The sequence below is a fragment of the Dasypus novemcinctus genome, chromosome 9 (genome assembly GCF_030445035.2).
Source record: "Dasypus novemcinctus isolate mDasNov1 chromosome 9, mDasNov1.1.hap2, whole genome shotgun sequence".
In the NCBI taxonomy this organism is placed as follows: Eukaryota; Metazoa; Chordata; class Mammalia; order Cingulata; family Dasypodidae; genus Dasypus; species Dasypus novemcinctus.
Window position 1 is genome coordinate 28,751,156 of NC_080681.1, and position 144,179 is coordinate 28,895,334.

At 36.5% G+C, this 144,179-nt stretch overlaps 1 protein-coding gene and 1 pseudogene across 4 annotated transcripts; both read right to left on the reverse strand.

Moving 5' to 3' along the window:
- Positions 1–2,134: 2,134 nt before the first annotated feature.
- On the reverse strand, positions 2,135–84,430 carry PTBP2 (polypyrimidine tract binding protein 2). Of its 4 annotated transcripts, none has more exons than XM_004471697.4 (14): positions 84,102–84,430; positions 82,365–82,395; positions 52,066–52,141; positions 41,975–42,147; positions 40,884–41,027; positions 36,125–36,289; positions 35,923–36,033; positions 29,004–29,199; positions 14,472–14,626; positions 12,978–13,011; positions 12,468–12,560; positions 4,065–4,281; positions 3,884–3,961; positions 2,135–3,710 (listed from the first exon to the last, which is right to left on the reverse strand). In XM_004471697.4, exons 1-14 carry the CDS (start codon positions 84,107–84,109, stop codon positions 3,578–3,580), a joined length of 1,614 nt encoding a protein of 537 aa, XP_004471754.2. In that variant the 5' UTR covers positions 84,110–84,430; the 3' UTR covers positions 2,135–3,577. The 4 variants fall into 4 exon arrangements, with proteins under 4 accessions (XP_004471754.2, XP_004471756.2, XP_012385774.1 ...); XM_004471699.4 differs by having other exon boundaries at positions 14,472–14,611; positions 84,102–84,422; XM_012530320.3 differs by having other exon boundaries at positions 2,135–3,707; positions 14,472–14,611; positions 84,102–84,420.
- Positions 55,732–62,797, reverse strand: LOC139439550 (immunoglobulin-binding protein 1 pseudogene; annotated as a pseudogene).
- Positions 84,431–144,179: the final 59,749 nt, after the last annotated feature.

A 144,179-nucleotide genomic window follows, 5' to 3' on the forward strand; every position in this document is an offset into this window, starting at 1 on the left:
TGCTAATTAAGCTAAAGTCAAATTTGCAAGTCTGGAAACTGACATGGTACTGTTTTTTACTTGCATAGTGGTTTACCAAATTGCATATCATTTCTGCACTTAGAACTATCTTAGTTGAGCTTCACAATAACTTTGTTAGAATAGAGCAGAATTTATACATTCTGTTATACAGATAAGGAAACTGAGGCTTAGAAAAGTGACTTCACCTTTTCCTGGAAACTACATGGTGGTCTAAATGTAATTACATGAACAAATTAAACTAATTACTATAATTTGATTCTACTAAACATCACATTCAATTTCAAAGCTAAAATCCCTAATAGAATAGAATGATTTGTCACTATTTCTGGCTAAGCAAGAGTTTTCTTAACTGTTTTCAAATGCTTACCTAGGTTTCTAACATTAAATGTAAACTGTATGAACCTATTCCTTAAGTTTGAAACACACTTTCAAAATAAATCTTACTTAGCAAATCTGTTTTGGATCTCTTTATTTTAAAAAATCAAGATCTTTCTGAATATTCAAGGCCACAAAACACCTTATATAGGAGAGCTTTATATTAACAAATAGCTGAGAGTCTTAAGAACACTTCACTGTGAGCTAACAGTGAAGTTCTAAGACTCAACTACTTTGTTAAGAGGTAAGACTGGGACATATAGGAGTACTAATGGTGATAAGGCTGATACTTACATTACTATTTTTATCTAACACTTTATAAGAAGCTTACTATGTGCCAAAGATTGGGTTAATTTATGTATTTAATATATTCTAGTATGGCAAAATACCCATGTTGCCAACTTGGTGCTTTGGCAGCATGATTGTATTGGAAGGTCCTGTTAAAGAGACCATACCAAAAAAAAAAAAAAAAAAAGACTATACAGTCTGCCACATGCCTGGGCAGGAAATCTGGCTTCTGGTCATCCCCATTAGGGAGACCATTGGGAACTCTCTCCAGCTCAGCAACCCCACATTGTACACATTCAGGGCTTTCTTTCTCCTTCCAAGCCAATCTCAACCAAAAAGAACTAGTTGAAAAAGAGATAAAAATTCCTTTCAGATATTGTAATCACTATCTAATAGAGAAAAACTAAGCATACTCTAAACTTGCTCCTCATTCAGAGTAAATTCACTGAAAGTAGCTCTGTTCAATTAACTTTCACTAACCATGGTAAAGGTTTTTTATAGACAATATGCAAGATTTGATGTTAGAATGCCTCTGACGTACAATGCTACTCTAAGAAGAAAAAATATGGGAGTTAACCTTTGCTTCCAAATCAACCTGTAAACCAAATAAAAATTTTATTTATTATATTCCTCTTAGGTGTGATTCAATTATTGTATGAAGTATAAAATCCTGAAATGTATTTCATGCTCATTCAGTCTATTTTCATACTAATGCATGGATTTTGCATAATTGTAAGAAAACAAACCTAAGGAACATGTACAACACAAGTTATCTTCCATATACCTGTCTAGAAAAAGTAGCCAGAAATAGTTCAGTAATATAAATAGCACCCTAAAAGCAACCTTTTAAAAAGTGAAAGTACTTACTGTTCTACAATGCAAACTATCTTTAAAGAAAAAACTTAAATACCTGATTTTATCTTTCTTCCTACCCAAGGACAAAAGTACATGATATGCAATCCTCTTTCTTTCTAGTCACATCAAGTACTTTTTCTTAAAACTCATAAGGTCGTCTAATATTAGTAGTAATCTTTAGCAGACACAAAAAGATGAAAGATGAAACTGCAGCAAGAGAGCATGGCAAATCCAAAAGATCTATTAGTGCATAAATCTACTGGAAAAGAAAAAACAACAAAAACAACAACAAAAGAGAAAGAATTAACAAGCTACAATAAAAGTTATGTCTTTAAAGCAGTAGATTATAACAGGGTGGGAAATGTTTAATATGTGTCCTCCTGAAAAGCAGTTACCATCTTTCAAATTAAAAAAATAAAACAGTTGGTGTATTTTCACAGCATCTAGATTTATTTATGGTATAAAGCCATAGAATTGTAATATTATTACTCCTTTCCCACCCTGGCAGAGAATAAACATGAATTCAAAAGCACAGTAGAGTGAAAACAAAGAAGAAGAGAGAAAAGGCAGCAGAGAAAGACAGAAAAGGTGAATATAGAGCTACAGAAGTGTTTATTGAGCATGCTACAGAGGTAAGCAGAGTACACACAAAATGAAATTAAACAACCATCAAACCTCCCAACTTTGTTAGAAAATTAATTTTTAATTGTGCCGCTTTCAAACTATACTGAATTTTACATTTTCTAAAGATGTAAAAACTCAACTAATAGAAAATATACATGACCATTCTGTCTACATAGATAACAGAATCTATGAATCTTGAAACTAAGTACATCAATTTCAAAAAGTATTGGTCATTTTAACAGAATCAACAATTCAGATTGACGAGAACTGTTCAAATTAATTTGACCTGTAGATTCTGAGCCATGTTTTTATTAAAGTCAGATCTATTCCTAAATACAAAATATTTTGAAGATTTATTAAAACTGAATATTACAATGCAAGGTAAATTAAGACTAAAGGCACATAAACTTTGGTCCCACCTGGTTGTCAGTTTTAGAAAACTGCCACAAAATTAACCTTCCTGCAAATTTTCGCAGTACACTTTCTTTATCTTTGAAAAATACATGCACCAGTTCCTGAACTAGCTAGACCAGTCTGCACATGCTCAGAAATCCACAACCATATTCCAAATCTTATTACAAACTAAGGATGGCAATAGATATTTAAATGCACGTAAGTCGTGTCAACTTCAAAAACATCTACGGAAAATATTCAGCCACAAACAAGACATTACTTAGTGCTGACAATTATATGATACGTCCCACAAGAGTGTGTACAAAAAGGTTAAGATTCCACAATGCTTTCACGTAGGGCTCTCAAACTTACAGAAATCACTTTGTTGTCTTAAGAAATTAATACTCTGCATCTTGTTAATTTTAACTAATGCCTACATTCATAACTGAATTTAGACCAGAATTCTGAGATATAAAAGGCCAATATTTTTTTTAAAGCAATGAAGCCTACAGTAATAAAAACTAAAAATGCTGTTTTGTTCTTTCAGTATCATGTATCTTATTAAATAAAAAGAAATGTGACAAGCCAATAATTAAAAATAAGTACCAAGCAGGAGAAACAAAAACTTAACCTTTTTACACACCCCTGCCTAAACATATATTAATTCCCATGTAACAATGTGCCCTAGACAACCAATTCCTTTCTTCTAGTAAATGCAAAATAGCAACACTAGTTTTCCTTTTTAAGGCACGTATGTCAACTAAGTTGGAAAAAAAAAGTAAAATTAAACTGAAATTTTAAACAGACAAAATGGCTTTTCTACAGAACAGATGAAATAAAGCAGTTAATAACTCTGCCTTTATGTATGCCATTTCAGTTTACAACAAAGGAATGATAACAGCGTGGGAAAAAAAAAAAGGAAACAACATAAAAACCAAACTCTGGTCCCCACTCTTCTGAACAGTCAATAGGTGATGACACCAAACAATGTGATTAAACCCCAATCTTCATCTCTCCTTTCTTAAATTGTGGACTTGGAGAAAGACACTCTCAGATGATGATTTTCACCAAGGTTATAATTATGAAGATCAATCAAAGCCTGGATAGCTTCTTCCACTGTTGCCATCTGAAGAAGAGCCATTTTGTGATCTCTTCTGAAACAAAATTATGAAATTAGATACTTTATAAAAATTAGGAAGGGCTTAAATACTAGAATTTTACCCATACCAGAATCAAAAATTTCTATAAACAAAAAGAATAAAAACTACTTGAAGAACACTTTTATTTCTACTGAGTCATTAATTTAAAGACAAAGAAGCATGCTTACTGAAAAAACTTAAATGCTTTCACAGTGCCCCCAGTGTTAGCAAAAAGTGTTCGTAGATCCTCTTCTGCTACTGAAGGACTAGGAAAATTGAAGGGAAATAAAAAATAAAGGTTAATAATAAATTTTATATTTTTATTTTTGAAATTTATATCCTTTAATAAATTCCAGCTTAAATACTTACGGGATATTAGACAGGTGAAGAGTTGCAGACGGAGGAAAAATATTCTGAAAATTTTTGGATCCAGGTTTCTTAAAACGGTGCAATGGGGAATTACCAAAATCTTTTGTTAGCCCTTGATCATCAAGTCCCTCTCGAGGTAGTTGTACAGTCTGATGTTTAGAAAGAGTAACACGAATAATTTTTCCATACATTTTTTGCCCATTAAGATGATTCATGGCTATAAAAAAGAGAGGATGCCTATTAAAAACCAATATTAATAAAGTTCAAAATGAAAAGAATTCTTACTTGTTTAAAAGAGTTTAAAGATATGAATTTTCATGATTTCAAATAAATCACAAAATTACAATATTTATGTGTACAAAGAATTTAGGCAAAAAAAAAAAAAGTCAGCATCTATCACAGAATGCAAATCAAGATCATCCTCTTCCTTGACAATCTTGCCACTTCAGAAGATTCGTTATTTCAATAAATTTTATACTTAGAAAGGCAGCAGTCATCCTAAACTCTTTTCTCTCTTATGTGCCGTCTCTTAACTGCTAAGACCTATGGTACTTTTCCTAAGTACTTCTCAAATTCATGTTCTCTCCATTCCATTTTTCTACTTTTCACTGTTACTATTTTAGATCTTGATAATCCTATCAATCTCCTAATTTGTCTTTTCTCTAATCCATTCTCTACACAGCAGTTGGAATAACATTTTTAAGTACCAAAACTGATCATGTCATCATTCCCTGTTTAAAACCTTTAGGATAACCTCCAAACCCATCCTGGAGCATGGCTTACACCTTTCCCAGTCATACCCTTACATATCTCTGCAGCCTCTATTAACCGATATGTATTGATGATGTGCAATACCAATCACTTTACTAGTGCTGGGAATAAAACAGCAAGACAAGGCATGATTCTATCCTTCATGGACCTTTAAGCACTGCACTGTACTCCTTACACTTTATTATGATAATGTCACTTTCTCAGGAAGGTCTTTTTTCACCCTCTGGAAAGATTCGGAACCTCATTAAATATTCCACATGTCTTACCCCATACCTCTTTTTACATTCATCACAATTCATGGTAATTATCTTTATCCTTCTTTTATCTTTATCCTTCAGAAGGATAATTAGCTTATCCTTCTGTTAAGTTACATGAAGGTAGGAAGCATTGTCTCTGCCCATCATGTAACATAGTACCTGAACAGAGCATTATGAGGCTACTACTTGAGGTAGATGTTGGGTTATTTTTAAAATAAATGAACTGGTCTGAGATTAGAGAATAGCTACATGTTTTAAACTTTCAACGTACTATTCTTTTCCACCTATCTATTATTCAGTTTACCCATGAGTCACAGTATGTAAAAAAGACCATTTATATTAAGTCATATACATTGACTAAATTGAAAGTCTGGTTGACTACCATCAAACTGGACAAAAGTATTACAGCAGAAAGTCAAAACAAATGTTAAAGAGCAAAGAATTCAAAACAGAATCCCTACTCTCAAAAGCGTAAGAACATCTATTAGTAGTCTACAGTACAGACACAGGAGATACCCAGAATTTGTTAAATTCATGACTCTTGTTATACTTACTTGAATAAAATAAGCCAGTTAAATATAGCACATACCAGAAAAGGAAAATGCTGTAGAAGTATAAGGTACCATTCAGAAAACAAGCAAAAATAAATTATTTTTTACCTTACAATTTTCCTAATTTGAAAAAACAAGTTTACCGTTTCTGATTATTATAGCAGTGTGATATATCTGTGATACATTTTTCCTTAGATTTTCGATACTAAGGCTAAAACGAATGAACACAGTCAGCTTTTGGGACTGCTGCCCTCTTCTATGAGTTGGGCCTACTCTAAGCAACCATGTCTAAGGACCTGCGGTTGGCGATGATCTTGGCACCACCTACTCCTGTGTGGGTGCCTTCCAGCACGGAAAAATGGAAATAATTGCCAACAATCGGGGAACTGAACAACTCCAAGCTCTGTTGCTGTGACGGATACTGAACAATTAATCGGTGATGCCGCAAAGAACCAAGTTGCAATGAAACCCCCACCAACATGGTTTTTGACGCCAAATGTCTGACTGGACATAGATTTGATGATACTGTTGTCCAGTTTTATAAGAAGCACTGGCCCTTCATGGTGGTGAATGATACAGGCAGATCCAATGCCCAAGTAGAATACAAGGGCCAGATAAAAGTTTCTACCCAGAGGAGGCAGCCTCTATGGTTGAGAAAGATGAAGGAAATTGCAGAAACCTACCTTGGGAATTGTTACCAATGCTACTGTCACAGTGCCAGGTTATTTCAATGACGTTCTCAGCATCAGGCCACTAAAGATGCTGGAATCATTGCTGGCCTCAATGAGCCAACTGCTGCTGCTATTGCTTATGGCTTAGACAAAAAGGTTGGTGCTGAAAGAAATGTGTTGATCTTTGACTTAGGAGGTGGCATTTTTCATGTGTCAATCCTCACCATTGAAGATGGAAGTTTTGAGGTCAAAGCCATAGCTGGAGAAATTCAGTTAGGTGGAAAAGACTTGAGAACTGAATGGTCAACCATTTTATTGATTTCAAGTGCAAGCACAAAAAGGAGAGAATAAGAGAGCTGTTGACTGCCTCCATACTGTTTGTGAACAAGCTAAGTGTACCCACTCTTCCAGTACCCAGGCCAGTATTGAGACTGATTCCCTCCATGAAGGAATCGACTTCTATACCTCCATTACCCACGCCTGATTTGAAGAACTGAATGCTGACCTGTCCCATGGTACCCTGGACCCTGTGGAGAAGGTCCTTAGGGATGCCAAGCTAGACAAATCACGAATCCACAATACTGTCCTGGTGGGCAGTTCTACTTGTATTCCCAAGATTCAGACACTTCTCCAGGACTTCTTCAACAGAAAAGAACTGAACAAAAGCATCAACCCCAGTGAAGCTGTTCCTTATGTTGCAGCTGTCCAGGCAGCCATCCTATCTGGAGACAAATCTCAACATATTCAAGATTTGCTGCTCTTAGATATTACTCCTCTTTCCCTTGGTTCTGAAACAGCTGGTGGAGTTATGACTGTCCTCATCAAACAGAAAACCACCATTTCCACCAAACAGACAGAGACCTTCACTAAATATTCTGACAACCAGCCTGGTGTGCTCATTCAGGTTTATGAAGGTAAGCAGGCCACAACCAAGGATAACAATCTGCTTGGCAAGTATGAACTTCACAGGGATACCACCTGCCCCCGTGGTATCCCTCAGATTGAAGTCACCTTTGATATTGATGTTAATGACATCCGCAATGTCTCTGCTGTGGCTAAGAGCACAGGAAAAGAGAACAAAATTATCATCACTAACAAGGGCCATTGAGCAAAGAAGACATCGAGCACATGGTCAGGAAGCTAAGAATTACAAAGCTGAAGATGAGAAGCAGAGGGATAAGGTGTGCTCTAAGAATTTGCTTGAATCCTACGCATTTAACATGAAACCAACAGTTGAAGATGAGAACCTTCAAGGCAAGATCAATGAAAACAAACATAAGATTCTTGACAAATGTAATGAAATCATGAACTAGCTTGATAATCAGACTTCAAAGAAGGAGGAATTTGAACATCCGCAGAAAAAGTTGGAGAAAGTCTACAACCCCATCATTATCAAGCTTTACCAGAGTGCAGGAGGCATGCCAGGGGGAATGCCTGGGGGATTCTGTGGTGGTGGAGCACCTCCATCTGCTATTGCCTTTTCTGGACCCACCATTGAAGAAGTTGATTAAATCAGCATACATTCCTTAACATTATTACAGTAAACTGAAGGATCCAAATACGTAGCACATACTGAGGTAGTTTAAAGTTCAGCTGCTATACAATTTCCTGGGCATTCTCAATACTTAACTATGGAATATGTGTAGAGTGAAAGAATAGAACACTGCATTTTATAGCATTGTATTTAAGTGAAAATGCAATGTCGTGAATAAAATATTTAAAACTGGCAAAAAAAAAAAGCTAAAGAAAAAATGTCATCTCTTAAAGCCTGAGTCATTCTACCAAAATTAATGTTGCAGTTTGTCTAATTTCTTACTGTTTCCACATATAAAATCAACTCTTAATTATTTACTGAAGTGGCATATTAAATCCGTTTGTAATAAAATCCATTTATAATAAAATCCACTTGAAATATAAAATATTTTTAAGATTCTATAAATCTATTTTAAGATGAACAGAACTTTATGACAAAATGCTATGATCTCAGACAAAATGCATTATAAGACATGAATTTAGGGAATAAAGTCTAAAGACGTAGACTATGACTGTCATAACACAGTCTATATGAAAAGAATGAACAAACAGCTGCGTTTAAGAGATAATGAAGGGTAGGAATAAGGAAACAATTTTAAAAAGCCCTAGGTACTGCAACTGTACAAACAGAAGATGGACAATAGAGGAACAAGATTAAAATAAAGCAAAATAACCAACAGCTACCTCAAGCAGCCAGGTAGAGGGACCTTATTTACCTGATTGCTGACAACAAAATTTCTGAAGGATGGCAATGGCCCTAAGAGGAAAGAGGGGGAAAGGGGGAAGATAATTACAATACTAGGGATTTTTATTTAAAAGGCTAGTAAAAACTGAGGTACACATAATGACAAAGCAGAAGGTTAACTGAATTACTAATTTGGAACAGCCCAAGTCTTAAAGAATAGGACTCTTACACTTTAAAATCTGTTCTGAGAAATACGGTATAAATGGACACAGAAATGACGAAGGGGAAAAAGTCAACACTGCACAGTCGGAATACCATTCTTGTTTGAATCTAAAATCTTTCCCTTTCCTTAATCCAATTCTGAAAAAGACATTAATGAATACTGAAGCTAAAAGACAGTAAGACCTTTACAGATGCAGTTTACAGTCTATATAATACAGAACTGAAGATTTATCTATAATTGTGTCCACATTATGATTCAAAATATTATTCATGTCACCTCTTTTTTCTTCATCAGACTTGGAAAAACACTGGTCTAGTTTATTGGTCATTTCGAATGGCCCAACTCTGAACGTTCTGAAGAGTATTTTCTCTCAACAGTTTGTCTATTATACCACTGCTTTCTGGTCTTGTCTTTATTATCTCCTTTTCCTCAATTTATTTTGTTACTAAAGTTAAAGTTTCCTCAAAACACCAATTTCACTGTACCGTAATATTTATTGTGTACAGTGCTTTATCATTTCGTTTTAAGTTAATGATACTTAGTTTTAAGTATCATTTAGCTTTAAGTTTAAATTTTCATTAAAATAACTTCTTTGGCTAATAAGGTATTTAGACTTTCAGTCTTTATAAATGTTCATTTATGTGCTTAAAAAGTATGTGCTGGATATATAACTGTTAGATGCATAATTCCATATGTGTCATTTTGTTAAGGTAATTGTGTTGTATCATTTGCATCTTTGCGGACTTTTATTTTTGTCTGTTTGACATACAATTCAGAAAGAGCGGCTGAAACCCCTTACTATAGCAGTGGATTTGCCCATTTCTTCTTGTACTTCTATCAATTTATGATTTCTATGTATTTTGAGGCTATTTCATTAAGCACACATATACATAAAATTATTCTATCTTCCTGGTGAACTAAATCTTTTATTACATAGTTTTGTAAATTTTCTTTTGGTTACTATTTGTTCAATATTTTTTTTCCTTTACTTTCAGCCTTTCCACATTCTGTCTCTTATAAATAGCATATAGGTAGCTTTTTAAAAAATCAAATCTGATTGTCTTTTAAATGATAAATTTACTGCTTTACATATGTAATTATGTGTCTAGACTTGTTTCTATCATAATTTTTAATTTATATATTCTTCCATATCATATGGTATTTGCCTCACCTCCCACTCCCCATTCACTTGTTTTTAGGGTGGGAAGGTCTCTTTAGATCTCTTTTCTGAGACTAGCAAATTCTTCACTGAAAAGTGAAAGGTGATTTATCCATATACTTAAAACTTCCTCAAATATCATAAACCAGAGTAATATGATTTCCATTCATTTCACAGCACAATTTGATACATATAATTTAGTAAGAGAAGGTTTGTTTTGAATAAGATACTAAAGTAAGTTTACATGTGAGATAACAGCTACATATTAAATAAAAACAATCAAGGTATTTTTGTAAGTAGTTCTTAAAAATAGGAATTGGAGAAATTAGATGATTACTTTACCATAAAAGAGTTATCCTTTGGAATTTTGTTAGAATTCATATGCTAGTTTTTTGTTTTGTTTTATTTTTAGGTATGGAGGGCCAGGGACTGAACACAGGACCTTGTTTGGTGAGAAGCCGGCACTTAAGTCACACTGGCTTCCCTAAATTGGTTTTCTTTATTTCATTTGTTTAGCTTGGTGGTCATTTTTGTTCTTTTTTTCCTCAGGAGGCACTGGAAACTGAACCCAGAACCTCTCATGTGGGAGGTAGGAGTTCAACTGTTTGAGCCACATCTCCCCAATGTTTTAGTTTTAGAGAGGAGAATATACAAAGTTTATCATTCTTAAAGTATGCAATATAAGAAAACAAAACTATATCAATTAAACAACCATGTTAGAGAGTTTATTAAAGAAACATCTTAATATTTGCAAATTTTAAAACTCTGGTCTGAAATTATTTACTATGGGCTCTAAGATTTACAATAATCCTATTCATATTTAAACAGTACTGGCTATATTTCTATTCAATTTTTCTTACTGTTTATTGCTACTTTCCAAGCAAAAACACATCAGCCTATATTGTAAACATTGTTTCTAAAGAGAGTTCCATGAACACCAAAAGCAATGATAAGAAAGCTCCTAAACAAAGCTTATTGAACTTTTTTTAGAGTCACTTATTTTTCTCAATAATACTCCCTAGTTTTGGTAAGTTTTGAGTGTGAGTGTGCGTGTGTGTTATAAAGGCACTGGAGGTATGAGCACATTTTTTATGGGCATATACTTGTAGGAAGTTAGATCAGATCTATGCTAGCAGCAATGAAAGATAAAAAATTAATTATGACTACAGTCTAAAGGTTATCAACCATGCTATCAGTCAACGTGTTAGTGAAAAGATCTTATTAAAAACTGGTTAAAGAGTTACAAATATAAGTATAGTTAAAATTAAAATAGCACTTATTTTAAAGTATTTACATAAGACAAAACCAATAAAAAGCTGGAAGAATGTGGTTAACTAAATTCTCTCTCAGGCAACCAGGATAATTCTGCATGCTCTATTTGTACAAAGCGGGTAATGCCACTGATATGGTGATTAGGAAAAAAAAAACAGCCTTGAGAATATTTTAATCATAAAGCACTATAAAATGCTACATGCAACATAAATAAAAACAATAGCAATGACTCCCTCAACCAGAGTACAGTAGTAGTACACAGAAGCAGAGAAAAAGATTCATTAAGCACCTATTACATAATCAGCAGTTTTACACATCTTTCATTTAAAGTATCTCCATTTAAAACATGGACAGCCTAAGTTTTATAGACTGCTGTAAGAAAACACTGAAATTCAAACTTCTTTATATCTGATTCCAAAGCACAAAATCAGTCCAGTATATAAGATTGTTCAGATGAAAATTTCATTTGCATATAAGAACGAAGACAAACTATTCCTTACCTAAAAACTGGGAAATTTCAAAATTTAACTAGGTGAATTCAGCCAGCCTATGCCATACCATTTCTGAATCTTAATAAACAGATTAGCTAGAATATACTAACATTTATAGTCAATCCCATTGTGAGTATGGAATTGTATTATTGCAGATTTAAGTGATGTGACTTGGTATACAAAGACAAGATATAAATTCAATTGAAACAATGACTTATCTAGGTAATAATGTAAGTGTAACTTGACTATTCGCAGAATTTAAGATTCCAAAGGGTATTAACAATGGTGCTTTTGGCACAGGTATCTCATTTTCGAAGAAACTATTATCTCTAAAGAGACTATCTGCTTGTGACTCTTACTATTACAAAATTTTGTCAAATACTTGTGACTTCAGAAGAATTAAAGTAACAACAGTAATCAGGATTCCAAGGACTATATGAAAAGCTAACTTCTTTACAGAGAGTAATCAAGTTCGAAAACAACTAAGAAGGACCTTTAATATAATACTATAATTCTTGTGTGAAATTATTATTGTAATTTGGAGCCAAACCTATTCCTAATGGATTGCCCCTAAGAAATTTTAGAAGCAAAGCAGGAAAATAGAAATATGTTCATCATGAAGAACTATTCACATTAAAATATGAAAATTATGTCAGTTTGAGGCCTGGCTATTCAAAAAATAAATGATATCTTACTAGAGTAAAGAGGCTTATTTCTGTTCATAGTTTTACTTTATATATTTAAAGTCAGAATTGAGGATGTATAGACTAACACATAAGTCCAGGCTTACCAAGTTGTGATTGGTTTCCGTCAGCCATCTGTATTAGAGCACTGTCTTTCTTATTGTACAAAATCTTCACGCGCTGCACATCTCCATAAACACCTTTTTTGGAGCCACAGAGAGGTAATCCAAAATTGAAATTAATTTTTAGTTTAAGTCAGCTAAAGATTATCTTTCTGACATATCAATGGAACATTCAGACATCAACATGATCACTCATTCAATCTCATCATTCTCACAAATGAATAAAGAAGATCAAGATTTCGAACAGTGAATTTTGAAAAGAATAATTTTTGATAAACCCTCAAAGCTATGTGAATGATATTAAATTAAAGACCATGCAAAATAAATCAGCATGCATTAAAACAAATTTTGTGTCTATGGAGAGTTTTAAATAGCAAAGAAAAATAGCAAAAGATTTACTATTCAACTTTAAGCCAAAGTGCTAGCTACAAATAAGAATTAAGGTGAAACAAAAATCAAATCAATAATAAAAGTATAGTGCTAACAATAACATACCGAAGAGGGTAAACAGACTTTGGGGCGTAACCATCTTTAGAAGGAGAGAAGAGCAAGCAGCGTAAGACAAGAAGAGAGAAGAGTCGAGGAAGAGCGGAGATGAACAGATCATCCATAACGAAGGGTGGTTCCCGCAGAATGGTGAGGTGGTCATGGATCATGGTTCAAGGCGGTTAATTGGGGCAAGTTGGTCCGAGGAACATTTGTTCAAGCACAGAAGCATGAACATAGGGAATGGAGACGGGGAATGAAGACAAGGACAAGGAAAATAAAGGATAAGACAGGGAAGGGAACGGGCATTTGGGAAAAGACAAGGAAAGGGAAGGTGAACACACAGGGAAAAGGATGAAATGGGGAAGGGAAACAGCAATGCAGAAGAAAAAATAAGGAATTGGGGAACAAAAAAAAAATAAAATATAGGTCAGTACATAGGAAATGCAGGAATTTGGTCAGAAAATGGTTGGTTTATGTACTGTACAAGAAAAACTGAGTAAAATGTAGTCATCCAAGACAAATATGGGTAAAGTACATCTACATCAAAGAGTAAATTACAGCATTTCATCTCAACATAGGGGAAGGAAAGCATGCATAGGAATTTTAAACTTTGAACTTTAACTGCATAAGCATGGCTGGTTATGAAATGCAGGCAAAAGTCTTAAAATAAAAACAAAGGCACTCTGATCCAAACATTTTAGCATGCAGGACTGTGAATGACAATACTATTAAATGATAAAATAAGATTAATGTTCATATTAACAGAGGCCAATTAAAATGAAACAAATACTCAAATTAGACATAAGAAACCAATAACATTGAGCTTCCCACATTTCATACCAGCTTTCATAGCAATCAAAATAAAATATACTAGACATAAAATGTACAACTAAAGAAAACAACTCAGCAATAGATTTCATTTAACAAGAAAGGGAGGGGGGATAAAGTTGGAAAATATTTTTTAGAAGACAATGACTAATTAACTGCAAAGAAAAAATTACTAAGAAAGGCTGGAAGAGTGCCTCGTCAAGATCTTTGGAAGAACCTTCAAAGAAAAATGTATTAGAGTAGTTCACATAAAATAAGATTTTAAAAATGCAATGACACATAAGCATGAAATGAACAAGCAAATAATTAGAAAAGGCAAAGAGCAAAATTGTTTTACAGTTAAATCTGAAAATTAGACCACATTTGCCTTTGAGAACAACAAAAAGATAAAAAGCCAAACTATGGTACTTCACCATATTTTTCTTAGGAAAAATAGGTAGCTAATTTTAAATATATATACACAGATAAAGATATAAAGAGATATGACCATCTAAGGAAATAAAGTATTACCTAAGCAAGTATGTAGATTTTATTCAGAAATAGAAACATACAGAAAATACTTTGACTAATGAATGTACATAAAAAAAGGCAAGTGCAAAATGAAATAAACATGAAAACTTTCACGAATGAAATGGAATTAAATAATTAACATTAGAAAATTATTTTACTAACCTCTTCATTTAAATTGCTAACCAACAGGACTGTATTGCCACCAGCTGAGACTCCAGGCATACCCACTCGGCCAGCAGCAGCTGCTGCAGCTGCTGCAGCAGCATTTGGAATAGCCAAAGGACTCAGAGCTCCTGGAACAGCTGCAACAGGAAGCCCTAATTTTAAAATAAAGCATATTTTACGAAACACACACAAGTCCTTTACAAAACCAATTTAAGTATGATGGCTGCATGGTTTATGGCTGACCATCCCAAATGGTTCCTGATGTGTAGCTGAGAAAAGTAACTGGTTTTGAAGAAACCATTAATTATTTGAACTAAGGTACATACCTGTATTTTCTTAAAAAACCAAATACATAACAATCCGTATCCTATGGAAAAGCAAGCAAAGCATAAAGAATATAATACTTGAAAGTCTAAAAGATTTACCTCCATTGTTTACAGTAAGAAGCCAAAATCTAAAAAAAAACATCTTCAACATAACAGTAACTCAAACATTTTCTACATATACTCACACTTAGTCACATAAATAATTACAGCTTATGAAACAAATATATTAAGCCCATTAGTTCCTAGAGAAAAATCACACTGAACATCATTATCTAATTCATTCAAATGACCTCAAGAAAATTGTATGAACATTTGTTTGCCTTAATTTCACATTCAAATAGTTATGATGAACACAAGTTTCTCAAACACAACATACTCCCAGTAGAAAAATGAGAAGACATCACTATAATCACACAAGCTTTATTTTCCTACCCTTTGCCAACCACTTGGAACATTTCCTTCTTATTTCTACTGCTCTACTTTCCACTGTTATTCTTTTCCTATCATCTTTAAGTCATTTTATCTCCAGTCATTTATTACAGAGAGAATACCCTTTTGTCTCAGCAGCTTTTATCTGTTTTTCAATTATCAATGAACTCAGATCCTTTCATCTCAAATTCTTAGTAACCAGCTTATTTCTCTATAAGTTCATTTTTTTAAAAAATCATGATTTTATATTGTTAAAAAAGTGAAAAAATAACCAATCTAAATGATGTTGACTTCATGACATACCTGTATAGAAATGGCCCTGAGCACTGTCGTCCCATAAGTTCACGTTTTTTCTTCTCTCCTTTCAGCCTTCTCGTGCATGTCATAAGGATCTGTGTTACATTTGGTTTCGAGGTCTTATTCTTTTTATCTCTTTAATTAACCTTTGATCTTTTTACTTTATAGAAACTACCATGACTTTCCCTTAGCAATGTGAGGATTCTTTAGCATCGCAATTCCTTTAGTTTTTTACTTAAAACATTTTTTCCCCCTTCCAATCTTTTTTCAATCCAGGCTTCATCCATTCTGTCTGAGCGCTCCAACACAGGAATATTTCTTCTTTTTATTCTGGCTCTAGATGAGTTTTATGGCTTTTCGCCCACATCATTTTTTAGGAACCCCTATTTTTCTAACACCCCCCCCCCTTTTTTGTTTTTACTTTTTATTTTGGCAAGCTTCCAACACAAAAGTAGAAACACCAAAATAATGAGCCTCCATGTATGTACCTATCATCCAGGTCCACTAGTAATCAACTCAATACCAATTCTGTTTCACCCACTCACCTGCTCATCCAAGAGTTAAGGATCTAATTTTAAAATAGAAACTTCTCTTGTATAATATTTACCACTGTACAGTAATCCTCAGTACCACCTGGATCACAGTGTGGATCTTTTCAACTTAACTATTCTCCAACATTACTAACTTCTCAACTTTCATTACACTCTATTATAGTTTCTGTAGTTGTTTCTATTTAACATTAAGCAGACATTCTGAATTATCAATTTCAAACAGAGATACATTTCTAACTCCTAGGCATGCATTCACAATAATTTTGTTCTTGGATACTCTTCAAAAGTGATGTCTTTGGTGTTTGGTGTTTTTTTTTTTTTTAAACATTACTCTTCAGGACTTTGGCTGAATGCACAGATCATTCAACTAAAGCTAAACAACAATTATTTAAGAGTAGTAGAAACGCCAGATTTACTCATTATACTGACAAATCATCTCCGTTTCCCTACCTTTAACCAGTTGTTAACTGGCTATCTTTTCGTAGAAAAAGTATCTTAAAATTCTACTACATTCCTTATCTTTAATGACATCCAGGTAATGGCAAAAAAAAAAAAAAAAAAAAAAACCCACAAAAAACAAACAACTGCAAAATGTGGCATACAAAAGAAAAAAGTTCAGTATCAAATCTCATTTCTTTTCTGAAATCTATCAATGACATTTGATCTGATCTCTTCCACAATAAAAAATTAAATCAGTTTAATTTCTGGTTTGATTTTCATTTTTAACAGGCAAGAGGTGATTCTCCAGCCCATCATGCCAGAGAAACTTAACTTTGAGCTAATACAAATTTCTTACCACACCAAAATTAATCTAAAAAATCTTATCACTAGCATTTTCTCTGTACCTTTTTTATTCTTACCACCATCTCCTGTTTATTCAAATACTCTGTATCTACTCCTATTTATCCTACCAGAAATGTCTTGAAATTTGTATCCTATAGCGAAGCAGTTTTCAAACATTTTGGTTTTAAGACCCTTTTACACTCTTAAAAATTAGCGAGGACCTCAAAGAACTTTTGTTTTATGTGAGCTCTATTGATATGTCAAAAAATTTAAAAGCAGGAACATTTTAAGCATAAGAATACACGATCACACATTCCATTAGTCTTCAGATGTTGTAAACGCCACTGTACACTAGTAAGAGAATGAGAGTGAAAAGGCAAATCACATTTTACTATCATGAAAATAGTTTTGACTTTATGGACCTTCTGAGAAGATCTCAGGGGCCCCTAAGGATCTCTGTACAACATTCGCAAACACTAATATGTATACTTGGTATGATGCCTTGTACATATAGAGTACTCGGATAATTCCAAGATATTAAAAAGATGCATTTATTCACTTCAGAGAAAGAAAACACTGTAACATACATTTAAAAATGAATGCTGATGCATATAGTTGTGCTATACATTACACCTTCAAAATTTAGTTTTAAGTCATTACTCTTGTCCTGCTGACATCTCCAAGTTATTAATTCATAACACATATACAAAATATCACATTAAATTAAAAATATCAAACTAAACATGACAGCCCAAGGTTAACACCTCATTTTTGTAGAAAACTGTTTCCTCTAAAATGTGTCTCTATCATACCAATATACAATAAAGTTAAACAATCTAATGAAAATTATTTACCAAAATAATTCAAAGGTAAAGGAAAACTTGTTCAAGAAAACTTTAAATATTTTTTATGTTATTTTTATATTATTGTTTTGAAAATACACTTCTCCTTGAAATCTGGATTTTACAATGGAGAGGACTTGGTGGCTCAATATTACTTAAAATATCAAGCCTTACCATGAAAAAATCGTAACTGAGAAAAACATTTTAAAAATCTAGGCTAATGCTCTTTTTAGTGTGGCAAACCCGAGAGACATTTTTAAAAAGCAAAATGCCAGAGAATATCATTAGTTTTATATACAATATTATAGTTAAGTAAAAATAAGACCACTAATATTCTATTGAAAAATTTGGTTCAAACTTACCAAAAAGTGGAATGTAAACTGTGAGGCCCCATTTGTTTTTACTAGTTTCCTCACTTTACTACTTATTACCACCATCTAGGCTACTGTGCTACTACTACTAAGTCAGATTATCTATTTTTCTGCCAAATGATCCTTCTTTCATTTTAGGTAGCTGGAGCATAGAAGAAGAGATGAAGAGTCGTCACTATCCTTAATGCCACTAGTATATATTTCTCTTTCATTATTTCCTTCCCTGGGCTGATAACTTAGACAAACTACTGAAGCCACCTTTAAGCAGTTCTAAACCACCCAGAGTAATTTAAGCTTTTACTGGAATTTTAAATATGTACCACTTTCCTCAGTATATTCTTCTTTGATAAATTACTTTGCCAATCAGGTAAAATTTCTCTAGGTTTAATCAAAATATTTTCTGCTGCAATAAAAATCATTAAAACCTACAAAGTAACTCATGATGTACTACTTATAAGATAATAAATTCTGAAGATTTCTATACTGTATTTTTCTTAGAAATGTTAAATCCTAGCTATAATAAATTTAGCATCTTCTTTTTATAAAACATGTTATATACATTACATATATATGTTCAAGTGGTTTCTTTTCAGCTATAAATATAATTTTAATGATGGATATTTTTAGCTAAAGCAAAAGGTATGGTTGAAAAAACACAGCTTATGTATATTGAAGATGGGAGACAAAAATGTCTGCTCTACTTTCAGGACTGTTATAGTAAAATGATGTAAAAGAGCTAATAAATAGCAATATGCGAGAAAAGGAAGTATAGGAAACCTTTCCACATGAAATGATCCCCATCTGAGCTATTCAGATTTTTTAAAAGGAGATAGCAGGGACTGAACTGGCAACTTTGTACATGCAAAGCAGATATTCAACCACCGAGCTACTACACCCACTCTCCAGCCATCCAGGTGTTTTGAATGGTTCAGTAATTTTATAAATATCCCAAATTAGTCTTGACACTGTATTATTCCTAACCCTGTTTCTACTGAAATTGATGGAAACACAACTACATATCTGATAGAGACCCAAAGCATTAAATCCAGAGGCAAAAAGTGATAAAAATTCACACCTATCCCTCTGCCCTTTGGGTCATATTTTGCTGACATACAAAGGTATCCTTAGCTTTGTTTTACCTTACCTCAGTTGAAGAATTAATTTGTCTTTTAAAATTTATTTTATTATTACTATCTTCCATTAATCTGGAATGTTTGTTACAATTAACTAATACTAATACTTTAATATTCACTATATTCCATACCTTATTCAGATTTCCTTTAGTTTGGACCTAATGTCCTTTTCCTGTTCCAGGATTCCATCCAGGATCCCATTTTACTTCAGTCATGTTTCCTTAGGCTTCTCTTGGCTCTGACAGTTCTATACTTTTAAGGATGTAGTATTTGCTTTATCTCATTTCCCTTTCTAAAACTTCTATCCAAAGACAACTACATGATTTCTTTTGGTCTTACTTTTCCCTGTTCAACACATCTGGTAGTTGTTAGTCTTCTCTATACTACTGAAATGAGGACTGGTTGGTGGTGAGATTCTAAGGCCCTTTTCATTTCTGAGAGGGAGGGGAGCTGGGTAAAGGTAGGGGACTAGGACAATTTTTACGTCTTATTTCCTAATTTGAAAATAAAATTATACTTTTGACAAGAATGTTAACTGCTATTCTTACCTTAAACAGTCTATTCCTCCTCTTCCACCAAGCTTCCCTTCAATTCCTATTTTGACCTCTGGAATCCACTCTTTTTTCTATCATTAACAATTGCATTTTTATTCAACCTGTTCCTTAGAGAAACTTTTTAATTAAAAGTTTGCTTTGTCTTAATGACACTTCTCTTATAATCGCCTCAGAAAGTCACTTTTATCTCCCCAAACCTTTCCCCAAAGGGAAGAAAAAGGATGTATTATTCATCACTACCCCACCATTCAATGTTACTTTCAAAATGCTGTTCTACCACCATCAAATAGGCTGACATTTCATATCAACGCCATCCTATTATACTACCTCCTTTCTTATCCAAATAGACCTTGGACCACTGGTACATTTTCTCTCTTTAAAGACTTTAGCACCTGGCTTTATTTCCTTCTTCTTCCATAACCCCTGTCACATTCTGTGATCTTTCCAACACTCAATAACCCTAAGTCTCATTCATAAATGATACAAAATGAGGGTAATGCGGACTGTAAAGTGATTCCAGGTCTGGCTCCAGCTCTATCCCCAAGTTCCTATGTGAGCTTTGATAAAAATTCCTTCTGAATGTTCTAAAAAATAGCTTTAATTTCCAAGTCCCAACGTTTCCACTACATTCTTGATTCTATCCATTACAATCAATTCTAGGACTCAAGCCAGCCTTAAAGACAAATATTAGTATGTACTGAGCATTTTTATTATATACCAGACCTTGTACAAAGTGCTTTGCATGTATGTATTAACACATTTAATCCTCATGATAGCTTTAGAAAATAGAGATTATTAACATTATTATATCTGTTACAAATGTGAAATCCAAGGCAGCAAGCTGAGTCAGATTCCAAACTCAGGAAATCTGGATTAGGAATTTATACTCTTAAGGATTATGCATACTTCCTCACTTTCCTTTAGGACCAAGCTATACTCCTAAACTATCATCCATCTCTCCTTCTATGGCACACTTCTTAAAAGAGTAGATACTTCCTTATCACACATCCCTGGTCCCTGGTAACTTACTTTACACCATTCTTGCGAACAATATGAAATTAACAGCCACTAGTTATAATCCTATTTATCTGATCCTTCTATCTCTTGCAATATGAATGCACAAAGTTCCATTTTCAATTCCTTACTACTCTTGCTCACTTTTACCCAGGGAGCCTTGAACAGAAGTTTTAAATATCATACCTCTGGCCTCTGAATTTATAACCCCACAAAACTGAAATTCCAAGGCTAAATTTTCCACCATTTAGTGGACTCCTCCATGTGAATTAACCCATTTAATTCTTCATAACTAATCATATCAATGAGACTCCAAGTCCTATTATATTTACCTTTACCTCCTATTTGTTCCTGTTCATTCAACGCATACCCCTAATTTAAATTCACAATTTTATCTTACTAAAGACTACTCTATTGGCATCCTATCTGGTATTCAGTCTCCACCTTCACCCTTCTAATGCACCCTAGGTCTCTCAGTTGGTTTCCTAAAATTAAACTACTTCACTCAACTTCTTAAAAATAGCTGATGGATCATCAGATCAACGATTCCTTTGTCTATCTGTGACAGCAGATAATCCTCTGTCTCTCATGGCAGGGTCAAAATGGTGGCTCCTTTTCTCTGTGTTTCTGCTTTCATTTCTCCACCTGTACAATACTCTAGAGCAAGAGGATGGGAACCCAGTCTGGGTCTCCCAGATAAGACCAGATACTGAAATCACCGGAGGAGAGGTGTGGAAAGAGGCCCCAGAAAGGTGAGCTTCACAGAGCAACTCTAAGTTGAAGAAACCATGTACTTTATCACTCACAGCTGAGTTTGGGGAGAAAGCAACCTGGAGGATAAGATAGAGACCCAAATGTAAAGCCACCATTTTGCTTCACTGCATGACAAGAACCCAGGATCCAGGAGCAGATCTTTGGTAAGAAAGCACCTCTAATGATGCCTTCATTTGGACATTTTCACAGCTTCAGAACTATAAGCATTTACCCTAAAAAATTCCCTTTACAAAAGCCAACCCATTTCTGGTATTTTGCTCCCAGCAGCTTTAGCAAACTAAAAAACCAATAACCCTATGTCTCATTCATAAATGGAAGCGTGTCATTCCTTAAACATGACATAATGTATTATGTTTGCTAATAAAACAAACTCTTTTAAAAAATCCTGTTTATTCTTATCCAAATCAAATGGCCTTATCCCATAAAACTTTCCAATTCTACTTCGGATGAATTACTTATTTCATTATGCTCGAATAGCCAAACTAACTCTATTGTATTTATATATTTCAGTATTTATCATATATTAAAATACATATATTACAGAATATTCTATCATATTTATTTTATATTTGCATCTCATCAGGGCATGCTTGCTGCCTTCACCAGATTAGGAGTTTATGGAAATAGAAACTTTGCTATCCTTTTGAGTCCCTTCCTGAGTCCCTTTAATACTGTACCCAGCACAGTATTAAATGACTGCTGAATAATATGAAAAATAAACCAATATGCCACTTAGGTGAAGCAGACTCCTTCTAAGGAAATGAAATATCCATGGCTATTACTAAGAGGGGTTGTGAGAAAAGTCTAAAGAAAGAGGGGGAAATAGGGAGGGTACATTTAGAGAGGTTACTACTTTTAAAGTAAAATCTAAATCAAAGGGGAAAAAGGAAACTAAAGAAACTAAAAGGGAATAGAAATAAGCAGTTAGGAAAAACTCAGGGGAAAAAAAAAGATCAATGAAGGATTATCTAAATGAAATTTCCTCTATGTAGCTATCACTTTCTTGATTTATCTTTAGAACAGCTAATAAAAATTTTTGTATAATTTTTGCCTCCTTTAAAGTAGAGACACATTTTATATAATATGGTCACAAGCATATATAATTTTTTTCTAATTGCAGAACAACAGTAATATTCTTCTTTAGATATTCATTTAGTTTAGCCGTAACACACATAACTGTCATCTCTAAAAAACAAAATTTCTTCAAATAAACAGTCTTATCTGATAGAACTTATCTCCTGGATCAGAAGATAAGTTCACTATCATAGAATTCAGACTGTTCAGCCTTAAAAACATGAAAACTAAGATGAATAAGAGAGGTCTTCAAATATCTGACAGGTTGTCATGGGAAAAGGGAAGGTAAAGGAAAGTAAATTTAGGATTAATCCAAGGAAGAAATTTTTGAAGAAACAACTATGTCATCATGCATTAAAAATATTGCATGAAACTTCTGCCCTGAATAAACAATAATTCAGTCCTTCTGCCATAAACTTATTCCAACTGACAATGCTGGTTAATAAGAAAATACAAACTAATGTAATAAGATACTCTTTCTTGTTTTTATTTCAATCATGGCTTCAATATCTCCAAGGCATTCAACTATCACTAAATACATTTCCTTTGCTCAAAAGATAAAACTATTAATTCCAGATTCAAACATTCATTCAAATATTTAAAATGAATATGGAGTTTAACAAACTCTCTAAAGGATACTGCTTCAAGTTAATTTGTGATTTGGAAATTAAAATTTTATCTACTGACAAATTTTTAAAAATGAACAATTCTACTTCAGCTTTTCAACTTCTTTTTATAAGAGAGGCATGTTGAGATTTAAAATTTATTTTTTAAAATTCAGCCATGGCAAAGTAGAGGACAGTTTAACTATCCAAAGATTTAACATTATTTTCTAAGATCACACACATGGAGAAGTACACATGCTTCAACTACAGTTTCTTACTACTTAGGGTTAAAACAGAAATGCAATGAAAGCTATCTGACAGTGAACTAGTCCAGGTACTTTCACGTAACTTCTGATCAAAATATCTGATTTATGTTGAACATAAATATTGTATTTTAAACTATACGAGGCAATATTTTTTTGTTTGGGTATTATTATGGTATTCACTGGTATGCTTTAAAATATACATACCATAATGTTTCTGGGAAATATTTCTGTGATGTGTGTATGAATACAAGTGATTACTTTGGTTTTGTATGGATTCAAATGTGCCATTAGCAGATAACTTTCTTGGTATGAATTTATGGTCATTAATTTCTTTGCTATAATTAGTCTTATTAATGAGATATTACAGTTTTGAAAAAACTCAGACATTAGCATGTTAAAAGTTTCACTGTACAGTTTGTGAAAAGATAAAAACATGTTCAACTTCTTATGTTTTGATTTACATGTTATATATGTATGTAAAATTCCATATTTGGATACAAATCTAAATGAATATATGAATATTCACTTTTGGTTTTGTAATCATTAGACAGCCAGGTTAAACACTGAATGGATTTGGCAACAAAACATTTCTGACATGGCAACAACAACAAAATACTTCAGGTATTCAAAAAAAAGAAGGTAATTGTACCTCAGTTTCCAAATCTGTAAAATGGGGGCAATAAAGAACACCTACCTTTACTGATGATATGAAAAGTAACTCACATGTTAAGGACTAGGAACAGTGCTTGGTACATAATGCATATCCAATAACTGTTAGCTATTATTAATATCCATATGCATCAGAGAAACTCTTAGTTCCTGGGATTGAGAAAATGCCTCAAAGACACAATCCAACTGTTTTTGTCACAAAATTAATGAAATGCAGAACTCTAACAATGCTGGAACCTAAGTAATTATTTTAAAACTAATCATGTTTTAAATAGTTATTCCTAGCGAAGGGACTTCCAAAATTTAATCCCATCTATCAATGCTAATAATCCCAAAAGACCTCATTTTCTAGAAATCTGTACATATATATATTTATCTTTAAAACCCCTTTTCACAAACATCTCTTTTCAGAGAATTGTCTACTTACTTAATGGCTTACATCACAAGATTAAGTGAATGTAGCCTGACTCATGATTTTGAGAAGCATTCTTCTGTAATGACTGGGCACTCACCTTCATGAATGCATGTTTGTTATTATCTGTTCTCAATTATTAATATTTAAATGTCAGATTTACTATAAAAAATTTGCTTTGCCTTTCTGTTAAGACTGTCTGATGGGTATGGTTGACTGCTACTTCATTCAGCTTAAAATACAGAGATAGCTCTAAAATTATTCATTGTTGGTATTATATACTGTAATTTTAAAAAATAATAGAAAACATAATCAGGAAAAAAATTATCTCTGGCAATTTTTCTAAAAGTGATCTATACCTTTATAAATTAACTATACTTATTAAACAAGATAAGATGATTATAAAGATCTCAATTTAGAATCTCAAGGATTTTTTTAATCACTTTTTTCTTTGAAATAGAATATGTGAAAGACTAGTAAGTGTGCTAGGTTTCTGATTATGTATTTAGATGCCAGGTTTCTAACTAATTACAAAGTATGACTCAAGTCTCCCTTCTTTAAATAAATTATATTATCTGACACTGTAATTCCAAGTACTGAAAGAAGCAGAGAAGCCAGATATAAGTGCTAGCCTTAAAAAATTAGTCCATAAAATCTGTCAATTAAAATATATAATTCTGATTCTAAAGTAATTACATTCAGTCAAATGGCTAAATATAATATGAAAATTATACAAGGTAAAGTGAATGCCCCTCCCAGATATCACCTTTTGTCTTCTTATAAAATCTTTGAAATAAAGGGGTACTCTTACCAGCTTCTTCATTTTGAAAAACTACTCTTTAAGGAAGACAGCTCAAAAAGAATTCCACCAATACTATGTACTTTCAAGTCATCTGACTGATTAAATATAATTGGAGGCAAAGAGGATTTAGTTGTTATTCCAGGAAGCATAACCTTAGTATTGCAATGTTTCATGTCACTGTAAAGGGTTTTTCAAAACCACTTTAAAAAGTAATACAGTGCTTTCTCAAGAAAAAAAGTATAAATACGCACCAAATATGTGAAAAAAAAGAAACCCATCTTACGTTAATATCCTATAAAGAGATACCTTTAGATTGGGATGAATTATTTAAAAATAATTTTTCACAAAACTGGCTAAGTCTAATAAAGTTGAAGGCTCAGCTCATACCAAATATGAATGCAGTATTTTTAATAAGTGTTTTATAAGAATTATACACCTCAAAAGAAAGAATGTAGATAACCTATTCAAAGAACTACAAGTACCTAACAAGTAATTTTAAAAATTCAAACTAGCTCATGAAGTAATAAAAATTAAAAACAATTTCCTATCAAATTAATTAGTAATACTTAATACCAGTAGTGGAAAAATAGGAAAGCCAATCTAATATGCCATTCATTCATGCTAGTTTAAATTAACACCCCCTTTTCCTATAAAGAAATTTGAAATAAGAATCAGTATTCTTATATTTTCTTTAACCCACTAACTCTAGTTTCAGAATCTAGTTAAGGAAATAAGAGGCAAAAAAGTTATGCCTAGAGTTTTTGTCACAATGCAACTTACACTAGTAAAAGTATGGAAATAGCCTAAATGTGCAGCAAAGGGTAATTTTCAAGGTATATCCATTAGAATGCAATGCAGCTATTAAATTATATTCTTCACAAAATTCTTAAAAACACAAGTTACAATAAAATGTAAAGATGTAAGTACGTGTGATTTTAATTTTATATAAAAATACATATATAACTACAAAGAAAAAGAGAAGAAATAAATCAGAAAGTGATTATATCTCATAAATTATCAAAACATTACTTGGTTTTGAAAACTTTTTTCAACTCTTCAAAAACCATTTGAGGATACTTTTAAAAGTTCAGTTATAACAAGCAAAACTATTAGAATGGGTAAAAGATGAAGATCTAGTGAAGGAAGATGAGTTCACTATATTTTTCAAACTAGCATGACAAACTTTCCTTTCTTTGAAAGATGTGGAAACAAATACATTTAAAAACTCAAAACAGAGCTGTAAGTACACTACACAAACTTATTAAGAACTGAGCAAAGTACTTATGATCCTCTAGTGCAAAAATGCAGACTACTTGAAAAATGAATACAAACATAGAGTGAGACAGAAGTTAGTTGTGCCAGGGCTTCATAATCTATTATCAGAAAGGCTTTTTATTTATTACCACTTTTTAAAAAATGTTCAACAAAGCCCAATGAAATGGTGCTGAATTCCCGAGAATAGTCCAGATGACTTCTAACCTATCTCCACCCAGGACCAGAACACAAACACATTTAAGCACACCCAGATGGGCAAATAAGCGTAAGCTCCTCACAGTCGTGGATTTGTTGTTGTCCTCTGTTTGCTGATAGCTGGAATTTCCTGTTATTTTATTCTAAAATTGTTACCTTAACAAGATGAGTGTGAATTTGAAAACCTCTCAGAAATGATAAGTAAAACGTGACAGAACCAATTACCTTCATTTAGCTATTGTAAAGATTATATAATGTATCTGCCAAATTTCTAGCAGAACTCCTAGGACCTATAAGCTATTCAATAAAGGTTGACTCTTTTCTCTTTCATAAGATAATACAATTCCCAGCAGCAAAGAGCTTAAGAATCTATACTAATCCAAGCAAGGGCCATGTATCACTCATTATTGTCTCACCTTTAAAAAAAAACGGTACACTATCATTACTACCATTTGTGAGCCAAATCAAGAGACTCAAGGCTCTAAAACCTAGGCCCGTACAGGAAACCTAGACCCATACAGGGATAGAGAGTCTGTAAAAAAGAGTATTATTAAACTAAAATATCTGTTACAGTCAATATAAATGGATATGGCTTGTGCCAACAAATATATTAGAAAATCAGAATAAATGGAGAGTTGTGTTTTTGTTTTTTAGGAACCCAGGATCTCATAGAGGGGAAAAAGGCACTCAACCACTGAGCTACAACCACTTCCTGGGACTGTTTTGTTTGAAGTCACTGGAATGAGCTTCAACTATCAACTGCTTTTCTTGTGTACTGGTATCTATATTCAAAGATGGACATACTATTGTTACAAAGCCATAGTACATAAAAATTAATTTCTAGGAACTACTTAATTATAAGGCTTTTTCTTTTTTTATTGGTGGATAATAAACTAAACTGTAAGAGCTGTGTTGTGACTCATTAATCTTGGGTTCCATGTGGACAGAAAACCCTGAAATAAAGATAATCTAACCAATGTCATAAATCAAGAAACAATTTCCCAAACCGAATAAAAGGAAACTGTAAAATGTCATGTTATTAATCACTTCATCCAATTTGCTTACAAAATAACATTTTCCCTTATTTTTTCTTCATCTTGACTCCATCAACTATTAGTTGAACATTCTTACATTATATGTTATGTGTTTCAAATTCATTGTAAGAATATAAATGATTAAGACAAAATGCAATTAAATAGCCAACTAAATTTTATAGAAACCCTTTTGTTTTTTTAAGAGCTGCTATACTATATTTCAAAAAAACACATATGCCTCCTCCCATTACATATTAGTTTTGTCAGTTATCATTTTGCTGTTTCTATCCAGTACTAAACTAAAAGAATCAAAATAGCCCTAAAGTATATGAACAAGGGTCTTACATACTGAAAGACAGCATAGTATAAAGTCTGAAGTATAAATAATATATTAAGGGAAGCGGATTTGGCTCAACTGAGAGCATCCGCTTACCACATAGGAGGTCCAGGGTTCAAACCCAGGGCCTCCTGACCAGTGTGGTGAGCTGGCCCACATGCAGTGCTGATGTGTACAAGAAGTGCTGTGCCCCGCAGGTGTCCTCCACGTACAGGAGCCCCAAGTGCAAGGAGTGTGCCCCACAAGGAGAGCCACCCCACACGAAAAAATGCAGGCTGCCCAGAGTGGCGCCACACACAAGGAAAGCTGATGCAGTAAGATGATGCAACAACAAAAAAAGAGACAGATTCCAGTGCTGCTGACAAGAATGCAAGCGGACACAGAAGAACACACAGCAAATGGACACAAAGAGCAGACAACAGGGTGGGAGGAGGGGAGAGAAATTAAAAACAAAACAAAACACACACACAAAAAATAATATATTAAGAAGTCAACAGTATTTCTTCATTAGAGCTTTCCTTATTTTGTTTTGGGAGAGTGGCAAGGGAAAGGTGAAAGGGGTAAAAGAAACAAAATGGATATACTTTAATTACATTTATAAAGAAACTTCAGGTATTTATCCTGACTGCATTTATATGCTTTCTCACCTGAAAAAAACAAAACCCACAAAACCTAATACAATTTGTGAACTTCCAAAAAAGGGGATTCATTATACTTACTCGTGTTTAACACACTTTCCCATTTGGCAAAATGGGAGAAAAGTGGTAGAGGCAATAAAAATCATACCTAAAAGAGATGTTTCCTTGGCAAATGCTGCAGCAATAGCTGGGTCCAATGCAGGCTGTCCATCTCCAGATGGAAGGTCAGGTCTAGTATAATCCCTACTCTTATCATTGTTGTATTTTACATTCAAATTCACAAGTTTGGAAAAATCAATCCTGAGGGTACAGCAAGCATTATAAATATTCTGACCATCTAGGGCCTGTAAAAGTGAATAAAATATTATCAGCAAAGCTTTTGATAATAAAACTCAACAATGAAAACCTACATATAAAAGCCATCAATGGAGACCAAATTTCACACAACTGTTAATTAATATTTGTACATGTATTAGTTACCACCAAATACTACCTTCTTTAAATAGAAAATGCTCTTAAATCTAAAATACAACCAGTTAAATATTCATGCGAATATTCCATTATTTAATTAAAAAACTAAAAAGGGCCACAGTCAGTCAGTCCTACCACTTTAGTAGTACCACTATAATAAAATTAACTTATGAGTACTATTCTTAAAATTCAATCTAACTGTATGGGCGTGAATCTACTGTACATAGGACCTTTTGATGATGTCCCTTCAGTTAAAATGTGGCCCACCCCAAACAGTGTGTACCGTAATCCTATTACTGGAGTCCCTTATAAGCAGAAAGCACCTCAATCAGAGAAAGCTACTAGCAGCAAGAAGCGGGACATCAGTGGAACCTGAAGAATAGGGTGAACCCAGGAGACACTACCATGTGTCCTGTCATGGACAGAGAAGCCAAGGTTCATAGGTGGCCAGCCCCGGAACACCAGTCTTTGAAAAGAAAAGCATTGCCTTGATTTGGCCTTTCTTTTAGCCTCAAAACTGTAAGATAACTGATTCCCATTGTTTAAGCCAACACATTTCATGGTATTTGTCAAGCAGCTTAGGAAACTTTGAATTTTGTGAATCTCAGAAAAGACTATGGTCTTGAACTAATCCATTCTCGTGGGTATGGGACCCTTTGATTGCATTAAATTCAGTTAAGGAGCCTTTGATAGACTGCTTCATTAGATCAAGCTAGAGCTTTTGACTTGACTACATCAATGAGGCATGATCCAGTTTGGGTCTCCATTCTCTTGCTGGGTTTTTATATAAATAAGAACACACAAAGGAAGCAGGTGTGGCTCAACCAGCTGGGCACCCACCTACCACATGGGAGGTCCAGGTTTGGGTCCTGGTGCCTCCTAAATCAGATGCCTGCACTTGCTGCAACAAGAGGTGGACGCCACACCCACAGCAATGAGCAGACTCCTAAGTGAGCAGATGCCACAAGCAAGTAGATGCCGCACAGCACGTGGGGAGTTCATGGCCTTGGAACTGTAAGCTTTTATGCCAAAATAAATTCCCTTTATAAAAGGCAACTCATTTCTGGTAATCTTGCATTGGTAGCCCTGTGGCAGACTAAGAAATAAACTACAACACAATCCATACAACTATTTAAAAAAATAATTCAGAATGTATAATACCAATAAAATAAGTCAGAAGAATTATTTACCAATACGAAAGAATTCTATACTAGTAAATCATGCAGACTTTTCCTAAAACATTCTAAAGACATTTCATCATAAACCTTCCTGCCATATGAATGTGGAATACAGATTTAACTGATTTAAACACTTAAAAATCTCCAAAATTAAGTGAATGCCAAAGAGAATCTTTGCACAAGAAAATGGGAAACGATAACTTCATTACATCTCTTGAAGAATCTCCATAAAGCAATGAGTTACTGGATAAGAAGGAATGAGTGGCTGCAACTATTTTACCTCATATTTTTACTATTAGTAATGAAAAACAATCTTCTGGAAGGAATCAATAATGAAAAACAATCCACTTGTACGCTAAAATAAAATGACCATATAAAGGGACTTTCAAAAGAAAAGTCCAGTGTCAACTACAGATATTCCTAATAAAAATAGATAGTGTTCCTGAAAAACTGTTTCTAATAAGATAAAAACAGTCATTTTCTATTCATGTGTGTTATAATTTCAGGGCTGCATAAGACAATTTTTAAAAGCCTCAGGTGAAATGAAGATGATTACATCAGAATCTCACTATTACACACTGTGGTATTTTTATATAGCATTCAATTTCTTCCTCAAAAAACAAAAGCTCAGCTAGTAAGCCAAAGGAAGGCCTATCTTATTTTGTCCTATATAGTGTATGCCAATAAGCAGACAAGACTTTGTAAAAGGTATTAGGGTGCCTTCTTATTTTAAAAATGTAAAGATCATATAAAATATATACTTTTTGTTATTGTTACTAGAACTTGTGATTATCATTCTGAATGTCAACTCTCAATAGATACATTATCTTCTATGGGTGACTTAAGAGATTTTTAAGAGACTGATTCCAATATATACTAACTTCAGGACAAATTCCGGAGATTATTGAATCATTCCCTTAACCCTTCCTAATAAATCTCCACTATTAACCTGTCTTTTTTTCTGAATTGCTACTCTCTTTAAAAGCAATTTTCTTAATTAAAAAAAAAAAAAAATCCAACTAACAGAACATACTTGCCCAAGATCATAAAACTGGTGTGCAAAGAGTTTGGTTAGCTCTATCACTCAAAACTGCCTTCACATGGTAGTGGTTCCCTGAGTTTCCTAAAAAAAATAAAGAGTACTGGGTTCCCAACTCTAAATGTTAGGGCCAACTCAATTTAAAATATGCTGAGACATACAATGATGGTTGAGGGCAGAAAGAGCTCTGCAGCACACCAGGGATTATAAAAGTTGTGATAGGAAGATTCCCTAATACCTTCAGTAAGTTATGCATGGCACTTGGAATGTAGCAGGAAAAAGAGCAGACCTAGTACTCACTTTCACATAACTTGAGATCCAACAGAAAATTAAAGACATTTCAACAAGTAATTATAAATATGTTATGTGGTGACAAGAACTAAGAAAGGAAAGGATCTGGGAAGAGGATAGTGCAAGTGACTGAGTGCCTGCTTCCCACTTACAAGTCCTGGGCTGATGCCTCCTAAAAACAAACAAAAAACCAACTCTCATGGGGCTACCGTGTACGAGGTCCTGGGTTCAAACTCTGGTTACTACTTAAAGAAAAAAAAAGATCTAATCTAGTTGAACAGCCACAAAAGACTGCTCTGAGAAGTAACTTCTAAACTGATACATGAAAGAGGAAGATAAGCAGGAGGTAGGCATAAGGAGATAAAGAAAAAACATGGTATCAAATGGAATATCAGGCTGACCCAAAAAAACAAAACAGCATATGTAAACTATTTAAATAAATTCAGCAGAGTTAAAGGGGTGGGAGATAACACTGTAGAGACCTGTAAACCTAAGGACTGTGGACTTTATCCTATGGGAAAATGTCAGTCAACAGAAGGGTATTAAGAGTAGAATTAATATCACTTTAAGTTGAGGTCATTCTTGGTACTCTGGAAAATAATGGAAGTGGGGAAAGAAATTCAAGTATTAAGGTTTAATCAGAAGGTAACTAAAGAAGAGTGAGAGGATGATGGCTAAGAATAGTGCGCTTCAAACCATGGTCCATGAACCAGCAGCCCAGGTCACACTGCATGAAGATAAGGAATTGTGCCAGAATTTAAATCATCATCAACACTGAGCAATGCTATAGGTAGAGGCATGCTGATCTGTATTTTGGCTCAATCTATTTACAGCAATAGATCAGCACTTTTAATAGCACTGGCTGAGACGAGAGTGGTGGCAGGAAAGATGGATTCAACAGGACAGATTCAACAGAAATTCAGGAGTTAGAATCAATTAAAATTTGGTGATAAACTGCAGGGAAGTGGCATAAAGGATGAGTCTTTGTTTTCTGGGTTGTCAACGACATTCAAATTGCCACTTTACTGACACAGGGAACTCCTGGGGATGAGGAAGTTTCTTTTAAAAGGGAAGGAGAGAAAGAGAGAAGGAGTTAGATTGAAATGCTAGGTTTAAAGGTATCCTATGGTTCTCTGGATTCTTAATGTGGGTGTCTCAGAAAGTCTGAGCTGGAGGTGATGTGAGCATTACCAGTTACCGAAGTATAACTGAACTGTGGGAGCTGTTGATCCCTTAGGCAGAGTGGAGAAGGATGTGACAAGGAAGAAACAGTCAGAGGTAGGATAAATCTAGATATGAGGTGTCATAGACCAGGAGGACAGATGCTTTTAAGAAAGAGTATAGTCCTACAGTGTCAAAAATTACCTGGAGCTTAGGTAAAATAAGGATTGAGAAGTGATATTGGAATTTAGCTACTCTGATGACCACTGGTAACACTGGGTAGAGCAATTTAAATAAAAAGGTAAACCTAATTACAGTGGGTAGAGAAATAAGATGTAAATAAGTATAAACATCAAATCTAGCTTAAGAAGTCTAATTACAACTGGGAAGGGAGAGAGAAAAGGTGACGGAGAGGTGGAGGTAAGGGTAACTTTATGTAAAATGAGAGAGGCTTCAGGATGCTTGAAACTGGTAAGAAGCAGCCAACATGCAGAAAATTACAAGAGAGGGAATTACATAACACAACATCCCTTGAGAGGCAGGAAGGACAGGACCCATGGCTTATTGGTCTTGGATAAAGAAATCAAAGCCTTTTCTTGGAAGAGAAAGATACGAGTAGACAGAAGATTTTGTGAGAAAACTTAATAGTTTCTATATTTTCTGTGACGCACTAGCCAAAGTCATAAGAGAAGTAAGGACAGACATGGTAGAAGGGGCAATTTCTATGATAAAATAATTGGGAAAAACCAGATAAAATGCTGACTGGTGAACTGTGGTGGAAATTTACAAGCAGGGTAGAGCACCTATTGGTTACTGATGATCAGGAATTTAAACTGGTATCAATTGTTAGATTATGTGATACTCTCAATTTGTATTCACAGGTCCAGATGCAGCTTTGAAGGAAGATGACTGGAGTCATTAAGTGTAAGTCATTAAGTGTAAGTTTAACCAAGAAGTCCGGGTTACAAGAAAATGGGACAAGTAAGTTTAGTATACAAACTAATAGAAGGAAAGTTGAGCTCAGATACCAGAAAAAATACTTAATGAAATAATGAAACAATGATCTACTCCCTTAGAATTATATTAGACCTTTGTGGAGAAGGCCCTAGTGAGTATATGTACACAATCACAACTACCTGTAGTTTGATTTCTTATCGGATGCATATTACCTGCGCAGAGAAGATTGGTTAAATGAGAACCTCACTTACTTAATAAAAGAGAAGTACTACCTTTTATCGTAAGATTAACTGTAATCAGAGATGATTTCAGACAAAATAAACATATGAACTATTTTTCCAATAAAAATGACAGCCCAAATGCAGCATAATTACTTATATTCCCTTTCACTGGTCCTTTAGATAAACAAATATTCTTCCTCTGGATCAGAAGGGAACAACAGGCATAGCAAAGAAAATGCTCAGCATCAAGAAAAATATGGACTATATTTAAAAATATTTGAAATTATGAAAAATGTCAGAGATCATGCTTCTATACTGTCTGCTATTGATCAAACCTCAAATCACATCACATTGATGTTGGTAACACAAAAAATAAGGTTAATTGTTAACCTATGTCTGAAAAGGGATTATGTGACCTTGGAACCAGTAAGAAGCAAGATACTGAAAAGAAAAACTGTATCTGAAAGATAGATTGAAAAAATGTCTACCTTACAAATAGTATGCATTATTACAAGCAATTTATCTCTTCAAATCTGAATATCTACTTGTAAAATAGGAAAAAATCCTTTTCTGTTTACAACACAGAGCAGTGCTCAGAAAAATGAGATAATAGCACTTGGTAAACTATTCCAATTATGCTATTATTACTGGTATAACCTTTCTGCTACCTGAAGCTATTTTTTTATGCTCCCTGAAAAAGATTCTGAAGATGTAAATGAAACAATAATTGAAAATATCCTGTGCTCAGGATAAATTATCTTAGTCTGGAGGAAGCACTTAAGTATTAGAGACCCTAATTAGTCTAAAAGTAAGAGTCAGAGGTACAGTAAAATGAAGAAAAGGAGATAGGACAAATGTAAGACTAGACAGCTGATTTAATGGCTTAATAATAAAAAATATGCAACGAGATAACATGGCAGAGTAGTCAGAGAGACATAGAGCAAAGGTAGATTTAAGTAAGATAAACGTAAGATTAAACCATGTGCAGGAAAAAATGCAGTATGCAGTTTTTGTAGCCACAACATGAGAAGACTTCTTTTAACAGTCTCTTACCCTTCATATATAACAACAACGAAGACAGAAACAGAAAGGCCAAATGTGACTATAGACTATTAAACCATTCAGAAAAAATGTATTTTAATACAAAAATTTAAATAGAATGTTGTCAAAGTCACATGGGTTCCCTGGTAGGTGGATTTATTAAATCTCACTTAAGTGAAAACATAAAGCAATGAAATAAGTTTCTCCATCTTTCTAAAATGATATACATGGTATTCAGGGGGAAACATTAATCCGTGAGCCCCTTCAAGAAAATGAGTTTCACTTCAATGTTATTTGTTTTAAATCACATAATAGAAAATATAACTTTAAATAAACTGAGGACATAACACAACATTTGAGCCACAGCTATACTGAACCACATTAGCCAAAGTATCTCCATAGATAAATTAATTACTGAAACTCTTTCCTACTGCAAAGCACTTAAAATCTTATGCTGATACACAACACAAGTGTGCTACCTCCTCAAGCACAAAAAAACTTCCGTAACTAAATTAAGAAAAAATGGAAAGTATAAACCATATTATAGAAATAAGTACAGATACAATTATATTTTTAAAAAGCATTTCTTTTTTTATGACAAACACTAAGGTTTTCTAATATGACATCAATTTCTACCATTTATAACAGTTATTATCTATCAGCAGCCATCAAAAAACATTATTATCTCAAAAGAAGCACTAGACTTACTAGTTTTGCTTGTTGAGCATTTACTGGATCGCCATACTGGAGCAAAGCTTGAAACTGGTTATTTTTTGTAAATGTGATTATCTTCAATACAGCACCAAACTTAGAAAATATCTGTTAAAACATTACAATCAAAACAATATGTATCTCCTCTGTTCTTAGTTCCCCAATTTAAAGGTGAACTTACAAACTAAATTGAACTTACTTGGTGAAGAACATCAAGAGTTACAGGGTAGTACATATTGTCAATAATTATTCTAAGTACTGGACTCTGAGCTGGAGTAACTGCACTCTCACTAACTGTGGTGCCACTAAGAGGAGTATTTGCTGTCTGGACAGCTGTCACAGCTTGAAGAACTGCTTGAGCACGCTGAAAAAAAAAAGTTAGGTACTTTAGAATGATAACCATTATTTTCACATCTATTTTCCCACATTACACTATTCATTTCTTTTCTAGAACCTACTTAAATATTTCTGAGTACCTTCACTGAGGCGGGCATTGTCTGTGTAAAACTCAAGTATTCTATTAGTATTTACTTCAAAACAATTATCTAGGCTTTGGGATCAATGTTGAACAAGCAAAGATAGTATAATTTATTCTCAAAGGAAGTAGTGTAGCTGATCCACATAACCAGAGACTGTTCAAAGCAAAAACTTTTAAAGAAATATAGAACTTCAACCTAATACCATTCACTCCATAAAACAGGTACATGGTAAACCTTAACAAGGTAGTTGAGGTGGATAAATTTATCCAAAAGAACTCCCATAAAGCTTTATTAGTGATTGATACAGTCAAAAGAGAAATACTCAAGGCACAGGTAAGTTTTTTTCTTCGTACTACTATAATGTAACTTCTAATAACAAATATTGAGAACAGAAATTTATGTATATGCTAGTACAAAACCATAAAATTTTCAGGCATGATTTGAGATATAAAGGTTATTCTCCATGGACATATTTTCTAGTATCTAATATAAATTCCCTATTATTTTATATGACTAATAAAATGTCGCCAATAAGCTAAGACAGATCAAGTTACATCTGATTTCTGAGATTTTCAAATATGAAAAAATATAGCATATGGCAATATAGTATTTTTAGAAAATCTATCCAATTATATGTACAATGTTCTAGAAAGATTGCCTTTATTATTATTGTGCCTCACTCATTGTTCTGACAGATACTTTGATAAGGAAATAATTTTTTCTACCTTACTTGGACTCAGAAAATCTAGATAAGGGCAAATAATTATTAATTATAATAAGGCAAATACTTATAAAATGCTTTATAGTTAAAAAAAAGATATATGTAGGAATATAAATGAGCACAGTGATGAACGCAGTGGAGAGAGAACATTAGGACACCTCTGAGAATAAATACAAATGGTCATTTTACTGAAAAATCATATAAGCAAAGGATCATACAAGTTTTGGGACTCAAAGAGACCACATAACCATCCAGTCAAACCTCATAATTTAAAGGCCAATTAAATAATAGTGACCTATAAATTTATATATTAGTTGATGTGACTCATTAATTCAAACCCAACATTTTGAAACACAGTAAAGAAACCTTTACACTATAGAAAGTACATTAGTAAAGAAATTAATATGAATAAAAAGATTTCTAGAGCAATGTTTATCTACTTAAATGTATGAATATATTTAACCCAATAATATATAAAGTATTTTTATGTTGCTCACCACAATATTAGTTTCTTCATTAATGAGTAAGTTCTTACTTATATTTATCTATCTAATATAACAAGCATGGAAACACGAATTAAAAAATTCCGAGGCTTCAATAACTTCATTAAAGGAATTCCCAGTTAAGTGTACTTATACCAAGTGAAGCCAGCTGCCCAAGGAAATGCCAGCGCACCTGCAGCACCTGGCAGGAACCAGTCACTGGATGACCTGAAAAACCTCTTCAAGAGACAAAGCTAAGTAGTGTCTGTGTCTTAAGCAAGCTGTTCCCTCTAACTCTAGCCCAAACACCTACTGCTAAAGGGAAGGCAAGCCATACACCCCTTAAGAAATCTTGTCTGTTTTCATTTACTGTATTCTATCCCTATATGATAACTAAAAGGGCAAGGCCTTTTCTCATCCCCCTCTTGGCTAGCTGTCTTAGGCATAACCATCACTTTGCAAATTAGGAATTTATACCAAACTCCATTATCTATTAAAATCTCTCCCTAGAACTAACAACACAGAGAAACTAGCTGTGACTTAGAAGCTCTTAAGACAGCAAACAGACTTTTTTTTGCTGCTGTGGTAGTGCAAAATTAGAGTCCTAAACAGGTTAACAGCAGCATGGGGTGGGGGTAGGGCTGGGCGGAACATGCCTATTTCTCAAGAAAAATTGCTATTTCTATATATTACTCTAAAATAGTCCTAAACAGCATTCAAAACCTGCAAGATAAAGCCCACCAACTTCAGAGGTATGCAGCCTCTGATGGTCTTTCTCACTCTTGTGATCTAGTATGTCAAAACTGGCCCTCCTTTCTGGACCCACTTACCACCATCTTTATCCTTTTAGTGGAGCCACAGTTCTTCACAATTCTAACTAAGTTTATTTCTTCCATAATAAACACCTTCCAAAACAAGATGTCAGTCATGCAGGGATTTCCATCAGCTCCAACCACAGTGTCAAACCTGTCTTCCTTCAATCTCAATAGAACAGCCAGAGAGGCTTATTAGGCAGAGACTACTGCCCTAAATAGCAGGAAGTAACTATAGAATGATCATTGCCCCTCAGCACTCCCTTAAGAACAAGGGTGTAAACTCTCTGAGGGAGCAGTTGAGGCAGGTTATTCAAGGAAATGAGGAAAAGATAAGCCACAGCATGGCTGGAAGGCAACATGACCAGCTGACAACATGGCCGGCTGACAATATGACTACAAAACCTTGCTGGGACCTAAGAAATTTGCCCACATCTCACAAGAGTCTTTAGAAAAAAAATCTGGCAGCATCACTGACATAGCACAAATGAATCATTCAGTCATCACTTGATCCTCAACCCCTATCCCCTTTTATTTTTTTCTCTCCCCTTTCTCCGCCCCCCCCCACCCCAGTTGTCTGCTCTCTGTGTCCATTAGCTGTGTATTCTTCTTTTTGTCCGCTTCTCTTGTTGTCAGCAGCACAGGAATCTGTTTCTTTTCGTTGCGTCATCGTGTTGTGTCAGCTCTCCGTGTGTGCAGCGCCATTCTTGGGCAGGCTGCACCTTCTTTTGTGCTGGGCAGCTCTCCTTACGGGGCGCATTCCTTGCGCGTGGGGCTCCCCTACGCGGGGACACCCCGGAGTGTCCCGGCACTACTTGCGTGCATCAGTACTGCGCATGGGCCAGCTCCACACAGGTCAAGGAGGCCCGGGGTTTGAACTGCGGACCTCCCATGTGGTAGACGGACGCCCTATCCACTGGGTCAAGTCCGCCTCCCCCTGACCCCTTTTCTTTGCTTATAAAAACCCTATTTCCCATTCTCACTTTGAACTGGTTTGGAAGATTCCCCCAGTTCCTTGCTTGTGCACTTGCAATAAATCACCATCTCACTGAGAGGCATGTTTCTCGTTTGTGGCACTTGATGAGATGGGCCCTTCTACTGAAAACAGCTGTTCAGTAGTACTACCTATCACTCAACCTCTCCATAAACCATACAGAAAACCTCCCTTTAAGGTATCAGAACCTCTGAAGGAAGTTTTGCTGCCCAGAATAAAGATTTAAGGGCTTCTGAAAATTAAAAATATGACTGCAAAAGAAAAATTTTTTTTAAAGAATGAACTTTGTATTAACTGTTCCTTCTGTCTTGAATAACCAAGACTGGGAACAATTGGATTATCTCCTATCTTCTTAGAAGTTCATTATTCAAATGTCATTTTCAATGGGGCTTTCACTTTTCATCCATTTATCTAAATACTCCCCATCTTTAATCTTTACAGTTTGCTTTCATTTCAATCTTTTGGAATGAAAATATGTTCATGAATTACTTTAATTAAAAAAATATACAAATATTTTTAAACAATAATGTGTGCAGGGCAGCAAATTCCATTTTAAACCGTAAATAATAAGTAGAGAACAGACATTTTCTTTTGGTATATTTTCTCAAGAAAAATTCTTACAAGTACTATTTCTAATGGTTCAAAAGTAATGAAAATTACAAAAATATAAAAACCTAAACAGCCTAAGATTTAGTCCTGTCTTTCAGGCAAAAAGTTTCAAATGCTTATTTTTCATAAACTATTAAACTACAGAAATGACTTTATAGATTGATCATCTCCGAGGAATTATTTCCCATTAAATTTTTTATAAAACAAAGAGCTAAATACAGTCTAGATTTATTTTATCTATTTAGGTCTAAAACCATTCTTATACTACTTAAAAAAATATTAATTTTAAATAATATCTTCTCTTTCACATTTTAAAGAAACCAATATATTCAGCTCCCCACCCCCAGGAAAATCATTAATATCTGCAATAGCAATTTTTCCATAGGAAATTAAAACCTATAAAGAGTCAAATAACCAAAGGCAAAGAATTCTGTACCTTAAAGCCTAAGCAGCAGAACAGTACAAATAGTTTTATGGTAGTTAAACCCCACCTCATAGTTTCTATATACAGAAATTTTAATTTGCAACAACAACAAAAAAGAATATTCTATTTCTCCAGACACTGTTATTCTAGAATTCCTCATGACCAGGATCTTAAAGGCATTTAAAAAATATTATTTAACTAAAATTCATCTAGTAACTAATAATTTACACATATAAAATAATAGATTACTTTTGGGGGCGTGGTTAAATTAATGCTGTATTTAACACATAGAGACATGCTGCCAGACAATACCTTACTAAATCAAGAAAATGGTGACAGAAACAACTTCTGAATGGTTATAAGGGTTTTATTCTAATATGTTATGAGATTCTTAATACGTTCTAGCCCATCTTATTTATGTACATACACATACTCACTTGGTTTAACGTATTATCTGTCTTTAGTTCTTTGTGATTGGAGTACTGGATATAAATTGGTTGGTTACGGAGATGAGGTGTCACAGCAGAATAGTAATTAACCATAGTAATAGCTGCTTCCTCTGTTGCTAGCTCCAAAAATGCCTGAAATAAAATTTAAATAGCTAAAAGTTTAATACTACGAATTAAATAAAACAAACTTCACTATCTGTGTAATCTATTTATAGATGATTAAAGAAAAATCAATCTCTAAAATATAACCTTTCAAGTAACATTTAGATGTTCTAACAAGTAGAATTAGAAATACCTTGTTGAAGCTTAGGTACACAATTAAAACTAACCTTGACAAAAGCTCTCTTCTGCCTCTGACCTTTGATTTCTCCCCACCCCAACAAATCTATTCCTCACAACATAAGCTAAAGAAAATAAAATCAGTTTCCAGCATCAAAATTTCACAATTCCTAACCTTAATTTCTACCCTTTGAAATAAAGGGATTTCAAAGTTATTTGCGAAACAGTGTAATTTAAAGGACAAAGAAAAACACTGAAAATTAAATGTCAGATTATTAACATTCAAGGGAATTTAAATTTCATAAAGTCTTTTAAATGCTACCATTATATATATTTTAACACAAAATTTCATATTAAATTTACCTGGGCCCTCTAGCTATAGGTAAATCCATTCAATGAAGACTATCAGGATTAATGTCTAATTTATTCTAATGCTATTAGATAATTTCACGAAATAAAGTTGAAAGATAAGATGCTAATACTGGCCCTACCCATTTCTGGTACTATAAATAGCAGAGCTACAACAAAATACTTTATCATTTGTATTTTCCAAAATTTCAACATATAACTGTTCAATTAATATCTTAAGATGAATTAAAAAGACAAGAATCTGAAAACTACAGTGTCTCATTTTACTCTGGCAAACTTAGTATTAGTTTCTCACACAGCTACCAAAAGAAATCTGAGTAAGACATCTGCTCTATTCTTTCAGAAAATTAATCTACTATATTCTACCCTGGGTATTCCACTTGCAGGGTACTTTGGGATTTAACATTTTATGAACTCTAAAAGATGTATACCTGATTTTTTCCTTTCAGCATAAGGATGTTGGTCACCTTACCAAAAGGTAAGCCTAAAGCAATAACTTCTGTTTCTGTCACTTCACCAGGTAATTTTCGAATATGAAGTACACGAGAAGGGGCACCATCCATTTTATCTTCTCCTTTGAATTTCTTACTATCATTACCATTGGCTGAAAGACATTAAAAAAAAAAAATCTTTACAAATTAATAATATATTCATTTTCCTTATTTGAATGAAAAACCTTCAAAGTAAAGAACTTAAAAACAAACTGATATACCTGAAACATTCCTAAAAATTTTCTAAATTGGGCTCTCAAAGGAATGGGTAAAATCACATCTATCAATTACTAGTAAAGAGATCAAATTATCAATAAGTTTTCTGTTAAATAATGTTTCTGAACAGTAACATTTTATGTAAAGAGGAATAAGTATTAAGCAAAAACACTAGAATTAGCAATTTTAGGAGCGGATGTAGCTTCAGTGGTTGAGTGCCTGCTTCCCATGTACAAGCTCCCAGGCTTGCTTGCTGGTATCTCCTAAAAACAAACAAACAAACAAACAAAAAAAAACAAACAAGAATCAACTCTCTCATTGTGGACTGGATGTAGCTCAGTGGTTGAGTGCCTATCTAAAACAAAAAAACAAAACAAAACAAAAAAAACTAGCAACCTTTTAAAGAAGTTGTCCAACAACTGAAGAATATAATTAGCTTGCAATTTAATTATTTTATTACAAACTGACAGAAATATAGAAAAAATGTGAAAATCTGGGGATGGCAAAAATTAGTGAGGTTTTGGGCAAGTCATTTAACACTTATACTCACATTTCCTCATCTGTAAAGGGATAATAGGACCCATTTATTAACCAAAGTCCAACTGTACTTCCGTTATGTAGAAAAATTATTAAACTCTCTGCCTTACTATTGTTGAACCTTGAAAATATGTATTTAAAAATAAAGATGTGCAAAAAAAACAAAAACAAAGCAAAAATTAAAGGTTATAATTTTACATGAGAAAATGATATTGTTCAAAAATGAAAAGAATAAGGTATTATATTAAAAAATGGGATGAAAAAAGGCAATGCTGTAAATATATTTATGCAGTCACTCCACAAGATGGCTTATCTACAATGAGCCCGTCATAATTTGTTTATATACCTACCTATCTACTCACTTAATGTTGTTTTTTTAACAAATCAACACATATATAAGTCATTTGTGAATCACTACCTTATTCTGTTACTCTGATCTTTAAAATAAACTGATATGTTTCTTAGTCAACAAATCTTTATTCTGAGCATCAGTAAAAATTCTTATTAAAGGCACCAATAAAATGTGATGTCTTATGTAGAACTGTTTGAAGGACTTGTGGTCTATCCACTATGGCATATCAGTGGTTTTTTAATCTTTTGGAGACTCAAGAGTCTGATATATGTACTGCATTTTGCATATAATTTTTGGTGCTTTATGAACTCCCCAAAGCATTCAACCCTCAACCTATAAAACTCTGAGATCCGTTCTCTGTTATGTCTTCAAAAGTCATTCACTGGCCCATCGTCCATGCCTTGGCAGTGACGATTTACTTCTCTCATTTTCTTCTTTCTTAATAAATCCTTTAATCCCCTGTCTACAAAAAACAAAAACAAAGTAATTTACTCACTGATTCTTTAAACATTTACTGAATATCAAGATGTGTCTGGCAGTATGCTAGGCTCTGGGAGTACAAGAGAAGAGTAAAAGGTCCCTGCACTCTCTGAGTCTACTGGTAGAGGCAGACTAAGTAATACATGAAAAAGATAGTTTCCTATAGGGATAAATTATGCTATGAAGAAGGTAAAACAGAGTGATGTAATAAAAAGTGACTGAGCCGAAGACTAGGTGAGGATGGTATATGGTAGGGATTTTATTGGATGATCTCTAGGAGATACTATGAAAACTCATATGATAATTCACTTAAGCCATATTTTACTCTAAGAGTATCATTCAAACTTATATTCTTGAATGGTCAAGAAATGCATTTAGATATACCCTTATATTGTTTTTTTATAGTTGAATACTTAGCTCTTCATTACTCTACTAATACGAGAAACTACGGAAGCTATCCACCCTCCTTTCATAACTTAGGAAGATTTGTGTATGCACAGGTACATGATCTTATTTCAGTTTCCCTTAAGTTGGTTTTCTGGGAGAAGGGCAAGGAAAAACATAATATAGTACCTTACAACTGTGCAAATAAGAGGAAAAAAGGGCTCCCTTTTAGGTAACTTTTAGACTGTGTTCCCAAAAAGGCAACTGCTTGCCTAAATTTCTGAAGAGGATAGAACAGTTTATTGTTCTGAATTTATGTTGCATATTTTCTGGGCAATGGTGGGCAAAAGTAAGAAAACAGAGTAAAATTTAGGAAGGTGGGATACTTTAGACAAAGAATAAAGATCCTGGTTTCTTGGAGAAATACAAAAAAGATGCTGCTTTTCTCCTGTGTTAATATTTACCATTCATATGCCAGACACTTCATAATTCGAAGACCATGACCCATCAGACCCATTTACAGATAAGCGCTAGTGAGCTGCCCATGGGCAGACAGTTACTAAGTGGTAGAGAAAGGAAGTAGCAGAAAAAGGATTAAAACGAATGGAGCATGCCTCTGGAGCCTGTGCTCTTTAACCACAACCTATAGGAGGACTCCAAAGACAAACTTCACATTAAACACAATGGCCTACAGAAAGATCTGCCTTTTTTCTTCCCAAAATCAAACCACCTATTTCGCAACTATCCAAATCTACACCTGCTCTTCACACTATCTGATAGTCTCTCAAGTTACTTAACAGCTGTAGATAGCATGGCTATTAAGAATTACCATAGTGCTAAATATTAGGAAAATCTTCATATTAAATAACTGATACCATGAGGATTTAAAATTGGGAAATAGGGTCTCCCGTAAGTCTGTTTTCACACATTAAAAAAAAAAAAAAGTTCTGGCCCTGGAAAAGAAAGTGCAAAGGAAAAAGTGTGATTCCTAGCTTCTGAAATGCGTAGGACATCTATTACCCTATCTAGAAGAAGGATTTGGGTCTGTCTGGGTTATAGATCGGAGATTTTTCAGAGACAAAGTAGAATCATAAGGGTTTCTTTCGCTGATCCTTCACCTTCAATTGCCCAGAAACTTTTGGTTTAGGTATGTAAAACCAATAGTAATCAAATGATTTTCAGGAATTTATGCTCCATTAAAACAAGGTATAAACTAATGCTTATACTTATGCACATAAGTTGCACATATATTATAGAAATTTTTAATTATTCATTTTCCATATATTACGTGCAGCCTAACATTTTGCTTAGGGAGGATGTTCACATACTCATAAATTAAAAACAAAATGTTTAAATTGTGTCCACTTGAATACTTCTCTTTCTTAAAAACTCAAAAGATGCTTTCTTCCTCAATTCTGGAATCAACATCATCTTCTAGGATCAAGCTACCACTTTTGTCCTCCTGACTGACCTTTGCTCTTCACTGACTTTGACCTCTATAGTTTTCATATAAACATGTCCTACCAAGATCATGGATGCCTTGTTTAGTCACCAAATCCATCAGTAGCCAAAGAACTGGAAGCTTCCTTCTCTCTTCTTTACCAAATCTCTCCATTCTTAAGCACCCCAACAATTTCCAATTTTAGTTTTCTTACTTCCCTGATTCATTTGATACCTGCTTCAAATCCTCTGCTTATTCATTCCCAAAAACTGTACACCTAATCATTCAACAATATTCTATTTCGATACTTTTAAAAAAAATAATTTATGTTTATTATTTGTGCCAAGGTTTTTTTTCCTCTCTCCCGCCCTCCCAGTTGTCTGCTCTCTGTGTCCATTTGCTGTGTGTTCTTCTGTGACTGCTTCTATCCTTATCAGAGGCACTGGGAATCTGTATTTCTCTTTGTTGCGTGTCTTTTGTCAGCTCTCTGTGTGTGCAGTACCATTCTTGGGCAGGCTGCACTTTCTTTCGCGTTGGGCAGCTCTCCTTATGGGGCATACTCCTTGCCCCGGGGGGGTCCCTTATGTGGAGGATACCCCTGCATGGCATGGCACTCATTACGCGCGTATTTCAATACTTTTAACTATGTACCAGACTGAAGTGCAACATTTCAAAATTTCATACTTCCACCTAGTTCAATGAAAACTGACAACTTTGTCTTTTAGACTCAAGCATTTACACAAGCACTGGTGACTTGCTTTTTCAAATATGATACTGAGAGGCAAAAAAAAAATTAACTTGAAGCAGTTTTAGACTGTAAAGTAATGTTACAGAAGTTACTTGTTTTAGAAAAAATAAAAACTAAGTAAATATATAAATAAAAACAATCTAAGGTAAGAAAATTAAATGTGGGTACTTTTTGTATTCCTATATGGGGAAACAGAAATACCAAAGAGTTAACCCAAAAAGCAGGTATATACAGGCGGTACCTTCTATAATTCTACTGGATATTAACTATAATAGCCACTACAAAAAAGCATTCTAGTAAGGCTTACTGTAAAAGATGGGCACAACTGTCTACATTTCCAGATAGCTGCACACCCTAGTTGTTAAAAGTACCTTAGGCATGAGCTGGAGGGAGGGAAAAATACAATCCGTAACAAGAAGGTTTTCATTACTTCTATATGCAAGAGGACATATTGTTAGAATCCTCATAAACATTCAAACTGAAACAATGTGCTAGAATACTCTCAAAGCATAATAAAATGAAATGACACCATGTCTGTAAAAATCCCAAAGAATTCTGAGTAACATTACCAGAATCTATTGAATGACTTCAGTTCTTTCATATAAAGCAATACATTTTACTTTTAGCAATAATAAATAAGCCCTGCTATTATAGAACAACAATCAGTATTGGCAGAAATACCTAACATAAATGCATATTCCATGTCCACTGCTATAAAGACTCTAACTCAAATATTTAAGAGGTCGTCATACCTTAACAATTGTCAACCTCCTCCTATCTGACAAACAGTTACAAATTCCTTTCAAGCAAATCCAATTCCAATGCTAGGTAAGACCACTATGATTTTGAAATATTTTGCTTTATTTCTCCTAAAGGAAGGATCCAATTTATTACAATATCACCTTCATGTATTAACTTATTTGATATTTACCTGAGATTAAGTATCCAATAACTTTTTTCACTTTTAAAATTAATTTTTCTTTCTTTTTCATAACACTACCTTTCAACTGATATAGAGACAGATATCGTCAGACATCTATTAGTAAAGTCAGTTAGAAGAAACATTTTAGCTAAGGCTGGAAGCTGAAATATAGGAAGGAAACCCTGTTCTTTCTGATAATCATGAAAATGACCTTTTAACACTGTCTGCAAATGTTCTTTTTTGAAACATCTAGACCACAAAAGAACAATATATTCCCAAGTAATATAATCACTGGATTTTAAAGGTCCTCTATGTTATTTTCTAAGAAACAATATGCAATTGAGACACAGACTCTTCCTTTTTTTGTAAGGAAAAAAATGTAGAATTAAAGTCTTAAAACTTGATGTTTCCTTTGTGCATGAAAATAAATTGATTGCATTTACATTTATCTTACAAAGAGACTTTATGAAATTTCATTCCATCACTACATAAAGACTAGATCCATTCTTTAGTCACAAAGTATATTAAGTATACATTCCCAAACAAGTTTTAAGAAAACAGGATACTTATATCTCCTTTATTCTTTCTTTCCACCAAAAATTATCTTTTCCTCTTCTTCCCCTTTGTTAATGGTGCCATCATTCATCAACTCTTGCCCAAATCCTCTACTTCCATATACCTCAGAAGTTCTTCTAAGTTTCTGATACATCATCTCCTCTATATCCTAAATCCAAGACCCTAAAGGACTACAAAATCTCTACAGATTATTGAAATGACTTCAACTGTCCTCTGTATGTGCAGTACTGAGCCCCCTACCGATGAAGTACAAAATAGAATGAAAATCCTTTCCAAAGGCAAATCTACCGAAGACCAAGTTCCTTCATATAACAAACTGCATTTAAAAACAAATTTTCTCTATGCACTGCTTTGGGTGCACCTAACAAATTTAATACATCACACATTATATTTTCATTCTCTTTCAGTAAGAAATATGCCTCTTGTCCACTGATCCATGTGTTGTTGAGAACTATGTAGTTTGATATCTAAATATTTAGTAATTTCCTAGACTTCTTACTGCTTTTGATTTCTAATTTAATTCTACTATAATTGGACACCATCAAGCTTTCAGTCACTTATTTTATCTATCAAGGTGAAGATTCTGTAACACTTAAAAAGACAGGTACTATAAGTTATTGGGAATAGTTTTATAATATGAATTAAGCCAAGCTAACTGACAGCATTGTTCAAACGCTCAGTGTATCATCATTATTACTTGTCTAACTGTCCTGTCACTTATTATTAGGAATGTCAAAATATCCAATATGATTGCAGATTTCTCTTTACTTCTGTTATGTTCATATACGCTGAAACTCTTACTGGCATGCAAATTAAGGAATGTCATTTTCCTGGCTATTTAAAAATTTTCCTTTCTTACTGTTTAGTCTTTAATATTTTGGCTATTGTGTACATAGGTGTCATTCTTTTCATTATCCTACTTGGGGTTTATCGAGCTTCTTAGAACTGTAAACTGATCTTTTCTTCAAACTTTTTTTTGGGGGGGGGGGGTCAGTCCATTCGCTCCTATACCTCTGTGGCTTGATGTCACATAGAGTCATATAGATGTATTTTGTTCTCTCTGAAAGACTAAATAATTTCTACTCATCTGTATTTAAGTTCACTAATCTTACTTCTGTTGTCTCTAATCTGTTATTAATCCAAACCATTGAGTTTTCATTTAAATACTGTCTATTTCAGTTAGAACATTTCTTTGTATTTTCTTTATAATTTTCCTTTTCTAAACACATTACCCTATCTATTCACTCATTGTGGCAGTTTGATATTATTTATGAATAATCCCCCAAAAAGAGAAAAATTATGTTTACAAACTGGTCTGTTCCTCTGTGTATGATACTCTTTGACTACACTAAATTCAAAGGTTTACTTGATAAGATTAGGGCTTTGATTCAGCCACTTCAGTAGGGCAGTAGGGTGTGACTCAGTGTTAAGTCCCTGCCCCCTTGGTGAGCTGATATATACAGACACTCACTCAAGAAGACACAGGAAGGCAGTGCCACTAGAGGCTCTGAGGGCAAAGAGAGGGAAAAACAGGTGTAATATGGGGGCATTTTTGGGACTTGGGGATCGTTCTGAATGACACTGAAACAAGATATATAGGCCATTATATATATATACACACACACACACAGAATTGTGTGGGAAAGAGTATAAACTACAATGTAAACTATAATCATGCTCAGTGGTAATGCTCCAAAATGTGTTTATCAATTGTAATGAATGTACCACACTAAAGAAGGATGTTGTTAATGTGAAAAATTTGGGAGGTCTGGGGAGCTGGGCATACAGGAATCCCCACATTTTTATTGTAACATTTAAGTATCTCCAGGGGGGGAAAAAAAAAACACAAGAGGAGAGAGAATTCCATATACATGAAGAGGTGACAGCTCTGTCATCTATGATCCTGGGGCACTGGGTGAGATCAGCCATTTGCCTGATAGTTTGCAACTAAAGCGAACAGAGCAGTTGAGCAGCTGATAAGGTCTGGAAAGAAAGGAGCGCCACGCCAGACTGATACAGAAAGCCCTGGGAGACCAGCCCTACAACAGCCTACAGCTGAGATAGGAAGAAGCTGGGCCCACAGAGCCCTAAGAGGAAGAAGGAAGGAGAGACCAGGCAGAGATCAACAACCATCTTGCTTGAACAATCTTGCTTCAACATGTAGCAACTAACTTTGGTAAGACAGCAACTTTGAGTCGGACTCTTTACAGCCTTGTAACCGTAATCTTCTACCCCGAATAAATACCCTTTTATAAAAGTCAACATATTTCTGGTACTTTGCATCAGCACCCCTTTGGCTGACTAATACATTCATTGTTTCCATCTTTTCTTTTATTATCTTTAAAAATATTTATAGTCCATGTCTGCTAATCCCAGTATCTTGGGTTTGTTCTATTGACTGCTTTTCTACTTTATGGGTTATTTTCCTGATTTGCAGGATTTGTGAATGATAGCTGTAGGGAGCTTTAATTATGTCTTCCTTAGAAGATGCTGTTTAGGTTTGGCAGGCAATTAAATACTGGTAAGTCAAGCTGGACTATTTCAGTTATTTATCTTAGTCTTACAAATGATGTTTACTATAAAATGTGATCCTTCCTCTTCAGCCTGGCCTTTCCGCAATCTACACTGAATGCCTGAGGTGCTTTGCAATATGTCTCCATTCAGGGATCCCAGAGGTCCAATGACAAGCACTGTATGACCTTTGCTATAACCATTTAGCTCTTCTTGCAGAGTTCTTGCAGATACTCAACCTGAACACATGCAGCCCCACTGTTTCCCAAATTCCTGAATGAAGTGAATCCCCCATGCCAAATTCTGTCCCCTGCCCTCTTTCTAAACCTCTGGATAACCTCCTTTTCTCCAAGACACTGCTGCACAAATATAGCTGCTTGAGCAGCCTTGAATTCCAATTTCAACCTCTTAAGCTCAGCAAGACCTCTATGCTCTACTTGGGCCCAACTTCCCTGTTCCATAAGAGTAGGACACCCAAAAGCGAAAGCTGAGTGATCATGGGACTTATTTCATGTGTCTCCCCTTCTCTTAACAATCATGATCTTGCTCTGTCTGTTGATAAGTTCCAGAGTGTTTCGTTTTATAGTGTTTATTCTTTTTGTTTCGGGATGAGGGGGAAGACTGGTAGTAGTTACTCTGTCATGGCCCAACATGTTTAATTTCAAAAACATTTCCATACCAAACACTATATGCATTGTTATAAAAAGAAAGCAAGTGGCAAAGCAAAGTCCCAAACAGTTGAGCCAATTTGTCCAATTATTTGGTACATGGTACTTTGACTATCAAAATTATGCTCTTATTACTTTGCTTTGCAATCACTACATAAAAAAATCAATAATAATGTTGACACATTCATTTTTACACATGAAGCTCATTATGACCACATTCAGTAGTACTTCATTATAATTTTTAGTTAACTGAACGGTCAAGGTGTGTGTATGTGTATGCATTTCAAGTGTAGGTATACACAAAAACAATGGCTATTAGAAGAAAATTTTTTTGGGGGTGGGGGATATTTGGGGGCCTCTTATATTTTTTGAATGTAATATTTTAAAAAAATAAAGAAAAGAAAAAAAAGAAGAAAATTTTAAAAGCTTTATGGTCTTTTACAATCCTTTTACTATCCAATATAATTAATCTCTCATGCAAGTAATTCAGGGAAGGATATAGAAAAAAGAAACTTTTCTGGTTTTAGGAAGATAATGTGAAATGTACGGTTATAAAGCAAAGTCATTAACAATAATAATAAGACACAAAATTTCACCCACCACTAATAAAGCTACATTTTAATATTATATAATTGTTTAAACAGACATATATTACAAACAACCAAAAATATTTCAATATATACAATTTAAGAAAAATCATAATATGGAAGATTAAATAACTCATTTTAAATTTCCAAGTAGATAAGAGAAAGAAAATGAATTCAAAGAATTAAAATATTGTTACAGCAAAGAAAACCGGGTGGAAGCACAGAAAAAAAAAAACTATGTAGTTAAATATTTCATCTTAATTTACAGTTTTGTGCTTTTGGGTTTAGGGGATAAAGAGGAAATACTTAAAATCATAATATTTTATGACACACACAGGCAAAAAGTAAAAACAAAAAGTACAATGAGAGTGGAGGGGCTTTTAAGATGAGAGAGAAAAGATTTATTTCTGTGATTTATTTTTTAAAAAAGTATTAAGACTTAAGAGTTGTTTGCCTACAGGTGTTTTCACTTGACACATATACTCTCGAAAATTTTCCTCTAAAATGAAAACAGAGCATTTAAAAATAAAGGCTATTACTACAATAGACTATATTTTAGATATGATATTCTACCCCACAAAATCCAACTACTGAGAGAGGAACACTTACCTGTAACTACCATGCTGCTCATATTAGAATTTGGACTACTGAGAACACTGCCTGAGAGTAGTTCGTCAGATCCTCTCTATAAAAACAAAAACAGTACAGCATAAGAAAACTTGTAAGTTTAAAAATGTTATTCTGAAATTCTGTCACTCATCCGTAACTTTTTTAAACATTTTTAAAACTTTTTATTTTGAATTTATTTCATACTTACAAGACAGTTGCAAAGAATAATACAAACCCCATACAGAGAGCTCCAACATGCCCCACCTCCCCCAGATACCAGATGCACCAATTGTAATATTTTGTCACCTTTGCCTTTGCCATATCTTTCATCTATCTATCTTCTGAACATCTGAAAGCAGGCTGCATACATCACACTCCTTAAATACATAATACTTCCATGTACATTTCCTACAATCAAGGATATTCACTTAGGTAATCACTGTAAGTACAGTTATCAAGTTTAAGATATTTAACATTGATATAGGGCTTATAATCAATATTTCAAGTTTTTCTTATGTCCTTTTGAGCCTTTTCTCCTCCATTCTTAGATACCATTCAGGAACAAGTACTTCATTTAATTGTCATTATCTCTTTAATTTCCTTTTCTTTATTTAACTGTGGAAATATATACAGCATAAATTTTTCCATCCCAACCACTCTTCAGGCATACCATTCACACATTCACAGAGATTAATCACATTCACAATGTTGGAGTACACTCATTACTAGAACTTTCCCTCCACTCCAAACAGAAAACCAATACTGATTTTGCCTTAACTTCTCATTTCCCTTGCTCCAGAAACCTCTAGTAACCTGTACTCTAATTTCTCTCTGAGTCTGCATATTGTTTTTTTTTAAGTTACCATAGGACTTAAATTTGACATCCTCAATCTATAAAAAATCTCACTTGCTTTGATACCAACTTCAAAAATACACACAATGTTCCTATACTTTTCCATTCCCCTCCATGTAGTCCTTTTCACAATTTATGTATTTATATACAGTTGAGTCCAAAACAATTTATCATTACATTTTATGCATTTGCATTTAAGATACTGTAGGAAACAAAAAGTGGATTTACAAATAAAAAATACAATACTGCCACTTACATTTAGTTAGGTCATTACCTATATCAGAGAGATCTTTATATCTTCATGTGACTTCAGTCAACTGGCTAGTGTCCTTTCCTTTCAACCGCAGATCTCCCCTTAACATATCTTGCAGGGCCACTCAAGTGGTGACAAACTCCCTCAGCTTTTGTTTAACTGGGTATGTGATGATTCCTCCCTCTTTTTTTTTCTTCCAAGTTGGGCCCCCATTCTGTTTGCTCATCTGCTCATTGTCTTTTGCTTGCTGTCTGCTAATATTTTTGCTGACTGTTTTTTTCTGTAGGAGGCACTGGGAACTGAACCAGGGCCCTCCCATGTGGGAGGTGGGCACTCAACTGCTTGAGCCACATCTGCTCCCCCTCCTTACTTTTTTGTTTTTTTAGAAATGGAGTTTGTTTTTTTTTAAAGATTTTATTTCTCCCTCCCCTCCTCATTCCCCCTTTGTGTGCTCTCTGTATCTGCTGTATGTTCTTCTGTGTCTGCTTGTATTCTCATTAGGTGGCTCTGGGAACCAATTCTGGGACCTTCCAGAGTGGGAGAGAGGCAATTACTCTCTTGCGCCACCTCAACTCCCTGTTCTGCCGCTGCTCCTTATTTTCTCTTCTCTGTGTGCCAGCTCTCTGCTTTGGCTGGCACTCCTGTGCCGGGCAGCATTCCTGCATGGGCCGGCACTCTGCTTGGGCCAGTTTGCCCTCACCAGGAGGCCCTGGGCATCGAACCCTAGACCTCTTATATGGTTGACAGGAGCATAACTGGTTGAACCACATCTATTTCCCCCTCCCTCCCTTTTGAAAGACAGTTTTGCCAGATATAGACTTCTGGGTGGGTTTTTTTTTCTTTTTTCTTTTTCTTTCAGCAAAAAGAATGTCTTCCCACTGCCTTCTTGCCTTCATCGTTTCCCATGAGAAACTGGCACTTAATTTTATTAAAGATCCCTTTTACGTGACATGTTGCTACTCTCTTGTGGCTTTCAGGATTCTTTTTGTTTAGAATCCAACAGTCTGATTTATAATATGCCTCCGTCTGGGTCTATTTGGATTTATCCTGTTTGAAGTTTGTTGAGTCTTAGATTTATACTCATGTCTTTCATTAAATTTGGGAATTTTTCAGCCATTTTTTCTTTGAATATTCTCTCTCCCCTTTCTTCTCCGTCTGGGACTTCCGTAATGCCTGTATTAGTATGCCTGATGATGTCACGCAGGATCCTCAGGCTCTGTTTACTTTTCATTCTTTCTTCCTTATGCTTTTCAGACTGAATGATTTCAAATGACTTTTCTTCAAATTCCCTGATTATTTTATTCCTTCTGCCAGCTCCAATTTGCTGCTGAACCCCTCTAGGGATTATTTAATTTCTGTTACTGTGGTCTTCAGCTCTGTTTGGTTCTTTTTCATAATTTCCATTTTTCTACTGATACTTTCTTTGTGTTCATCTGTCATTTTCCTAATTTCCTTTAGTACTTTGTCCATGTTTTCCTTTAGCTCTTTGAGCATACTCAGCCCTTTTTAAAAGACAATGTCTGGTATTTCCCAGGTCCAGTCCTCCTCACTGATGGTTTCTAATGCTTTCATCTTCTTTGCCTGTGTCACTGCTTCCTGCTTCTTTGTATGTTTTATAATCTTTAGTTGAAACCTGAACATTTTGGTATTTTAATGCATTTTTGCTGGAATTTAGACTCTGAGGCACCTGTTCTGCAGTCTGTATCCAGCTGGTGTAATGACAGAGCTTTCTTTGAATGCCAGGAGACAACAAAAAAAGAAAAAGGAAAGAAAAATATACCTTTCAGAGTCTCTGCATATTGATTTATGCAAGTGATCTCCTTTAGAGCTTACCCATACAATGAGTTTAGAGAATATGCACAGGCCAAAGCATAGGCACCTCCCTGGTCCTTTCTGTGGATGTATTGTGTCTTGGGCAAGCACATTTAGCCCTAAGAACTTGCCTGTTTACAGGAAGACAAATGTCCCCTCTTCCCTAGAGACCAGGGATTTGCACTGTGTGTGTGCGCCAGCTCTATCCTAAGCTGGTGAGGGGTGCAAGAGGGACCAGCAAGGGCACTAGGAGGTTCTACTGTTTTAAGTGGCCTTTTTCTTGATTTTGGTGCTTTCCCTTTTATGCAATCCTTTAACTGTTTTTCTGGAGCTTTCAGAAAAATATTTCTGCTAGTTATTGCTGGTTGTTCAAAGTTTCTATGGGGGAGGGCCCTGAAGTTTCTCACTCTGTCATCTTAATTGGAGTGGGGCCCTTCACAAGGGACTTTATTATTTCTTAAAGAGACTTCATCAGCCATTGATTATACCAAGCATGATCTTTTCTTTCCATCTAAGAAATTGGAATACATTATGAGGAGGAGAAAGCTGAAACAAGATTGTTGGTTCATCATCAAGGGTACAAACACACAATCGTTTGACACTTTACTAAACACAAAGCAAGATGAAGGGTCTTTGCCTTCATTGTATACAACTGAAGCAGAAGGTAAGGGAGGGGGAAGAACAGTACAGGTTTCGTTGGAAGGAAAAGATTGGCAGGCACCTTTAGTCTTGCCTTGCTGTGGGAAAATTAACCCATGTTATGTCAGTTGCCATAATCCCTAGGATGGGTATCCTTCCAGTCATCCCATTCTGAGCTCTGCGTAGTATTTCCTCAGCACCATCTTCCTCCTTTTGCTCCTTATCTTCCCATTGCTGAGCTGCTTTTTAAACTCTACTGGTGTTGTCTTGGCTATTCCCTGATCTGGTAATGCTCCGTTATTTCCAATGATGATCATAATAGTCACTCACTGTCATGGTGGCCAGACTTGGAAAACTAGCTCCTAAAACCTTGGTGTGGGCCACGTTCCAAGCGAAAATGAAGGGCTTCATTGGAGAACTGTCCTGACGAGAGGAGAAACAAGTTCACCCCTCTTTTGAGAAGTCTTTTTCTCTCAGGATCTTTTATTTCCTGATCAATATTTTCAATCTATTCCAAGATGACACCAATCCACCTCTGAAGGTGAAGGAGATAATATTCTTGAACTTGCTTAATCTGTGTGACCATTTTCCACAGAAGATTTCAGTGTAGATAATCTATGCTTCACCTCCTTCTTCTGCTTCTCTATTTTAGCCTGTCTTTGAGATGCCATAGCAACAAGGCTAGGATAGGCCATGGAAGAGTTAGCAGTGTTATTTTCAGCCAAGTTGTTCTTGGTTTAGGTGAGCTCGAATCGGCTACATATTGTAATGACACTCAGTTAGGTAGTTCAGAAAGTGTTCTTGAGCTGGCTGCAAATGATCTAGCTGCTTGCCAGGGTTGACTTGTTTCATGGAGAGAGCTCTTTGAAAAACAAGCACCAACAAGTACTTCAGGTTGGTGCAAACAATCTCTTCCAAGTCTTCATTTCAGCAGTACAAGTCAAGCTGTGATATCATTTCCGCAGCCTTTTCAGTGAGGTCTAGTCCCTAAAACACCTTATCTGGGACTATCCCGGACCTGGTAGGTTCAGTCGCTACTTGCGTTTTTTTCTTTTATACTTAAAAAAAAAAAAAAAAAATTTAATAGATGCTTAGATTACATAAATGTTACATGAAAAATGAAGGGAATTCCCATATGCCCCACTCCGTAGCTCTCCCACACCTTCCCACATTAACAACATTCCTCACCAGTGTGGTAACATTTGCCACAATTGATGAACACATCCTGGAGCACTGCCACTAAGTGTGGATTACAGTTTACCTTAAAGTCCAAACTCTCTCCCACACAAATTTGTAAGTGATGACAAGATATACACTGGCTTGCATCCGTCACCACAACATCATTCAGGACAATTCCAATGTCCCAAAAATGTCCTCCTATAAACCCATTTTACCCCCTGCCCTCCCCTCTGGTGGCCACTGCCTCCACATCAGTTATAAAAGTTTCACCACTGCTAGAATAACAATAAGTCTATAGTAATATAATAATAAGTCTACTCTAGTCCATCCTACATCCCCCAATCCTGAGGATTCTGGGATGGTTATGCCCACTCTGCCTCTAATTGAGAGGGGGCTTAGATCCCACGGGGCAAACGATGAGACTATCTTGCTTGCAGTTCACTCTCTCTGTTCCTTGGGATAGATATTGATCATCATTTCCTTGTTAGTTGTCCTGGGTGAGTCCAATGAACTGAGAGCACGGCAACTCTGCTGAGAGCCAGGGCTGAACTGGCACATGGTCAGCCCAAAGATGTAAGTCTCTCGGACATACATCTACTCTAGTACTAACTATGGTTTCAAATAGAAGGGGCAGAAGAGCCATGTGTAGGGAAACCACAACTGAGCCCAACTCTGTCACACTGGGGAGAATAAATTCCAAAGTCAGATCCACTGGCAGGGTACCAAACAGCTCTGTCTATAGTGTCTGGGTGTCTCCAAAGTCTTCAGAAGCCCCTCTATTTGAGGCAATATTTGGTTTGTCAGTGAGATCCTGCTGAGACATGCATAACCTTATCCTCTGGAAAACCCTCCTGGTTCAATTTAAAATCTCTTAGCCATGTAAACTCATTTGTCTTACCCTTTCCAACCCTTTTGGTCAAGGTCTTTTTTCCAGTTGCATTGCTAGTTGGTGGTTGGCAGTAATCCCTTGGTGCCAGGAAGGAGTCATGTCCCATGCTAGGGGGGAAAGTAATGAATTTATATGCAGAATTTGGCTTAGTCCATATTTGAGCAACAAGGAGGCTCTCAGGAGGTAACCCTTAGGCAACCTATAAATACTAAGTTGTTTCAATTTAAAAAGTAATGGTTCGTAAGTTCCATCATCAATATCAAGGGTTCGTCAATGGTCCATCTCCTTCACTAGTCCCTGCCCCTGTTTTGGGGAGATTCTTCCTCTCCCATTAGAGAATGTGGCTGAGCTCCTCAGGATGGGAATTTGATATTCATTCGGTTATTATGTGCCTCTATCCACCATGACAATGCCCTGCGAACACTTGAACACATTTATATGCCTTATAGGTATGCCCTAGGTGAACCTCCTCCCATGCATCCCCCATCACTGATACCCCACATCAGTGATCCTTCAGCTGTAATCCTTGTATGATCCAAAACTTCTTCAAAAATGAAGCCAACAAAATAGAAAAACACAATAAGAAAATGAAATAACAGTGATAGTTTTAAAAATGACAAATAAAATACAAAAATTTAAAAAGAATTTGAAGTAATAAAAAAATTTAGGTGGTGGACTTGGCCCAGTGCTTAGGGCGTCCGTCTACCATATGGGAGGTCCAAGGTTCAAACCCCGGGCCTCCTTGACCCCTGTGGAGCTGACCCATGTGCAGTACTGATGCACACAAGGAGTGCAGTGCCATGCAGGGGTGTCCCCCGTGTAGGAGAGCCCCACACACAAGGAGTGCGCCCCGTAAGGAGAGCCACCCAGCGTGAAAGAAATTTCAGCCTGCCCAGGAATGGTGCCGCCCACATGGAGAGCTGACGCAACAAGATGACACAACAAAAAGAAACACAGATTCCCGTGCCCCTGACAACAACAGAAGCGGACTTTCAAAGAAGACGCAGTCAATAGACATAGAGAACAGACAACCGGGGTGGCGGGGGGGAAAGGGGAGAGAAATAATCTTTTTTTTTTTTAATTTAAAAAAGAAATTTTGGCATTGTCTTTTAGCACTAGATCTGCTATCTTGTATATACACTGACATTTTCTTCTGTTTATTTCCCCAGTGTCTCATCTTTTTTCATTTTTATCTCCAAAGAAGCTTTAGGTTACATAAAATTCACATACAGTATATGGGGGATTCTCATATACCCATTATCCGCCCCCTTTTCCACTTTACCCTATCAAAAACATTTTACATTTGAATGGTACATTTGTTACAACTGATGTACAAATATTGAAGCACTGCTACTAACCACGACCAATGATTTACATTAAGATTTACAGTTTGGACTGTACACTTTTATAAATTTTGACAAAATTTAACATGGTCTCTCTCCATCACTGCAAGATTATGGAGAACAATTCCAACATCCCAAAAATGCCCCATGTTCCATCTATTCTATTCCTCCTTCCCCATCCCCTCAGGACCCACAGCAACTACCAAGCTTAACTCCACTACCAAGCTTAACTCCTTGAATAACAAGATTCATAATTACTTGCAACAACATTGAAGGCTTGACATACTGGCCTGTTCTCCCTATTAGGCAATACCTATGCTCTCAAAAAGACTCCCCTGCCATTCTATTTGAGAACATAGCAGGACTCCTCAGAATGGGAGTCCAACACCTTCCTGTTCATTGTGTGGGTCTCTCCACCCACTGATACAATACACTATGACAGGATTAACACTAACATACTCCCCTAGAAGGCTGTCCCAGGTACACCCTGTCCCACATGCCCCCACATCCAAAACGGTAAACCAGTAACCCTACCCTGCTGTATGTGCCAAATAAAAAAAAGTTATAGTTTCAACCACATACCCATAAATTCCCAGTGTTCATTTTAATACAAGAACGTAATATAAAAATTAGCATCATCTTTCCATTTTATTCCTTTCCCTTTTTCACAAACCAACAGTATTTCCTTCCCTCCCTTCACCCAGGTCCAAAAGACAATAAAAAAGGAAAGAGAACCTAATTATAAGCTTTAGAAAGCTACTTCAATTCTTAACTCCGGTCTTCAGAAAATTAACAAGGTAATGCCATATCAGCTTGACTTTCTTAGAAATGTTCTATGAATCTCCTATCCCCAAAGCCCTTTATTCATCTAGGTAACTCAAAGCTTTAGAGCTGGACAAGGCTTTAGAGTTGGAAGATGACAAAGACATCATCATCATCAAACCTAAACAATGCGGTATATATTTCAGTAGGTAGGACACTGAAAACAAAGTAGAATCTATGAAATAAGAAGTTTCCTTCTGTTAGTTTAAAAGGAAGAGTAGAATCATGCCCTAAAACCCTTTAGAGAATAAGGTTATAAAATCATATGTTCTGGGGAACTACGGTTATTCAAACCAATCAATATTGTTTTAGTTGTTTTAAGTAAGTGTGTATTTACAAATTTATGTGTGAACAGGCTAGTATTTAAAATTACGCAACTGTTTCACCTATTTTAAATGTGTAGATTTATATTCCGAGTAGTAATATTTAAAATAACTAAATCAATACTGCCTGATTTAAACAACTGGTCAGTAACCAGAAATTGTGTTTATCAAAAAGAAAAACAGATAAAGAACATATCAATTCTAAAGCATTTCAGAAAATCAAAAAGCCCCCAAAAATCCAAATTACCCATTAGCTTTATGCTAATTTATGTTTAAACTCAAATTAAAAAGCCGTATTACAACAAAAATGGATATTCATAGGTCATGTCCTGTGGCGGTTTGAAATTCTTTTATGAATACCAAAAAGAGAAAGATTACGCTTTTTAGCTAATACATTCCTGTGGGTGTAAGACCCTTTTACTAGAATATGTCATTGAGGCACAACTCAGGTTGAGTCTCTACCTTGCTGGGTCTGATATAAATGGAGACATAAAGAGACACAGGAAATGAAAGCTGTCATATTGATCCTGCCATGTAAAAAAGAATATTGCAAGAAAACAGATAAGCCCCAAGAAATGAGAGAGGTTCCAGAGTTTGGAAACCAGCAGAGCATTAGAACAGGGAAAGAGGCCCCCAAGAGGCTAGGCCCAAGGTGTTGCTCAAGGTTGAGGAGATGAGCCCAGACTACAAAGAAAAGTCCTGTGCCTGGTTGCCCATAGTTGAGCTCCAGGGGAGAGAGTAGATTCTAGAAGAGAAGGCAGAGACAACGGCAGAGATCACATGCCATCTTGATTTCACCACGAGGCAACACACCAGGAACAAGTTTCTGACTTTGATGAAAACACATCTCTGATGGTGCTCTGATTTAGGCATTTCAAAGCCTCGGAACTGTAAGCTTTTACCATAATAAAATTCCCATGATAATAGCCAATCCATTTTTGGTACTTTTTATCAGCAGCCCTTTGGCAAACTAACACATCGCCCTTAATGTTTTTTTTAAATTTTCACTTAATATCAAATGCACAAAGAAATACAATATGAGAGTATTAAGCCATATTATAACCTTATTTACATCAAGACTAATTTTTTTATCCACATATGAAAGATATGGCATAGCATAGTAAATATTTTAAATGGACATGATGAGCTGAATTGGATTCTTTCATAGTGTGGTCCTTGGATCAGTAACATCTCCTCTGGGACTGGAAACTTGTTAGTATTGCATGCTTTCAGGTCTATGCCAAACTTAACTGAATAAGAAACTTCAGTGGTGGGGGGGTCCAGGAACCTAAGCTTAAACAAGACTTCCAATAGCTACTGAAATATGCCCAAGTTTAAGAACTGCTATATATATTGGTTCACTGGGAACAATAAAAAATGTTTCTTAGTTGTTTGACATGTATGCGATAGTGTTTAAGAAAAAGGGTGCTCAAGTTCAACTTCCACTTACTAACTATGTAGTGTTGGTAAATTATTTTATTAGTTAGTTCCCTATATGTAAAACAGGTATAACATTTAAGACCACACAATAACACAGACTTTAAAATAAATGAAAAATGTTAATGGAAAATATTTGTGACTATCTGAAGCTTTTTGTGGATCCCAGAAAAGATCATGTTCTTAAAGTTAATCCATTCCTGTGGGTAGGGTAGCCTTTGATTAGATTTTATTCAGTTGAGGAGTCTTTAACTGAATTACTATAGTGAGGCATGACCTAGGGTGGATCTTGGTCCTCTTGCTGGTATCCTTTATAAAGGGAGGAATGAAAGCAGCAAACACACAGAAAAAGCAGTAGAGACAAAGAAACACAGAAGGGCCGAAAGAGAGGTCCCAGAAATGGGAGGATGGAAATCAGCGGTGCAGACACAGAAAGAAACAAGGCCTGGAGAGGGAAGAGACAAGCAACACACCATATGCCTGATCACCCACAAATGAGCTTGGGTAGAGAGCTTCGCCTGATGCCTTCATCTAGGAAGAGGTGCCATTATTCAGTACCATGTGCCTGATCACCCACAGCTGACCTCAGATGAGACAGCATCTCTGATGATACCTTGATTTGGACAATTTCACGGTCTCAGAACTGTAAGCTTATAACCTAATAAATTCCTATTATCAAAGCCAAGACATTTCTGGTATACTATTCTCAGCAGCTTTTTGCAAACTGAAACAATGTTAACCAGGCAAAGTGCTTTGCCACATCAACAGTGCTCACTATTACATCCCATGTGTTAACCAAGCACAGGATCCAGAGATTTACTGATTAAATAAATGAACAGCTATTATTAACTTTATTTTTTTTTTAATATTTTATTTTTAACTTTTTTATTTATGTCCCCCTCCCCCCGTTTCCCCCGTTCCCCCGGTTGTCCGTTCTGTGTCCACTTGCTGTGTGTTCTTCTGTGTTTGCTTGTATTCTCAATAGGTAGCTCCGGGAACCAATCTTTGGACCTTCCGGAGTGGGAGAGAGGCAATTACTCTCTTGAGACACCTCATCTCCCTGTTCTGCTATGTCTTCTTATTTTCTCACCTTTGTGGTTCTTATTACGTCACCTTGCTGCACCAGCTCTCCACATTAGCCGGCACTCCTGTGCAGGGTCGCATTCCCGCATCGGCCGGCATTCTGCATAGGCCAGTCAGCGCACTGTGTGGGCCAGCTTGATCTTATCAGAAGGCCCTGGGCATCAAACCCTGGATCTCGTATATACTACTTTAAAAAAAAAAAGTTTTTGACCTCTCAAAAACTCTCAAGTTATTCCACATACAAAAGTCAAGTCAGTTCCCCAACATAGGATGAGAAGCTTCTTACACAGCAAATAAAATCAGCCCCTCCATAAATGAACAGAACTCCAGATGAAGTACTCTAAAAGTTAAACAAAACAAAATAAAACCAGAACAGAAGAAATCCTTAATATTTTATTCATCTGAATAAAATTAAAAAAACCTTAAAACAGGGGTTCTTAATTTTTTTTGTTCCAAGAACCTTTTTGCCAGACAGGTGAAAACCAGGGACCCCTTCTCAGAATGTAGAGGCAGATAGTTTTATGACACTTAACATTGGCATGTGTTTAAATTAAATGTTAGGATTATTCAAAACTATGTTTTAAAACTTTCCCATAATTTCAATACCTGATAAACTAACACAGTTCAACATCTGTTCAAACAATTATTTTTGGGAAACATTTAGAAATTTGAGTTTTCCCATAGCATCATAAAGCCATCTCAGTCATCCTTACCAACTTTTTTACAGGCATTATCCACTGCAAGAACAAGCTCCATCAAAATGAAAATCCTACTAAGACCACACTATACTGTTTATTATTTAATAAATATGTCACACCTGCACCAACACATCCCCACAAGAACGTTTTCTTGAGTTTTCAATTCAAGCTCATGGACCCCCTGAAATCTTGGGGTCTGTGCATCCCTGGTTAAGAACCCCTGCCTTAAAGGATCTTCTATGCCTTAACCCCTTAGTTCTCAACCACCACTTTGACTCTCCTAGTTTTACAAGTATATTTTACCTCTTTTCAACTGTCTATTATCAAATTACTGTCTAGATGTTTGCTTATTTGTACGTCAAAATTTTTCTACTCCAGTGGATCACAAGGGATTCTGGAATCTTGGGTCTATGTAAGTATAAAAGAAAGTCTGTAATTTTGATGTGTGGGACACTGTCCTCCTTCTTCCCACAATGCATCTTTATCAATGGCAGCCTGGTGTTTGTTTTTTAATTTGTATCTGTGGTCTTCCCCCCCGCCACCCCCCAAAGAAAAAAAAAGAATAGGCAAAACAGTCTTCATAACCAAGTTAAAAGAAATATCAATTATTTCCAATTTTTTGATAATTTACAAAAACAAACGAAGAATGTTTTTGATAAATTTACAATATTTATATAAAATGTTTACCTTTCCATTGAGTAAAACACATTATGCCCCAAAGAAGTAATTCTGTATTACTGTATTATGTTAATATGTATAAAATGTTAATATGTACTGTATTGTTATAATTTCCACATTTACCCATTGACCGATAGAACAATTTGACTTCAAATATCTTGCCCAAATTGTTTAAACTGGAATAGATATAAAACCAAATCAATGAACAGTACAGTGCCTGATGGCTGTCCCACTTTAGTGGAACAATGTTAAAATTAATTAAATCAGTGATAAACTCAGAATCAGAATTGCTACTCAGAATATATATATAATTTTAAATTCAATTCTTTGAAGGGAGATGTTATTTGATCTTAGATTCAATTTATTTTAAAAAAGGAAAATGACTTAAAATCGGTAATGATGTCTTTTGTTAAACCTGACCACAGAAATACCCCACCCCGTGTAGTAGCAATGACCATTTCGAGAGAAATGAGCATCCCACAGAATCAATTAAGACAATGCTGATATAGGAAAACACAATTTACATGTACACAACAAGAGAAAGAAATAAGTGAAAAAAGACAAATGCAAAAATAAGCACAGATGAAAGGACACTTGACATTCATTCCAATGATATAAATATCCCTTTTTTTTCTTTTTTCTTTTGAGTATGGGCAGACAAGACAGAAGGGTGACGTTGACAAGACACCTGGAGCTCTGGTAGGGTTCTAGAATGAGAGCTGATCAAGGACTTTCCCCTACAAAGATGATATCAGATTAGGGAACCAAGATAGAAAGAGATAGGTCAAGGACGTGAATACAGGGTTCCTGGAAAAAACTCAGTTCTCCAGAAATAAAGGATAGTACTGACTTATGTGAGTGCTTTTGCTCTTGCTGGACCCTGAGGTATTGCTAAGAAATAAACAGGTGGACTGAGTCCCACGTAGGTACTACTAGAGGGTGTGGAATCACTAACTCAACTGCCCAAAAATACAGATTACAGAAAACAAAGATACAGTGAAAATGATCAATAAAACCACTGAGTTTATTTAATAAGCAAGACAATAAACCAAACAAATCTCTGGTGGGAATGAAGAGGAGGAAAAAAAAAAAAGACCGCATAATTATGCAACATCAGATCACCAAGACAAAAGCCTAGGGAATAGTCAACTGTAAGATGAAAGAAATCTGGCCTGGAGAACAACCTCATGGAGAGGAAGGTGATCCCATTTTACTATCAGCAGGACTTTTTATTTACAAGAGAGAAAAGTCTATTTATGCCCCATATATTCTACATTATATCACAGTAGCTTAGCCTTTACCCCAAAATACATATGTCTGTATTATGGAATAAATGGTAGTGCAAATTTTTACTTAAAAGGTTAGCCCTATAAGGGCAAGAAATGAAACTGGATCCCTACACCAAATATAATACACAAGAAAAACCAATTTTCTGATGGATTAAACAAATGTGAAAGGCAAAATACTAAAATCATTAAAACAAAGTATATGAAAATATAATCTCTGGATGTGGAAGAATATCTTAAAACTAAGATAACAAGAAAACTAACCATAAATACTGATAAATTCTACCATAAAGCAGCAACAAAATTCCCATGTAAAAAACTGTACACCAACAGTTGAAAACCTAAAAAGTTACTAGGCCTTGCCAAAAAAACTTACAACAATCAACATGGAAGACATTCAGAATAACAAGGGGAAATTTAAAGTGGACAGAGAAAGAATGGGACCATATAAATAATTTCAAACTTGGATGCACAAGGAATTGTGGTCACCGTAGTCCATTAAAATTCTATACATTTAAATTAATAATGTCTGTTCATCAAAAGACATTACAAAGAAGTGAAAATGAAAGCTAAAAACTGGGAAAGAGATTAGCAGCACAAAACCAACAATCAGTAACCATATTTAAAACCACAAAATCAGTTAAACAAAAAATCTATTTTTTCTATACAGCAGACAGGCAAAAATTAAGAAATCCTATATTTAGTCAAGTGCTAAGAAAGACTTTGAACAGCAGGAACTCTTGGGCACTAATGGTGAGAACATAAATTGGAACACCGTGGAAAATAATCTAGCACTATCTTGAGACATTTAACATGCCTTTATTCCAAGAAACCTATTCCATTAAACTCTTAAAAGCTCTTGCCTGTATGGACCAGGAAACAGCACAACAATGTTCAGAGTAGTTCCTAACAGAAAAGCTTTAAACAACCCAAACATTCACCAAGTGGAAAAAAGATATATTGAAGCTATTTTCACAATTACACGGCAATAAATATTACACAACTACAGACAAAAACAGGGTTACACATTAGAAACATTATGAAATTAAAACACAAGTACACTATACGTTCACCATTTTTATAAAAGTAAAACAAAAAACATGCAAAATTAAATACACTGTTGTCATATAAATGATGAAAGCATATTTAAAAGAATAAGACAAAAAATTCATTGTAGTGGCTATCCCTGGAAGGGTAAGGTGGTAAAAAAAGGAACATACAGGTGTAAGGAAAAGTACTGGTAACATTGAAGATTTTTATTTGGATGGCAGATATATGGAGTTCATTTTATTATATTTCATATTTCCACAAATAATGTAAATCATTGACCATGGTTAGTAACAATACTTCAATATTTGTACATAAATTTTAACAAATGTACTAAAAAATAATAGGGGAAGGAGAAAAAGGGGGAGGATGTTGGGTATATGGAAATCCCCTATATTCTTTTTGTCACTTTTCTGTAACCTAAATCGTCCTTGAAGATGAAATGAAAAAATAAGAAACTAGGGGAATAATGGAAGAAAATGTCACTGTACATACAAGACAACTGATCTTACAGTAATGAAAGACATGTCAAAAAATATTTTTAATTTTATATTGAACTTTATATATTTTTATTCCATCTTTAAAATACTTTCGTATTTTATTTGTTATTTTTTAAACTATCATTATTTCATTTTCTTATTAATTGCATTTGGTTATTTTGTTGGCTTTATTTTTGAAGGACCTTTGGATCACAGAAGGGTTACAGCTGTGGCAGAGAAGGATCACTTATGCAGGGTGTCAGTGATGGGGGATGCATGGGAGGAGGTTCACCTTGGGTATATCAATAAGGCATACAAATGTGTACAAGTGTTCACAGGGCATTGTCATGGTGGGTAGAAATTCACACAATAACTGAAAGAATATCAAATTCCCATCCTGAGGAGCTCTGCCACATTCTTTAATGGGACAGAAAGAATCCTCCCAAAATAGGGGCAGTGACTAGTGAAGGTGGACGGATCACTGACAGGCCCTTGATACTGATGACTGTACTTATGACCATTACTTTGAAATTGAAACAGCCTAGTATTATAGGTTGCCTGAGGGTTACCTCCTGAAAACCTCCAGGTTGCTCTAATGTGGCCTCTCTAAGCCAAATTCAGCATATAATGCATTATCTTCCCCCGTCCCTCTCCCAGCCCAGTATAGGGATGAGCCTCCCTGGCACCAAGGGATTACTGCCAACCACCAACTAGCAATACAACTGGAAAAAGACCTTGACCAACAGGGTTGGAAAGGGTAAAGACACATGAGTTTACAGGACTAAGAGACTTCAAAGTGAGCCAGGAGATTGTTCCAGAGGGTAAGGTTATGCATGTCTCAGTAGGCTCTCACTGACTGCCAAAGTAAATATTGCCCAGATACTATAGGCAGGGCAGACAGCTCAGGAGTTTGGCACCCTGCCAGTGGGCCTGACTTTGGAATTTATGTTCCTCAGTATGACAGACTTGGACTCAGTCATGGTTTCCCTACACATGGCTCTTCTGCCCCTTTTATCTGAACCTATAATTAGTACTAGAGTTGATAGGTGTATGCCCTAGAGACCTAAATCTTTGGGCTGTCCATGTGCCGGCGGGGCCCTGATTCTCAACAGAGTTGTGAAACCTACTCTCCAGTTCATTGGACTCACCCAGGACAACTAACAGGGAGATGATGATGGAAAACAATCATCCCAAGGAAAAGAGAATGTGCAACTGCAAGCAAGATAGTCCCATCCATCTGCCCCATGGGATCTAAGCCCCCTCTCAATTAGAAGTGGAGTGGAAATCACCATCCCAGAATCAGGATTGGGAAATGAACGATGTACTAGAGCAGACTTACTGTTATTCTACTACAGACTTATTGTGATTCCAGCAATGGAAGAACTTTTATCATTGATGTGGAATGACCACTGGAGGTTCTGAGGGGAGGGAAAGGGAAAAACAGGGATAATATGGGGACATTTTCAGGACTTGGGAATTGTTCTGAATGACACTGAAATGACAGATATAGGCCATTATATATCTTGTCATAATTTACAAAATTGTGCAGGAGAGTGTAAACTGTAATGTAAACTACAATCCACACTTATGGCAATGTTCCAAAATGTGTTCATAAACTGTAACAAATGTACCACGCTAACGTTGTTAATGTGGGAAAACGTGAGATGGGTAGGTAGCAGGGTAAATGAGAGCCCTCTATATTTTTTAATGCAACATTTATATAACCTAAGTACCTTTTCTGAGTATTAAAAAAAACTAAGCAAAGAATTTTGAGTCAAATTATGGTGTTACGATCTTCTATTTATGAAACATGGTTTATAAAAACATGGTTAAAAAAAAATAACATTGCATATTTTAATACAGGGATTTGAAAAGAAAAAAACTAGGGCCACAATCTCTCTGCCCAGAGAACTCCGTTGGCATTTTTAAAATTAAAATAAAAAACAAATATAAAGTTAGAAATTCAAATTTGAAAAGACAGAAAATATAAAGTGAAAGTTTTATCCACTCCCAAATTAACTCTTCTTAAACGTCATAAATGTTTTGAATAATAATTTTTTAATACATTTATAGACCTACATAGCATTCTATTATATTGGTGCATCATGGTTTTTAAAAAATCCCTATTGATGCACATTTCAGTAATTTGCAATTTAATTAGTCTATTAACCCAGGAAGACCATAAAAGATTATATACTATATATCTCAATACATTCCAAAAGTAAATAGGCTAGAGTATAAAATTTGTTCACAACACATAAAACATTATTTAATGAAAAGAAAAAAGAAAATTAGAAATAAGTTTAATTTTTTAGTTTAAACAGATGAAATTTCAAAATAAGTCCTAAGTAACTCAGGTCAAAAAGGGAATCAAAACTTCAAATGCAGACTATTTTAAGAATTTAGGGAAAAAAGACCAGGTACCCTATAGAAAAGATAAATCAAGAGACAAGAACAGTTCCCAGTGCATGAAATGTAAATTACCCTTAAACTGAAAAGATATTCCAGTCTGCTCGTAAGACAAATCCAAATTAAAACTACATTTAGATCTATCTCACCTATTTGACTGGAAAACCCCAAAGATCTGACAATATAGTCTGTTGGCACCCACATTCTCTTCTTGGTGTGTGTCCGCCTACCATATAGGAGGGTCCAGGGCTTGAACCCAGGGCCTCCTGGCCCATGTGGTGAGCTGGCCCACACACAGTGTTGCAGTGTGCAAGGAGTGCCATGCCACATAGGGGTGTCTCCCACATAGAGAAGCCCCACGCGCAAGGAATGCACCCTGCGTGAAAAAAGTGCAGCCCGCCCCAGGAGTGGCACCACACACACAGACGGAGAGCAGATGCAAGATGAAGGACAAAGAGAGACACAAATTCCCAGTGCTGCCAAGAATGCAAGCAGACACGGAAGAACACAAAGCAAATGGGCACAACAGATGGCAGCGGGGGGGGGGGGGGGAGGAAGGTAGAAGAGAGAAAGAAATACATTAAAAAAAAAAAAGATATACTGGCAAAAATGTAAGATTACACAAGCACAAAAGTATTCAGTACAATATAATTTTTAAGAGGCAAAAGATTAGGAAAAAAATCTAAATGTCTACCAGCCTACAATAAACACAACTGTATAAAGGACTGAGAAAATTTTCCATATAAAACCTCAGCCTGATCTCCAGGACATATTTACCATTAAATTAAAAAAAGGAAGGTATAAAGACACTGTGTACAGTATGCTTTAATAAGGCAGGAGTGGGAAGAAACACACATTTGCTTGTGTTTTAAAAAAGAGGAACATGTTCCAAATCAATGAAAATGGATACTTACATAAAGAGAGAAAAATCAAGGAAGAGTGGGCATGAGCAGAAGGCTAAGACCTATTTGAATGTATCTTGGTTTACAATTTTGAATTTGGAAAATGAAGTCAAAAGTGAAAACAAAATTACTAAAAATCAAAAACAAAATGAAACAAATAAGCCTATCAATTTGATAGTTGAACCACAGAGATTTCAAGAAACTTTAAAATTCTGTAACTGTACTCTACACCCTTAGAGGAATACAATTTAAGGTCAAAAATAGCAGCAAAGAAATCCAACTGTACTCAGTAATTGTAACAGCAGTGTAACAGTGATATATTAAATTCTTATTTATATGTAATAACGTTAAACAAAATTTCTGTGTTGAGATACAAATATAAAATCAGAGAAGTAAAAAGTGCAAACAAATTTGAATAAGAAATAAAATTAGTTGATAATGTGTTTTTGTCTTTAAAAAAAAAAAAGCTTACTGTTTACTCAAAGGGCCTTGAAGCAAGAACAACCTAATAGCAAGTAACACCTTGGCACCCACATTACTGTGATCTACCATATCAAAGAAACCAGGACTCTAGAAAAATGGCTTATTAAAGGTCTGAAGCCAAAAATGCTACTTCAAGGGTAGGTAGGTATCAGAGACTACAGATACATGAGCTCCTACTGGCCCATGAAGAAACAATTTAAGCATTTTAAAAAGAATAATCACTGCGATGACTACCAATGTGTTAAAACCCTTGAGTTCCCAAGAATACCTGCAACAAAAATCTTACATTGATTACACTGGAAATTGCTAGAGTACTGATTCATTAGGAAATGTTTTTAAAAAACAAAGCATCTATCTTGCTCTTCATATACAAAGAATACTTCAAAGCAACCAAACAGTTGATGGAAAAAGTTCTTAGAAGAATTCTAGCCAATATGCACAGGAAAAAATGAGAGAATATTGTCATTTTTTTCAATACCTAATGAAATTACATAATTAACAGCTTATAAAAGCCATCAGGTGTGTAAACTATGGACTATAATTAATAATACAATTATAATATTGTTTCATCAATTGCAGTAAAGATAGCATACTAAAACAAAATAATAATAATGGGGGGTGGAAACATGGGATTTTTGTACTTTCTGTATGATTGTTCAGTATACCTACAACTTTTGAATATGAAAATTAAAAAAAAAAACTATCACAGCAAAAACAATTTTTTAAAGCCACTCTATAACGAGAGCAATCTATAATGGATGCATTGGGATGACAACAACAGAATGCACTGATATATTACCATCACAAGAGATAACTAGACAATATATTCCCCCTGGTATAACTCAATAGGAATTACATAGCACACATCTCTAAATATGTTTGCTAAACTACAAGAATCTGATGAAGCTTCATCCAACTACATGTTAACAGGAAATACAGAAGGTATAAAGAACATCATTTTATGTTTATGTTATGCCATTTTATGGCAACTTTTAAACACAATCAGTCAAGCAAATTCCAAAACATGAAAAATTTTACAGAACAGATGACCCAGTTTTTCTTACAAAGAAATGGAAAGGGGAAGAGACAGTAAACTTAATGAAACATTAACCAAATCAACATGAGAACTTCACAAAAACCAAATGAAATGTGAAAGACTTTTTGAGGCAACTGGGAAATTATGAACACTGCTGGAGATTAGATAATATTAAAAAATAATTTTAAGTCTTACTAGGTACAATAATGATATCAATGTTATCTTTAAGAGGGAGATTATTTTATCTGGTAAGGATATATTCTTCAATATTTAGGGATAATAGGAAATACCTCAGATATTTGCCTTAATATTCTCTAACAGGAAGGAAAGGGTATTATACCATTCCTTCTACTTTTGTGTATTTCTGAAACTTTAAAAATAAAGCTAATGAAAAAGACAGCTCTAAATATCAAAAAATATTACCAAAGCTATCAAATGATCATTCTTAACCTTGAATACATTAGTTTTTGAAAAAGAAAATAAGAGAGTTCAGTATCCAATTTAAAGTGGCCAAAAAAAAATTAACAGTAAAATAAACCTAGTCTAAGGCAGAAAAGAAATAAAGATTAAAGCAGGGACCAATGGATTATGAAACTGAAAAAGTATATATAAAAGCTGTTTCTTTGAAAAGACCAATAAAATAAGTCTCTGGCAAGACAAATCAAGAAACAGAAGACAAACTTTCAACAACAGTAATAAAATGGAGCAATTTAAAATGCTGTAAGCAATTCTTAGAAATCTGAAACTCTCAAAAAAACTAATTCTCTAAGTAAGTACTGAATAAATCAATCAATAACCTTGAAGACTCTGTACTATTTGTCAAAGTATCCCTGTTCTTCCACACCCTGCCCCCCCTCCAAAAGTCACTTCCTGTTTAAAATCCTTCTTACAGGAAAAATGATGGAAAGTATATGCAGTGTTGATTAGTTTTGGTGGTAGATAGGATTACTGGCAACTTATTTTCTTCTGTTTTCTATGTAAAACATGTCATTTAAAAAGAGAAAATATAGGGAAGAAATTAAAAATTCTTCAAAGAAATAATAAAGGTATTTGCCTTTGAGTTCAACCAAACATTGCCATTTTATTTTATTGAACATGCACATAGGGAAGCGGATTTGGCTCAACTGATAGTGTCCGCCTACCACATGGGGGAGGTCCAGGGTTCAAACCCAGGGCCTCCTGACCAGTGTGGTGAGCTAGCCCATGAGTAGTGCTTATGTGTGCAACGAGTGCCCTGCAACGCAGGGGTGCTCCCCGTGTAGGGTAGCCCCAAGTGCAACGAGTGCGGCCCATAAGGAGTGCGGCCCCGCACGAAAAAAGCACAGCCTGCCCAGGAGTGGCACCACACACACACAGAGCTGACACAGCAAGATGACACAACAGAAAGAGACACAGATTCTGCTGACAAGAAAAATGCAAGGGGACACAGAAGAACACACAGTGAGTGAACAAAGAGCAGACAACAGGTGGGGAGGGAAGGGGAGAGATAAATAAAAAATAAATCTTAAAAAAAAAAACCATGCAAATATAATGCTCTCCCAATGAACTTATAAATTTAACGTAACTGAATCAAAATCCAAAATCCAAAGAGTTTTCAGGGAACATGCCAACTAATCTTAAAATACATAAAGTAAAGAAAACACCAGGACAATTTTAAGAAAAATAAAGTTGTAAAAGTCACTCTTTTCAGGATTCCAAAACTTATTTTAATGCTATAATAATTAAGACACGTGGTACTGGTGGAGGAAAGAGAAACCACTGAAAAAGAACAGAGAGCCCAAAAAGTTTCATCCATATATGGAAACCTGACAAGAATTGACACTATAGATTAGTAGGGAAAAGATGAACTATTCAGCTGAGTGGATACTCGATTTGTTATTCATAAGGGAAAGTAATTAAACCTTTATCACACACTACACACAAAAAAATTAATTTCAGGTAGATTAAGGCCCTGAACATGGAAAACAAAACTTAAATCTTAAAAAAAATAAAAATAAAAAACCCACAAGACTATTAAAACCTTGAGATAAAGAAAAATTTCTTAAGACAGAAGGAAACATAAATTTGACATTAAAAATACTTCTATTCAATGTGAAAAAACAAGCCACAGATAGGAAGTTATCTGCAGCACAAATAATTGACCAAGTACTAGTATCCAGAACATATAAAACATCTATAATTCAATAAAGATAAACTACATAAAAAAGAAAACAGATTATGTGAACAAGCTTTTGACAAAAAATGTGAATGGCCAATAAACTAATGATATCTATCAACAGAGAATTAAATTTAAAACAAGACACCACACACGTACATTATGTAGACAACAATTAAGAAGTCCAATCATGTCAATTATCAGAGAGGGCATGAACAAACAGGAATTCTCATACAATGCTGACTGAGTAGTTTGTGGAAATAATTTTTATGCATAATCACATTTAACTCCACAATTATAACCCCAATTTTAAAACTGAAGAGAGTTTATCAAGAAAGGATAAATCACAGTACTGAAAAATTCAAAAATATCTATATCCAAAACTATATAAGAATGTGAAAAGTGTAATATTAAAGAAAAAAATTACAACACACATAAAGCAATTTTCTTTCTAATCAAATGTGTAACAAATAAGATAAAGAAATTAAAATTGGTCAAGAATGCGAAGAGGTGGTTTACAGAGAAATTATAAACAACAAAATCTTTGAAATATCACCCATTTTAAAATGTAAATTACAAGATACTTTGGCTTTTAACTAGATAATATTCTAAATTTTGATTAAAAACCCAGAATTGGCAAGGGTGTGGGTCCCTAACGCAGTGTGGGACTTGCAAAGTAGTGAACTCTATTTTTTCAGTACTGTGGTTTTCATTAACTTTTAAAATGGAAATTTCACTTGATATAACATGTTTACTTCTAAATACTTCAACACTTTGTAACTGCAAAACTGGAATCAAACCAAAATTTCCATAATGTAAGAAATAAATTAACATGTCCAAAAGAATCTCCTCTATTGTCATTAGCAAAGAATGAGGCAGATCTATAAGTGCTGATACTTTATGGTATAATTTTTAAAAAGGTGGATTTCTGCTTCTAGCCAATATGGAGTAACAGGAACCAGATTTAACTTGTTGAAACTTAAAACACATACACACACAAAACACACAGATGTATAGAACAATGGTTTTCAAGACGTTGCTATCGAATAACCAAGGACAATGATCTCAAAGTCAGAAAACAAATGGAAGTACATTCATGATGACAAGGGATAAACAGCAAACAAATTGGAAAATGGTAAGTTTAAAAAAAAAGACCATATTAATAATAAAATTAAATATAAATAGTTAACAACCAAAGGAAGTTTGTAAACTAGGATAAAAAAAGCAAAGTGCAACTTTATGTTGATGACAAGAAACACATTTTAATCATCAAAGCACAAATAGTTTAAAAGGATGGAAAGATATACCATGTAAATTCAAAAGAAAACTGAGATGGCTGATTAATATAAGAAAAAGTGTATCTTAAAGCAAAGGTGTCAATTCATCAAGAGAATATAGTAATCTTGAACATATATGTTCTAATTACTAAACTTCAAAATTCATGAAGCAAAAATGTATCAAACTATAAGGAGAAATAAAATCCATAGGTATAGGAAGAGATTTCAAAAAGCCTTTTCTCAATAATTGATGAGACAAAATGAGTAAGGATAAAGACTTGTACAACACTATGAGTAAATGTGACCTTATTAATATTTGCAGAACACACCACCAACAGAACATATTCTTATCAGCTGCACCTAAATTATTTAACAAGATATATCGTATATGGCCATAAAACAAGTCTCAACAAATTTAAAAGGATTCAAGTCTTATAAAGTAGGTTTCCTAACCACAATGGAATTAAATTAGAAAATAAAGATCAGAAAGCTAGATGAAAAACTCCAAATATGTGGAAATTAAATAACCACACTTCTCAATAACCCATGGGTCAAAGAAATAAAAGAGATTATGGAAAGTATTTTGAACTGAATGAAAATAAGCCATGACAAAATTTGATGGTTGCCATGAACATAATATGTAGAGGAAAATTTACAGTGCTAAAACCTTTATTAGAAAGGTATTGACTCAATCACATAAGCTTCAATATTAACTAAGTAGAAAAAGAGCAAAAAGAAAAAAAAAACAAGGAGAAGAAATAAAAACAGCAGAGATCAATTAAAAAGGAAACAGAAAAGCAACAGAAAAATTAATGAAACCAAAAGCTGAGTTTCTGAGTTGATAATTATCAGTAAACCTCTAACTACAGTGACCAGGAAAAAAAAAAGATAAGTCACAAATTACCATTATCAGGAATGCAAGAGGTGACACCACTACAGATTCTACAGATATCAAAAGGATAAAAAAGGTAATTATTATGAATTCTTCGCAAATAAGTTCAGAGGCTTAAATCAAGTGGTGAAATTCAACTGAGGTCAAAAATTACCAAAGTCTTAATATCAGGAACAAGGTAAAGTTGCTTGTTCTTAACACTTCTATTCAACATTGTACTAGATGTCACAGACAAGCAAAGAAATAAAAGGCATGAGTATTAGTCAGCTAAAAGAGGTGCTGATGCAAAGTACCAGAAATCTGTTGGCTTTATAAAGGGTATTTATTTGGGATAAAACCTTATAGTCACAAGGCCCAAAAGAGTCCAACTCAAGGTTACTTCCTCACCAAAGTCTGTTGCCACGTGTTGAAGCAAGATGATGGGCAATATCCGTTAAGGGTTCAATCTTCCTCTTAAAGCTCCGTGGGCCCAGCTTCTTCCAATCTCAGCTGTAGGCTGGAGGGTTCATGTCATTTCTTTCTGGTCTCAGCTGCTCTGGTCTCTTCACAAGGTTAGCTGCAGACTATCAGGCCATTATCTCTTCCAGGGGCCTCAGAATCAAAGTTCATTTCTCTTCCATGTCTTGGTGCGCTCTCTACTTCTCTGTGTGTATCTTATTCTGTGTCATGCTTGAGTGACTGGCCTTTATACAGCCCACAAAGGGGGAGGGGACTCAAACTGAGTCAATGACATCATCAAATCAAAGCCTTAATCTTGATTTAATAAAGTAAAAGTGAAACAGCCAAAGGGGTACCACACCCAGAGGAACAAACCAGTTTACAAACATAATCAGTAAATCTTTTTGGAATTCATAAATAACATCAAACTGCTACAGCATACATATTGGAAACAAAGAAGGAAAACCATCTTACTCAGACATAAGCAGTCTGAGTTGAAAATCTGATAAGATCTAAAAACAGCTATTAGGCCTAACATATGAGTTTACCAAGGATGTAAAATAGAAGAGCAGTATGTAAAAATCAATTGTATATATGTGTTTTTTAATTATAGAAGTTATGAGCTACAATCATGCATAAAATACAAGACTCCCATATACTATTACTAGGTGTATTAGCAACACCTTAAAACAGCTGTGGAACATTTGCTACAACTGATGAAAGCACATTTTTACACATGCACCAATAATTATAATCCATGGTTCAACTTTCGGGTCACTGCACTGAACAGTTCCACGGATTTTTAAAAAAATTTTTATTCGTGTATCATATACACAAGCTAAAACTTCCCCTTTTAATCACCTTCAAAGATAAAACTTATTGCTATTACTCGCAACATTCCACTACCATCACACCAGCCCAATTCTTCTGGGTATATACCTATATTTGTATTTTTATATACTAGTAATGAACATTTGAAATTGAAATTTATATAATACCCTTTGCAATAGCATCAAAAATATTAAATATTGAGAGAAATATGACAAAAGATGTACAACACCTGTATGGTGAAAACTACAATGTTGAGAGAAATTAAAGAAAAACCTAAGTAAATGGAGTTATACTGTGTTCATGGACTCAATCTTGTTAAGGTATCAATTTTCCTCAAATTTATCTATAAACTAAGTCAATCCCAACAAAATCCCAGCAGGCTTTTTTTTATAAAAATTGACTCACAAAAATGCAAAGGAACCAAAGGAGGCAAAACAACAAAAAAAAAAACAAAACAACAACCAAGGTTGGAGGATCAAGACTGTCTGATTTCAAGATTTACTATAAAGCTACAATAATCAAGATAGTATTTTTTTGATGTCAAGACTGGAGAAAAGAATAAGAGTAGAAAAATAGAATCATATATATAGAGAAATTATTTTTGATGAAGGAACAGATCCAATTCAATGGAGTAAGGACAGTCTTTTCAACAAATGGTGAAAAATTAGGTGTCCATATCCATCCTCCCCCTCACTTTGACACACACCTTGAACCATATTTTTAAAATTAACTCAAAATGGAATATAGATCTAAATATAAACCAAAAACTATAAAACTTCTACTAGAAAACATAGGGGCAAATCTTTTTGCCTTTGGGTTAGGCAAAGATGACTTAGATACAACACCAAAAGTATAAACCAAATTAAAAACCTGGTAAATTGGACTTCATCAGAACTAAAAACTGATGTTCTTCAAAGACATACACTATTAAAGAGTATGGGGGGGGGGGGGAGTGGGAAAGAAAACATCTGCAATCCAAAGGATTTGTAACCAGAACAAAGACCTCTCAAAACTCAGTAATAAAGAAGTAACCCAGTTTAAAATGTGGGCAAAAGATTTAAACACACTTCAGCAACGATGATATACAGGTAGATAAAGTAGATGAAGGGATGTTCTACTTTACGGTCTTAACAGAAATGAAAATTAAAACAATGAAACATTACTTCATATCCAACAAAATGTCTTTAACCAAAAAGACAGACAATAACAGGTGCCTGAGAGGATGTGCCGCAGTGGGAAATCTTACACCCTGCTGGTAGCAACATCAAGTGGTACAACCACTTTGGAAAACAATTTGCAGTTTCTTAAAAATTCTAAAAAAATGAAAATTAAACTAGAGTGAAAAATAAGTCAGTGGTTGCTAAAGGGAAAAGGGCAAAAGGAAGGAATTACAAAGGGTAATGAGGATGCTTTGAAAGGTGACAGATGTTCATTATCTTGATTATGGTAATGGTTTCACAGGTGTGTGTGTATATGTATGTCCAACTATTGTTTACTTTTAAAATGTGCAGTTTATTCTGTATCTATGTCATGATAAAGCTGTTTTTAAAAAAGGCAAAATGTGGGCCAGAACGTATAGTATGAATCCATTTGTGTAAATAAGGATGTTTACATGTATGCCAATATAGAAATTAATAATAAAGAGGAAAAAAATGTACAAAAAAATTTTAAGTCATTATCTTCACCTAAGAACTAGGACTGGGAAATCAGCAGGAACTGCCTTTCACTCCAAATTTTTTTAAGATGTGCAAAAGAAAACTTATTTACTTATACATGTCTGACACAAAAGCAAAATTTCTTAACCACTAACCTAGAAAATTATATAAAACTTTATTCAAACTTTTATATTAAACGATTTTAAAAAGTGGTTAGGAATTATGTTTACATCATATTCTAATACTTTCTCTCAAACTTCTAACACACAAAATTGGTGTGACAAATCATATCCAGATATCATATCCTGAGACACTTCTGTCTCCTCTCCTCATCCACTAATAGTGACAACTCAGACTTGTATGATTATTTTATGTAATTCACTTCCAGAGGTTGAACAGTGTCCCCCAAAACTTCATATCCAACCAGAACTTCCAAATGTTACTTTATTTGGATACATGGTCTTTGCAAATATAATTAAGATAAGGTCATAATGGATTAGGGTGAGAACAGAAAAGGACAAAGATAAGGTCACAGATGGTAGCAGATAATAGAGATATGCTGCAACAGCCAAGAAACACACCTGGACAACAAGAAGCTGGAAAAGACAAGGAAGGATTGTTCCCTGAGCCATCAGAGGGACTATGGCCTGCCCTGATGACACTGTGACTTCCGACTTCTTGCCTCCAAGGCTGTAAGAGAATATATTTCTGTTGTTTTAAGCCTCTCAGTTTGTAGTATTTCTTACAACAACCCTAGGAAACTAATACAAAGAAATTATCAGTTTGGATGCTACCTGCTGTATATACCTCTTGAGCTCTTGCCAACTTCAATACAAACATATGATCTTAGAAACTATCATTACCAAATAAAACTAAAATACATATCCCTACTCCCCCCTAAGAAAAAAAAAAGCTCATTATTTCTCCCTCAATCTACATTGCATAAACTCAAGAAATAAGCCTAAATATTAAAGCATGGGCAATTATCTAGTTCACTGTAAGGCAGAGAGCAGAAAAAAAGCAAAAAAAACAATAACAAGATCATTTCAAGCAATGATATGACTGAGGGGGTTTGAAGCAGCTACTGGAGTAGGCAGCCACTAGACTAATAAGGGTGGACATAAGATGTCATTCAAATCTTAGCTCAAATGTCAAGAAGGAGTCAACCATGCAAAGATATGGGGAAAGGATTTCCAGAGAGGGGAAAAAAAGGCAGTCAAAGGCACTAAGCATGATATTCAAGAACAAAGAGAATGTGTACCTGTAAAACAGTTAATTGAGAAAAAGGGGGTTAAAAGATGAAGCCAGATCATATGAGGTCTTGTAGACAAAAGAACGGCAACTTTATTCTGAGTGCACTGGGCAGCTACTGAAGGGCTTTATCCAGAAGAGTAGCAAGATACATTTTTTAAAAAAATCACTCAGGCAACTCTGCAGAAATGGATTATATAAAAAGAGGCAAAATTGAAGTAGTGAGTCCAGGGACTCTAAAACTATAGTAGCCTAGGTAAGAGATGATAGCATGAGTCTGAATTAAGGTAGTAATAGAGAATATGGTGTGACATAGTTAGTGTGAAAACATATGGCAGAGGTAGAGCCAAATGTCTTCCTGATAAGGAAGAGATGAGAGAGAAAAAAAGACTCCACTGAACACTGATTTTAACTGGAACACCCAGGTGACTGGTGAGGTCATTTTTTGAATTAGGGAAGACTAGGGTAAGAAAAGATTTGGGGAAGTAAAAGAAATCAAGATCAGTTTGGCTATGTAAACTTTAAGAAATTACTGGATATCTAAATGATACATTAAATAGGAAGTTAGATAGACTAGTTTGGAGATCAGTGGAGGACTACAGATGTGTATTTTGATGTCTAGATAACCTAGGAAGATAATGTATACAGAGAACAGAAGCCAAGTCCTAGGACATTCAAACATTATAATTCAAGAACAAGAGATGCCAACAAAGGAGAATGAGAAGAGCCACTTGCTCACATCCCTCAAACAGATAAATTAAAAACTCAATCTTCTCACCCAACTCTAAGAGGTTAAAAAACACAATCAAGAGCTTTTAACTATGTTATACCTAACAAAGATCTTACTCAAGGACTAACTCACCATATGTTCTAGTGTCTCTTAAGTTTCCAAAGATTTTATGCATTTTCTCAGTTACCCTCAAAATTCACTTAAAAATATTTTCAAATTAGTCCCATAAAAATTGATTTTACTCATTTTTATACATCAACCCTTTAATGTTACCCACAAATAAGATATACAATTTTGAAATTATGAGGTTATCTGTAAAAGTAGTAACCTCAGACATTTCTGTGACTCCAATGACGTAGTAACTGCTATAAATCCTTGAGGAATGGCTGTCACTTTCAATTTACAGACCACACAAGAAATACTGGTATCACTACTAGTAATAGTCAATAATAAAACATGTATTACAAGAATACTATTCAAATCCACCCATGAAGGACTGAATGGCCATTTCCAAAAATATTCTAAGGAATGCCATACTGTTATAAATGCAATTTTAGGAGTTCCAAAATATATTAAACAGTCAGCCTCACTCGTGTAAGCATATAACCTCTCAAGAATACTCACATTTGGGGGGGCAGGGGGGAACAGACTCACGAATTCAACAACTATTACTAGGTTTAGGAGATGTTGTGCCAGGCTTGGGGAAAAGATAAAAGGACAAGGACCCCGCCCTAGCAGGATAAACACATTTGCAAGCAAAAAAAATTACAATACATCATAATGTTAAAAGGTGCAAGGATCCAAAAGAACAAATGGTTCCAAGGGAGTGAATGGCCTTAGTTTAACAGGATGAGTAGGAATGAGGAAGGATTCAAAACCATCTCCATCATTAGGCCTACCTTCCTTTAACAGAAAGACAAACAGCTCTTAACTTCTGACCCAAATTTGAAGCTAATTGTGTAAACAAGTTTCTTTTCTTTTTAAGGATCAGGATACCTGATTTCAAAATACTTCATTAACATAATATTGAAGCAAGAGTTTAAAAAAATAACAATTTAATAAAACTATGATCTAGGATCAAATCACTTATCTGTGTATTCAATAGCACAGTTCCTCCTCAGAAAATTGGTAACATTTTGTATTCACAAGAATCATGTCCAAAAAGCATTATTTCCTTGACCATACCATTCATATGTACTTTAAAATGTTATTCTCACAGACTGCCAGGTCTAGAAAAACTTATGGCTGTCTATTTAGACTATAAACTAATTACATAATCCAAATTTACATATCAAACAGTTTACACCAGTTTTTTTAGTTAAGAGTATAGTTTTGAAAAGCTAAATGAAAACTTCCTTTAATGATGAAAACAGTAAATTCAACAACACCAGTTTTCTTATTAGTTTCAAATAATCCTACCTTCACGCCAACTGCAACCTCAGTGACAATTCTGTAAAGAAAAAAATAGTTTCAAAATCTTATTATTCTTTGGGTGGATTATCATTATTTGTCTCTCTGAAACTTTTTTAGGGCAGTTCATCATTTATGAATCTTCCAGACACAGTATAGAAAAGAAATATACAGATGTTCAGTGACATTTCTCTGTACTATTATCATCTTGGTCTTCTAGAAATGACTTTCTAAGTGACACAAAATTCAGTAATTTAGCTATATTTTTAACAACACTTTAAATAGCAAAAAGAACAAAACCAAAAACACTGTAGGGCCATTTCAGCAAGGTTAGTAAACTTAGATTAAAAAATGAACATTTAAATCAATTCCAGTAAATTCTAATAGAGTCTAGAGTAGTAAACATGAATTGCAGTGCAAGTTGTACCATCAATTTCTGTTTTGATCTAAGGGAATACTGAACTTCTCAGTATCTATGATTCATCTGGAAAATAATCTCTGGATAAAGTCTAGGATAACAAGTTTTATGATTCTATTAACAACTTCTAAATGGTCTTCATTTAACATGCTAAGAAACTCTAGACACAACCAAAATAAACTGTTACTTCTAAATCTTGAAATACTATTGATTATAATAAATGTACTTTTTAAATATTGTTTTTATCAGCCTCAAGGAGGCTGAAAATAGCTATACTGTCCCTGAAGTGTGCCCCTTTCTAACAATGAGTTAAATTAAGTCTTTTCAAATGTGGAGTGTTATTACCAAAGAGACATCTGACCACATCATTTCCCCCAAGCCCTTGCCTCAACTCACTTAGCATTCTATCTCCACTCTTGGGTTCTCAAAGATGCAGCAAGGTTTTGCCTTTGTATAGCTGTTTTTGTCTTTCCAATAATGGGTCAAAGTAGGTTAAAAAAAAAAAAAAAAAGGCCTGTGTTGACTACCTACTCTTGTTTCTACCATAGCTGTTGGCCTTTGCTCATGTGACTGATGCCGACCACAAACACGTCGTTTTTTAGATTTAATTTCTGGGCTCTTCTGTCAAGCCCTGAATGTCCTTAGGCCCCACAAAAAGGCAGTTTTTTCCGCCTCCCGCCCCCACTACCAGACTCGAGTGAAAACAAAGGAGTATGACATCTGCCCTCCCCCTTCCTCCCGCCGCCGAACGCCTTTCCCGCCCCCTCCCCCCTTCCCCACCGGCTCCCACTTTGCTCTCTCCCGAGCTCCCGCCACCGGCATCTCTCCAGTCAGGGCGGGCCGGGCGAGGTTTGGGATGCCTGGGGTCCACAAAGGGTGCTCCTCTCTTCTCCCCACAGTAACGCCCATACAGGCCTCACTCCGGCCACCACAGTCTCTCCCCGCAGGCGCCGCTACCCCCAGGGTTCGGGTCCCAGGTTACGGATTGAAATGGCTCCTAGAGGGGGCAGGGACAGGCTAGACGTTCTGGGGTTCCCACCCCACCCCCGCAGCCACCGCCGGTGCCGCTCCCTCTCCGGGGTCGTCCCCACCGGCATCTCCCCAGTGCCCCCCCCCCCCCGCCCATAAGCCCGCTTTCTACTCATTTTTCTCGACTAAAGCCCGCCGGGGAAAGCAAAGGGAGGGGTGTGTGCGATGGGGCGGGGGTTGGGTAACGGTAGCCCAGCCTAGGGAGGGGCCGCCGATGGGCTAAAGCCGGACCTCTGACCCGGCCGAAGGAGGGTCAAACTCATCTCTCATTCACACCTCTCGCAGGCCCGATTACATACCCGTCCATTGCCGAACCGGACAAAGCTTTCTCCCACAAGAACCGAGCCACGCAGCCAGCCAGACACACAAGCGGCGAGAAAATGGCGGCCAGGGCCCGACGGAAATTGCCGAAGGTGCCGGGGCGCACGGGGCAGCGCGCGGCAGCGGCGGCGGCGGAAAGAGCCGAACGCGCCGGCGTCCGGCTGCAGGCGGAGAGTGGCGGTGCGCGGGGACAGGAGGAGTGGGCGCTGCAGCCGGCCCCGCCGCACCGTCGTGCGCCTGGGTCCCTCCGCCCTCCGTTCTCTGGGACCTGTCCTGGTGCTGCGAAGCGTGGCGTCCTAGGCTTCTTTTGTATATTCCTTTAGAATGTCCCTGGGCTCTCTGGCCGATGTGGTTGGGGCGACACCAACCCTCACACCTCTATTGAACTGCAAGAGAGTGGCCTCTGGGCTACAGGACTGTCTCCAGAAGCCTCCGCTTCTCACTCCCAATTGAAAGTCCCAACTTGGCTACTCCATCTCAGCGTGAGAAAGAAAAAATATTTTCTAGTTTACCTTATCTTTTTTCCCCTGTCCATCTCCTAAAAAAAATTTCTTTACCTCATTTAACAAAAACCACTGCTTATTAAAAACAATACTTTGTACAGCAAGTAGATCTCATCAGAGGGAACTAGGCTTTTTCTTCCAGACACTTGTGTCCGTGCCGAGAGGAAGAAAATTGGGATTCTCACCTCGGTTGGTGATTAGTTGCACCTGTACGAAATACTCAGAAAACTCTGGGTGAAAAGAGACTGAACGACATGTTGAAGAGTTTGTTTCATGGGAACCAGAGTCTGGGCCTAATATTTGAGAGAGTAAAAGGGAAGATAGGGATGAAAGTAGAGGCTGCTGAAACAAAGTGGGCTCCACAATTTGGTTCCCTTTTATGTGTCTCATGGTCTCAAATTTTAATAGCACATGTTTTTAATTTTGAATAATGTTTTTATTACAGGCGCAATAGAGTTTGAAAAGGCACCCACTTTTCAAGAAATTGCTCAGTGAATGTAACTGCTTTACCAGCACCCTTCCCTCTCCCCCATCCTTTACCCCAAAGGCTACACAAAACGCGGAGGATATGAAAGGCATTCCTTACATCTTTCCAGTTACTCTCAATACTCACTCTGAGCTTTCCTGTGTTTCCTTAAGGCTGAAATCACTTACCCTTTACTAATTGGAATTTCACTCTACTAAATGGTAGTTTCTGTATAATTCTTAAAATATATCATCTTTAAGTTGGATGGAACCTGAAAAGACACTTGTCCAAATACTGTTACAGAATGCTTCGAAGTAGCCAAATGTGTAAAAATTCTAAATTTGCCTCAGAGATTGACAATCCTTAAAAAAAAACTAATTTCCTATAATGCCATCCCTTTACCCTAACCACTGGGTTATCATGCACAAAGGACCTCTTATCATTGCCACTAATATCTCTTCACACATATTTGTGGTTTTGTATATGTACTTTCACTCGACAATTAAATATGTAAGCTCCCGAAGGGCAGGAACTATGGCATAATTCTCAGTATCCCCCACATTGACTCAATCAATATTGATTGATTGGTTCTCACTTCATCTTGGCAAAGACAATCTGTTCCATCAGGGAAAGCCTGTCCTTAAGTGGCAGAAGAAATTAATAGGTTCACAAAACCACATTTCTTTATTTTTCCCTAATGAAGTACAAAACTGAAAATATGCAATAGTCAGTGTGCTTGCTTTTTTAAACTCATTGCTTTCTGGGTAAGATTTAAGGTTCTTTATTAGTCAAGACATGTAAAATACTAGATGAAATAAGTGAAATGAGGAATAAAGCAAAATGACAAAACAACATGGAGTTAGGAATGAGACTAAAGCAACTATGTATAACAGAAAAGTATGCTGATAAAAGCCTGGGTTCAAATTTGAGATCTTTCATTTATTAGCTGTGTGACATTGAGCATGTTCATTAACCTCTCCCAGAAAAAGTTTCCATATCTGTAAAATGGGATTAAAAATAGGACCTGAATCCTAGATGGTTGTGAGCTCCAAATGCCTTGAATTAGCATGTAAATCACCTCCCTAGCTCAGTGACTGGCTAGAGTAAATACTCCATAAATTTGTTACCATCATCCTTATTATTTTTCTATTACTATTATTAATCGCTTGAGGTGTTGGCCCCAAATTTGAGTTTTAGATTTTAACAGCCAACAATATTCACATAAATGAATTTATATAGAGATTTTCACAAAGCTTAAATAAGTAACTAAAATAATTAGATTGGCTGATATCTGGTAGAATAAATCTGGGGAAATGACATAGCTAAATTTCTAAAGCTCCTTCCACATCTAAATTTGCATGCTTTTATGAGTTAACCATGGAGAAGATTATTAATCTCAACATTAACAGATGGCCAACCTTTGTAATAAAGACAAGATTATATTAGTGCTTATGGATTTCTTAAACTAAGACAATAAAAGGTGAAGGCAATAAAAAGTGAAGTGCTAGTACAGTATTATTTTCATATCTAGTCTTTTTTCAGTGTAGTGATTTGTTCTTTCCCTTCTGATTGGTAAATTCTTTGACCTTTTACAGAGATTTACACTTATGTGAAAAATTATTAAATCTGTGTATATGCCAGAATGAGGTCCAATGTTGAGGCAATAAAAATAGGAAACAAGATCTTGTTCATAATGTTCTGATTTTATTCCTTGCCCCACCTCTCATCTGCTTATAGTACTAAAGACATCATTTAACTTTTTCATGCCACAGTTTTCTCTGATTGGAAGAAGGAATAATAATAGGATCAGTTAGATAATATTTTGTTGTTATATGTGTTTTTTTGAATAAGTTACTAATTCAAAATAGGCAAAACAAATTCTAAAGGTATAAAAGCAATATGAAATATCCAGGAAAAAACGGAAAGTAATTAGTGGTTGCTTTGGGCTGGGAGTGGGAATGGGGATTGATGTAAAAGGGCACAAAGTGTCTTTTTAGGATGATGAAAATATTCTAAAACTAGATTGTGGTGATAGTAGTACTTTGTAAAAACTTATAAAATTCACTGAATTAAACACTTAACACAGGTGAACTCTTATCATATGTAAATTATATCTCAACAAAGCTGTTAAAAAAAAAAGCATGTACTTACTACTGCTGCCCTGCAGCTACTGAGTTCCATGTTGCAGAGGGAACCCCTCTTGCCAGTTTATTACATATCCTTCCAGAAATGTTCTAATGCAAATTTTGATTACCTACATAATTTTTTTTTTTAATTCAAAAATGGTGTTGGGGATTGAATCATGTCTCCTTCAAAAGACATGTTTAAATCTTAGTCTCTATTCCCGTGGGTTTGAACTCATTTGTAAATAAAACCTTTTGAAGATGTTATTAGTAAAGTGCAGCCAAATTGACTCAGTGTGGGTCCTAATCTTATGACTGGAGGCCTTGTAAAGAAAGGAAATTCAGACTCAGAAGAAACAAGGAAACAGAAGAAACCGTGAGAAGACCTTCAAAGCCATAAGATGATAAATGCTTATTTCTTAAGCTTACCCATTTTCTGGTATTTGTCCTAGCAGCCCCGGCAAACTTAGACCGTGGTAACCACTAAACGCTGTTCTGCAACTTTTTTTTTAAACAATTTTATTGATAAATATTAATAAAGCATATAATTCATTCAAAGTGTACAATTAATGGTATTTGGTATAATCACAAAGTTGTGCATTCATCATTTCAATCATTATTAGAGCATTTTCATTATTTTAATAATAATAACAAACAAAAAAAAAAACAGGCAAACGAGAAAATTCCTCACCTACCAGTCTCTCTCTGTTTCCCCTGCTGTACATAGCTGCTGTTTCTGGCTATTCTTGCACAATTATTTATTGCTTATTAAGCAGTTTTATTGAGATATATTCATATACCACATAATTTATCCAAAGTGTATAATCAGTGATTTTTAGCATAATCACAATGTTGTACATTCATTACCTCAAAAATTTTAGAACGATTTCATTACTCCAAGAAGAACTCCACACCATACGTCCTTCCTCAGACCTGTATAACCACTAATCTCATTTCAGCTTTATAAATTGATTTATATTTACATCTTATATAAATAGAATCATACCACATGTAATACTCTGTGACTGGTCTCCTTCACTTAGTATAATGTGTGTTTTTTTCTGATATTAACATTTTGTAGCTTACATTTGTTCAGCTTCAAAGAAAAACGCTCTTATATATGCAATTCTACCAATATTCATATTTTACGTAATATAATCATGTTCTACATAATATATTTAGTTCATAATAAGGCAATTATATGGTATTTCTCCTTCTGTGTCTGGCTTGCTTCACTCAACATAATGTCCTCCAGGTTCATCCATGTCGTCACGTTTCATGACTTCATTTCTTCTTATCACTGCATAATATTCCACTGTGTGTATACTTTACAATTTGTTTATCCATTCATCAGTTGAAAAGGCACCTGACTCAATGGGAGAAAATATTTGGCAATCACATATCTAATAAGGGTTTAATATCCTTGATATATAACAAGATCATACAATTCAACAACAACAACAACAAAAAACTATCCAGTTAAAAAATGGGCAAAAGACTTGAAAAAGATAACTAACTGTCCAAAGAAGAAATACGAATGGTGAAGAAACACATGAAAAAATGTTCAACATCACTAGTGATGAGGGAAATGGAAATCAAAACTACAGTGAGATATCATTTCACACCTAATAGACTGACCACTATTAAAAAGTCAGAAAACTGTAAAGGTTGGAGAGGTTATGGAGAGATAGGAACTCCTATTCACTGTTGGTGGGAATGTAGAATGGTAAAACCACTGTGGAGGACTCTTTGGCAGTCCTAAGGAAGTTGAATATAGACTTGCCATGGAACCCGGAAATACCATTGCTAGGTATATATCCAGAAGAACTGAGTACAGTGACATGATAAGACATCTGCACACCAATGTTCATAGCAGCATTATTGACCATAGCCAAAAGTTGCAAATATTTTTTAACTTAAATAATGTATCTTAGAGATTTTTCCCTATCAATACATTAAGAACTTCCTCATTCTTTATTCTTTATATATATATGCAAAATGTACACTGAATAAATAAATCATGATTTATTTAATTAGATTTTCTTTAATGGACTTTCAGTGTCATAGTTTGCCACAGGGCTGCTGATGCAGAGTACCAGAAAATATTACAGTTCCAAGGCCGTGAAATGTCCAGATCAAAACACCATCAGAAATAACAGGAATGTAAAAACAAACATGCTCATCTTCATTTATAACATGAAAATTCAAGTTTAAACCATACTAAGATATTCTTTTTTTTTTTTAAGGTACTAGGGCCAGGGCTTGAACATCTAAGACCTTGTATGTGGGAAGCTAGTACTCAACTGCTGAGCCACATCGGCTACCCTGAATTGGTTTGTTCATTTGTTTTTTTTCTTATTATTTGTTTTTCTTTTTTCTAGGAGGCACTGGGAACCAAAACTGGGACCTCCCATGTGGGAAGCATGCTCAACTGCTTGAGCCATATCCACTTCCCAATCTTGTTACGTGTCAAGATTCTTTTACACTTGTCAACACAACTGCAAAGCAGGCACAGTCCCATAGGCACAAAGATTCCCCTGAGTTCTCAGAAAAAGGCTCTGTGGCAGTTATATTGATGAATTTCAAAAAGAAATACTGATTATGTTTGTAAACTGCTCTGTTCTGAGCATGATACGCTTTATTTGTATTAAATTAAGAGGTTCCATTTTTACTTGATTAAATTAAGATTAGGGCTTTGATTTAGTTAAGTCAGTAGGACATTGAGTCCCTCTCCCTTAGTGGACAGACACACAAAAATGACACAACAGAGGAGAAAGTTCAGTTTTTGATGCTGGAGCCCTGGGGAGAGAGTCAAGCTGTTTGCCTGATAGGTTACAGCTGGCCTTGTGGAGAGAGGAGAGCAGCTGAGCCCAGAAAAAGAGAACCCCGGGAAGAGAAATGAGCCTTATGCCAGCCTACAATTGAGATGGGAAGAAGCTGGGACCATGGAGCCTTAAAGAGGAAGAGGAAGCCTGAACCCTTGCAGATGTCGGCAGCCATCTTGCCCCAACATATGGCAGAAGACTTTGGTGAGGGAAGTAACTTGCACTTTATGGCCTGTGGCTGTAAGCGTCTACCTTAAATAAATACCCTTTATAAAACCCAACAGATTTCTGGTACTTTGCATCAGCACCCCTTTGGATGACTAATACAAGCTCCCTTTCTAAACCATGAATCAAATAGAAGAATAAAATATAAGGATACTTGTAGATAAACTAGATGTTAAAAAATGTACCTCCTATGCATTTTTTCTTGGAGTCTTCTGGAAGTTGTATTTCCCAATAAGGAGACTGCCAGACATTTAGATATGAAGGATGAGGGATCCAAAAAACCAGATATCCAACATGAAGGAAATTAAGAGAATGTTGGGTAAAGAAGTCTCACAGCAGACCTAGCATTCCAATGGATCATGAGGCAAAAGGGCTCCAGGAAAGATGTCTAACAGATCAAAAATGTCTGAATATATTTGGCAGAGTTTTTTAGTTCAATTATAGGGAAAGAATTAATGGAAGATATGTAGATAATTTTTAAAAATTAACTCTGGGATAAATAAAAGTTATATGGAAATATGACCATAGCACTCTGGGCACAATTGTGAAAACAGTTTCGTCTTCATTATAATGTAAGCACTGACTATTAATGAAATCAAGATTGTAAAACAACTTTGTAGGTGAATAAAAGTATGGATGCATGCATATGTGTGTGTGGCAGGGAATATGAATTTTCATCTTTCAAAGTAGGAAGTCAATAGATAATGTTGACATTTGATAGGCAAAGAAATAGTGGTATATTTCATGATGTCTTCCAAAACTATTTACTTTTTAACCTAAGTCTATGTATTATTTTGATAAAAATATAAATTCCACATTTAAAAAGAGAAGAGGGGAAGTGGATATGACTCAAGCGATTGAACTCCTGCCCACCATGTGGAAGGTCTCGAGTTCAGTTCCCTGGTTCCTTCTAAAGAAGAAGAGCTAGACAGCAAGCTGACACGATGGGCAGGCTCAGTGAGCTGACACAACAAGACGACTCAACAAGAGGCACAAGGAGGAAAACATAATGAGAGACACAACAAAGCAGGGAGCAGAGTTGGCTCAAGTGATTAGGTACCTCCCTCCCATATGAGCTGTTCCCAGTTAAGTTGCTGGTGCCTCCTAAAAAAAGAAGACCGGCACACAACAGACAGACATAGCAAACACAAACAACAAGGGGGTAGGGAGAAATAAATAAATTAAATCTTAAAAAAAATAAAAAGAGAAGGGATTAGATGGTAGCAGAGAAATGTCTTAGCACAAACATTGCCTCTTTTCTATTCAGTAATAGTGACTGTTTATGTACATATCTACAGAAAAAAGCTCAGTGTAATTGGCTATCCTTCCTATCCCATAGACACAATAAAGATTTTTCTTGGAAGAGGACATTTAGTTTGAGTGGATTTACAGTTTTTAGAATGAGCATGCATAAAGAACTAAGCTAGGAAAGAGAATAGGAAAAATAAAGAAAAAGTGCACAGAAAAGTAAAAGGTGAAAAAATGCCAAAAACAAAGGAAAGAAAATCATTTTGATTTATATTGTAGAGCATAAAATATTATGAAATCTACATCATAATTTATTTCACATAAGTGAAAACTGAGAGCCAGTAATTTGCAAATGGAAATATTGTAGCTAACATACAGGTTTTAAGCTCACACCTGCAATGAACTGTCCCAAACTAAATTCTTCTCTGATTACTTCCCAAAGAAAGGGAACAAATAACAAATGGAAACCATCAGTCTTTTCAAAGTTTTTCAGTATTAATAATATCTTCAGAATAGTTTTTTTTTTTTAAAGATTTATTTTTTTTATTTATTTAATTCCCCTCCCCTCCCTTGGTTGTCTATTTTCTGTGTCTTTTTGCTGCGTCTTGTTTCTTTGTTCGCTTCTGTTGTCGTCAGCGACCCGGGAAGTGTGGGCGGCGCCATTCCTGGGCAGGCTGCTCCCTCCTTCGCGCTGGGCAGCTCTCCTTACGGGGCGCACTTCTTGCGCGTGGGGCTCCCCTATGCGGGGGACACCCCTGCATGGCAGGGCACTCCTTGCGCGCATCAGTACTGCACATGGGCCAGCTCCACACGGGTCAAGGAGGCCCGCGGCTTGAACCGCGGACCTCCCATGTGGTAGACGGACGCCCTAACCATTGGGCCAAAGTCCGTTTCCCAGAATAGTTTTAATACATTTGCTTCTTGACACTGACAATGGGAAACTGAGAAATGAAAGCTGAAAATATGTCAGAAAGTATGTCTCTTCATTGGCTTGCAATAGACATATCATTTGGAGCATTGTCACCTCAGTCTATGATCTCCTTACCCCTTACACCCATAAATAAAGTATCCATAAGGGTTTCCTTTTTCGAATATGCTTTTGTACTTATTTACTATTTACAATGAAGTATGTTTAACAAATTTGTAGATGACAGATATTTTGGGGAAGATAGAATCAGCTTTCAAAATGATATTGAAAAGATTATAACAGGAATGTAAATGCTACATCTCTCATTTGGGTTAAAAAAATTCAGCTGCATAAATATTCAACATGTAAGGGAATACATAGCTTGATAACAATCCATGAAAAGAAATCACAAGGCATTGACTCAAAGCAATTATAACCTTAGGCTTTGTTAATGAAATAAAATATTCAATTAAAGATATAATAGTCCCGTGTGTTCTGCTCACATTTAGCCCACAGATTACGGTGTTAAAAGAAATATTAAATGAAAGAAAACAATAATAGTTATGCCAGGATGATTGTGGAGGGCATTGCAGTTGGCCCTTCAACATTCATTCTGTTCTCCTTTGTGGAGCACCTGTGACATTTGGGCTGGTTTGACCTCCATTCCCAACTCTAGAGGTAACCCAGTGAAGGTAACCATCCTCTTTCCATGGTGATAGTTTCAGATAATCCAGACCTATGGCCAGTCAAAGTATGGTATTTCCTTGACCTGGGGTTGGTTTGGGGATGGGTCAATCAGCATGATGTTTAAATTTCATAAGGATGGGAACCATCATTTCCCTCTTGATGGACATAACCAAGCACGTAGCTCCAATCAATGCTGGCAGCCACACCAAAATCACAAAAGCTACCCACCTTCTCATGAAGTCTACAGGAAGACATTTTTGTCTCCTAACAATCTAGACTACCACGAGCCAGGGATACTTTTAAAATGTAAATATATCCTGCCACTCTGTTCAGAATCCTGAAATGGAGCTTGATTTCATTCTGTTAGAAGCCAAAGTCTTTACAAGCTTACAAGCCCTACATGGTTTAGTCCCTTATTCTCTTTTTTACTTCAAATCTTAGGACTCTCCCCTTCACTTATTCCATGCTAGTGCCCTGCTGTTCCTATTATATGTCAGATACTCTGTCACCTCAGGAACCGTTTCTTAGGCTGTTGTTTCTCTGTTCTTTCCTCAAATATGCACTGACATGCAGATTACTCCTGCCTCTTTAAATCTTTGTTCAAATCTCCACCTTCTCAATAACTGATACTCTGATCAAACTAAATAATACTGCCACTTATCCACAATCCCAACAAGCTTAATCCTCATTTCCCTGTTCTACCTTTTTTCAAAGCACTTACCACATTCAAACATACTACACAATTTGCTCTCTTTTAAAAAGCTTTTCTTTTTTTTACATTTTTGTTTATTATCTGCCTCCCTCTGCCAGAATGTAAGCTCTAGAAGAACAGTTTGTTTTGCTCCTGATGTACTGCAAGTGCCCAGAACAATGCCTGGTATAAGGTAGAATGTCCCTGAATGTTTATTGAAGGATGAGTAAGTAACTGAGCTACAGGATCACCACCTTCTGAAGACTGACTCTGGACTTGCCAAAGATGTGAACCAAGGTGATTCCTTTACTGCTTTGTAAACTCGAAGTAGGAATTTCTCTTTTAGACAATTGAAAGCAATTGAAAGCAAACTAACTACTAAAATACAAATCCATATCAGAGAAAGAGTGTTTGAAGGAGTTAGAGATGTTTAACCTGGGGAAAACCAATGAGGGTTGCTAGTTATCTTCAAATAAATAAAGGGCTGCCATATAAAAGAGAGATTAAGCAATTATTTATTGTCCCACATAGTAGAATGGACTGAAGACATAGTGAGGAAAATTTGAGCTCAGTCTAAAAATGAACCTTCTAACATTGAAAACTGCCTCACAGTGGAATGAGCTACCTGAAGCTTTAGTCAGCTCTTATTATGCATGTTCAAGCAGAGGTTCAATGCATCTGTTAAAGAGAGAATAGAAGAGATCTCTGCACTGGACAGGTATTGGACCTGGTGATTTTCAATTCCCTTTCCACCCTAGACTCTGGCGTGAAGTATTTTGATGTGGATAGTTACAGGACATCTGCTTAACCCATGAACAAATTCTCTTTCTCTGTGAATCCTTATCCCTTTATTCCTTGACCCTCTTCACACGGATAGACTTTTGGCAGCCCTATTTGTACTGTGTGGGCCTGGTCCCTTTCACCATATCTAATTGGACCAGTAGTGGGCAGTTTATCAAAGTGTGCCAGGTTTTTCACCCAGAAATTTAGAGATAAGAGAAGAGACTCTCAGTCAGTGCAATAGTTAAGTTCATATGTTCACTTGACCGGGTTATGGTATCCAATTGTTTGGTCAAGCATGCATTGGTCTGATTGTTACTGTGAGAATATTCATGGATTTAAAATCCATTCAGTAAGGGGAGCAGATGAAGCTCAGTGGTTGAGTTCCTGCTCCCATATATGAGATCCCAGGTTCAATCCCTGGTACCTCTTAAAATAAATAAATAAATTAAATTAAAATAAAAATAAAATAAAGGAGAAGACATTTTTAAAAATAAATATAAAATCATCAGTAAGTTGATTGCATCAGTGGCTGGCTGCTTATGTATATAATCAACTGAGGAGATTGCCTTCAACACTGAGAGAAGTCTCAACTAATAAGTTGAAGGTTTGATAAGGATGGATGATGATTTCAGCCATCAGAAGAGAGAATTTCCATCTCTACTTCAGCCAGCCAGCTTCTCCTGGGGAATTCAGAGAAAACCTTCATTGTAGTTCCCAGCTTGCAGCCTGCCCTATAGAATTTGGATTTACCCATCCCAACAGTTGAGTGAACCAATCCCTATTAAAATTTTTTCAAAATATTTACATAATATATTTATATATATTTCTAGTAGATTCTATTTCCCTAGAGAACCCTAACTAATACAGTCAATATCCTTGTGTGATTAGAAAAGCAACATTTTAACTCAGGAGCAATGGGCAAATATATTCTACCATGTGGACTATGGAGTGGAGATAACTGGTCTATAGATGCCAAAAAGAATGAAGCTGAAGAGGGCAACCAAGATAGTGGCAGAGTAAGGAGCTCCAATAGTCAGTTCATGCTACAGGGCAGTTAGTAATCCCCCAGAGCTATCTAAAGCACATATTTGGAGGACCCAGAGACCAGAAGAGCATCCTACAGCATCCTTGAGAGAATGAAAGGAGAAGACTGCTCATCTGCAGAGTAGATTCATGAGTAGAGCACTCCTGCCACAGAGGCCAGTGCCATCCTCCACTGACAGTGAAAGCCACCCTGGAAGCTATTCTATGGCTGGAAATGGAAGCTCCATTTCCCAAAAATGGGGGAGGAAGAGACAGTTGTATACTGATTGCAGCTACTGATTAGTAAATGCAGCTGACTAAAGTATAATCCTGAGAAGAGCTAAAGTTTGAATGTGTCCAAGTCAGAGGCTGATAGCTGACATTTTAACTCTGCCTGTGGCATGAGGGGAAGGAAGGCTGATTGAAAATCACAGTGCTGGTAGGGACTGACTTCTTTTCACCCAGATCAGATTGCAGCTCTAGCCTAAAACACACCCCACTTCCCACAGGGAGGAAGCTAGAGGGACCTGTGCCAGCTTCTCTGAGAAAACACAGGCCACATGTGGAGACTGGTGATCACCCTACTCTGGTGGCACATCTGCCACAGGAGATATTCTGTGGCTGGAGTTGGAGGCTCCATTTCCCCAAAACAGGAGTAAAAGACAGCTGGCCACCGATTTCAGCTACTGATTAGTAAATTCGACTGGCTAAAGTATAACCCTAAAAATAGTTACAGTTTAAACCTGTCAAAGTTGGAAAGAGGCCAGTAGCTGTCATTTTGTCTCCACCCCTGGTATGAAGGGAGCCAGGCTGATTGAAAATCACAGTGACAGTAGGGATCAGCTTCTTTCACCTAGATTGGACTGCAACCCTACCTAGTTTCCAGCCCTACCTCTGGCAAGGAGGAAGCTGGTGGAACCTGTACCAGCCTCTCCAAGTACTGCAGGCACATTTGGCTGCCACAGACTGAATAATCATACACCTGGGGCTCCACCCCTGCACCCTAGTAAGATAACAGAAGAGTTGTGTTTCCTCAGCCTTTCTGGGCAACTGCAGGCACTTTCAGCCCACACAAATTGGTTTGTTGAGTGCCTTCAATTCCATCTCTACCCCTCTGACCCCATAGGATAGGAGGGGAATGGGGTTTCTTCAGCCTCTCTGGGAAACTGCAGGTGCTTTCAGCCCTCACAGACTGGATACTTGGGCATCTGTAGCTCCAACCCCAGTCAGCAAAATGATAAGAGGGGAACTGTTTTCTCAGCTTCTTTGGGTAACTGCAGATGCTTTTGGCCCACACAGACTGAATAGTCAGACACCTATAGTTCCATCCCTGCCCCCAAGTAAGGTAGAATGGGAGCTATGTTTCCTCAGCCTTTCCAGGCAATGACAGGCACTTTTAACCTGCATGACCAGGACTGGTGGGTACATGTGGATTCATCCCCACCCCCAATAAGATAGGAAAGGGCTGGTGTATCCTCAGGCTCTCTGGACAAGGGCAGGTACTCTCAGTCTACAGGGACTGAACTATTGGGCACCTATGGATCTACCCCCATGACCCAATAGGATAGAAAGGGGCTGGTGTTTCTTCAGCCTCTCCAAGCAACTGCAGGTGCTTTCAGCCCACCCAACAGACTGGATACTTGGACACCTGTAGCTCTGTCTCTGCCCCCAATAGGATAGAAGGAAAGCTGTGATTCTTCAGCCTCTCTGGGCATTTGCAGGCACTTTTTGCCTGCATGTAGGACTGTAGGGTGGCTATAGAACCACCCTCATCCCTGAAAGGACAAGAAGGGGGCATTTTTCCCCAGTCTCTCTGGGCAAAGGGAGGCACTTTTGGCCAGCATGGACTGGTCTGTTGGGAGTTGATGGTTCTGTTACCACCCTCTAAATGGCAGAAGGAACAGTACTCACTCAGCCTCTCAGGACAGCTGCAGGTGCATTTGGTCCAGATAAATTAGACTGTTGGACAGTCCAGAGAGTTCATTCCCACCCCTGGTGGGGCGGGGGGGAGGGGTGTGCTACATCATTCTACCTGGGTAACTGTGGTCATTTTGAAGCCACACAGCATAGATTGCTGCCCACACCTGCAACTCCATCCCCATCCCAGGCAGGGGAGGAAGGGGCATCAAGCCTCATCACTCTCTCTGGGCAACTACAGATGGTCTTGTCCTGCAAGACTTAGATTATTACACATGACTGTGGCTCTGTCCCTACCCCTGGCAAAGGAGAAAGGTGGGAGAAGCTTCATCAGTTCCTGGGGCTATGAGGGCAGCTTGAGCCTCCAGCACCAACTACATCGTCAGCTCCTACTGCACAACTAGCAAGGGAGAAAGGCAAGAAAACTCTAAACTAAAGAGATAAACTGCACCCAGAATAAACACATCTAGTAAGCCAGATGCCAAGCCACCAACAAAAAATTATAATCCATACCAAGAAACAGGAACATATGGCCCAGTTAAAGGCAAAAGGTAATCCTCCAGATGACATAAAGGAGTTGAGACAACTAATCATAGATGCTCAAACAAATCTCCTCAATAAATTCAATGAGGAGGCTGAAGAGATTAAGGATTATTAAGAAGAGTTTGGATGAGTACAAAGAAGAATTTGAAAGCAAACAGAAAAATAGAAGATTTTATAAGAATGAAAGGTGCAATAAGTGAAATTATAGATACAATGAAGTCATATAACAGCAGATTTGAAGAGGCAGAAGAAAGGTTCGGTGAGTTTGAAGACATGGCCTCTGAAAGCAAACATACAAAAGGTAAGGTGAAGAAAATAATGGAAAAAATTGAACAAGGTCTCAGTGAACTAAAAGACATCAAGAAATGTGCAAACATATGTGTCATGGGTGTCCCAGAAGAAGAGAAGGGAAAGAGGGCAGAAGGAATATTTGAGGAAATAGTGGTAGAAAATTTCCCAACCCTATTGGAGGACATAGATATCCATGTCTAAGATGCACAACATACTCCTGTCCAAATAAATCTGGATAGATCAACTCTGAGACACATGCTAATCAGAATGTCAAATGCCAAAGGTAAAGAGAGAATTCAGAGAACAGTAAGTGAAAAGCAATGATTAACACATAAGGGATTGGGAAGTGGCTGTGGCTCAAGCAACTGAGCTCCTGTTTACCTTATGGAGGGCCCAGGTTTGATCCCTGGGAACTCCTGGTGAAAAAAAGAAAAAAGGAATCCAAGATCTGCACAGCAAGGTGCACGTCCAGCATGGTGTGGAGAGGCACAGGCCTCCTGGCAGCAAAGCAACACACCAAAAAGACGGAGACATAGCCAGTTAGGAAGAAAAAAAACATACAAGGATACCCAATAAGATTAAGTGCTGATTTCCCATCAGAAACCATGGAGGCAAGAAGGCAGTGGTGTAATATACTTAAGATACTGCTAGAGAAAAACTGCCAGCCAAGAATCTTACATCTGGCAAGACTGTCTTTCAGAAATGAGGGTGAGTTGAGAATATTCACAGGTAAACAAAACAAACGGACTGGCTTTGCAAGAAATACTAAAGGTTGTGCTACAGCCTGAAAAGAAAAGGCAGGAGCCAGGGGCTTTGAAGAGAAATGAAGATTATATCAGTAAAAGTAACTAAAAGTTTCAAAAAAGTGGTAAAAATAAAATATGACAGATAAAGCCTAAAGGTCAAAATGGGTGAAATAAGAACTGCTCTTACAATAATAACATTGAATGTTAATGATTAAAATCCCCAATCAAAAGACACAGACTGGTTGAAAGGATAAGAAAATATGAGCTACCTATACTCTGTCTACAAGAGACTCACTTTAGACCCAAGATTGAAAGTGAAAGACTAGAAAAAGATATTCCACACTTGCAGTAACCAAAAAAAAAAAAAAAAGCTGGAATAGCTATGCTATATCATATGAAATGACTTTAAAAGCAAAGCTGTTATTTCAAACAAGGAAGGACAATATATATTAATAAAAGGGGCAATTCACCAGGAAGAAATAACAATCATAAATGTATATGCACCTAATCAGAATGTCCCAAGATACATGAGGCAAGCACTGGCAAAACTGAAGGGAGAAATAGATGTAACTACAATAATAGTTGGAGACTTCAATACACCACTCTCAGCAATGGATAGGGCACCTAGGCAGAGGCTCAACAAAGAAACAGAGAACTTGAATAATATGAAAAACGGACTAAACTTAATTAGTATATATAGAGAGAGAACATTGCCATCCCAAAACAACAGGATATCTTAGAGAAGATTAAAAAAATCAACAACCCCTTAGCTAGATTGACAGAGCATATTACCTAGCTACAGCAGTAATAAGTAGCATGGTATTAGCATAAAGATAGACCAGTGGAGCCGAATTGATGGTTCAAAAACAGACCCTCATATTTATGGGTAAGTGATTTTTTGACAAGCCCAGTAAGCCCACCCAGCTCAGGCAGAATAGTTTATTCAACAAATGGTCCTGGGAGAACTAGATATCCATAGCCAAAAGAAAGAAAGAGGACTCCTATCTCACACCTTATACAAAATTAACTCAAAATGGATCAAAGACCTAAACATAAATGAAAAAACCATAAAGCTCCTAGAAAAAAATATAGGAAAACATCCTCAAGACCTGGCAGTAGGTGATGGATTCATAAACCTTACACTGAAAGCACAAGCAACAAAAGAAAACATGGATAAATGGAACATCCTCAAACTTAAGTACTTTTGAAACTCGAAGAACTTTGTCAAGAAGGTGAGAAGGCAGTCCACTCAATGGGAGAAAATACTTGGAAACCACATATCTGATAAGAGTTTGATCTCTACATAAAGAGATCATACAGCTCAACAATAGAAAAACAAGTAATCCAATTATAAAATGGGCAAAAGATTGAAATAGACATTTCTCCAAAGAGGAAATACAAATGACCAAAAAGCACATGAAAAAATGTTCCATATCACCAGCTATTAGGAAAATGCAAATCAAAACGACAATGAAATATCCTCTCACACTTCATAGCCATTTATTAAAAAAACAAACAGAAAACAATAAGTGCTGGAGAGGACATGGAGAAATAGGAACATTCCTTCACTGTTAATGGGACTGTAAAATGGTGCAGCCTCTGTGGAAGACAGTTAGTTCAGCAGGAAGCTAACTATAGAACTGCCATATGATCCAGCAATTCCTCTGTAGGAATATATCCAGAAGAACTGAAAACTGTGACACAAACTGACATCTGCACATCGATGTTCATAGTGGCATTATTCAAAATTGCCAAAAGATGGAAACAACCCAAGTGTCCATCAACCAACAAATGGATAAGCAAAATGTGGAATACTATGCTGCAGTAAGGAGAAATGAAATTGGGACACATATCATAACACGGATGAATCTTGAGGACATTATGTTAAGTGAGGTAAGCCAGACAAAAGTACAAATATTCATGATCTCATTAATATGAACTAAATAAGAATAAATGCATGGAGTTAAAATCTGGAGTATAGGTTATGGGGAGATAAGAGAAGAGCTGAGAAGGACTACTAATGCTTAATGTGCGTAGAAGTTTTAATTAACTTTACTGTAAAAGGGTGGAAATGGATAGAGTTGATGGTAACACACTATAGTGAGTAGCAGTTGGTTTATACGTGGGAATGTGGCTGGAAAGGGTAGTCTAGGGATGTAAACGTCAATTAAAAGAAAGCTGGAGAATAATCTAGGGACTGAATAACACAGTGAAGCCAGAGGTAGATGAGAATTGTGGTTAATGATACAGATGCAGGAGTGTCCTTCTGTGAGCTAGAACAAATGTAATCACTATTACCAGGTAGTGGGAATGTGGAGAAACATGGGAAAAATACAGTTGGCATGACCTATGGATTGTGATTAACAGCAATACTATAATATTCATGCATTTATGCCAAAGATGTACTGTACTGATATTGGGGGAGTATGGAAAAAACGTGCCAAATGCATGCTATGGACCATGGTTGTTGGTAATAGTCTAATGATATTACCTCATAATCTGTAACAAATGTTCCACCAAAGTGTGGTATATTGATGAAGGGGTGTTGTATGGGAATTTGACACATGTGCATGATTGTTTTGTAACTTCACTACTTCTGAAATAAAAATATATTTAAAATAATAATAATAGGGTGGGTTGGGAAAAAATCCACCAAATATAAGATATGGACTATAGTTAGGAGTAAGATTTGACGATATTCTTTCATAATTGATAAGAACTATCTCACAGCAATGCAAGGTGTTGGTGGTGGGTTGATGTATGGGACCCCTGTATGATGTTATGAATGTTTATTTTGTTTAGTAAGTTCACAACTTTTACTATATACTTATTATTTATGTATGTTCATGTATGAATGATATACTTCAATAAAATTTTAAAAATATTGAAGCTGATGCAAAGAGAAAGCAAAGCTAAATAACAAAGGAAATACAACTTGGGAATCTATAATGGCTTTCTAATTTCTAGTTCAGTCTGTCCTAAGAGTCAATGGTATTCTCATCCTTGAGTTTAAAGAGATACCCCTTTATGCTTAAAATAAATCCTCTTTTTCTCTATTTTTTGCATTAAGCAAGTTTATCAGTCAAGGTACTCCAGGGAAATAGAACCAACAGGATACACATATTAATATAAAGAGTTTTATTGGCTCATGAAATAGTGGGGGGCCGTCAAGTTCGAATTTCATAGGACAGACAGCAGACTGGATTTCACTGGACAGACAGCAGCAGGTGATATTGAAGTCTTGAGACAGAAATTCTTCTGACTTCTGGAACTCTCAGTTCTTGCTGTTAAGACCTTCAACTGATTGGATGAGACTTACCCACATTATGGAGGGTTATCTCCTCTTCTTTTTTTCTTTTAAAGATTTAATTATATTATTTCTCTCTCCTTCCCCCCCCCGCCCTAGTTATCTGTTCTCTGTGTCTATTTCCTGTGTGTTCTTCTTTGTCCGCTTCTGTTGTTGTCAGTGGCACAGGAATCTGTGTTTCTTTTTGTTACGTCATCTTGCTGCGTCAGCTTTCTGTGTGGGCAGTGCCATTCCCGGGCAGGTTGCACTTTTTTTCGTGCTGGGAGGCTCTCCTTATGGGGCGCACTCCTTGTGCATGGGGCTCCCCTGCGCAGCGACACCCCTGCGTGGCACGGCACTCCTTGCATGCATGAGCACTGCGCATGGGCCAGCTCCACACGGGTCAAGGGGGCCCCGGGGTTTGAACCATGGACCTCCCATGTGGTAGACGGATGCCCTAACCACTGGGCCAAGTCCACTTCCCTCCTTTTCTTAAAATCAACTGATTATAGGTACTAATCCCTTCTATGAAATAGCACTATCTAAGTACAACTGGGCCAATAGTTGACGAACAACTTGGGTTAGTCAGGGTTCTCTAGGAACAGAATCAACAGGAGATATCTGTAAATAGTATATGGGGATGAACAAGTCCAAATTCTGCAGGCAGGCTGCAAACAGGGACTTCAGTGAATGTAATTGATGAGATCCCAGGAGACATTGGCTGTCTGAAGTCAAGCTGGAAAATTCTTTCTGAATGCTGAAATCACTTCCCCTTTTAAGCATTCAATTGATTAGATAAAACATCATTCATTGCTGATGGCAATCTCCTGGGTTGATTGTAGATATAACCAACCATTTATGCAATAAACTCACTGGAGACTAAAGCCCATAAATGTCCTTGCATTACAATTAGTCCAGTGCTTACTTGACCAAACAACTGGACACAATTACCTGGCTGAGTAGATACATTATCCTAACTATCACACAACTGAACACCATAACCTAGCTAAGTTGGCACATAAATTAACTATCATAGCAGTCAAGCCGTTCTGTTACTTGCAGCTGAAAAGTCAAAACCAATACACATTTTATTTTGCTTTTTAAGTTTTTATAATATTTATATGATCTATCATTTATATAAAAAGGGTAAAAATGAGATTCTCTCTACACATTAATTGGAACTACATATGTTGTAAGTTAATTGAAAGAATTGTCTTATGACGTTACCTGCAATGCATTACTTGCATAAATACCATACTAATGCTTAACATAAAGTTCTAGAAGAAACTGTGATACACACCTAAAATGTTGAGTATTTTAGGACTTCATGAATATACTATGTATTTATGTTTGGATACTGTGATGGTTTTGGCTAATGTGTCAACTCGATCAGGTAGTAGTGCCCAGTTGTTTGGTCAAGCAAGCACTGGGCTAATTGTAATACAAGGGTATTTCATGGACTTTAATCATCAGGGAGTTGATTGTATAGCTGGCTGGTTACATTCACAATCAACCAAGGAGATTGCCATCAGCAATGAGTGATGTATCATCAATCAGGTGAAGGCCTTAAAAGAAGTGATTTCAGCATTTAGAGCAAGAATCCCCAGCTCTACTTCAGATAGCTAGCGTGTCCTGGGGAATTCAAAGAGGACCTTTGTCTGAGTCCCTGGCTTGCAGCCTGCCCTATGGAATTTGGATGTGTGCATCCCCATGGTTGTGTGAGACAATTTTATAAAATCTCATACTGTTTACCAATATCTCCTGTGAGTTCTGTTTCCCTAGAGAACGCTGACTATTATAGCTTGGTACTGAGAGTGGTTCTTTAGAAACAGAATCTTAAAAATGGGATTTCTGAATTGGTTCTGGGATTGTTGCAATTGAATCTCTACTTTGAATAGAATCAAGAGCACTAATGACTCTGTTTCCAACAATCAAGAGGCCACTGACAGTCCATGGCAGGAGTTTGCAATAGAGATATGCAAAATAACCCCACTGGATACTATTTATTCCATGCTTATAAGAGGCAAGAATCTGGGTGAGAGTGTTTTTAACACCTTAATAGAGTTTTGTGGAGTTAAGAAGTACAATGATGTTGACTGTTTTTAAATATGCTGGATACAAAAGAAAGGAATGAACTGAAGCCTTCGAATTTGCAACTTAAGTTGCATAAATGATGTGCAAGTTTTTAGGTATGCTCTGAAAGAAAATCTTGTTTTGTGCAGCCACAGACTTGAGATCTCTGAAAACCAGACTCAGAGTCTCATTGTATGAGTAGCAGAGTTACAACTAAAACTAAAATCTCAACCTTGCAGGGTGTCTCCTATTAAAGTGAGGGCATTAACTAATAGATACCTTAAAGCCTTTATTGTGTCCTAGTTACTTTGGGGGATATTAATACTCTGTTCTCAGTTTTCCCTAGCTCCTTCATTCTTTCAAGTTTAGATGGTAGTAGTATTGTGAATATAATGTAATACTAACAGTATTATGGGTCAAAGAGAGACTAAATCTTTTTTAAAAACCAGGAGTGGGTATAGATTGGGAAAGAAGGGCCTTTTCACTGACATAATTTGCTAATTACAAGGAATAGTAACTAGTAAGACTACTTGAAGTGTTCAGGTAGGGGTGGTGGTGGGGAACATTGTAAGAATACATAAGGAAACAAGCACAACCATTTGGCCACGTCTACACCAGCTAAACTTCAAACATATAAGCAGGTATGCCTCAGGCTGTTCTTTCTGCCTTGAATGCTCTTCTCCCTTGTCTTTGCAGACTTGCTCCTTTACTTCAATCTTGGTCAAAGGTGACTCATCTCAGAAAGGCTTTTCCTGATAGTTTTATTTAAAATAGCAACTCCCTATCCCATCACTCTCTTTAAAAAGTTTCCATACTTTATTTTCCTTCTTAAGAATTATCTGCCTAACATTATATTATAGATTTAAGTATTTATATATTTAGTTGGCCATTTTTGTCTCATCTCCAAAAATGCAAGATGTCTGAGACAATAATTTTACAGTTTTTGTTCTTTACTGCTTGCCCAACAAACATATAGAACAAAGCTTGGCACAAAGTCAACAGTCAAAAAATAATAGTGGAATAAATTTAGCAGACTTTGCTGAATCAAATGGTAATCATCTCTGCATCTTCAATGCTTACAATGGTGCCTGGCTCAGAATTGGCACTCAATAAAAATATTTGAATATATGAAAAAATATTTACATATATAAAACAAATAAGCTAAACTGGGGAGTTAGAAGAAAGTTCAATTGGAAACATTATTATTTCTAGTGGGGGTATGTCTGCATAGCAGATGGCACATCTTTTCTTTATCTTGTTTTATAACTTGGACGAGTGAAATACAGAAAACTAATTGCCTTTACTTAAAGATATAACATCTGTTGCATTTATGTAAAACTAATAGATCAACTCAGAAATGAAGGTTTGGATTTGCACCAGGCTGATATAATGGAAAGAACACTTGATTGGTAGTTCAGGAGAATTGGCTCTCCTCCAACTACCTAAATTGGGTGGGATCATTATTTTACTGCCTTTCACTGAAAGAAATGACAGGAAACAACATTACAACGAGGTATACAAATTTACTTTGAACTCAGAATCTATTTTTGAATTACCTTATTTAAGAGTGTATTTCCAAATTGTTTTACAGTATCTGAAATATCCAGTTCATTTTTAGTAAAACAAGTTATTAAACTAATCCAAGTTTTAAAAAACCATATACATATGTGGATATACACATATACACTGACATATGAAATAACTGGCCAAATGGAATAGGAGATATATTCATTCATTCAACAAATATTTATGCACATAGTAATATTTGTTCATTCAATAAATATTTTACTTATGTCTATTTATTTGACCACCCTGTTTAATAGTGTAACCTGCCCTGTTAGCATACCTGGTTCTTTCCCCCCCTTTTTTTTTTTCCATAATGTCTTCTAAAATAGTAAAAAAATTTCTTATATATTATGTGTAATGTCTTCCTTCCTTCCTTGCCATCCCCTCTCCCTGGCCACCACTCAATGCAAACTACACAAGGGAAAGAGCTTAACTTTGTTCATTAATATATCCCAAGCACTTAGACCAGTACCTAGCACATAGCAGGTGTTCAATAAATATTTGTTATATGAATAAATTTCATACTTTCTATATTTTAGATACTATTCTAGAGACTAAGAATACAACAGAGAACAAAACAAAGATTCTACTCTCAAGGAATTTATAATCTAGAGGGGAAAGCAAAAAATGAATAAATAAATTGGAGATGATAACTGCTATATAGACAAATAGCAAAGCAGGGTATAAAAAGAGTCATAAAGCCAGAATTGGGTGATATTTTTCAACAGAGAGGTTAGGGAAGGCCTTTCTGAGAAGGTGACATTTAAGCAGGGACTTAAAGGAAGATGAAGAAAATAGTGTGAGATTTAAGTGTAACAATCCAGGCTGGTAAATATAGGGAAATATATCAACTGTGTAGGTTTTTAGAATTTTGGAAAATTAAATTACTTAACAAATACTTTTTGAAAATCTACGATGTCTCAGGCTCTGAACATGTATAGGTTATAAAGATGGGGAAAAAGAAACTGTCCTCAACCTGAAGTACCTCAAATTCTAATAGAGCAGGGGTTCTTAACCTTTTTTTTTTGTTTCCCCAGCCCCTTTTCAGTCAGGCGAAAACTACAGGCCCCTTTTCAAAATGTAGCAGTGGATAGTTCTATGACACTTGACATTGGCACGTCTTTAAATTAAATTTCAGAATCATCTAAAACTACGTTTTACTACTTTCTCATGATTTCAATGCCTGATAATCTAACATGGTTCAACATCTGTTCAAACGGTCATTTTTAGCAAACATTTAGAAAATCGAGTTTTCCCATGGTGTCATAAAACCATCTTGGCCATTGTAGCAGTTTGATACGGTTATGAATTCCAAAAATAGATATTGGATTATGTTTGTAATCTGATCTGTAACCTGGGCATGATTGAGTTATGATTAGGGTGTTGAGTCTCCATTCCCTGGTGGGTGGGGGCTCACAGATAAAAGGCATGGCGAAGAATAGAACAGAGTTGAGGGTTTCTGATGTTGGAGTTTTGATGTTGGAGTTTGATGCTGAAGCTGAAGCCCCAGGGAAAGAGATGGAGTCATTTGCCTGATAGTCTATAGCTGACCTTGTGGAGAGAGGCAAAGCCTAGACAGCCTCATAGTCTACAGCTGACCTTGTGGAGAAAAAAGAGGAGCTGAGCCCAGAGGAATCCAGGAAGCCCGAACCCTTGCAGACATCAGCAGCCTTCTTGCCCCAACATGTGGAAATAGACTGGTGAGGGAAGTAACTTATGCTTTATGGCCTGGTAACCCCGGCCATAAAGGAACTGTAAGCTCCTACCCCAAATAAATACCTTTTATAAAAACCAACCAATTTCTGGTATTTTGCATCAGCACCCCTTTGGCTGAATAATACAGCCATTCTTACCAACCTTTTTGCAGGCAGTTATCTACTTTACTTAGAACATGTTACATCAAAATAAAAATAATACTAAGTCCACATTATACTGTTACTGAATTTCCTTTAGGATCTTTGACTATGCTGGAGAAATGAATTTCAAGAGCACGTCAGGTGAGTTAGACCAGTAATTTATTTAGGTAGGGAAGGAAGAGAAATGGGAGAAAATAACACATCTGGAGTCCCAGGTAGAGAGGAAGGGGCTGAAAAGTGATAAAGAAGGCTGACTTACAGGCTATAATTTCCCATTATAGGTTATAAATGCCCAGGTTTACTTGCGTGGTGATCGAAGCAGGGGAGAAGGGAGCTGGAGTCTGGGTCCAGAGGCAAGAGAGCTCGTTCTGGTCTTGTGCCTGGCTTTTGAACTGTTAATTATCCTACCCCTTGGCTAATGGCAGGGGTTCCAGCTGTTTACTGTTTGATTGCTTATTTTCCCCATCATCTCCCAGGAGGGCCCAATAATAAAGTCCTTAGGGAAAATCGGGGCTTCTCCTGGCTTCCAGAAGAAGTCTTCTTCTGAGTGGCAGAATCTTGGGGAGGGTCTTCCAGCAGCCATCTTGGGATTGTTGATGTCCATGTGAACTTCTTGCCAGGGTCCAGATCCATCTATTAATTCTCTATCTTACTAGCCTGCTTCAATACTCTGTATTATTTAATAAACATATCATACCTACACCAACACTTCACCACAAGAATAATGGTTGTTTGAATTTTCAATTCAAACTCACGGGCCCCCTGAAATCTCTCCATGGACCCTTTGGGAATTCGTTAAAAACCTCATTAAAAACCCCTGTGATAGAGGGAAGAGAGAAAAAAATCAGTGATTGCATTTTGGTGCAGCAGGAACCAGGAAGAGCATAGAGGAGGGTTCTTATGCTAAGATGTTGGAATGTGAGATGGAAAGGGTGGGATTTCATGATCAGCTTTTAAATGGCTGAGGATTGAACTGTGTTGAAGGACAAACCAGGTCACCAGTAGATGAAGCAGGGAAGGGCAATTACAGATAAAGAAAACAGCATGTTCAAAGACAGAAAGTCAACAGAGAGAATGAAGTGTTTTGATCATATAGGTAGGAAGATATTAATGGTGCTGAGTATTTCCATGCAAAGATTGGAGAGTAAAGAAAGAGGAGGTAGAAATTATAGCCTAAAATGTGTCTGTCAAGTGAGTTTTAACTCTATCCTAAAGGCAGGACAATAAAAAGTTGTTGGAAGATTTTAAGCAGCAGGACATGAGTTACTAGGGAGGCATTTAGGTAGAGGTTCAGAGTAGTTATTTGGGATTTTAACTTCCTTGAAATTGCAAGACCATTTTGGAAACTGTCACCCATTTGAGTATCTTGATGTATCAGAAGAGGAAGAAAAAAAGACAGTGTAATGAATTTATAATTTTTCTTTAATATTGATAGTTATAACAGATATAATGCAATCAATTTTGGTATAAGTTTAAAATAAGGTTTAAAAATTATGAAATATACCTTTGGGTACCTTGGGGCTTGATTTTACTCATGTGAATTATATGTGAATCTCCCGGATCTCTTTCCTTATACCCAGCCCCCTGCAAAGGGAATAAACATTACTTTTTATTTTTTATTTAAAAAATTTTTTAACCTTACTGTTTAAAAGTGACACAATATTCAGATTTTATGATAATTTAGAGTGTCTGAGATTGAGCTGTACTTGGCTGAAGTTTATCTTTGCCAAAAGGACTCTTTATTTAATTGTATAAATGTAAGTAAAAACTATAAACTGTTTCTAAGCACTTCAATACCTTCAAGTACTTCAGAAATAGGTGATTTATATACAATTGATATGCTAATTATATTGATTTATGAACTATTTTTATCTATTCATTAAATCAGAACCTAATGACCAAAGTCAACATATTATCTTTTAAGAGTTTGAGTTGCTTAAAACTTGATAGCTGAAAAAGTAAGGCAAAATGCCGGCATGATTTCTGCCCTTCATCTTTATTGTCTTTGTTAAGTGACCTTGATATTCTCCTCAGTGTCTATCTCAGCTTCTTTTACACCTTTTCCTTTAGAACCCACCAACATCATTTTTACTGATAATATGCAACTACAGAAGTCAAAAGTATAATTTTTGAAGTCATGATTATAGAAAACCAGTATGGTTTCCATCTCTCCAGCTCCCAATTTCTTTTTCAAAATCAAAAGAATACTAAACCTTAAAAAATAAATAAAATAAATAAAATAAAAAGAATACTAAACCTTGTCCAACAAGTTTTCCTCTAGTGACAATTTGGAAGCTTTCATAGAAATATCAAATATTTGCCTTTTTAAAAAAAATGTTCTATTTTTTTTTTACCTCCTAATACAAATTTAGTCTGATTACTGGTTAATTCAGCATTAACCACTGTAGTGACCACCCTTATAATTTTTTATAGACAGTTTCCTAGACCAGTCAGAGGAGACTTGAGAGCTAGCACTTGACTTTGGAAATAGGTGCCTGTGGTTTTTTGGTTTAGGGTTATAAAGGAGGTTTTACTTGTAGCCCTATCACAGAAGTTTACAATAGTAAATGAATGCACTTATGTTTCTGTTATCCAGCCTCTCAGAAATTTTTCACGCGCTGTCATAATACTCTGATGTTTGAAAATGTCATGCCCTTGTTATATGAAAATGACAGTATTGAGCTGTGCTTTGAGTTGTTTATTTGGAGGCAGTGAAAGGTCGCGATCCAGTCACTCTCCACAGCTCCTCTTATAAAGTTAGCACGCATCCATGAGAGAGATGCCTCAGAATAGAATTTATATATTGAATGCTTTCAGTGTGTAAAGGGTATGCTAAGCAGTCAGGAGATACAAAGAGGAATCAGTCGAATCCTGTCCTTGAGAAGTCATAGTGGGGCCTTCTTGCCAATGAAGGTAAATGACTTGAATTTCACGTGTGACAATCCATACCTGAGACCTTAAATTGTCATGATCTACTCTGCCTTCAGTTTCTACATCTGCATTAACCTGTGTGTGAAATCTAGTCCCTTGACTAATTTACGTGATCAGTTTCTACTATATATTCATGAGGTTGTCCCTGAGTATTTGGGGGACGGGCGCTGGACAGTAAGGAGTTACATCATGCAGGGAACAGGCTTCTACGACCTATTTTGCTTATCTTTCCTTGTCTGTACTCCCTTCCCTCTCTGAGGGAACGAAACAAAATCTTCCCCTCCCTCTAATGCAGGAGTTCTTAACCAGGGGTCTGCGAGCTTGAGTTGAAATTCAAAAACGCATTATTCTTGTGGGGACGTGTTGGTATGGATGTGCTATATTTATTAAATAATACACGGTATAGTGTGGACTTAGTAAGGGGTCTGTGGTTTTCACCTGACTGGCAAAGGGGTCCATGGAGCAAAAAAGGTTAAGAACTTTGGCTAAATGCATATCATTTTAGTGAGCATCATTATTTATTATTTGAATATATCGTTGGTGTGGGGGGGGAGTCTCACCCTCAACCACAAGGAATAATTCTTCCAAATAATACTGTACATTGTTCACCTCAAGAGGAGTTCTGATGAATACAATTTTCTCCATTTCACTGTAGGATTATTGAGAGAAAAATATTAAAATGTTGATTTTGATCACCTAAAGAAAATTCTTAATTGCTAGACAAAGACATTCTAAACATTTATTTTCTTAGTTTTCCAGAGCTGCTATAACAAGTACCACACTGTGGGTTGGCTGAAACATCAAAAGTTTGTTTTTGTCTTTCTGCTTTGAAGGCTCTAAGTCCAAAATTAAGATTTTGGTCAGGCCATGCTTTCTTCCAGTGGCCCATAGCACTCTGGTGATGGCAGTCCTCTGTCACATGACTATCTTGTTCTCCTCTCTGGCGTCTTCCATTGTCTGCTTTCTACTGACTGATTGAGCCTGAATTTCCCCTTTATAGGGCCTCCAGTCATACAGATGAAGACCCATCCTCATTCAATTTGGCTGTACCTTAATTAATAGCATCTTCAAAATGTCCTATTTACAAATGGGTTCATATCCACAGAAATGTGGAATAAAATTCAAACATGTCTTTTAATGGGAAACATGATTCAATTCCCAATACCTATGTCCCCAATTCGGCCCAAGGAACTCCAAACAGTGCTTCAATCTTCCATCTTCTTTTTCTCTTTCCTAAGCTGTAGAGTGCTTTTAAATAAAAAATCTTCCATCTTATAAACTACTGCTACCACAAAGTCATGTTTTCAAACTCTAATTAATTTAACTAATTCCATCTACAGAACACTATTCCCAAATGAGGCTACATTATGAGGTTCTAGGGATTAAAACTTCAACATATTTTTTGGGGAGAGACAATTCAAATCATTACAACGACCAAAATAAAACTCATCTTTATTCCTGAGTTGCTTTCTTCTTTTGCATTCTTCTCTTCAGTTGTGTCATTGTTAGTTGCCTACTTGTTTTAGTTTGCTAAAAGCTGCTGGTGGCAATATACCAGAAATAGGTTGTTTTTCATAATGGGAATTTATTAAGATTAAAAGCTTACATTTCCTAGGGCATGAAAGTGTCCAAATCAAGACATCATCAGGAGACTGTCTGCCTGCGATCCTGTACTCCTTCCATGTGGCAAAGTATATAGAAGCACCTGCTTCTCTTCCAGGTCCCATTGCTTCCAGGTCTCATTGCTCCTCTGCCTGTGGCTTTTCTCTCCCCCATTTTCCCTCAGAACTTCTGGGTTTCTACTCTCCATCACCAAGGCTTTTTGTTCTGTGCCTGCTGCTTTTAGTCCTCCATTTATAAGGGACTTCAGTAAGAGGATTAAGACCCATCATGGGTCACACAATCTAATCAAAGGTCTTTAACAGAAGTAATTTAATCAAGAGTTCCCATCTACAATAGGTTTACATGCACATGAATGGATTCTGAGGACATGATCTTTTCTGGGATACACAAAAAGTTTCAAACTGTCACATTACCCAGTAGCCATCTTCCTCCCAATACCAGCTCTTTTTTCTAGCTTATAGATCACTCATTTTGTTTTAGCATCTATTCTTCCTCTGTGATGGTTAGGCTATTGTGCCAACTCAGCTAGGTAATTGTGCCCAGTTGTTTGGTCAAACAAGCACTGGGTTAACTATAATACAAAGGCATTTATGGACTTTAGTCGCCATTGACTTTACTACAGTGGTAAATCATAAATAGCTGATTACAATGACACCAATCAGGGAGATTGCCATCAGCAGTGAGTGACACTTTATCCAATCAGTTGAATGCCTTAAAAGGGGAAGTGATTCCAGCATTAAGTGAGATCTCTATGGCCAACGTCTCCCAGAACTCATCAAGAACCTTCATTGGACTTTCACTGAAGCCCCTGGTTGCAGCCTGCCTGTGGAACCCGGACTTGTGTATCCCTACGGTCTCATGAGGAACTCTGATAAAATCACATGCTATTGGCAGTATCTCTTGTTGATTCTGTTTCCCTAGAGAACCCTGACTAATACATCCTTCAGATGACACAGGGAAATATCCTGATTATTTTACTATTTGTGATAGAGCATTTCACTTGCCAATGACTGATTTAGGATAAACTTGTGATGTAATTTTCATCAAGGAGGATTGAGGGGGTAGGTTGGGTTATCTAAAGAGCTGGGGGAGGGTTGGAGGAAGGAACAGTTGAATTTTAGGGAGGTAGAGGATTGTGGTTGAGAATATAATTGTGGGAGTGTTCTTTTAGCAACTATGACAGGGGAGGGTCACTGGTGAGGGGTGTTGGTGGTAGGGGGATGTGTGGGAAAAGGTGAACATGGGGCATGCCTCTATATAATATGAATGTGTTCATTTGTTCATGGGGTGTTATCTCAGTGGGTGGAGACCCACACGATAACCAACAGAATATTAAACTCCCATCCTGGGAAGTCCTGCTAAGTTCTCTAACAGAGTGGCAAGAATATCTAGAGTACATAATCTGTGCCTAATTAAAGAAAATAGACCAATACACCAAGCCCTCAATATTAATGCCTGTACTTATTAAGTTTATTCTTGTAAAATTGAAACTTAGCCTAATATCATCACCTAAAAGTTACCTCCTGAAAACCTCCTTGTTACTCAAATGTGACCTCTCTCTAAACCAAACTTAGCAAGTAAGTGCACTACCTATCCCACAGAGTGGGGCATCGCTCCCAGGGATGAGCCTCCTTGGCACTGAGGGATTATTCCAAGGGTTAACCAGTGATGCATTTGGGAAAAAACTTCGACCAAATGGGGGAAAACATTAAATAAAAAAGAGTTTTTGTGGCTAAGAGATTTTAAAATGAGTTAGGAGGTCATTCCAGAGGTTACACTTATGCATGTCTCAGACAGAGCTCATTAGCTGCCACAGTAAACAAAACCTCAAACAGGGGTGGTCCTGAGGATTCTTCAGACATCTGGATCTATAGGTAAGGCACACAATCCCATAAAATCAGAACCCCATTGATGGGCCTTACCTTGGAAAATATGGTAATTTATTTCCCCACTGTAACAGAGTTAGCTTCATTTATAATTTCCCTACACATTATTGTTATACTCCTTTTATTTGAACTATTTAATAGTACTATACCCATTAAATATATTTCCCAAAGACTTAAATCTTTGATCTGTTCATATGCCAGTTGAGCCCTGAATCTCAGTAGAGTTGCAGCCAATAACTACTTTCCAGTTCATTGGACCTGCCCAGGACAACTGACAAAATGATGATGATGGACAATGATCATCCCAAAAAGCAAAGAGTATCTACAACTATAAGCAGAACATTTCATTCCATCTGCCCCATAAGATCTAATCTCGCCCTTAGTCTGAAACAGAGTAGGCATCACTATCCACAAATCCTCTAGGTTGAAGAATAAACAAACATAAGAGGAGAATGGAACTACGGCCCAAAGTAGGCTTATTTATTATTCTAGTAATGGAAGAACTTGTAACATTGATATGAAGACAGAAGTTCTGAGGGGAGGGAGAGGGAAGAACAGGTGTAACATGGGGCATTTTAGGGCATTAGAATTGTTCTGCATGATTTTGCAATGACAGATACAGGCTATTATATATTTTGTTAAAACCTATAAAATTGTATGGTGCAAAGTGTAAACCATAATTGTAAACTATAGACCATGGTTATTAACAATGCTTCAATATTTGTTTATAAATTCTAACAAATGTACCACACTCACATGAGATATTATTAATAGGGCAAAATGTAACAGGGAGGGGGTGGGTTATATGGGAATCTCATATATTTTCAACGCAACTCTTCTGTCTTTTTAAAAAGTTTTAAAAAAATTGAATGCAAAAAACAAGGAGACTTGAGAGAAGTGAGGTGTTTTTAGGAAGAATTTCCTTGCCCAATTGGAAGCTAGCTTGAGGATTAGACTAATATTCTAAGAATGGCAGAACTAAAAAATGGGGAAAAAACTTAAAAAAAATGACATCAGTGAATAACAATGTTAACCAACCCTGTGGCTTCCTTACTTTAAGACCTCTTGCCTGAAGTTAGAGATATTTCTCATTGCTTACACATTTTGAGTTAGGTTTTCTGTTACATGAAGTTGAAAACATTCAAACTAATTATCCAATTAATTACTAATTTAGGAACTTGGGAGTTATCTTTGAGTTCTTCTATAACCAGTTAATCATCAAGTACTATTTGACTTCTTCTAAGGCAGTAGTTCTAAAACTACCAAGTATACATAAAAGTCTCTTGGGGTTCTTTGCCAATTCTTTAGCTTTCTTCCTAGATATTCTGATTTAGGAGTATGGAAGTCTAACAAGTATCTCCAGTGATTCTGATTCAGATGGCTTGCAGGGTGTAAGAAACAATATTTGTTGCTTGACTTTAGCTCCCAATTTCCTTTTCTACACCCCTATCTAGGTTCCGGCACAACCAGGTGTTACTCTAGTAACATTTTCACACTTTTCCTAACATATATATTCATACCCTTTCTATGTCCATATTCCACAGCATCTACATAAAACACAGATCTTTTATGGTACTAACATTTTAAGAATCTTTTAGGGGGAAGTGGACTTGGCTCAACTGATGGAGTGTCTTCCTACCACATGGGAGGTCCACGGTTCAAACCCAGGGTCTCCTTGACCCATGTGGAGCTGGCCCATGTGCAGTGCTGATGTGTGCAAGGAGTGCCGCGCCATGCAGGGGTGTCCCCCACATAGGAGTGCACCCTGTAAAGGAGAGCTGCCCAGTGTGAAAGAAAGTTCAGCCTGCCCAGGAGTGGCACCACACACACAGAGAGCTGACGCAGCAAGATGACACAACAAAAAGAGACACAAATTCCTGGTGCCACTGACAAGAATAGAAGTGGGCACAGAAGAACACACAGTGAATGGGCACAGAGAATAGACAGCTGGGGGAGGGATTGGGGAGGGAAGAGAAATAAATCTTAAAAAAAAAAATTTTTAGCAGCATCCTTCACTATGGAAAGCTTGTTAATATGGAATGAAAATCCTTCATGTTACTTAGACATATTTCTAGGTATGCCTACCTCCTACTATTTTATGTTCTGGACAAATAGGACACCATTGGTTCCTGCAGCTGCCATGCCATTTCTTGATTTAGTGCATCTGTTTATGCTTGTTTATGACCTTCCCAAATTTAACATGTCATGTCACACCTTCCCTTTGCCAAACTAGTTTCTACTTACCTTATAGGGGTCAGTTAATATTTATTTCTCCCCAAAATATTTCTTTTTGTGCTGTAATAATACCCTGTGTCTTCCCATCACCCTTTTTATTTTTTGGATGGCAAGGGAGTAAAGAGTTTAATTGAGAAATGAGGGGGAAAAAGGTACACACCCCAGACACGAGTATGAGTGTGCTACACACACATTAGGCCCTAAGATAAGCCTTTTAAAGGCCTTTCCTTCTCCCCTCTCCTAATGTAGGGGAGGGCCCCAGCTGTTTGCTGTTCTGATTAGCTGCCTTATGATCCCCACATATTAGCATTCAGGGGACCACTGATGAGGCCTTTGTTTGGAGTTATCTGGGACCAATGGGGAAGCTGTTTGGTGATATTCAGGACTTCCTCTTGGTCCCAGAGTTGCAGCAGGGTCTTTCTGGCTTTGTTCTTAGTAGTGGTCTTTCCTCACAGGGATTCTGGGTGGGGTCTCATGGCCATGCTCTCTGCCAGGTCCCAGCTGTGACTCAGTCTTCTCTCTTTTCTTATACTAACCTGCCTCCTTGCAGAGAGTTTACACCTTTATTCTTTTTTTAAAAGATTTATTTATTTCTTCCCACCCCCTCATTTGCATTTGCTGTGTCTGTTTGTTGTTTGCTGGTCTTCTTTTTAGGAGGCACCAGGAACAGAACCTGGGACCTCCCATGTGGTAGGCATGAGTTCAGTTGCTTGTGCCACGTCTGCTTCCCACCCTTATTCTTAAGGGGGAGCTAAAGGGCAATGGTCATTCTTCTATAGCTTCTTCCTGCTGGGTAGGGGCAGTAGTCTCTGCCTGATATATTGTGAAACTCTTTGGCTATTCTGTTGGGGTTCAGGGAAGGCTGGTCCAGCACCATGGTTAGAACTGGATGAAATCCCCATATGACTAGTACTTTGTTCTGGAAGGCATTAATTCTGGAAGAAATGAATTGAAGCTAGATTTTGAAGATACATGGTCCTACTAAAAGGATAAAGAAGGTGATGATAAGTGGCCCCCAGAAAGGGGCCAGTCATGATATACTGGACCATGTGAGCGAGAAAGACCAGGTCCTATCACCCATTTTGATCTACCATTTTCAAATTATCTCTTTAAACCAGTGTCCTGACAGTCCATTACTACACACACCTTGTAGGTTCCTGAGGATGGGAACCATGTTTTATTCATTGTACTGCAATCACAACACATATTTAATTAAATTCCTCATAACAGTACTTTCCCTAACACCTTGTTTTTAGAGTTGCTTGGTTTAGGCCCATTTGGCAAATGGGTTATTATTTCTTGGCTAGTGTATGTGTTTGCTTATTATTTTTTTTTCTGGTAACAGGGTATCTACAAGCATGTGTTCACCAAACAATGGCTAAAATACAAAACATGAACTTTGTAATTTCCAACTTTTAACCTTACTCTAAGTACAACTATTCATTTTTATTTTAAAATGTTTCATACATATAGAAAAGTGCATAAATATTTATAAGCAGTTTAAAGAATATTAGTGAAAATTAATACCACATGGGTTAAGAAATAATGACCGAAAACCTGAATGTTTCCTTGGTAGCAATAAGGTCCTCCACAGTCTGGGCGTCTGGTCTAGCAATAATGTGGACAGTGTCCTTGACCTAAAGCAGAAATAATGGCCACTAGCAGTAGGTTGCTCTACATTTTTTGATTCCAAAATCACCACGTTTTAACTAAAGCTCTCAGGAATAACTATAGCTGAAATCAGATTCTCAGTTGATCTAGCAACAGTGAATAGACGGATGATCAGGACCTTCATTAGTAAATAGTAAAGACAAGTCAACCACAGATGAGAATCTGGATTCAGCTCATTAATGCAATCTGTCCTTAGCCATTAATGAGTAAATGGGCCCTGACTTGCCCTCCCACCATAAAACAGAACAAAATAAAACAATCTAGAAAACTGGACAAAGGATAAAAAACAATTGGTTTCATGCTTTGGACAATAAGCAGAGAAAGATTATAACCACTGAGAGAAGGAGAAAAGGTAGGTGAGCTGTATGGTCTCTCCAGCTTTGTGCCTAGACATACATTCTGGAATATGATGAGGACAGAGTCAATTCAAGTACAGTATGGCAGTCTCATTGAGGTGAAGACTCATATCATATTTTTAAAAAATTACTTTTTTTTTTTTAAAAAAAGATGCACAGATCACAAAAAAAGTTACATTAAAAAATATGAGGTTCCCACACACCCTCTCACCCCCACTCCTCCTACATCAACAACCTCTTTCATCATTGTGGCACATTCATTGCATTTGGTAAATACACTTTGGAGCACTGCTGCACTGCATGGATTATAGTTTACATTGTAGTTTACACTCACGTATCAGATTTATCCAGGGAAAATATCTTTCAAAAGTTAAGGGAAAATAAATTCTTTTTCTGGCAAACAAAAGTTGAGAAAACTCACCAGAAAATCTGTACTATAAGAAAAAAACAAATTATTCAGGTAAAAGGAAAATGATGCCAGATGAGACATTGAATCTCCACAAAGGAATGGAGAACCCTGAAAAAACAAATATATGAGTGTATTTTAAAACATTTTTCTCATTTTAAAAAATTTCTTTAAAAAATAATTGACTGTTTAAAACAAACTAATAACAATGCATTGTGAGGTTAATGGCATATGTAGAATTACATGTATGATAACAATAACATTAATACATGGCATAGAAGGGGACAAATAGAAGTATAATATTGTAATGTTCTTATATTATATATGAAGTGGTATAATATTAAAAAGGAATTGGTGATAATTTCAAGATATATATGGTAAAACCTATAGAAACTGCTAAAATGATGCAATATAGAGTTATAACCAATAAGGCAATAAAGGAGATAAAATGAGATCATAAAATTTACTTAATCCAAAATAAGGAAAGAAAAGAGGAGGAAAACAAACAGATAAACAAACAGATGGGATAAATATAAAGCAAAAATAAGATGACAAATTTAAATCCAATTATATCAATGCTTACATTAAATATAAATATTTTGAGCTGTTGAATTAAAAGGTAGGTATCATGAGTCTGGATAAAAAGCAGACCCAACTATATGCGTCTACCAGAAATACCCTTTAAACATAAAGAATAGATAGGTTGACAAAGAAAAGAAATAGTTAATATTGGTTGAAATATTATATAAAAAGGATCATACTTGATCTTTTAGTATCTATTTTATTTTGAACGTAAAATTGTTTACCAATGTTGTAATAAAATATATAGAGAGGAAGCAGGACAAGATGGTGTCTGAGTGCACCTCATAATCTCTCCTGCAAAAAAGCAGCTGAGTAGGGTCGGAGTCCTGCTGCACCGGGCTGTTTTGGTTGTTTGTAGGACAGGAGGTGTCTGGACATTGATTTGGTGAGACGGTGACAGAAGAGATTCTTGCAAGAGGTAGATTTTTGGGTCTCTTGCATGGAGGTTGGAGGTTGGGGGTGGGACTGTTCCCCCTAGGGTTGGCAGCCCAGCTGCGGTGATTCCTGAAGGCTTTGCTGTGCTGGGGTGTTCCCAAGCCTGGAGCAGGTTGTTTCGGGGGCTTGCAGGGCAGGAGGTGTCTGGGTGTCGATTTGGTGAGACAGTGACTAAAGATTCTTGCAAGAGGTGGAATTTTGGGTCTCTGACACGGAGGTCAGAAGTTGTAGGCAGAACCTCTCCCCCTATGGCTGGCGGCCGGCCTCAGTGATCCCTGAAGGCTTTGTTGTACTGTGGTGTTGTCCAGGCCTGGTATTAACCAGATGCATGGTTCCAAGGTCTGTGTCCACTAAATCCTGGTGGCCCATGCTCCAGAGACTCACACACCTTGAGTCTGCAAGATCACGGACTTCCCATTCCCGAATCCACCACATCCTGAAGTCCGTCTGAGGTCCTTGATTACCCTAGCCCTCCGCATTTTGTACTGTTGTTTTTTTGTTTTGTTTTTTCTCTCTCCTTGAGCTTGGAGGAGTGTACCAGCTGACTTGGGGAGAGTCTGGGAAGAAAGGAGAGGTGAATCTGCTGAGAAAGCCCAATTTACCTAAACATCCTGGGATAGGAAACTTGGTCTGGGAGAAGGTGGAGTCAGAAAATCAATTAGACCTCCTCTAGCACACCTAAGGGGGAGGGACTGTAGGAGGTACTATCCAAGCTTCCGATAGCATATTTGGGGTTTCTGGTGAGGTGTAAGTGCTCTCACGCTGGAAATAAAGTGTCATAGTCTTCTGTGTTGAGTTGGTTCAACAAGGACCTACTTGAATTTCCTACTGGACTTCTCAGGTAGCTTTCCTGCTGCCCTGGGAGAGAGAGAAGTGAGGAAGGGAAAAAGGGGAAGGTAAGATCTCTAAGTTTATTATTTAACTGCAAGGAGGATACCTAGTTTGAAACATTGGTTCTTTTTTTGTTTATTTGTTTTTGTTTGTTTTTCTTTTTTGTCATGGTTGCTAATATTGCACTGTCTCCTGGTCTTTTATCCTGTTTTATCCCCTAAAGGTCCTTTTTCATTTATTTAGTTTTTTTTTCTCTTTTTCTTTTTCTTGCTTGTCTCCCCCCCTTCTCTTTGCCCCCCCTTTTTCTCTTCTCTCTCTTTTTTTCTTTTCTCTCTTTTTCTTTTTTCTTTTATTTCCTTTATATAATAGGTGCTGCAGGGAGCGCTTCACGTTTGCTGTGTTTCCTCATCCTCCATTTCCTCTTTTCTATGTGTACTGATTTTGGCCACCTATACTATCCCCTTTCTCCTACATCTTTCTATCCTCCATCATCTACTGTTTTTCTTACATTCCACCTCCCTTTCTTTGGCCCCCAAATTGTCTGACTTTTTATTTCTAATACCTTTGTTCTGTTTTCTGTCTTTTATCCACTTTTGATATATTATTGTCTTTCTTTTTTCTTTCCCTCTCTCATGAAAACACTGGCCTTTTAATTCATACTATATTCTTCCCCAAATTCAGTTGACTGTCTCATTATAGGTACTCTACTTACTGCTATAACTCTATTTAACTTACATAAGTCTAATATCCATTCTCCTAGATCTCACATTGTTGCTCTGTTAACACATATTACCAATACTACTTTATACATTTTCTTTTCTTACTCATTTAGCTTACCTTGTCCCTAATATTTTCCTTCAAAGTGAACTTAGCCAGCAACAAGAAAATAGAGTAAGAAGAACAAACTGACAAAGAGAAGACATAACACTTAATGCACGAACAACTAATTAATCCCCAAGACTAGACAAAGAAGCTAAGGAACTGATTAACCCTGTCAAGATAAAATGATGACAAGACACAGTAACAAAAAACTACAAACCAAACCAATAATCAGGAAAACATGGCCGAATCCAATGAGCAAACTAAAAATCAGGGAGGGGAGCAGAACATCGGACAAGTAATTAAAGATCTCAAAACATATATTAGAGACCAACTTAATGAAGTAAAGGAAGAGATTAACAATATGAAGAAAACACTTGGAGAGGAAATTGCAGACATACAGAAAAAAATAACAGATATATGGTGATGAACACCATAGTCCAAGAAATCAAAAATACACTCTCAGCAAATAGCAGCAGATTAGAAGAGGCAGAGGTGAGAATTAGTGACGCAGAAGACAGTACATCTGAAATCAAACAGGTAGTAGAACTGATAGATAAAAAGATAGAAAAAATCCAGCTGGGACTTAGGGACCTGAACGACAATGCAAAAAACACACAAACATACACATTATAGGCATCCCAGAAGGAGAAGAGAAGGAAAAGGGGACAGAAGGGGTATTGGAGGAAATAAAGGCTGAAAACTTCCCAAATCTGCTGGGAGAGATGGATGTACATGTTCAGGAAGCACAGCACACCCCAAACACCATAAATCCCAACAGGCCTACCCCAAGACATATACTTGTCAAATTATCCAATGCTTAAGACAAGGAGAAAATTCTAAAAGCAGCAAGAAAAAAGAGAACCATCACATACAAGGGAGGCTTCATAAGATTAAGTGCTGATTTCTCATCTGACACCATGGAGGCAAGAAGGCAGTGGTATAATATAGTCAAGGTACTAAAAGAAAAAAATTTCCAACCAAGAATATTCTACCCAGCTAAGCTAGCATTCAAAAATGATGAAGAGTTTAAAATATTTACAGATAAACAGAAACTAAAAGAGTATGCCAACAAGAACACTGCCCTTCAAGAAATACTAAAGGGAGTGCTGCAGGAAGAAAGAAAAACACAGGAGAGGCAGAGATGGAGGAGAGTGTAAGAGCAACAAAAAAGACAAAAAGAGAAGGAAAACAAACAAACAAAATATGACAAACATAAGTCCAAACAAAATATGGCTAACATAAATAATTCCTTGAAAGTAATAATACTGAATGCCAATGGATTAAACTCACCTGTCAAAAGATGCTGACAGGAAGATTGGATAAGGAAATATGACCCATCTATATGCTGTCTACAAGAAACATATCTTAGACTCAGGGATTCAAGGAGGTTGAAAGTGAATGGCTGGAAAACAATCTTACAAGCAAACAATAACCAAAAAAAGGCAGGAGTAGCTATATTAATATCAGACAAAATAGACTTTAAATGCAAAACAATTGTGAGAGACAAAGAAGGATACTACATATTAGCGAAAGGGACAATCTCTCAAGAAGAATGAACAATCATAAATATTTATGCTTCTAACAAGGGCGCCTCCAAATATGTGAGGCAAACACTGGAAAAACTAAGTGGAAGAATAGATGCCTCTACAATTATAGTGGGAGACTTTAATACACCACTATCAACTTTGGACAGAGCATCTCAAAAGAGAATCAATAAAGAAACAAAAACTTTGAACAGTATATTAGAGGAGCTGGACCTAATAGACATATAAGGATCATTACACCTGAATACAGCAGGATAAACATTTTTCTCAAGTACACATGGATCATTCTCCAAGATAGACCATATGGAGGCCACAAAGAAAGGCTCAATTAATTCAGAAAGATTGAAATCATACAAAATAATATCTCTGACCACAATGGAGTGAAGCTGGAAATCTGCAAGGGCTAGAGGCCCAGCTTTCACACTGAAATATGGAAATTAAACAGCACACTCTTAGAAAAACAGTGGGTCAAAGAGGAAATCTCAAAAGAAATTAATAACTACCTTGATATTAATGAAAATGATAATAAGATGTACCAAAACTTATGGGATGCAGCAAAAGCAGTACTGAGAGGGAAATTTATAGCCATAAATTCATATACCAAAAAAAGAAGAAAGAGCAAAAATTGAAGAACTAACTGCACATTTGGAGGAATTAGGAAAAAAACAAAAAGGTAACCCCACAGAAAGAAGAAAGAAAGAAATCACAAAGATAAGAGCAGAACTAAACGACATAGAAAATAAGAAAGCACTTGAAAAGAAAACAAAGAGCTGGTTCTTTGAGAAGCTCAATAAAATTGACAAACCCTTAGCTAGACTAACAAAGAAAAAAGAGAGAAGAAGCAAATACACAAAATAAGAAATAAGAAAGGCGATATCGTCACTGACCCCACAGAAATAAAGACTATCATAAGAGGATACTTTGAAAAACTATATTCCAACAAAAATGACAATTCAGAGGAAATGGACAAATTCCTAGAAACACATAAGCAGTCTATATTGATGAAAGAAGAAATTGACAATCTCAACAAACCAATTACAAGTAAAGAGATAGAATCAGTCATTAAAAACCTCCCAACTAAGAAGAGCCCAAGGTCAAATGACTTCACAGGTGAATTCTACAAAACATTCTGGAAAGAACTAATGGCAATCTTGCTGAAACTCAAAAAATTGAAACAGAAGGAACATTACCTAACTCATTCTATGATGCCAACAATACCCTAGTACCAAAGCCAAACAAAGACACCACGAGAAAGAAAAATTACAGACCAATTTCTCTAATGAACCTAGATGCAAAAATCCTCAACAAAATACTTGCTAACTGTATTCAACAACACATTAAATGAATTATACACCATGACCAAGTGAGATTCATTCCGGGTATGCAAGGATGGTTCAACATAAGAAAATCAATCAACGTAATACACCATATAAACAGATTGAAGGAAAAAAATCACATGATTATATCTATAGATGCAGAAAAAGCATTTGACAAAATACAGTTCCCTTTCTTGATAAAAACACTACAAAAGATTGGAATACAAGGAAATTTTCTGAACATGATAGAGTATATATGAAAAAACCACAGCCAACATCATTTACAATGGTGAAATCCTAAAATCTTTCCCTCTAAGATCAGGAACAAGACAAGGATGCCCACTATCACCTCTTCTGTTTAAAATTGTCTTAGAAGTACTTGCTCAAGCACTGAGGCAAGAACCAGATATAAAAGGCAATCGAATTGGAAAGGAAGAAGTCAAAATTTCATTATTTACAGATGACATGATCCTATACATAGAGAAACCTGAGAGGTCTACAACAAAGCTTCTAGAACTCATACATGAGTTTAGTAAAGTCACAGGTTATAAGATCAATGTGCAAAAATCAGTAGCATTTCTGTACACCAATAATGAGCAAGCTCAGGAGGAAATCAAGAAACAAATACCATTTACAATAGTAAATAAAAAAATCAAATACCTAGGAATAAATTTAACTAAAGATGTAAAAAACTTATACACAGAGAACTGCACAACACTGTTCAAGGAAATCAAAGAAGACCTAAATAAATGGAAGAATATTCCCTGTTCATGGATAGGAAGACTAAATATTATTAAGATGTCTATCCTACCAAAACTGATCCACAAATTCAATGCAATCCCAATAAAAATCAACACAGCATTCTTTAATGAACTAGACAAACTAGTTGTGAAATTTATTTGGAAAGGAAAGAGGCCCCGAATAGCCAAAGACATATTGAAAAAGAAAAACGAAATTGGAGGAATCACACTTCCTGACATCAAAATATACTATAAAGCTACAGTAGTGAACACAGCATGGTATTGGCACAAGGAGAGACGCAGACCAATGGAACTGAATTGAGAGTTCTGATATAGATCCTCATATATATAGTCATATAATATTCAATAAAGCCACCAAACCCTTTCAACTGAGAGAGAATGGCCTCTTCAACAAACGGTGCCTGGAGAACTGGATATCCATATGTAAAAGAATGAAAGAGGATTACCAACTCACACCTTATACAAAAATCAACTCAAGATGGATCAAAGACCTAAATATAAGAGCCAAGACCATAAAGACTTTGGAAAGCAGTGTAGGGAAGCATGTACAAGACCTTTTAATAGGAATGGCTTCATGAACTTCACACCATAAGCATGAGCAGCAAAAGAACAAATAGATAAATGGGACTTCCTCAAAATTAAAGCCTTCTACACCTCAAAGAAGTTTGTCAAGAAAGTGAAAAGAGAGCCTATACAATGGGAGAAAGTATTTGGTAACCATATATCTGATAGGAGACTTATAACCTGCATATATAAAGAACTCCTATGTCTTGAAAATAAAAAGACAAACAACCCATTTAAAATTGGGAAAAAGATTTAAACAGACACTTCTCCAAAGAAGAAATACAAATGGCTAAAAAGCACATGAAAAAATTCTCCAAATCTCTAGCTATTAGGGAAATGCAAATCAAAACTACAATGAGATACCATCTTACTCCCATAAGATTGGCAGCTATGAAAAAAACAGAAGAATACAAATGCTGGAGAGGATGTGGAGGAATGGGAACACTTATCCACTGCTGGTGTGAAAGCAGAAGGATCCAGTTATTCTGGCGGACAGTTTGGCGGTTTCTCAAAAACCTAGCTATAGATTTGTCATAGGACCGAGCAATACCACTGCTGGGTATATACCCATTAGAACTGAAAACAACGACACAAACCGATATATGCACACCAATGTTCATAGCAGCATTGTTCACTATTGCCAAAAGTTGGAATCAACCCAAATGTCCATGAACAGATGAATGGATAAATAAAATGTGGTATATACATACAATGGAATACTACTCAGCTTTAAGAACGAATACACTACAAACACACGTGATAACATGGATGAATCTTGAGAATCTTATGTTGAGTGAAGCAATGCAGGGATTGAAGGACAAATACTACATGACCTCAATGATATGAAATAAGGAAACCAAGCTGCCTCAGAGAGCTACAGACTGGATGATAGGCTTACAGGAAATTGGGGGGTAGAGGAAGGATGTAAGATGAAACCTACATGGGAGAAATCTTTGATAAGCTGGAGGTAAGTATTTGTACAAGGAAGGGATAAAATGGGGGCATAGGGTTACCTTTGGGTGGGGCTTTGCAGGCTTGAGGGGAGCTAGGGATGGGAGGATGGGTAATATTGCCCAAGAAATTGGGGGGAGGATGGGGAACATATGAACATAGGAGATTGTCAGGTATTTGGTTGGGAGTATAATGCTGAGAAAACTTTTTTCAAAAATATAATAAGGAAGGTTACCTGTTTAAGATGCTTAAAGGGGATAATCTGACACAGGACAGGCTCCTAGGGAGTGTGTGAGTGCTCATTTTGCCATAGTGGGTTATATCTTTGGATAGAAACCCATATAATGAGAGTGAAGGTTTACCCATATCCTGGGGAGGACTGATGCTCTCAAATAGAGGGAATTGTATCTCTTAGAGAAATTGTGACTCCCAATGCATTAGGGCAGTTGAGCATGTCAAGCCCTCAACATTGTTGCAGGTATCTCTGAACATGGCCTTTCAAGCAATGAAGGTTGACTGTCACTGTGTGCCCTGAGGGGAGGGGGAATGAGGTATTGAATAGATAGAATCAATGTAACTGTGGGCAATAGAACAGTTCCACAAGATTACGCAAGGATGAATATAAGACAGGTTAAACTATACCAAAAATATATAGGGGCTGATAGGCTAAAATGTAAATCATAATGTAAAACATAAGATAACTTAAAATTTAGAAAATTGCATAGTCTAAAATATAAACCAGAATGTAAACCCAAATGTTACCTTGTTTGAAAGCTATCATCTCAATATCTGTACATCAGTTTCAGTAAATATAGTATGAATATGTAAAAAGATTATTGTTGTGGAAGGGAAAAGGGTTTTATGTTGGATATGTGGGAGTAGTGTATATTGTATATATGAACTACTGTGATCTAACACTTTTGTGAAGATAAGCTTAATAATCAGGAAAAAAGAAAAAGAAAAAGAAAGGACATAGACACTGAGGAAAAGACAGAAGTAGTTGCCTTGCCAATTTGCATACAGGGCAACACTTATTGCAGTGATGGAAGGCAAAACATCAAAAACAAAGCTTTTGCATTTAAAAATTTTTTAATACCCTGTTTATTTTTACCTTAATTTTTCTAAATTAATATGTATTCTACATCTAACCTTTAAACTAATCACTATATTCCGTTTTACTACTAATAGAACCTGGCAATATATTGGGCTTCACTTTTGAAGAAGTTTTGGATCACAGAGAGTTTCAACAATGGCAGGGGAGGAATACAGGTGTGGGATGTTATTGATAGGGGACACATGGTTGGCAGGGAGTTCTACAGGGTATATGTCTAGGGTACATAAAAATGTTTGGATACTTTCATAGTGGTTACAATTAAACCAACAACTGAGGGAGTGATGAGTTCCTAGCCAGGGGAGCTCAATCACAGTCCCTAAAGGAACAGCAACAATCCCCCAAGGGCAATGGCAAAGACCAAAAAAGAAGGAAAGTCCAACAGTGAGCCCTTGATACTAATGACTATGTTTGTAAGCCTGTGCACCTGAAATAAGAACAAGGCCTAGAGCTGCAGGGTGCTGAAGAGTTACCTCCTGAGAGCCTCTGTGTCGCTCAAATGTGGCCAGTCTCAAAGCCAAACTCAGCATGTTAATGTATTGCCTTCCCCCCAGCATGGGACATAACTCCCGGGGATGAGCCTCGCCGGTGCTGAGGGACTACTACCAAGTACCAACTGATGATGTAACTAGAAAATGACCTTGAATAAAAGGGTCAACTTGGACCAGCAGAATATCTCAGTCTACAAATAGTACAAGGAGTTAAAAATGCTTTTTGACCTGAATAAAAGGGGATAATGGAAAGGACAAATGAGTTTATATGGCTATGAGTCTCCAGAAAGAGCTGGGAGGTTATCAGAGGGATTGTCCTTATGCACACTTGAGCAGAGTCCCAAAGACAGGTAAAGTAGATACAACCCAGGTATTGGTTCTTCTGAGGGATACAGAGACCCACAGGTTCTATGGTCATGGCAGATGGAGGTCAGTGCCATGTCAGTTGGCCCCACTTTGGAGTTTGTGTTTCTGTGTGATGGAGCTGGACTCAGATGTCATCTTTGCCCACAAGCCTCTCCTGTAAGCCTCCTCTTACTGAAACTGTAGTTGGTGCTGGGGTTTAATGTATACCCAGGGGACCTGAATCTCTGGACTGACCATGTTATAGCCAGGCCCTGAGCCTCAACAGACTTGCAATCCCTACACTCTGGTTTATTGGACTTACTCCAGTCAGCTAGCATGGAGGTGAAGAAGGTCAACCACCATACCAGGGAGCCAAGAGTGCCTACAACTGAAAGCAGGATTTGCATCCAGCATCCATGTGGAATGTAAGCCCCCTCTTCATATAGATATGGAGTGGATACAACCATTCTAAGTTCCACAGGATGGAGGAATATAGATTAGAGTGGATTTACTGATATTCTATTCATGAACTATTGTGATTAGTAATTGAAGAAAATGTGGCATTGGTGTGGAGAAAGTGGCCATGGTGGTTGCTGGGGGTAGGAAGTGGGAGGACGAGATGTGATGTGGGGGCATCATTTTCGGGGGTTGGAGTTTTCCTGGGTGGTGCTACAGGGACAGTTATCGGACATTTTGTGTCTTTCCATGGCCCACTGGGTGGACTGTAGGAGAGTGTGGGCTATGGTGTGGACCATTGACCATGAAGTGCAGCGGTGCTCAGAGATGTGTTCACCAAATGCAAGGAATGTCTCATGATGATGGAGGAGGTTGTTGTTATGGAGGGAGGAGTGGGGTGAGGGGAGTGAGGGGTATATGGGGACCTAATATTTTTTGAATGTAACATTAAAAAAATAAAGACAAAAGAAAAGTTTATAGAGAAAAAATATATAGAACCATTATTTTTAAGTCATAATTAAAAACTATCTTCTTATTTTGAAAAGGAAGTTATCATTCACATAGATTATTTTTTTCAATTTTCCAAGAAATAAAATGATATTAAGTATTTTCACAAGACACTACTAATTCTGGTAATAAATGCAAATTATGCCTTACTTTTTCTTTTTTTTTTAAGATTTATTTTTATTTATTTCTCTTCCTTCCCCCCCCCCCCCCACTCCTGTTGTCTGTTCTCTGTGTCCATTTGTTGTATGTTCTTCTTTGTCCACTTCTCTTGTTGTCAGCGGCACGGGAATCTTTGTTTCTTTTTGTTGCGTCATCTTGCTGCATCAGCTCTCTGTGTGTGCAGCACCATTCCTGAGCAGGGTGAACTTTCTTTTCACGCTGGGCAGCTCTCCTTATGGGGTGCACTCTTTGCACGTGGGCTCCCCTACACGGGGGACACCCCTGCGTGGCACAGCCCTCCTTCAGTGCATCGGCACTGCACATGGGCCAGCTCCACACGGGTCAAGGAGGTCCGGGGTTTGAACTGTGGACCTCCCATGTAGTAGACGGACGCCCTATCCATTGGTCCAAGTCTGCTTCCCCTGCCTTACTTTTGATGGACTCTTAAAACACTTGGGTCTGTTTTCAGTGTACAATGTTCAATAAATGAACTCTCAAAGTACATTTCCTGAACTTTAATTCATTGTTACTTAATTCTTTTCAATGCCCTGGCCAGAGTAAAATATTAATTTTTAAGAATTGACTGAAAACTATGTCATCAATCTATTTTTTATATGCTATAAAATGCTATTATGACAGACAACAGAGTTTCTATTACCTGTATGTTATGCCATTAATGTATATTAAGGCATATAGTGGTGCATATGTAGAGTGTCCAAACACCCTGTTTTGCTTGGGAAATTCTGGTTTAATCTGTTGTCTCACTGTAATTGTCATTAGTGCCATTTTCAATCTCAAAAGTGTCCTAGTTTTCACAATAGATTATATAATCATCCTAGTTTCTATTTTCTTCTTTCCTGTATTTTCTAGTGCTCATGTATTATTTTTAATGCAGGAAAAAAAATATGAATGCTACCTGTATTAGTCAGCCAAAGGTGTGCTGATGCAAAATACCAGAAATCAGTTGGTTTTTATAAAGGGTATTTATTTGGCATAGGAGCTTACAGAGACCAGGCCATAAAGCATAAATTATTTCCCTCACCAGTCTATTTCCACATGTTGGAGCAAGATGGCTGCCAATGTGTCTGAGAGGGTTCAGGCTTCCTGGGTTCCTATGGACTCAGTTCCTCTGTTTTCTCCACAAGGTCAGCTGTAGACTATGAGGCTCTTTAGGCTTTGCCTCTCTCCACAAGGTCAACTGTAGACTATTAGGTGAATGGCTCTGTCTCTCTCCCTGGGGATCTAGTTTAAGACTTCAGCATCAAATTCCAACATCAAAACTCCAACATTAAAAATCACCAACTCTGTCCTTTGCCATGTCTTTTATCTGTGAGTCCCCATCCACCAAAGGGTGGGGACTCACCCCACGTGGGGGAGCCCCACGTGCAAGGAGTGCGCCCTATAAGGAGAGCCACCCAGCGTGAAAGAGAGTGCAGCCTGCCCAGGAATGGCACTGCACACATGGAGAGCTGACACAACAAGATGATGCAAAAAGAGAAATCCAGATTCCCGTGCTGCTGACGACAACAGAAGCAGACAAAGAAGAACATGCAGCAAATAGACACAGAGAACAGACAACAAGGGTGGGGGAAGGGGAGAGGAAAAAAAAAAAAAGATGGGGACTCAATGCCCTACTGGCACAAGAGGTTTACATAATTACTTAATCAAGTAAACCTATGAATCCAATATAATCTAATATGCCCAGAGGAGAAGATCTGTTTACAAACATAATCCAATATTTCTTTTTGGAATTCATCAAAAAACTGCTACACTACTTTAAAAAAGAAAAAAAGAAAACTTTCATGCTGCTTTAGTTTCTTTTACTGTTCAAGCAAATACCATGCAATAGGCCAGTTAAAACAATGGGAATTTAATGGTTCATGGTTTTGAGGTTAGGAGAAAGCCCAGATGAAAGCATCATCAAGACCTTGGTACTCTGGGGCTGGCTGCTGGTGATCGTTGGACCTTAGCTTGTCACATGGCAAGGCACATGGTGGCATCTTCTGGTCTCTCCCAGCTCTTCCAGGGTCCATTGATGTTGAGCTTCTGGCTCCTTCCTCTGTGGCTTTCCCTTTCTCTGTCTGAATTTCATTCCACTTATAAAGGACTCAGTAATAGGATTAAGACCCATTCTGACTAAGGTGGGCCACACTTTAACTGAAATAATTTCATCAAAAGATCTTCTTACAATGGGTTCACACCCACAGGAATGAATTCATTTTAAGAACATGTTTTTCAGGGGTACATACATCTTCAAACTACCTCAGATGCCAGTTGTAATTCCTCACAAAATGTAAAATTTCCTGCAGAATTTTTTATTCTTCTAGGAAAAATTAACTAAATTACAAAATTAATTAGCATCATAGACTATTAAATATAGGAGGATTTTTGGAAAACATGTTTGCCTCATCATCTCATCTAATTGATAAGGAACATTAGACTTAAAGATTCATATGACTCGCCCATTGTTGCTCAGCTAGCCAGGGGTAAAGGTGAGATTTTCAATCTAGTACTGTGCTATCCAACAGCCTAGCCCTTAGCCACTTAAGGCTATTTATGTTTAAATTAATTAAAGTTAATAATATTAAAAATCAAATTAGCCACATTTCAGTGCTCAATAGCCATATGTGACTAGGGCTTCTATTCGGTAGTAATGGTCTAGGGCTTACTCACTTGCAGGAGGCAGTAACAAATTTCTAAGCACCCATTAAGAACAGTTTTGAGGGATGTAAATGTGCATATGAAACTCATCTTAGAAGAGACCCAAATCTGGCTATAAGGTTAGACAATATTGCATGAGTTACAACTTTGGTAGTTAGGAGAGACAGGATACTAGACTTAAATAAGCCCAAATAAAAGTTAATGTACTGACTCATATAACGAGATAGCTAAAAGTAGCATTCATTTTAGGCTCATGTGGTAGTTGGATTTAGTAGATGCCCCCGATTCTTCATCCTTCCCTGTATCCACACCCTTTCAAATGTGGCTTGGCAGCTCCTTCCATCAAGAAATGGAATCTATTTCCTTACCACATGAATCTGGACTGTTTTTGTAACTTGTTTTGGCCAATAGAACGTGGAAAAAGTGATGTTGTGTCAGTTCCAAGCCAAGAACTGAAGAATCCTTGAACATTTTTGCTACATCTCTTGGAACACTGCCTTTGCCATGTGAACAGGCATGGGCTAGCTGGCTAGATGATGAAAGACCATTTGTAGTCCTCTTTGCCCTAAGCTATAGGCAGCTGATCACCAGATATATAAATGAAGGCATCCTAGACCAGTCAGCCCCCAGGTGACCAAAGAGACATAAGTCAGTCTAGCCAAAATACTTGAACAACCAGGTAAGCAAAACTACCCAACTGACTCATGAGCAATAGTAAATGTTTATTATTTTAAGCCACTGAGTTTTGTGTTTTTTTTACACAACCATAGCTAACTGAAATAGTATATTTGAAAGATTTGAGCACAGGGACTTTAAATGATGGCATTAAGATCGGTTTTTATTTTCTTGAACAGTTGCCTGTGCTTTTGTGCTGATCCCATTCTCAGATAGGACCTTCATTAAGTGGGTAAGGATGATTCTGGCCTATATTCTTCCACTTCAATTCGAATGGGAATGAGCAAGGCTCTTTTACACTAAGCTTCTATGAATGTTTTAGATATACTCTGAGTCAAATGACTTGGGTCATGTGTTTATCCCTGAACCAATAACATTGAGATTTGATGTATTGAATGGCTCAGACCGATTATCCTTGGAGCATAGAGGGGATTTCTCCCCAGACAGAACTTTATTTAGTCAGTATATACTATTACAGCTATGCCAGGTGTTTTGGCCAGAGTTCATTATGGTTAATTGGAGTAGTTTCCTATTGTTGCTGTAACAAGTTAACATAAACATAGTGGCTTAAAACAACATACTTTTATTATCTTATGGTTTTGGAGGTCAGAAGTACAAAATAAGTTTTTCCTTCTGTTTTCCTGCCTGTTTCACCTTCTAGAAGCTGCCGCCTGCATTCCTTAGCTTGTTATCTCTTCCTTCACCTTCCAAGCATAGCACTCCAACTCTGCTTCCATTGCCACCTTTCCTTTTTCTCTCTGAGCTTCCATCCTTCCTCTTAGAAGGCCCTATGTGATTACATTGGCCCTGCCTGTGTAATCCAAGGTAATCTTCTCATTTCAAGATCTTTTACTGAAGCACATCTGCAAAGTTCCCTTTTCCATGTAAGATAACACATTCACAGGTTCTGGGGATTAGGATGTGGGCCTAGGTGGAACATTATTTTGTCTACCACAGTTGGACATTTATTGTTTGCTCTAATGATGTTTAATACTTTGATTGTCAAAGGTTGGTGGAAGGTTGGTAAAAAGGTAAAGGAAAGTCAGTGAATGCTAGAGGAAATGAGAATGGAGGCAAACACCAGTTTCCATCACATGCAAGTTGATAGTAAAAACACTGAAACTGCAAGAGCCCCCTGAAGGTGTTCTTAAGTTGTATGTCAGGATAGGATCTAGACCTTTTAATTATTGTTTCCTTTATTAACACTGATCTGTACACCACCCGCTTCCTTCCCCAGCTCTCTTTCCTTTCACTCACTTACCCCACAACTGCTTCTTTTTATTTGCCAGAATTTTTGGTAGGGAGGAACAAGAAGCAAGCATCAGGGTCTTAACAATTGGTACCATTTCCCTATCACCCTGCTCTGGATTTTCCTTGACAGCACGGCCCTTCCGGTTACTTTCTTCTCCTCAGTGATCTCGAGACTTTGCGAAATGAAAGCAGCTCCCATTTATTATAATATCAGGGCCCTTGATGAAAATGCTGTATGACCATGGTTAACTAATGTGTCCTCTCTGTTCTTCAAAGCTCTTACAGTTAAAATATGAGTTAGGATTATCTAGCCAAGACTCAGACCATGAAAAACCTTCTCTAAATGGCAGGTAATAGCTTAAAAATTAAACAGAAGTGCTCTGGAACCAGAATCTCTAAGTTTAAGTTTTAAACTTAAACTGGCTATGTAACCTTGGGCTAGTTACTTCTTGAAGCCTTAATTTTCTCATCTGTAAAACTGATTATAAAATATAAATGTGAGGATGAAATGAAAAAATACATGTTAGGTCTTCAGCACAGCCTTGCATAACTTATTAAAATAATAGTTATTAATAAAAATAATACTTCGAATTCTTTCAACATTTATTGTACTCCTACTATGTGCCATGGTCTAAGCTAGGCGTATTCCACATGTGTTACTTTTGGTTTCTCAAAAAGGGCGTGTCAGGGAAATACGACATTTTGCCTTATTTAAGGTTCATCTTGTTTTATTAGTTGACTGATTGGTGGTTTAATTAAGATATTATAACAGTTAGAATGCTCTCAAACCCAAGCAGTAGAACACCCAATTTGACTGGCTTCAACAATCAAGAGAACATACTAGTTCGTGAAACTAAAAAGTCCAGATTTAGAGTAGAATTAATTAGGAATTAGGCTCTACTTCTCTCTGGTTTTCATAGCTTTGTCATTCTCTGTGTCTTGGCTTTGTCTTCAGATGGATTTTCCTCATGCTAGCAACATGGCTGCAGCAGGTCTAGGCCCTACATCCACAGATCACACCATTCAGAAGAGGAGTGAGATTTTGCTTTCCCCAGTCATTGAATAAAATTTCTGGGTATCACTCTGATGGTATCAACTAAGGTTTTGGACTCAAACTTAAACTAAATCACCATAGTTAGTGGATTCCATTTGCTTAGAGCAGGGGGTGAGGTTGATGTCACTCAAAATTGTATGGCCTTTAAACCCATCGCCTTATCCCATTTTGCTAGTAAGGGATCCTGACATTATATTGGGTTTCAATTTTCGGGAGGTTTTGGATCACAGACTGGTTTGGCAGTGGCGGCGGAGGAATACTGGTATAGGACACTACTGACAGGTGATATATGGCTGACAGGGAGCTATATAGGGCATAAGTCCAGGGGGCATGGTAATGTTTGGATATACTCATAGTGGCAACAATTAAAAACTAAAGCTGGGGGGGGGTACTGGGTTCCTGGCTGGTGGTGCTCTGTTGTGGCCCCTAGGGGAGCAGTGGCAGTCCCCCAGGTGCAGTGGTGGGGAACAGGAAGGAATGAGGGTCCAACAGTGAGAGCATGATACTAATGACTATGCTTGTGAGCCTATGTGCCTGAAGTAAGAACAAGACCTGGAGTGGCACTGTGCCTGGGAGTTTCTTCCTGACAGCCTTCATGTTACTCAAATGTGGCCAGTCTCGAAGCCAAACTCAATATGTAAAGGCAACGCCTTCCCCCCCCAGCGTGGGACATGACACCCGGGGATGAGCCTCCCTGGCACCGAGGGATCACTACCAAGTACCAACTGATGATGCAATTGGAAAAGGACCTTGAATTGAAGGTTCAATGCGGATCAGCAGAATATCCCTGTCTACATATAATAACATGACTTTAAAATGCTGTTTGACCTAATGTAAGGGGGAAATGGAAAGGAGAAATGAGTTTATAGGGCTACGAGTCTCTAAAAAAGAGTCTGGAGGCTGTCAGAAGGATTGCCTTTGAGCACAGCTGAGCAGAGTCTGAGAGACAGATAGAGTGGATACAACCCCAGGTATTTGTTCCTTTGAGGGCTAAAGAGACCCACGGGTTCTATGGTCATGGCAGATGGGGTTCACTGCCATATCAGATGGCCCTTCTTTGGAGCTGGTGTTTCTGCATGATGGAGCTGGACTTAGATGGGATCTCTTTGCATAAGACTTTCATGCTACTTTACTGGAATTGTAGTTGGTGTTGGGGTTTAAGATATTTTTAGGGGATTTGAATCTCTGGACTGAGAATATGATAGCCAGGCCCTGAGCCCCAACAGACTTCAGCTCCTACAATCTGATTTATCGGACTCACTTCACTCAGCTAAGGTGGAGTTGAAGAAGGACAACCACCACACCATGGAGTCTAGAGGGCCTACAACTGAAAGCAAGAGGATTGCATCCAGTATCCATGTGGAATCTGAGCCTCCTCTTGACATAGAGGTGCAACGGACACAACCAATCCAAGGTCCACAGAGAAGACGTGGCATTGGAGTGGGAAGGGTGGACATGGTGGCTGATGGGTGTGGGGGATGGCAGGAGGAGATGAGAGGTGGAGGCGCCTTTGGGACTTGGAGTTGCCCTGGATGGTGCTTCAGGGGCAATCACCGGACATTGTAGATCCTCACGGGGCCCACTGGATGGAATGTGGGAGAGTGTGGGCCATGATGTGGACCATTGACCGTGAGGTGCAGAGATGCCCAGAGATGTGCTTGCCAGGTGCAATGGATGTGTCATGATTATGGGAGTGAGGGTTGCTGGGGGGGGAGTGGTGGGGTGGGGGTGGTGGGGTTGAGTGGGACCTCATTTTTTTTAATGTAATATTTTTACAAAATCAATAAAAAAAAGAAAAAAAATTGTATGGCAAATTCCTAAGTGTTAAGCTGTGGAAAGCTGATGGCTAGTCCAGCTGCAGTCTCCTATTCCAATGATGTCTACTGTCCAGTTAATAAAACAAAAGGCAAATTAGAGGTTTAGTTAACTTTTTTCCACATTAAAAATATTGCTCATAATTACTTCAGCTTTTCAAATGGACTGTCTACTCTAAAACTTGCAACTTCAGGCAACATTCTTGTTTGCAAGTTCCAGAAAATTCAACTCAAACTCTTCGTACAGAAGAAGGAATGCTTTGGTTCATGAAACAGGAAAGTCCAGAAGCAGAAAAGGTCGAGCAGCATTGGATTCAGAGATTCAAACATATCCAGAAGGTCTCAGTCTTTCTGTGTCTCTCAGTTATGCTCTCCCCTGTATTGGCCTTACCCTAGGAGGACCTTGGCAGCTTTCAGTTTATAATCTCTTAGCTTAATATTCCCCGAGGAAAGTGGGCTTCTCTTTTTTTTTTTTTTGCAAATTTCAGTATAATTTTATTCATGATAACTCTAGTTTTCATTTCCTACATGACATAGAATACAATTACATAAGAAACAGTTCTAGCAAAAGTCCAAATCTGATTCTGATTTAGCCAAGTTTGGAACACATTCCCACTCCTAAACAACTCATGTTTAGGGCAAGGGCCAAGAGAATGGATTATATCAATTGGCTAGCACTAGATAAACTGCACACCTGATAGTTGCTTCTGTAAGAAAGAGAAATGGAGGCAAAGCTGGGAAAAATCAAAGATGCTACTTCTTTTCTCTAGGCAGTTTATCCCTTTATTCACTTAAACAACAAGTGTTTGTTGAGAGCTTACCATAGGCCTGGGTTTGTATTAGGCTCAGGGAATGAGTGAGGGAACATGTGGCCGTCCTCATATTCTATGTAATTATATGGTATAAGTATACACCATAGATTTAGAGACTAGCAAATAGAAGAACTGTTAAACAATCGCTATAAGATGTCGTGAGCCTCATGATAGGCAAGAGTCAGGGTGCCAGGGTTGATTTATCTTGCACAGGAAAAAAGGAGACTTTAGAATATGTCTCTGCATTTGTAAGTGGGGAAAAAAAATCACATTTACCTTCCTCTGAACTCGCTTACTTAGCTTTTTGCCCTTTGAAGCCCAAATTTGAATTACTTGATATTTACTCTGAATGGTTTCTTAGCAACCATCTCACATATATGGAAAATGGTACAAAATTGCTCTAATATAGCTGGAAGTTAAACAAATCTCAGCTATATCAAAATATTATTGTATAAGCAGATTTCAAAACACTTTTTAAAAAAGTTTTACCACAGAGTTAAGTATATAGTCTGGCCTCACCTACCCTTTGCCCTTACACCCCCTTCTGCCTCAGCCTCACCCCGACCCTCCAGGCTGTCATCAGTCTCTGATACCCTTCACCACACCACCCTCCTGGCCGCAGTGCTGTAACCCATTGCTGTAACTCTACTTCACTTATAGACCTCCCCCAACCCCACTTGGTGGTTTCTTACCTGGCTGATTTTTCAAAATAATAAAAATAATTCAATTAATCTTAACAAATATTTATTGTAATTGCTTACTGCATGCATTCAATGGGCTATCACCCAAATGCATGGTAGTGGTCAGGAGGAAGGTTCTGGCAGGTGTGGGACAATGGTCAAACAACGTATCAGAGTTTTAGGAAATTAAGCAAAGCTATAAGACTCCCATGGCTTTGGATGCACCGGGCTGATAAGCAACAGAATTTAGAAAATGGGGAAGATGGAAACAGTGGTACTGAAGGACAGAACAAGGGACTGAGTGTGCTTCTGTTACAGGTGGTGACTCCCCTTGTGCTCTTTTTTTCTTTTTTTCTTTAAAGTAGTGACCATTGCTGTTATTTTTTAAAAAATATCCTTTTTTATTTTATTTTTTAAAAGAAACTTAGATTACATAAATGTTAAGCAAAAATTTAGGGGATTCCCATATGCCCCGCTCCCTAGCCCTCCCATATTTTCCCACATCAACAGCATTCTTAATTAGTGTGGTACATTTGCCATAATTGATGAACACATCTTGGAGCATTGCCACTAAGAAATGACTATAGTTTACATTGTAGTTTATATTCTCTCCTGCACATTTTTGCAAGTTATTACAAGGTATACAATGGCCTGTACCTGTCATTGCAATGTCATTCAGGCTAATTCTCAAGTCCCAAAACTGCCCCAAAATTACACCTATTTTTCCCTCTCTGTCTTCTTAGAGATGGGGGATGCATGGGAGGTGGATCACCTGGGGCACACCCATAAGACATAGGTTCATGGGGCATTGTCACAGTGGGTGGAGATCTTACACAATAACCAAAGAAATATTGAATTCCCATCCTGTAGAGCTCTACCCCTGGTGCTTCTTACTGGACAGGGGAAGGTATTCAAAAGAAGTTTCTGAGTTATAATTTTTAAATGACTAAGAAAAATAAAGCATGACCCTAACAAAGAAACACTAAAAGGCCTAGAAATTCATTCCCAAGTGTTATAGTGTTTGTAAGTAGTGTTGATATAGTGTTTATAGTGGCATTTTTTATTCTTCCTATTTGAAAGAAAAAAATGGAAATTTTAAAACTTATTTCTATATAAGAAAACACATCCTTATTTGAGACTAATTTTAGTGCCTTAAAAATTTATTAAACATTTTTCAATTATATGAATATATAAACATTTAAAAAATAACTAATAATATCACCTTCGTTCGGTCAGTATTGCAATTTACCACTAATTTCTCGTCTACCTCTAATTTCTATTTCCCACAATCTGTCACTGATAAATTAATCTCCTTAGCATGTAATTCTGATATTGTTACCTCCCTATCCAAAAATATTCAATGGTTCCTGTGATGCTTAAGTTCATGTGTCAACTTGGCTAGGGTTATGGTGTCTAGTTTGGTTCAGCATGCACTAGCCTGATTATTATGGTGAGGATTTCTCCTGACTTTAAGTTATTAATTAGCTGATTGCATCTATGGCTGATCACATCTACAGTCCACAAAGGAAAATTGCTTTCAGCAATGAAAGAAGTCCCCTACAATTAGTTGAAGACCTAAAATAAAGAAGTGATGATTTCAGCAGTTAGAAGAATTTCTGCCTCTATTTCAGACAACAGCTGCTCCCAAGGAATTCATTGAAACCTTCATTGCAGTTCCTAATTTGGGCCTACCTTATGGAATTCAGGTTTGCCAATCCCCACAGTTATGTGAGCTAATTCCCATAATAAATCTCATAATATTTACATACACACATTCACACACACATATATACAACCTGTTGGTTCTGTATCCCTGGAGAACCCTGACTATTAAAGCTCCCCTCTACTTTAGAACAACATTGGCTTGGATTTAAAGTTCGCCATAATTCACTTTCTCACTCACTTTGTTTTAATTTTCCATTCTAGTTTCACATATTTAGTGAGCTACTTTGTCCTTTAACATGTGTCCATCTTCTGATACCCTCTTTGTCAAAAATGTACCCATCCTCCTAGTTCTTAGTTCCTCCTTGAAATCTCTTCCAATTTTTAGAGTAGTGGCTTTCAAATTGCTTTTGTCTTATTTGTTTTGTTTTACTGAGTTCCACTGTAAGAAATATATTTTACATTGCAACCCAGCTTACATATATACACATATATAAAAATGAAAGAGAACAGGAGCTATAAGAAAGAATATTTTCACTTGCTTTGTATGATGTACGTTCATGTTTTTAAGGTATTGTATTCTATACTCTGTCATTCATTAATGTCATTCATTTAATGTCATAAATGTCATTTATTTAATGTCATTCATTAAAAAATACTGGTTCAGCCCATGAAATTGATTTCTTGACTCGGTACTAGGATTAATCTTCTCCAACTGAAGACATTACTTTAATATTTATCTCAAACGTCTTTTCTTTTATGAAGACTTTAATCCCTCTTTCTCTTTTCTCTCATAGGAGTTTGTTAGTATTGAATCACTTATTAACCCAAGACTTTATATTATAGCTATTTGTGTACATTTTAAGCCTCCTTATAAGATTTTAAACTTTTTGAAAGTAAGACTTGCATTGAGTTTATTCTGTGTATTCTTTAGCATGGAGCACATAGTAGATTCTCACTAAAAGTTAATCAAATGAAAGAAACTTGATATCGGTCAAGAGATGTCTCAGCCAATCTACTGCAAAAGATTTCAGTCTATTATTTTTAATGAATCTGATTTAGAAATATGATAATGAAATTATTCATGGATGTGTTCTCTAATATCTATAACCAATTTATGATGATCTTGAGTAATTCATCTAGACACTGCCAGTTCTTATAAAACTTCCTATGTGATAGCACATTTCTATATTGGTTACTTATATGGGGTAGTTGCTTTTATATTTTTTCTGATTCTTATGTGATGCAAAGAGAGCCTGGGAAACCCAATCCCAGTTTCCAAGTATGAAGGAGGTGCACTGGCATAGTGGCATTTTTAATGCCTTTTATTGGAACATAATAATTAAAAATACAATAAAAATGGGAAAAAATTAAAAGAGAACCACTTGAATAAAGAGTAATGCTTTTCAGGAAAGCAGCACTCAGTAACAGAAAACATTCCAAAAGGGAATTCCTTTAAATATTGTTTTAAAAAAATCTTCAAAGAGGATACCCAAGTCATGCAACTGTTTTTTAACATGAAAATCTTCAAAGCATATATTTCTCATGCAATGCTTAAAATTCTCAAAGGGTGCTCCCAATGGAGTAAAACTCTTTGAAGGTGAAATCTCCTCAATCATGTGTTTTTCAAAGAGAAAACCTTTTCCAAATTTTCTTTAAGCCAGGGACATTCTTTAAGAAGAAATTACAGGATTGTGGGAAGATAGCAGAGTATGAATATCCAAGAAACAACCTACCTCTATCGCAAGGGTTCTTAACCTTTTTTGTTCTATGGATGCCTTTGTTAGTCAGGTGAAAACCGTGGACCCCTTACTAAGTTCACACTATACTGTGTATTATTTAATAAATATATCACGCTTGCACCAACACATCCCCACAAGAGTAATGTTTTTTTGAATTTCAATTTAAGCTCATGGACCTCTGGTTAAGAACCCCTGCTCTACCAGAAAAACTATTAAACAAGCAGGAACTATCTGAACCAACTAGCTCAAAACTCCAGAATCCAGTAGAACACTGTAGAGCATCCAAAGAAGAGAGGGAGGAAGAGGTTGATAAATTATGGCAAATACAAGGAAATTGCTTTCTCTCTCTGATTGGTGGTTACTGATGCCCAGCTTCCACTCTCAGGGTAGGCTGCAGTGGGATCTGGCCCCTGGCATACCTTGCTAATTCGAGAAAGGGACATAAAAATAACCTTTCCCATGATCTGGGATGGGCATAGGCCAGTTGCTGATAATGGCTTTGATTAGCTACTTCAGATCAATGGGGGACCTATTCTAAGGGTGGTCATTGTTCTGTTGTCCAAAGGTGGTAGGGGAGACTTAAGGGTGGTACATTTCCTTAGAGCTGCAGAGAAAAGCATTTTCTGTGCAGTAAGTGAGTCAAGAAAGAACCTCTGGGAGCAGACATGGCTCCAGGAAGCGGACGTGGCTCAACTGATAGAGTCCACCTACCATATGGAGGTTCCAGGGTTCTATACCCAGGGCCTCCTGACCCATGTGGTGAGCTGGCCCACGTGCGGTGCTGCTGTGTGCAAGAAGTGCTGTGCCATGCAGGGGTGCCCCTGCGTAGGGATGCCCCCCACACAAGGAGTGCACCCCGCAAGGAGAGCCGCCTGCATGAAAAAAACACAGCCTGCCCAGGAGTGGTGCCACACACACACAGAGCTGACACAGCAAGATGATACAACAAAAAAGAGATGCAGTTTCCCAGGGCTGCCTGATAATACAAATGGGCACAGAAGAACACACAGCGAATGGACATAGAGAGCAGACAATGGTGGGGAAGGGGAGAGAAATAAATAAAAAATAAATCTTTTTTTTTTTTTTTTAAAAGAAAGAACATTTTTTGGGAGCCATGGATGAGGCATCTGATGCCTTTCCTCACTCCTTCCTTATCACTTTTCCAGGGCAGTTTGAAGACAGCTGGCATTTGTTTTGTTAGTCCTTGGTCTTGTTCTTGCTGGGAAAGACAGATTTGAGAAACTCTGTGCTCCTCCTCCCAGAATTTGCCCTCCAGGTGAAGGCAACCTGAGACAATGAAAGCAGTGTAAGAAACAATTGAGGTGGATGGCCTGGAGCAAGAGCTTAACCTCTTTAAGTCAAGCAGTGGAACACCTTGAAGAAGGAGAAGGTTCTGTAATCTGGTAAATAGAGAGGGCATTCAAACTCTTGTAAACAGGGGAACTCCTAAAACACTAAGCATAAGCCCAGGACAAAGCATAGTTCCAGAATGACAGGGATGGCCCTGCACTTTGTGTTTACCTTGGGCTGACCTTCCTGATAAGAGAACTGACACTTAAGAAAATCTCTCCCTTATCGCCAGCTGGTTAAAAACTCAAGAAACAGACATCTCAGAGAATAAATCACAGAATGAACATTTTAAAATATTAAAATGTACAGTATGCAACAAATGATTACAAGACACACCAAAAAAAAAAAAAAAAAAAAAAAGTGGGAAATGATGGCCCATTCAAAGGAAGAAGACAAAAATCCAGAAAACACCAAAGAAGAAGACTACATTGTGGACAAAGGCTCTAAAAAAGAATCTTAAATAGGCTTGCTTTAGTTTCCCAGGCTGCTCAAGCACATGCTATGAAATAGGAATTTACTTGCTTGTGATTTTGAGGCTTACAGAAAACCCAAATCAAGGTGTCAAGGTGATGCTTTCTCCCTAAAGACTGCTATTTTGGTGTAGGCTGTCAGC

Coding starts and splice junctions, on each gene's coding strand:
- PTBP2 (XM_004471697.4), bottom strand. Junction 36,034..36,124: donor CTCTTGATGTTCTTCACCAA/GTAAGTTCAATT, acceptor ATGTTTTAACAG/ATATTTTCTAAGTTTGGTGC. Junction 12,561..12,977: donor AAGTCTGTTTACCCTCTTCG/GTATGTTATTGT, acceptor GCTCCAAAAAAG/GTGTTTATGGAGATGTGCAG.